Here is a 144,179-nt window from a genome sequence, read left to right as displayed (position 1 = left end):
TGGAGGTTCCTCAAAAAATTAAAAATAGACCTACCCTATGACCCAGCAATAGCACTGCTGGGAATTTACCCCAAAGGATACAGGAGTGCTGATGCATAGGGGCACTTGTACCCCAATGTTTATAGCAGCACTCTCAACAATAGCCAAATTATGGAAAGAGCCTAAATGTTCATCAACTGATGAATGGATAAATAAATTGTGGTTTATATACACAATGGAGTACTACGTGGCAATGAGAAAGAATGAAATATGGCCCTTTGTAGCAACGTGGATGGAACTGGAGAGTGTTATGCTAAGTGAAATAAGCCATACAGAGAAAGACAGATACCATATGTTTTCACTCTTATGTGGATCCTGAGAAACTTAACAGAAACCCATGCGGGAGGGGAAGGAAAAAAAAAAAGAGGTTAGAGTGGGAGAGAGCCAAAGCATAAGAGACTCTTAAAAACTGAGAACAAACTGAGGGTCGATGGGGGGGTGGGAGGGAGGGGAGGGTGGGTGATGGGTATTGAGGAGGGCACCTTTTGGGGTGAGCACTGGGTGTTGTATGGAAACCAATTTGACAATAAACTTCATACATTGAAAAATAAATAAATAAATAAATAAATAAATAAATTTAAATAAATAAATAAACATTAAAAAATTTGTTTAAAAAGAATTTTACTTCTTTTTGTTGTGGGTCTGTGATTTTCCAGCCAGTGAAGGTCATAAGATAAGGGCATAGGTAAGGATTTGGCTAGTTAGGCTGTCACATCTTCTCTTTTACAAGACCAAATATTTGTGAGTGATGCTAAGCTGGGAACATAGAAAATCGGCCTCCTGGCCTTCCTTGGCCCTGCCAGCCACAAACATATAGTGGTATTTGAGCAAGTTGATGGTTTTTAATTTATTTGTTATACGTTTAAAAATCTGTTGAAGCTTTTTCTTTATTAACATGCATTATGCTTTCTAATAAACAGACTCAGAAAGTGAAAAATCGACATTTAAGTTTGAGTTGGTGGCATTTAGCATACAAACATTGGAAGGCCAGCAAAACAAATTTTCGGATGCAGGTCGTGTGCAATAGAAAGAAATGAGGAACCATGTATCAAGGATGGCTTATATACTCTCTTGCCACCCAGAAATTCTCTGCATCGCTGCTCTGGGTATGGAAGTGACCGGTGACTGTGACTGGTTACAACACTGATCCTATTTTCATGGGGTTCTTTTCTGTTTGGCTGACTTATAAGAGTTTCACCATCACCTGGTCCCAACATCATCACAGCCCCATCACCAGCAGGAAAGATGCTTTTCCTGCCAGGACCACTGCTGCTAGGAGAGCCAGATCTTTGGGCACAGCGAAGACTCAGGACCCCATGGCATGGAATGTGAATCCTGAACAAAATATAGCTGTGTCTTGAACCAGGAGCCATATTCTTTGTACTTGCCTCACGCTGTGAGCCACACCCAGCAGCTGCTACCAGATTTGTACACCTGTTGAAAGTTGTTAAGATTCCCTAAGACTATCACAGCACTAACTTCTGGAAAACAATGATAGCAGAGTAACAGTTGGGTGGAGGGTCTCCTGTGGGAGCTGACCTGGGAGGTGCTACAAAAGATTGGGTTTTTAGATTTCTAGAAGAAAAGGGGCAATCTGAAAACAGAATCAAAGAAGTCTCGCGTAGTGAAGGGAAATCATGGAGCTGGGGTTGGTAGACTGGAATCTAATCACACATTCAGAAAATATTGAGCTCTAGGTTTCTTCCATCTATGACTTTGGGTGACACCGTGTATCTAAGTCATAGCTTCCTCTTCTTGAAGGCGAGTTTAATAGAACCTCCTCTACTTCGCATGATACTGTTGAGGCAAAATGAGTGATGATATATACAAAAAGTGAAAGGATATCTATATATATGCAAGACTTCTATCTTCTCTCCTAGACTCGGAGCTCTTAGAACACAGGGTCTCATATCTGTATACCCAGAAGGCACTTATATTAAATGATTGGATATGCTAATTGCTGACTGTTGACCCCGAAAAAGAATGTTGCCATTGGAGGTGTCGAGTAGAGCAGTAGCAGAAAGCAGGTCCCGGAAGGGAACACTAGCTTGGAGCATGCATGTGAGAAGTGGGCCCCTAAGAAGCTATTGCTGTCTGGGACTATAGAGAAAAGAAAGTTTAGATTGGGAGAGGGAATAGCCTAAAGGATTCCTGTCCAGGTCTTTATTCTGACAGAAACTTGTGGGAAAAGGTCCCAGCTCTCTGACGCTGTGAATGCCCGTCTGAGGCAGAAAAGTCAGGTGAAATCAGTTAGGGTGTTCTGCTCAGTGCGGCTGAGTGTGATGGATGGCTTGGTATGCTGTTTATCTGGTGCAGGTTGGTATTTCACCTCTGTTTTCATTAGACTGATGGTAAGGTAATAATTCTTTCCTCTGGCTGAAAAATCTGTCTTCAGCCATTTGTTGATCTTCTTGAACAGGCACTTCAGGTGCACAGAAGTCACCCTAAAGGAGATTTTGAATGAAAACTTAAATAATGCTGGTCGGCGTCCATGGAGCTCTGGAGCAACACAGGCCATCTGTGAGACTTGCTGTGGTGGTTTGGCGCACAGAGTCTCCCATTTACTCAGAGAACCAGCCTTGGGGGTGCCTGGGTGGCTCAGTGGGTTAAGCGGCCAACTTCAGCTCAGGTCATGATCCCAACGGCTCATGAGTTCAAGCCCGGTGTCGGGCTCTGTGCTGACAGCTCAGAGCCTGGAGCCTGCTTCGGATTCTGTGTCTCCCTCTCTCTCTGCCCCTCCCCTGCTTGCTCTCTGTCTCCCTCTTTCTCTCAAAAAGAAATAAACATTAGAAGAGAGAGAAAGAGAGAGAGAAGCAGCCTAAAAAATGGACCAAGGTAACCACACCTCCAGGAAACAAAGAGCCAATGTCATACTTTTGTCTCGAAAATTTCAAGTTTATTTGCAAACTAAGTGAAGCCAGGGCAATCTTCATGGGGTGTTTCCCCAAAGTTGTGTGTGGCAGTGGGAAGTGCCCCAGACAGGGATTCAGAAATCTACTCCCTGGTTCTCACTATGGGCAGATTTTTTCCTATCTCTAAGACTCAATTTCTTCATCTCTGAAACAAATAATAGTATATGCAGTGGTTTTAATTGAAAGATCTTACCAAGATAACATAGCTTTTGGGTTTTCTCGAAGGCTAGCAGGAACACATTGGAAACAATGACAGAGGCTTGTGGCGTTAATGAGTTGCAGCTCTATGGCCCCTCCCTCTTTCCAACCATTTTGATGAGGAGCATAGAAAGCAAGAGAAAGATGTTAGCTCAGTTAGCATTGGTCAAGGAAGCCATCTTCCCACAACTGACAGGATAGGTCCTTCCAAGCAATGTTATGGGTTTGTGAGCTGAGGAGTAGGTGATCAGACCTCTACTCACAGAGTGCATGAAGTTGCTTTATCTGCAGGGACCAGCTGTAAAGTTTCACCCACTTAGTAGAGTATAGTCCAGCCATCAGGGGACATAGTCGGGATCTTGAACTACTTGTCTCCTCTTAGGTTTCCCATTCACAGTGAGAGTCGTTTCCATCCCATCAACCTGTGGGGACAGCTCGTCCATCCTTTCTGTACCACAGGCTCCTTATCTTGACAAATTGTTCTTATTTAATATAACTAGGGTGAATGTATATCCTGATTTGTCCTTAACAGCCCTTTTTGTGCCAGAATAAATATTATAACACTCTCATTAACTTTCAAAATGTTTGGGTTTGGACAGAAAATTATATGACACCCCAAATACAACAGATTAATTTTTCTGTAGGAACCTTCTCCACCCCCAAGGAATGCCTCATGTATGTCACTAATATCCTCTCTGCCATCATCTTTGTTTATGACATGCAAATACATATAAATTGTTACTTTATAATTTTCACATGGCAATCTGTATTCAGCAATATAATTTTCAAGCTACTCCTGACTGGATGGGGGGAGTCATTATGAAGAATTGTAATTACTACAATATAATGCTTCCAATGAGGAAGGTTTTTCCCCCAAATCCTTTGGTGAAGATAAACTAATATAACTTCTGTGGCATGTCAATCAAATGTAAGCTGTAAGCATTATTAATAATTCTGAAATAACAATTCCAACTAAAGAATTATTTTTATTCACTCCCCCTTCAATTAAGCAATTAGTCAACAAATATTTGTGTAATGTTTCCTGGCTCTATTTCCTGGAAATACAAAAATGAAAGACAATCTCTGACCACAAGGAATTGATAGAAAAATGGGATAAAGAGACAAGCTCGTGAAGACAGTCTGGCTACGGTAGCACAGAACAGAAGGATCCAACTCAGCTTTAGGCCACATTACGGAGGTGCAGGATGCTGGTGAGGGATGGCTTCCAAGAGACATGGAGTGTCTTAAAGGGCGTGTAAGAGTTGGCCAAGGAAGAAAGATATGAAAAGTGTTTTCTTCCAGATCTTTTTAAAAAGTTTTTAAAAGTTTATTTATTTATTTTGAGAGAAAGAAGGAGAGACTGAGTAGAGGAGGGGCAGAGAGAGAGGGAAAGAGAATCCCAAGGCTCTGAGCTGTCAGCAGGGAGCCCAACCCAGGGCCGTTTCCCACAAACCATGAGATCATGACCTGAGCCAAAACCAAGAGTTGGACGCTCAACCAACTGAGCCACCCAGGTGCCCCCAGATTGTTTCTAATATTAGGAAATAAAATAAGGAAGAAAATTCAAAAATCAGGAAACATTTCTTTGCTCGCATACTGACGTCTTCCTGTTGATTCTAAAGGAAGCTCTTGTTACCAGCAGAGGCTTCTGGTAGTCTGGAGGACTCAATGGTTGAATAAGCTTTCACAGTTAGAAGACCCTTAAGAAGCTAGAATTCTATGAAATCACCTTCCAGTACAAAGTTGTGATCCACATATGGAATTTCAAATTTTCCAGTAATCATATTACGAAAGTAAGAAGAAACAGGTGAAACTCATTTTGATAATATGTTGTATTTAACCCAATATATCCAGAGATATTATCTTATCATATAATTCATTGAACTATTTTTGCAATCTCATTTCCACACTGACATTTCAAAATCCAGCATGTATTTTACACCTAGAACACATTTTAGTTCATAGTAGTCATACGTGAGGGCTAGTGGCTCTCGTATTGCACAGTGTGGTTTTATGACATCAGAGCTCACTGTGGTCACAAGTAAAAATGAACCCAAAGTGCCCTGACTTGGTTTATTCCTGAATATTAATTCTCTCACATATATGAGGAGCATATACTTCTTCAAGAAGGGATAAACAAAGATTCCACAAAGATCTGTGTTCTTTCCTAAGTATTCCCTTATATTTGACTACCAGCAGTTTATGGCAATAAGCCCTATACCTCAAAATATAAATGTTTTCATTGTGGGTACAAAGCATTTTGGGCTTCACAGGTTAATTATAGAGTCCACTGCCACAGGGGCCAGTTTGTGAATATGATACAATTCAGAACCAATTATTCCATCACAAAAGATGTGCTCTAGGCAACCCTTCATGTGTAACATCACTTATGGTAAGTGTTTTTCTTTCTGAAATAGTTGCATTGCTATCTGTATATGACTTACTACATTTTGTGGGCCAAGACAGAAGAACGATATCAGGATGAAAGTCCTGCTAATGAGTCCCCTTGGGAAGGCAGTGATCTCTGGATCTCCACTTCTGTACCTGTACAATGGCAGTCATAATTTGGGGCCCAAGGTCTTAGTACCATGAAGGTAGGAACAGATACCTCTTATCTTTCTTATTCTCAGTTTAGCACAGTGCTGATGTCAGAACAAATGTCTCCATCTCTAAAAGTGTCCGTGAGGGGCGCCTGGGTGGCTCTGTCGGTTAAGCGTCCAAATTCGGCTCAGGTCATGATCCCATGGTTTGTGGGTTCGAGCCCTGCATCAGGCTCTGTCCTGACAGCTCAGAGCCTGGAACCTGCTTTGGATTCTGTGTGTGTCTCTCTCTCTGCCCCTCTCCCACTTGTGTTCTCTCTCTCTCTCTCTTTCTCTATGTCAAAAAAGAATAAAGACATTTAAAAAAAAATTTAAAGTGTGAGATACACAGTCATCCAGTGAGTCACTTTTTCTTAATTCTCTTTAATGGGTCACTCACAGTTTGTGACAAGAACGTTACTAATTGCATACCCAGTGCCAGTGGCAGTGTGGAGTCATCGAGGAAATCACTGTTAGCTACAACCCGTATAAAAACGGATTATTCTCTAGAGAGGCCACATGCCATCCTGAGAGAATGCGGGGCTGGTGCCTCAAAGTTCTTAGGCAGATGAGGTACACAGCCTGGGGCCCACTATGTTAACTGCAGCCTTCTCAGCTGTGAAAAATGAGAACAGCAATCCTTCCTGCTCTAGAAGAGAGTTGTGCTTATTAATTAGTTTGTATTTCAAAGTGCTTCCCAACTGGCAAGTTTCACTATCGAATTAAGGAAAACTTCCTTTCATTTTATCCCCCGCCACATTAGGATGAAAAGAAACTGTGCTCACTGAGGCTGTGAGAAAATTGGAGGGGATTCAGGCAAAAAAGCTAACAAACCTGACTTCCAAAGGTAGTGGCTCATTTCCCCAACTGCAAGATGGCAACCATTAACGGAGCTTGGTAAATTAGGTATCTCAAAGGGCAACCGAATCTGCTTTCTGAAGAATTACATTCGTTTTAGATTTAATTTTTATGATCCCTTCAAGAAAAAAAAAAGAAAATGAGCCAAATCACACTGTGATGGTGGATTTGAAAATGGAAACTTCCCCTTCTTCCGTACGAAGTGGTATAAACACTACCGTGTTTTCTTGACACTTGCTTGTATCCCAACTTTTAGATCTTCAGATCACTTTGTCTTTCTAGTTTCTATGCTAGTTTATGCTAGAAATTATGCCCACCAGACTTCTCTTACTAAGGGTTCTATTGTCATCTGAAGATTAATTGTTCAAAAAAAGAGAGTTCGCTCCTACTCTCCTTGTGGGTAACTGTCCACTCACCTTTTTGTTTCTTTCCATCCTGTGGAAACGCAGCTGCCCAGCTGGGACTGTGCTTCCCAGTCTCCTTTGCATCTCGCTGGGGTCATGCGACAAGTTTTCACCAGTGGAAAATGAGGAGAAGGAGGGCTTCTAAGAAGTGAGTGTGCCTCTTCACTGTCTCGGAGGGCTGAAAATGATTCTGAGACGTAGACAGAAACCTGAATCCTTTAACCCACAGATAAGGAACATCTGCTTTGGATTATTATCTGAGTAAGAAACACTCTTCTGTTGTGTTAAGCCATTTTTTTTTAGTTTATTGTTACAACAACTAATGTAACCCTAACACATACACTGCCAAAGCTGACACTCTTCTCCAAATTTCCTATTATAGTTGTCTTTTGCATGTCTGCCAGACCACAAAATTTCTTTAGGACTTTGATGACACCCAGTATAGCTCAGAGCATATAAGGTATTTTAATAAATGCATGTGAAATGGGGGGAAAGAAGGAAGAAAGGAGGGAAGGAGGGAGGGTAGAAGGTAAGTAAGAAGAAAGGGAGACAGGAAGGGAAGGAGGAAGGAAAGAAGAAAGAAAGGAAAGGAGGGAGGGGGGGAGGAAGGAAGAAAGGGAGACAGGGAGGGGGGAGGAGCGATTGAATCAATGTGGACGCATTAAAGGTGACTCACTTATTTTCCTTTAAGCTTTCCAGCTCAACATGCCCATCCCTCCCCCACCCTCCATTAAGTTGTAAAGCAGGGAAATATTTTTCTTTTCTTCATGGCCTTCCAAAGAATGGACACAGAACCACGAGAGAAATCGCTGGCCAGAGGAAAGCAATCCCTTAGAGAAAGCAATCCAACTATCATCACCCTAGAGAGCTGGGCCACCGCCAACATCTCCATCAGCAAGTTGGAAGAGTTGTCTGACTTCCCAACACAATAAAAATGGAGACATGAGCAGCATCCAGAGCCCTAGCCAGCACAATTACATGAAGCCAAAGAACATTATCACTTCTGGGTTGCAGGATTTATGACCAACTGTGATGGAAAATAAAGACAGGGATACTTGCCTGAATTCATCATTCACAAAAGGCAATACGTTTTAATCATAGAGAAGTTGTATATATTGTACTTTTTAAATGAAAACCCTAGCAAACAGAGCAGAAACAGACGCCAGCATCCTAGAGAAAAAAGAAACATGAAAAAGATTGCCAGTTTGCTCCTGTTTAGAAGATACGCAAGTGATATCCTTTATTGTTGAAAAACTTTTAAATGCACCGAGGCAAGCATTTCTATCGTGGTAGTTTCCTGGATTTGGGAAACTGTTTCTAAGGAGTAGGCTTGTATTCGGCATGGTGTCTGCTGATCTAGGAATCAAGTAGTGAGGATAATATGCCACTTCGAGGAAGCCTGTGATTTCCATGTGCCATGAATATTACTTTCTTGCCAGTGCATCTGCCCTGAACTCCCCTGGAACCATGCTCTTTGCCCAGCAGAGCATTCTTAGGTATTATTACTGTTCTCAATGGTTGTCTCCACTCTAAGACGTATACCCACCCTATGAGTGAAGGCTCATGGTGTTCCTGGCCCAGGGCTGGCACGTGATGAATACTTAGAAAATATCGAAGAGCTCTGATTAAGTTGTGATTTTATGTAATTAAAATTCTTCACACAGATGATCTGTTTTCACTGTTGGCAATGAAAAGGTAAACCAGTATGGTTTTAGAGTTCAGCTGTTTATCAGAACCAAAATTAGCCTCAGAACCACTGAAAGTTTAAAAAGACTGCTTGAGGAAGGAAGGAAGGGTCTACATAATCCTTCAAACACAAGATTCATTCTATCAATGCTTGGAATAGCTCCTCGAACCCTAAAAGTGAGTTTGTTTCCAGAACACCTGAAACAGAGACCACATTTTTATGATGTTTGCCTTCCACAGTCAAGTTTACATTAGGGAGCTGTATTTTCCTTATATTTATTTTGAAATCATTTGAGTTTTCCAATGAAATAACATTCTCATTTTCTTCCCTCTTCCCAGATGAACACATTTATTGTTTTAATCATGAAGGGTTCTACATGGGACTGTGGTTGGTGGTTGGGATGCTCTGGAGTGGTGCACTTGGAAAAGAATGTGTTATTTGCATTTAAGAAAAATACTTAGTGGGCTGAATGTCTAGCCACTAAAATAACAGTTCATGAAAACACAGTTATCCCAGATAGCCTTCCAAGAGTGGCAATCAGATTTCCTAGAGTCCAAGAAGAGGATGAGAACTGTGAGGAGGGGCAGACCAGAGGGACAAACTATATTTGGAAGCAAGAGTAGGTCAAGGAACAAAGGATTTGAAATAGAGGAAAATAAAGGGGGAACACATGGGTCATCTCCTCTGTAGATATCCAGTTTGAACCTAATCTTAGTGGGAAGTAAAATCATTATCTGACATCTTGTGGCCACCTCAGAAATATGTTGGTAATTTCAGCCACAGTCAACACTGAAAAATCACCAGCACCACTGACGGGCTGCACAGCACAACTATGGCCCAAACCTGCCCAAAAAGGTCCAGTGCCATTTATGCTCACGTAATGGGGCACCACGTTGAGACCTCCACTCCTGGGCTACACATTCAACCCCTCTCTGGAGCAATAAAGAAATGGCAAAAGGTTACGCTCCTTTAGTTAATCTTCTAAGGTGACCATAGATTCAAAGATTTATTTTTTTTATTCAGTAATGACTTAGAGTTTAAGTATTTGTACATGCATATATATGCCTATATATAGTCCTATATATGCCTATATATATATATATATATATATATATATAGTCCTATATATATATATATATATATATATATATATATAGTCCTATATATATGCCTATATATATATATATATATATATATATATATATAGGACTATATATATATATATAGGCATATATATAGGACTATATATAGGCATAGTATAAGTATAGGCATAAGTATTTGTACATGCATATATATGCCTACATATAGTCATATATAGTCCTATATATATAGTACTATATATATAGGACTATATATATAGTACAGTATATATAGTATATATATATATATAGGACTATATATATAGTCCTATATATATAGTACAGTATATATAGTATATATATAGTCCTATATATATAGTCCTATATATATTATATATATATAGGACTATATATTAAATATATAGGACTATATATATATATATATATATATAGGACTATATATATATATATATAGGCATATATATGACTATATGTAGGCATATATATGCATGTACAAATACTTAAACTCTAAGTCATTACTGAATGACTATATATATATAATGACTATACATATAGTCATTATATATATATAGGCATATATATATATATATAATGACTATATATAGGCATATATATGCATATATATGTACCTGCATATATATGCTTATATATATATATACATATATATGCTTATATATATATATATATGTACCTGCATGATTATTATTTATATAAATGTGAATGAATTAAAGCATTCACAGAGGCAGAGGGAGAGGAAGAGAGTATCTTAAACAGGCTCCACACCCGGCACAGAGCCCAGTGTGGGGCTTAATCTCATGCCCATGAAATCATGACCTGAGCTGAAATCAAGAAGTCGGATGCTGAACCAGCTGAGCCACACAGGTGCCCCTGAATTACAACACTCTAATCTTAGATGGTGGTGATGGTTGCACAACTCTGAAAATGCTAATGCCCCTTAAATTGTAAGTTTAAATGTATAAATTGTATCTGTGAATTGCATCTCACTGAAGATGTTTTTTTTTTTTTATTAAAAAAAATTTTTTTTTCAACGTTTTTTATTTATTTTTGGGACAGAGAGAGACAGAGCATGAACGGGGGAGGGGCAGAGAGAGAGGGAGACACAGAATCGGAAACAGGCTCCAGGCTCCGAGCCATCAGCCCAGAGCCTGACGCGGGGCTTGAACTCACGGACCGCGAGATCGTGACCTGGCTGAAGTCGGACGCTTAACCGACTGCGCCACCCAGGTGCCCCGAAGATGTTTTTTTAAAATGAACATATTCATCCCTTTATTTTTCTACACATAAAAATCATACACTGGGCTCTGTCATTATTATTAACTTCCTTCCTTCTATGCTTTCCTTTCTTTTTCTTTTTTTCTTTTTTTTTTTTCCACTTCTCGAAGTCTTGGTAATCCCAGGGTATACGCCAGGATCAGTAAATGCTGGCTGATGGTTTATAGCTTTATTCCAATTTTAAAGCTGCCAGGCCAGGTCCATGTGATGCTTCTGGGTCAGCCAGAAAAACTACCAAAGATAAAAGTGACCCAGAGTGGTGATCTACATGTGTGGCACTCCTGCCCACCAACCTTCCCACTTCTCTTTGCCTCTAAGGGTGTGGATGTTTATTGTGGTCTCAGGCACCACCAGGTAAAGATGATGTTTTCAGTGATACCTTCTTCTTTTTTTTTTAATTTTTAAAATGTTTTTATTTATTTTTGAGACAGAGAGAGACAGAGCATGAGCAGGGGAGGGGCAGAGAGATAGAGGGAGACACAGAATCCGAAAAAGGCTCCAGGCTCTGAGCCGTCAGTACAGGGCCAGATGCGGGGCCCGAAGTCACAGACCTCGAGATCATGACCTGAGCTGAAGTCAGATGCCCAACCGACTGAGCCGCCCAGGTGCCCCAGTGATACCTTCTTCTAACATGCTATGATGTGGATTATGTGGATGAGATTGGTGTAAGTTGTTGAGAATGTCAAAACTGGTGGTGGTGTTTTTTATTGAAGCATAACTGAAATACAATATCATATTGGTTTTAGGTGTACAGCATAGCAATTCAATGTTAATATATATTGTAAAATGGTCACCATAAAAGTCTAGTTTTGTGGTTATTTTAAAACCTGTCTTCAGAGTCAGTTCATATGCAATAATTCAGCTGTACACAGTCACGGGTGGTATAATTGCTGTTGTAATTGTAGTTGTTGTTATAATAGATGATAAAATCTTAAAGGGTTATATTCCTCAGTTGCATAGGAGCTATTCATCTCTCTTTCTCTCTTTTTTTTTTTTCTGATGGGTTGATAAATCAAGTGAAAGCAAAGAGCAATGCTTCTCAAACTATTGTGGAAGATCTAATCTTACAAAATTTCCAACAGATGGGTAACTTTTATAAAACCAATAAAAATAAATTACCAGTAAAAAAACAAAGGCATACAAAATACATGCTCCCATTTTAATATTAGGTTCAATAGACATTATATTTCATTAAATATCAAAACAAATATAGATTGAATTTTTTAAAAACTATATACATCGTTCATTGAAAACATCTGTAGAGGTAAATAATGGAGAAAATTTCTGTTACACTCATAATTTTGATGATTGTGCCATTGTAACACAAAATCACTACTGGAATACATTCCCATATTAAACACCTATATTCACGCTTTTAACGGCCAATTTTTATATTAATATTTAATGTTAATGTAATGGATGAATTTGCCTCTTGCTTCTTAACTTACCTCATCTAGGTTAGATTGATGACAATGCTTTTCATAGGAGAAAATGTATATCAAAACTCTTTCTGTGTCTTCATAATACTTAAAATAGAGAAACCAGTCTTGCAGGGATGTATACATGGAAACAAGGACAAAACAGGATATTCATTTTTAACTTTTTCCAAAATGAATTAGTGATACTCTATTTGTAAACTTTCTCAATTCTTTATCAGCAATGAGTTCCAGCTATTTATTCTGTAAAATTAGTTACATTTAAGTTAACTTTTGAAGAAAGATAGGGATTCTGTCTTTATATACTTTGGGGTTATAGTTGGCAAATTAACTTTAGAATATCGTGTTTTAGACAGCCCTACTTCTCACCACATATGACTTACCTCACAAGTTCAACACTTTCATAAAAAAAAATTCTAATATTTATTTATTTTAGAGAGAGAGAGAGCACAAGCACAAGCACAAGGGGAGAGGCAGAGAGAGAGGGAGACACAGAATCTGAAGCAGGCTCCAGGCTCTGAGCTGTCAGCAGAAATCAGATCTGAGCCAAAATCAGACACTCAACTGAGCCACCCAGGTGCCCCTCAAGTTCAATACTTTCTGATCTGGCCTATGTGCTGTTCAATGAAATAGTTCATTGGCAAGTGCATTTGAATGTCAAGGCAATGCCAAATTGTTATACAAATTTGTACCCACTTACTCTCAATTTCTGTACATATCTCATTGTGGACCAGTAACAGTTGAGGGACCAGCACTGATTCTTAGACCACATTTGGAGTAACACTACTATGTAGATATAGCATTCCTTAACTTACCAAACCAATTGAAATAATCTCTTGAGATGAACATAGCATAAGATGGGTGTTTGGACTTTAAAAACTGAGATTTTAGAGAGGAGCTAAGATGGCAGAGTAGGAGGAGGACCCTACGCTTGCTTTGTCGCTCAAACACAGCTAGAGAAACATCAAATCGTTCTGAATACCCAAGAAATCTACCTGAGGACTAATAGAACAAACTGTATAACTAGAGGGGAGAAGAGGCCACATCATGGAAGGCAGGAGATGCGGAGATGTGGTTTGGGGGAGAAACAGATTGTGGGTGCTGTGGAGGGGAAGGAGCCCTGGTCATGGAAAGAGAAGAGAGAGAGAGAGGAACACACGGGTGATCACACAAGGAAAACACTTGCCTAAAGCCTTTGGGAAAATGAGAGGGACAGATTTTTGTAGTTTTTAGAAGCAGCAGGGCTCAAAGACTGGAGTTTTACAGGTCTGTGTCATGGCTGGTGTAAAGCCCTGAGGGTGCTGCAGTGCTCCTGTGGTAAAGGAAGGCAGAGCCTGGGAGCAGACAGCATGATCTGAGGATCCCTTGGGATGCACTAGGAGAGACGGTTCCCCCTTCCTGGAGTGTATCTGGGAGAAGCGGCATGGCTTCTCAGTGAACAAAAGAGTTGGTGGGCACCATTGCACTCCCATGCCTCTCAGCATAGGTGCAGAGACACCTGCTGAGGGTGGCTAACCTGGACACTGGTTCTTCACTGTGCTTTACTCCAAACTCCATGCCCCCGCACTTTGGTGCAAATGCCCTTCTGGGACAAACCTGCATCAATCCCAGTGCAGTGAGACCCTCCCCCAGAGGACCGGAGCAAGTTCGCACCATGCCAGGTCTCTAAAATTTGGTGTTTTAAAACTCATCTGGCCTACTTGGGATAGACCACAGGTGTACTGTGCTACTGGGCGGGCAGACAGCTCAGACACAAACAAGGTGGAGGCAGGGATCTGAGAGAAGCCTGGAACACATGAAGAGAGATTTTTCACTCTTCCGGGTGGGCTTCCTAGACAGCGGAGGGTGCAAACTCCCCTCTCTAGGGATGAGAGAGGGGAGCTGGTGCCATTTCTCTCCCTTGCCCCTCCCTTACTAACTTCAGTAAGCAGCACAGTGCCAACAGTGTGCCTAAACAGCTTGCACCAAGCCCCACCCACTTGTGCTCTGCACGTGCTGCTTTCCTTCAGCAAGTGTGCCTGAGATCCAGAGCAGCAGGCCCCTCCCCCAGAAGACCAGCACAACTCCCCCCCCACTACACACACACATACACACACACACACACACACACACACACACACACACACACACTACATATACTGACCATAGAGTGCTGCAAAGCTTCAGCTCTAGTGGAAATAGCATCGGGTCTCTTTTAACAAGCAGACCAGAGCACACCTATTTAAAATTCACCACACTCTGGCCAAGGTCCAGCACTCCCCACAGCAGGCAAGGAAAAATTCTGCAGAGAACTGACCTGGGGGAAAGAGCAGCCAAAGCACAACAGCAGAGTGCACACAGCATACGCTAGAGACCCCTCCTGAAGTGCCAGGCCCTGGACAGTATATGACCTCTTCTTCATAAAACCATTACTCTCAGGAGCAAGAAACATAATAAGCTTTCTCAACACAGAGAATAAGAGACCTAGACAAAACGCCAAGATGGAGGAATTCAATCCAAAAGAAAGAACAAGAAAAGGTCACAGCCAAGGATCTAATTGTAACAGATATAAGTAATATGGCTGATCCAGAATTTAAAGCAACAATCATATGGATAGTAGCTGGGCGTGGGAAAAGCATAGAAGACATCAGGTAGTCCCTTACAACAGAGATAAAAGACCTAAAAACTAGTCGGTCTGAAATGAAAAATGAAATAACCGAGATTTGAAACCGACTGGATGTAATGACAGGAATGGAAGAAGCAGAGGAACAAATAAGTGATATAGAAGATAAAACTATGGAAAATAATTTAAAAAATAAATAAAACTATGGAAAATAATGAAGCTAAAAAGAAGAGGGAAAGAAAAATTAGATCACAAATGTAGACTCAGAGAACTCAGTGACTTCATAAAGTATAATAACATTCATATCATAGGAGTCCCAGAAGAAGAGAGGGAAAAGGGGTAGAAAATTTATTTGAGGAAATTGTAACTTAAAACTTCTATAACCTAGGGAAGGAAACAGACATCCAAATCCAGGAGGCACAGGGAACTTCCATCAAAATCAACAAAAGCAGGCTAGCATCAAGACATATTGCAGTTAAATTTGCAAAATATAGAGAAAAAGAGAAAATCCTAAAAGCAACAAGACAAAAGAAGTCCCTAACTTACAAAGGAAGACAAATAAAGTTAGCAGCAGATCTTTCCACAGAAACTTGGCAGGCAAGAAGGGAGTGGTGTGTTATATTCAACATGCTGAATGAGAAAAATATGCAGCCAAGAATACTCTATCCAGCAAGGCTGTCATTCAGAATAGAATGAAAAATAGTTTCTCAGACAAACAAAAACTCAAGGAGTTCATGATCACTAAACCAGTCCTGCAAGAAATATTAAAGGGGACTCTTTATGTAGGAAAGAAAGACCAAAAAGTGACAAAGACTAGAAAGGAACAGAGAGAGTATACAGAAACAACAACAAAAGTAATAAAATGGCGCTAAATTAATATCTATCAATAATTACTCTGAATGTAAATGGACTAACTGCTCCAATCAAAAGACATAGGGTGTCAGAATGGATAAAAAAAACCCAACAAGACCTATATATATGTTGCTTTTTAAAGACACCTGCAGATTTAAAGTGGGATGGAAAACCATTTATCATACTAATGGACATCAAAAGAAAGCCAGAGTGGCAATACTTATGTCAGATAAACTAGATTTTATACCAAAGACTATAAGAAGAGATGAAGAAGGGCACTGTATCATAATAAAAGAGTCTATCCAACAAGAAGATCTAACAATTATAAATATTTATGCCCTAACTTGAAAGCACCCAAATATATAAAACAATTATAACAAACATAAAGGAACTCACTGATAGTAATACAATAATGTTAGGGGACTTTACCATCCCACTTACATCAATGGACAGATGACCTAAGCAGAAAATCTACAAGGAAACAATGGCTTTGAATGACATACTGAGACAGATGGACTTAACAGATATAACCAGAACATTTCATCCTAAAGCAGCAGAATACACAGTCTTTTCAAGTGCAGATGGGACATTCTCCAGAATAGATCACATATACTAGGCCACAAATCAGACCTCAATAAGGTTGAGATGATACCATGCATATTTTCCAACCACAAAACTATGAACCTTGAAGTCAACCACAAGAAAAAATGTAAATGACCACAAATGCATGGAGGTTAAAGAGTATCCAGCTAAAGAATGAATGGGTCAAGCAGGAAATTAAAGAAGAAATAAAATAAAACACATGGAAACAAGTGACAAAACACAACAGTCCAAAACCCTCTGGAATGCAGCAAAAGCAATCATAAGAGGGAAGTATATTGCAACACTGGTCCACCTCAAGAAGCAAGAAAAATCTCAAATATGCAACCTAAGTTTACACTTAAGGAGCTAGAAAAAGAACAACAAATGAAACCTAAATCCAGAAGAAAAAGGGAAATGATAAAGATTAGAGCAGAAATAAATGATATAGAAACAAACAAACAAAACACCACTAGAACAGATCAATGAAACCAGGAGCTGGTTCTTTGAAAAAATTAATAAAATTGATAAACACCTATTCAGACTTATCAAAAAGAAAAGAAAAAGGACCCAAATAAATAAAACCACACATGAGATAAGAGAGATCGCAACCAACACCACAGAAATACGAACAATTAATAAGAGAATATTATAAAAAATTATATGCCAACAAATTGGGCAATCGGGAAGAAATGGATAAATTCTTAGAAACTTAAAACATAAACTACCATAACTGAAACAGGAAGAAATAGAGAACTCTAATAGACCAATAACCAGCAAAGAAATTAAATCAGTAATCAAAAATCTCCCAACAAACAAAAGTCCTAGACCAGATGGCTTCCCAGGAGAATTCTATCAACCATTCAAAGAAGAGTTAATACCTATTCTTCTCAAACCGTTATAGAAAAATAGAAATTCATTCTATAAGGCCAGCATTACCTTGATTCCAAAACCAGACAAAGACCCCACTAAAAAAGAGAATTACAGGCCAATATCCCTAATGAACATGGATGCAAAAACTCTCAACAAAATACTTGCAAATTGAATCCAACAGTACATTAAAAGAATAATTCATGATGATAAGGTGGGATTTATTCCTGGCCTGCAAGTGTGGTTCAGTATTCTCAAATCAATCAACATATTATACCACATTAATAATAATTTAAAAAAAAGGATAAGAACTATAAGTTCCTCTCAATAAACGCAGAAAAAGCATTTAAGAAAATACAGCAACCATTCTTGATAAAAACCCTCAACAAATTAAGGATAAGAGAAAACAGACTTCAACATCATAAAGGTCATATACAGAAGAGCCACAGCTAATGCCATTCTCAATGGGGGAAAAACTAAGAGCTTTTCCTCTATGGTCGGGAATAAGACAGGAATGTCTTACTATTTAACATAGTAATGTTACTATTACCATTACTATTTATCCATTACTATTTAACAGAGTACTGGAAGTCCTAGCCTCAGCAATCAGACAACAAAAAGAAATAAAAGGCATACAAATCAGCAAGGAAGAAGTCAAACTTTCACTATTCACAGACAACATGATACTGTATGTAGGTAACACATAAGATTCCACCAAAAAACTGCTAGAACTGATAACACAAATTCAGTAAAGTTTCGGGATATAATCAACATACAGAAATCTGTTGCATTTCTATACACCAATAATGAAAGCAAAAAGAGAAATCAAAGAATCAATCCCATTTACAATTACACCAAAAAATATAAGATACCTAGGAATAAACCTAACCAAAGAGGTAAAAGATTTGCACTCTGAAAACTTTAGAACACTTATGAAAGAAATTGAAGATGACACAAAGAAATGAAGAAATATTCCATGCTCAAGGATTGGAAAAGCAAATATAGTTAAAATATTTTTAAAAATTGTTATGTGCCTACACTACTCACAGTAATCTACAGATTTAATGCAATCCCTATCAAAATACCACCAGCATTTTTCTTTTTTTTTAATTTTTTTTTTACATTTATTTATTTTTGAGAGACAGAGAGAGACAGAGCCTGAGCAAGGGAGGAGCAGAGAGAGAGACACACACAGAATCTGAAGCAGGCTCCAGGCTCTGAGCTGTCAGCACAGAGCCTGATGCGGGGCTCGAACCCACGAATTGTGAAATCATGACCTGAGCCGAAGTTGGACGCTTAACCAACTGAGCCACCCAGGTGCCCCACCATTTTTCACAGCACTAGAATGAATAATCCTAATATTTGTATAGAACCACAAAAACCCCAAATAGCCAAAGCAATCTTGAAAACGGAAAATAAACCTGAAAGCATCATAATTCCAGACTTCAAGATACATTACAAAGCTGTAGTAATTAAGACGACAGTACAGTACTGTCATAAACACAGACACATAGATCAGTGGAACAGATTTAAAAAACCCAGAAATGGACTCACAACTATATGGTCAACCAATCTTTGACAAAGCAGGAAAGGATATCCAATGGAAAACAGATAGTCTCTTTAACAAATGGTGTTGAGAAAACTGGACAGCAATGTGCAAAAGAATGAAACTGGATCCTCCCCCCCCCCTTTTTTTACACCATACACAAAAATAAATTGAAATGGATGAAAGGCCTAAATGTGAGACAGGAAACTATCAAAACACTAGAGGAGAACACAGGCATCAACTTCTTTGACGTTGGCCATATCAACTTTTTACTAGATACATCTCTGGAGGCAAGGAAAACAAAAAGCAAAAATGAACTATTGGGACTTCATCAAGATAAAAAGCTTCTGCACAGCAAAGGAAAGAATCAACAAAACTAAAGGGGAACCTTTGGAATGAGAGAAGATATTTGCAAATGACCTATCTGATAAAGGGTTAATATTCAAAATATGTAAAGAACTTATCAAACTCAACACCCAAAAAATAAATAATCCAGTTAAAAAATAGGTAGAAGACATGAATAGACACTTTTCCAAGGAATATATACAGAGCGCTAACAAACACATGAAAAGCTCAATATCACTCATCATCAGGGAAATACAAATCAAAACTACAATGAGATATCACCTCACACCTATCAAAATGGCTAAAATTAACAACACAGGAAACAACAGGTATTGGTGATTATGCAGAGAAAGGAGAATCCTCTTACACTATTGGCGGGAATGCAAACTGGTGCAGCCACTGTGGAAAACAGTATGGAGATCCACAGAAAGTTAAAAATAGAACTACCCTATGATCCAGCAATTACACAACTAGGTATTTACCCAAAGGATAAAAAAATACTGATTTGAAGGGACACGTGCACCCTGATGTGTCAGGGTTGATGTATGATTATCAACAATAGCCAAATATGGAAAGAGTCCAAATGTCCATCAACTGATGAATGGATAAATAAAATGTCACACACACACACACACACACACACACACACACACACACACACACAATGGAATATTATTACTAAGCCATCAAAAAGAATGAAATCTTGCCAATTGCAATGACACAGATGAAGCTAGGGTGTATTATATCAGAGAAAGACAAATACATTATGATTGCACTCATATGTGGAATTTAAGAAATGAAACAGATGAACATAGGGGCAAAAAGAAAAGAGAGAGAGAGAGAGAGAGAGAGGCAAACCATAAAACAGACTCTCAATTATAGAGAACAAACTGAGCATTGCTGGAATGGATGTGGGTGGGGGGATGGGCTAGATGGGGGGTGGGCATTGAAGAGGGCACTTGTTGTGATGAACCCTGGGTGTTATATGTAAGTGATGAGTCACTAAATTCTACTCCTGAAATTAACATTACACTATATGTAAACTAACTGGAATTTCAATAAAACTTGAAAGAAAAAAACAAAAAAATGAAAAAGAACCCTGAGATTTTATGATCCCATGTATTGATGTTAACCTAAAGGGAAGGCTCAGAAAATTGCTGTTGCATTCTTCATTTGAACCTTTTTAATTCATTTTTACCAATGACTTAGATGAAGGTATGAAGTTATACTCATCTGACTTATGTACATATGTGTATATATATATTTTAAAATAATAAGCACTAGTTTGTGTGATCCATATACCAAGCTAACTGTTTTATGATTAGTATTTTATTCAGTCTTTTTTTTAATTTTTATTTATTTTTTTAGTAATCTGTACACCTAACATGGGACTTGAACACATAACTCAAGATGAGGAGTCACACACTCTTCTGACTGAGCCAGCTAGACATCCCTATTTTATTTAAATTTTAGAACAATAATTTTGTTGGGTAGGTACTGCAATCATCCCCAATTTATGGTTTATAGTAACTTCTTCAAGGAAGTTACTACTTAGCACTACTTAGTGTGGAGTTGGGATTTGAGTTCAAGCCAGCCCACTCCATACCCAGACCTTCTAACTCACCATGACTGGCACAATTGTAAGTGAAAGAAACAGAATATTTAAAGTGTTCTCTAGGCAAATTTGCTAGTAAAAAATCAATATTATGAAATTTAAGAGGAATAAGTGTCAATTACAGTAAAACCTTAGGTTGTGAGTAGCTTATTCTGTGAGTGTTCCACAAGATGAACAAACATTTCTAATAAATTTTAACTTGATAAACGAACGATGTCTTGCCATACCAGTAGTACGTGACGCCCAACATCACATGATCACTGAGCCAATGGTTCTTGAAATTCACTTTGATATACAAGTGCTTTGGATTACAAGCATGTTCCCAGAACAAGTTATGCACTCTATCAGATAGATTAACATGAGTCAATTATAGAAAAGATGGTTGAGGAAGGCCTGGCACATCAGAGTCCCTTGGGATCACCTCATATCCTTCCAGCTTCACCTCTAATACCATCTACTACTGCAGCACATGTCCTTAGAGACACTGCAAACCACTTCTGCCAACACCACATAATGTAAAGAACCCACCTTTCTGCCCTGCGATGCTTAGGAACCACACTGGGGGAAGAGTGCTCAGGTTACATGCAATAGCAACTGGAGAAACTCTTAACAAACTGGAAATAAGAGCTGATGGACAAATTTGCTTGTCAGTACTTTCATTGTGAGCAATTCTGGTCAGCATTCTACAGTCTCAGATGGTCCTAGTAAGATGCAGTCCCAGCTGCCTGCTGTCTGGACCACTCCATAAAGCACCGTTGATTGGCTTTTCTTTCCTCTCCGTTTCATGCTCCCTGGTTCTCGCTTCTGATCCCAGCCACACAAGTTCTGCACACAAGTTCTTGTCTCAGACTCTACTTTTGGAAAAATCCAAGTGTCTTGGTTCAGGCTGCTTTGACAAAAATACTATAGACTGGGTGACTTTTTTTTTTTTAAGTTTTATTTATTTAAGTAATCTCTACATCCAACATGGGGCTTGAATCCACAATCCCAAGATCAAGAGTCACACGCTTTTCCAACTGAGCCAGCCAGGAGTCCCTAGACTGGGTGCCTTAAACAGCAAACATTTATGTCTAACATTCCTGGAAGCTAGGAAGACCAAGATCAAGGCACTGGCAGATTCAGTGTCTGGTGAGAGCCCCCTTCTTGGTTCATAGAAAACTGTCTTCTCACTGTATCCTCACATGGTGGAGGGGATAAGGGAGTCTTATCAGACTTAAGTCTGAAGTCTTTTCAATAAGGGCACAAATCCCATTCATGAGGGTGCCACCCTCATGGCCTAATCACGTCCCAAAGACCCTACCTCCACATACCATCACACTGGAGATTAGGTTTCAACATAATGGTTTCAGGGAGGCCTTAATGCTCAATCTATTGCACCAGGTGAAGACAGTGGCCTGGCAGTAAATCATGTAAACATTAGATGGTAATAGATGACAAATTCAGCTGAAGACAGGAACATGATATGGTAGAAAGAAAAAAAGGAGAGGAGAGAGAAAGAAAAGAAGGAGGGAAAGGTGTAGGAGTTGGCATAAAAGCATTACCATCTGAAGACCTGGGAGACATCAGTTGGCAGTATTACCTACAATTCTCAGCATCCACAGAGACTCAGTCCTTCTCATGTTAGGGCTCTTTGAATCATTTTGTGAGTACCAGAACGGTTTGATTGACAACCCTCCAGACACACAACACACAACTTCATGAGCCCAGTGATTTAGTCCCCTTGCAATGCTATTCTTCAGCTCTGTGTCCAGCCCTGAGCAGCCTTCACAGGCCAGAGCTCCCCCACCCATTGAAAGATGCTTAGCTGGGCACTCCGGAACTTACTCCAGGTGTTTGCCATTTGCTTTGTTTGTGTTGTTTTTGTTTTGATTTTTGTTTTCTGTCTTTTGCTTATTGGGCTTTTTATGAATGGATCCAACGCCATAGTATCCTTTATGAAGAAGTCCTGCTAGAACAATCAATCTGAAGAATGATAATAATAACTTGGGTATATTTTGCATCTCTGTTTCTAATGCTTGATGTGTCTTCACATCTATGGTCTCTATCCTCACGACATCCCTTTGGAAAGGGCTAAAGCAGAGAGCACACACACCAGGATCTAGCCCATCAGGTTTCCAATGTTTCTGGTAGAAAGTTTAAGAGACATTCGACTGAGTCATTGGCACTTTCAAAGTTTTGCATCTTCTAAACTAACAGATCATTTGTCTAATTGTTTTCTTTGTTTTTGGGTTCTTTCCAAAGTTAATTACCAACCTTAATTAGTTCTAGTTATGAGATCTCTAAGAGTATATTCTTTGTTAATATATGCTACTTTATTAGCTAAGTCTAAATATTTACAAAATCTTCTAATCTATTAGTTTGGCTTCCTTGATAATGACTATTTTTATCTCTTTCTAAAAGGAGACATTGAGAGAGAGAGAGAGAGAGAGAGAGAGAGAGAGAGAGAGAGAGAGATCCGGCCTTAATCCCAAAGCTTGCGGGAAACAGAAGAGCTTCTTCTCCTTATTTTGTCTTCTGTTATTTATTTTTAATTGGAACTTCTGTGGGCGACAGACATTGGAATAGAGTGAAACAGGTAAATTGCCATGGCATTAGAGGTGTTGAGTGTATCAAAGATAAGGAAAGAACCAAATTTGTAAGCATAAGTGAAGGCCACCTGACGTTTTTCAACATTGATGGTTTTGTAGTACCCAAAAATGACAAATTCTTTTTAAGGTGCCCCTGAATGACCCATTCCTGCCCACGTCTCTCCAGGGTGCCTTGACTGTGCCTACACATTACACAACTCAACCAAGACTCTGAGCCATTTGTCTGAATCTGAAATTATTCCCCCATAGATGCTTAGAGAAGACCCATGGGTATGCTCACTTCAGTAAGAAAATTGGTCCATAGCTTAACTGCTGTGTTTCTTAGCTAAGGTCTTTGGATAAACTCCAAAGCAATAAATCATCACATGTGCCAGGAGAGAATTTTTTGTGATAGTTTGATCTATCTATATGACCCTTATATATACTGTCACAAAATAACAATAATAATAATGGACACCTTGCATTTGTATACCACTGTCCATATTACAATGTACTTTCTCACTTATAATAAACATGTCAGTAGAGGTACCTTGGACTGACCTATTAATGTAGTATGGTATAGGAAGGTTCTTTCTCAAGACTGTAAATGGAGATAAACAGATCATATGAAGGTAAACAGTAAATGCTAAAAAAATTGCAGAGCATATTATTTGGATAGGGGTCAAGGGCATGAGTAGTCATAGAAAACCAAGTGAAAGTTAAGAGACAGAAAAAAATTATGAATAAGCAGAAGGAAGTACAGAAAATATATACAGAGGACAGTGGCTGCAAACTCAAATGTTTTCATCCGAATGAAGTAACTGTGTGAACTTGTAACTATATGACAATAGCACATGCTTTGCCAAAAAACACTCATATTCAAAATTTGATCTAAATGTTGAGGTAGTCAGGGACGCGTGGATGGCTTAGTCAGTTAAGCATCAGACTATGGCTCAGGTCATGATCTCGCAGTTCATGAGTTCGAGCTCTGCGTTGGGCTCTGTGCTGACAGCTCAGAGCCTGGAACCTGCTTCAGAGTCTGTGTCTCCCTCTTTTCTCTGTCCCTCCCCTGCTCACGCTGTGTCTCTCTCTCTCTCAAAAATAAATAAATGTTAAAAAATTTAAATGTTTGAGGTAGTCAAATAAAGCACTTCTTCACTCTGTATTTGGCTTCTTGGCCTCCATTTTCTAAGCCTTGGAGGATAGGGAAGGAAGAAGCCAGTTGGTGTGGAAAGAGCAGTGGTGCACCAAGAGAACAGCAAGGTCACAGAGAACAGATACCATGAGGGCAAGACCACGTCACCTGCGTGTGAGAGAAGAGCAAGAAAGAAATGGCCAGAAGTGACCCTACAGTGCCCTCTGTCTTTTGGGACTCTGTTTTCCCTCCCAATCTATCCGTCCACATGTGATCCTGCAATAAATGTCTTTTCTGCTAGAGTCAGAGATTCTTCTTCCTCATCCAAACAGCCTAACAGAAACCACCTCCATACCCTTTTGATTTTCACAAAACCCCAAATAGTAGAAGGTTGGAAATCAGGGCTTCTTGAGTCTTGTCTAATGCTGCTTTCAACACACACACACAATATTTACCTGCAGCATAGGATAACTGAGAAGCAAGGGTACATGTGTTCTCCTCGTATGGCATTACATTCCAAACCTACTTGGTTCCCAGTGGCCTTGAGATAATCTCTTTTCAGCCCTTTAAAAAAAATGTGCTCCATAAAGAGGAATTAGTGGTGGTCCTACCAGTACTGGGAGAGTTACCCTCTCAAACTCATCCAATTTAGTCTTCAAAAAAACCACACAGAGGATCTGAACACCTAAATATGTCATCATGTGAAGAATATAAAGTAAATACGTAAAATAATACAGCCATACATTAACTTAAATAGTGCTAATAAATTGTTAAGCTTAGCAGGAAATGGAAAATAGCTAATGGAATAATGAAGAGTTTGTTTATTCCTGGAGCAGACCGCTATCATTCGTCATGTTCCCAGTTCCCCTGCCAAGAGCAGCAGCTAACAGGCTTGCTTGGGGTGATGAGGCGAGCCCAGGAAACTACTGTTTTCTAAATTTTAAAGGAAGTGCGGTTGTCACTCTAGGACTGAGAGGAGCAACAGGGAGAATAATCCACACAAGGGGCCTTTGTAATGTGAACCCACACTAAGGCAGGATTAGTAGAAGTTAGGGATGTGACATTTGGAGGCAGTTGGGTTTGGATTCATGAACAGATTTTTGGAGCAGGGTTGGGTCCCTAACCCAAAGGAAATTAGTCCATAGGCTAGCAACTGACCTATTGTGTGGGTAGCCTTCCTAGTCTTGCTAAGTCCCACTTTCTCTTTTGTAAAATGAGAAAATAACAATACCTAACTCAAAGGACTAGGTACTGTCTGAGATCCAGCAAGCGAAGTGCCAAGCACAGTGCCTAGGACACGAACACTCAACAACTGTTAGTTACCACTAACATGTGGCCAAAGACGCAGCGACATAGCCCAGAAGCCAAAAAGCCATGTCTTTAAAGCCAAACTAGGAAGGCAGATTTTTCCAAATTCTAGTCACTATTAGAGTGAAAGAGAAGTCCATTAGTTTATGTGGACAGATCAAAATTCACTTATTCAGTCATTCAGGAAACAAAATACACTCTTGGATTAAAGTAGAGAAATGGACAACTGGGTGGCTCCGTCAGTTGAGCATCTGAATCTTGATTTTGGCTCAGGTCACGATACTAGGGTGGTGGGATGGAGCCCTATGTCAGGATGAGCGTGGAGACTGCTTGAGATTCTTTCTCTCTCTCCCTCTCCCCCCACTCTTGCTGTTTCTCTAAAATAAAAATTAAAGGGGTGCCTGGGTGGCTCTGTTGGTTAAGTATCCAACTCTTCATTTTAGCTCAGGTCATGCATGATCTCAAGTTTCGTGAGTTTGAGCCCCATGTCGGTTCTGCTCTGACCCTGAGGAGTCTGCTTGGGATTCCCTCTCTCTCTTCCTCTCTCTCTCTCTCTGCCCCTCTCCTGCTCATGCTCTCTTTCTGTCTCTCTTAAAATAAATAAACTTAAAAAACCTATAAAATAAAAAATTTTTAATAGAGAAAAACCTAATCACTGTTCAGAAATTATCAAAACTTAGTTTGTAGGATAATATTTTATTTTGTAACAAAAATTAGAGAAAGAAAATCATTTTTCTATTTGATTATGAAGAGAAAATATCGCAATCACACGTTGATGATATAAGGCAAGATGCATAACATACACCAACAATCTTGCACTGATGTGTAAGTCCTTGTAAGTTAATGCCGACAATGCCGCCAGTGTATCGACGGGCACCGTGAGAGATTTCCCAAGCCCATTGTGAATGACGCGCACCTGTTCCCCACGCTCCCATCTCCCTTGCAACAGTGTGACATAAAGAGGGATTAAAGGCTGAGAGATTACTTAGAGGCTATGTATTTTTGTTATGATTTTCAATTTTAAGGTTCTCGCAGGCAGGAACTGTATCTCATTCATGTTCTCCAGGGTATATTTATGGGTATCAATTACCAAATTAAAGAAATCTTGGAAATAAAAAATGTACAGTTCTTCACTGCAATAACCTTAGTTTTCAGGAGACATTTTCTTTCTTCGAAGTGCTATATGATCTTGAGCCAGGTGTTCATATAGTCCAAGGTCAATTTGAGGGCTAGGTTTTTTCAGCTTGCTTGTGGTGATTACAAGTGAGGCAAACAAACGGGACTAGAAATAGGGGATTTGGGCACCTTGGCCTCCACATTCTTTCTCCCCCCTGGCCCAAGGCCAACTCATCACTCCAGGTAGTAATGGAGGCAGGCAAAACAGAGAAGCCTGACTAGAGGAGAGGCTGGGCATCTTCAGACCTCACTGGAGGTCACTTTCTTTTCAGCTTGTCTTCTTCCGATTCTTTAGAGCCATTGCTCCAGACCCACAAGAAATAGTCTCATAAAGTGCTGGTTGTCACTGGGCACAGATGGGGCGTGATGACGTTTTCTCCCTTGTCACTGACGCAAACAGCAACGACTCTGTCAGGAGATAATACCTAGTGCCACATTATTGTATCTTGGAACTCAGATATATGATCTTTCTTATGTCTAACACACAGCAAGAACACATGGAAACTAAAATAAATGCTCCTAATTAACAAATGAAAATACATCTGAGCCAAGTGAGAGCTGTCAGCTGTTTAAGAGGCCTCCTTGGCTGCTGGGGCTGCCCATGACAGATCAAACCATCTAAACACATTATAACCACAAAAGGCATGGGATTTTCAGACTCGTATCCACGGAATGGCTTTTTAGTTCACTCTGCAGAAGAATTTTTTCCTTACTTGTAATAAATGAGTTTAAGCCAAAATCAAATTTTGATACTGATAAAAAAAATCAGCCAGTACAATTGATAGCACCAGTTTAAGGAATGAAACACTTCTTCATGGAAACAGTGATTCATGAGCTGCTCTTCCCTATAGGAGATGAAGCCATTTGGGCTTTCCTCAGAGATGCTTATATTACTGGCAACGTTTAAAAAAACTTCATTATATAGAGAAAATTCCAGCCTTCAATTTTTCTTCTTGAGAGGGTTCAGTGGTTGCTTTGGTATATGTGTGTCTCTTGGTGAGTGTGTGTGTGTGTGTGTGTGTACGTGTGTGCGCACACACACACACACGAGTGTGTTTCATAAAATTAGATTCTAGCAAAGGGAAAGTGCATTTATGCAAAAGCAATTCATCAACCACTTCTGCGCTCAGAATTCACCGAGGTAATTTAGATACTTTAATGGCAAGGTAGTTTAGGTAGGTAGGAGGCGATGTCCCCTCCCCCATCCGACTGCTATGGTAATAGAAAACGTGTGCTCTAAATGAATCTTTTCAGAAAAGTAATTCTAGTTTTAATTATTTATCCACTACCAAATATAAAATATAATTACACAGCCAATGTCCATGGGAACAAATCCACAGCCCAGTGTAGAGCAGAAGAGCTTTCTGCTTTTAGAAATTTTCCATTTAAAAAAGAAGATATTAAAAAAAAATAAGATTAGCCAAATGCAGCTTTTAGTGCTAATCTGATTTTCATGATGTTAGTGTTTAGTAAGAGCCCACTGCTTGCTCAAACACAATGGCTCCAGAATTTGCAGTGTTTTTACCATGGCCTTGACCTTTATGATGTCAGACATATATTACTTCTCTGCTATAATTTACTATTGACATCATGGATTAAATTTGTTGTTTCAGCTAATGTAACTGAGCAAGCAAGGTAGATTGTGAAACCAAAGCCAGCTACTGAAATACGAGGGTTGTCAAGTATAAATTTACAAAAGATATTCAGACTGGGTGTGGAAGACAAAAATAAATGGACAAAGAAGCTGTTTTTGACAGACTGCAAGGGGCTAGAGACTTCAACTTGAACATTGTAAATCCAAATGTCATGAAACACTGCTGCGGAGTGAGAGACACATCTATTCCTCAGGAATATAAATGGTGATGGGAAACCAAACTTTCAAGACACTGTGTGTTTGTGAAAAGTATATTCCTGCTGCCTGGTAACAAACTCACTGATCTCTTCTTCCTCTCTTCCCACCCAGCTTGGAAGTCATTGCAAGTCCCTACCCTGGAACCAGCAATGACCACAAAGCCAGTGTTCCTCAGGACATCATTTGGACAAGAAGCCAAGATTATATCCCCTAACATGAGCCATGACCAGTTTTCACATCTCTGACAAATAATGTTTTAACATCAAAATGTAAGTGGTTTGAGAGGGAATACTGTAACCACCAGAACTATAAAGGTGTTTCATCATCAGCATTGTGACCCCCCAGAAAGTAACTCAGCCACACCCATGCCTGGTCTCAGAACAACAGTCTGGCCTCCAGGACTGTGTCTGTATGAGACTGCTCATTCATAGTCAGGCTTTCTTTGTAAGCTTCCTAATGTATTTTCCCAGATACTTTGCAAGCTAAAAGCACTTCAGAATAACTGAAATCAGGACACAATAAGTGTGGGCTACACCTGGATGCATTGATGGGTGGATAACAAAAGAAGAACAGAAGTGTATGAAGTAAAATGCTTTTCCACGTCAGAACTTATTACTATGGATAATGCCCACTTGGATTTCTCAATCTAGTCCAAGGTTAGACTAGATGTTATGGATGGTATACAGTGGTTATACATTTGGGACAATTTTAAGAGGATGGAGAGCTTAGGGTTCCTCTTGTCCCTATAAAGTCACTTAATAAGCTGGCTGTTACCCAGCCTTTTCTATGGAAGGTGAGAGAACACCATCTAAGTCCATGAGTCGGAAATACAATGAGTATTTATGGAATAACACATAATACTTATGCTGTACTGGGCTTTAAAATTACATAGTCATCATTACAAATGGACTTTTCCCTCAAGTTGATAGTCCAATGTCCCCGTGTGTCTATGTGTAAGAGAGAAAATACAGATTCTAAGAGCAATGTTAATGTGGAAAATGAGCGCATGAATACATTCTTTGCTCCTGATTCAAATTATGCCTTTGAATAAGCTGTTAAAAGCCTCTCATGGGGCCAGACAGTATTTTCAGGTAGACATGAAAAAAAAATGACACAGAAGGCTCTCCTTTACATCTACTTTGGTTAGCCATGGAGATGCCACGATTGAGAATGGGGTGAACTTCAAAGACCAATCACCCTTTTGGGTGTGAGAAGCTGGAAGGAAGATGTGCTGTGAACCTAATCCAAAAAAAGGGACCAAGAGCTCCTGGAGCTGACTCTAGATGCAACCTTAGAGAGAAATCCACAATCCACAAAGAAAGCTCCAACTTGCCTCAATCTCCTGACACCTCTTCAAATTAATTTGCGGGTGATTGACTGCAAGTTAATTGGACACCCTCTAGAGCTCCCTCTCTTGGTGTAATTCAAATGCCCATTGTCCCGTGTCTCCTTGATTTTCAGGCCTTATGTGGGTGGGAAATTTTATTGTATAAGTTGATGGCTTAATTACTCCTGAAGAAAGTACCACATTTCTTTATTTAGAAAAATAGTTCCTTTGTTTAGGAAAATCAACTCTTCCTTTGCCTCACCCTAGCACTTAGTTAACATCCCATGTCATTTTCATGAGCTATTGATATTGGGTTGCAGCCACCATATATTGATTTATCTCTGTCTCCCACCAAGACAGTGACTTTGTTAGGATGTGTTCAGCTACATTAAAAAATATATAAATACAGTGGTTTGATCAATATCTTCTCATATGTCACAAAGTTCACAAGTAGTATCTGCACAATTGGTATGTTCACTTTAAACCATCAGGGGCCAGGCCCCTTCCAGCTCTTTGCTCCACCATCTTAACATGTGGCTTTCATCCACAGGGTTTCATCAAGGAAGAAGAAAATGACAGAGATGTAGGAAGAAGTGGAGCCTTTTTTGGAAAAGGAAACCTTTCCCAGAAATCCTTAGCAAAATTCTACTTCGTCAAAACTAGGTTATTCTTAACTGCAAAGGAGAGTAGAAAACAGAGATGTTATAAGTGTATAATGCCATCATGAACAAAATAAGGTTCTGTGGGCAAGGAGAAAGGAAAGGACCAGAGATTAGGTAGATGGTGCATTGTATGCCACAGCCATGTACCTGGTAACTCTGCCATATGTGTTTGTTGAAATGAGTTATAGATGATGCAAAGATGATGCTCTCAATTTTTCTAACACACACACACACAGCAAAGCTCTCCATAATGTTTTTTCTGAAGACTAGGAAGATGATAAACTTTCCAGATGCTCCTGTATAAACAGTAATTAAAGTTCCTTGGACAGGGGCGCCTGGGTGGCTCAGTCAGCTAAGCAGCCAACTTCGGCTCAGGTCATGATCTCACAGCATGTGAGTTCGAGCCCCACGTTGGGCTTGGTGCTGACAGCTTAGAGCCTGGAGCCTCTTCAGATTCTGTGTCTTTCTCTTTCTCTCTGCCATTTCCCTGCTCACACTCTCTGTCTCTCAAAAATAAATAAACATTAAAAAAATTTAAAGTTCCTTGGACATTTTCTTATTTGAAAAATGACAAGCACACTGGACCTTGAGGAGAAAACCTGGGTTCTGGAACTGATTCTGGTACCAATGATGTTATTTTCCCTCTCTGGGCCTCAGTTTCCTAACTGGTCTCACTGCCTACAGTCTTGCTACTTCTTCAAGTCCATTCTCCATCTAACAGATACATATATCTCCACTGCTCAAAAACCTTCAGTGGCTTGGGTTGAAACCAAAGTCTTCTGGATCTATCCTTGTCTATGTCTCCCACATCATCTGGTACCACTCTTCCCTTTGCTCCTTCACTCTGCCACACTGGCCTCCTTTGTTTCCCTAACTACTTCAGGCTCACTGTTGGCCTTTGCACTTGCTCCCCTCTTCAGAATGTTCTGCCCCAACGTCTTCAGTGACAGGCTTCTTCTTATTGTTCATTTCTCTGTTCAAATGTCACCTCTTAGCAATGATATCTAAACTACAATCTTCCACCCAAACCTTCTCTATCACCCCATTTATTATAGAACCCTGTTTATTCCCTTCAGAGCATATATCACAGGCCCTTAATTATCTTGATAATTTATTTATTTGTTTATTGTCTGACTCCCACTGAGAATGTAAATTTCTTAAGCACAGGGACTTCTCTCTTATTCACCATGGGTAATTCTGGCATGGTTTCTGTCAAGTCCACATACAACAAATATTGTTGAGTGAATGAATGAAGAATGAAAATCTCAAATTTGATCTCACAGTTCCCTTCCAACTCTAAAACCCTATGACTTCTGTCTCATAGGGTGACTATGTGGATGAAATGAGGTAATATATGTAAGCGTTTAAGCTAGTAAACAGTACACTAATGTTAAGGCTATTTTAAAAACAGTGTGATATAGGGCAATTTGTAAACTGTTAAACAAAATTTGGCTCTTTGAACATTGTTTACAAAACAAAGCTGGAGATGATAAAAATTAGATCCAGAGCAAATGAACCATTTTGAAACAAAGTGTTTTCCAAAAAGGTGATATTCTGGAAAACAATACCAACAGAGTAATTTTTCCCTCACTCGGCTCTGTTGAAAGTAATATTCTTCCCCTACCCTATAATATTTGAGGTAGTTCTATTTGCAAGTCATTTCTAAAGGGCAGCAATTTATTTTGTATTAGTGATTCTGTGAACTGCAGATCCCACTCTGTGAGATCATAAATCTCTGTAATATCTGCCAGATATGAAACTGCATTGATGTGAGTTCAAGATTATAGAAGACCTACCCATTTAAAAAACTTTCATTGGCCCAATTGTGTTTCCAGATGGAGTACTGGGCAAGAAATGGAACCTGAGAGTCTGCCTCGATGTTCTTTAGTGGTCTGCCAGACTTAGCAGGAGCCAGTCAATACTTATCTTAATGATAGAACAAGTGTGTAATGATTCCCAAGCACTGATTTGAAGCAGTCACCTCATTTCACTTGAACACTCATTAGAACATTCATTAGAGAATTTTGTTAGGAATACCAGGCCTCATGTCACTCTCTACATCTAAATAGCCAGTGGCTCCCCCAGCCCCTATCTTCTGGCCCTCAGGACACCACAACATGGCCCAGCCTAATTCCTAAGCACATGATGTCTCTGCTCCTATGTGTAACCACTATATTCCAGCCAAAGTGAATTGAATTTTCAGAATATGTCTGATACTCTCTTACCTGCCTGGCTCTGCCATGCAGTCCCCAACTCGAGATTCCCCTTCTACAACCCCCACCATCCCTACTATACAAAAAAATTACCTCCTTCTTAAATCCTACAGTCTTCCTCTTGGAGCCATCTCTCCATCGTCTTTGTATTTAATTATAATAATTACAAGTTGCATTTATTGAGATAATGCACCAAACACTGTTCTAAATATTGTCCATAGCTTATCCTCCAGCCTTCAGATAACTCCATAAGTACTACTGTAATTCTGCTTTCCAGATGAAGATGCTGGAGTCAAAAGGAGTTATGAGCTACTACATAGCTAGTACATGCCACGGTTGACTCAAGAATAGACATATGACCTCTAGAACCAGTGACGTGCAGGTGCCAGCTTGGACCAGCTTGAGAGAGCCAACAGTATCTCCTTCCAGCTCTGCATTGGGTGATGTCGTACTGGTAGCTTAACATAGGCTGTAGTGAGAATATCTACACCATGGAAAAGGCATGAGCCACAAACCATTACAGCCCTCATTTTATTCCAGACCATCACTTGTTAGACATCTACCAGTACACCACTGCCTAAAGCTTGCCCTCTCAACCATTACATCACACTGCCTCGCCTATTTGCGTAAACATTTTTCCCACTAGACTGTGAGTTCCTCCAGGCAAGGGACTATGTCACACTCATTTATATCTCATGCTTTCTGGGCACATTGCCTTCTTTTCCACAGTAAGTATGCAATACACAGTTATTGGAATGATTCATAATTCATTGCTAAAGTCGCTAATACCAATTATGAGATGAAAATACTTACATACTTAATGCTATTATAAGATGAAAAACATAGTGGTAGCTTCTCTTCTAGTTAAACAAAATATTTCTCACTTTAAAAAATATTATATACTTTACATATTTATGTCTTTATTATAAGGGACTGACATTATTATGGAAGCTGAGAAAACCCATGATCTGTCTTCTGCAAGCTGGAGATCCAGAAAAGCCAGTGGTAGAGTTCCAGTCCAAGCCCAAAGCCCCAGGAACCAGGAGAACCTGTGGCATAAGTTCTAGTCCAACTTGAAAGGCCTGGGAGTGAAAATCCTATCAATGGTGTTTAAGTTCCAGTCTGAAGGCAGAAGACCAATGTCCCAGCTCGAACAGTCAGTCAGAAAGAAGAAAATTTCCCTTCTTCCCTCTTTTTGTTTTATTCAGTCCTTCTGTGGGTTGGATGAGGCCCAGTCACATTAAGGAGGTCAATCAGCTTTACTCAGTTTCAGGATTCAAATACTAATCTCCTTTCTAAACACCTGTGCATACACACCCAGAAATAATGTTTAACCAGATAACTGGGCATCCTGTGGCCCAATCAAATTGACAAATAAAATTAACCATTACACTAACCAATAAATAGGAGGGATGCTGGGTAATGATTGGCCTTTTCCCAACCTCATCAGACCTCTGGGATCTTACCTTACCCCAAGAACTGCTCCCTTCAGGAGTCCCCACTGGCAGGATCTGCCTCCTCACCTTCCTTTGGCTCAGACCCCTCAAACAGGCACCCTATAGAGGTCATATCTGAGCTTTCTGTGCCTCTAGCATTGGGCAGATTAAACTGTTGACTTCTCCCAGGAAGGGGCCTGTCTGTAGGCCTCCCATGCACCCCCCCCCCCAGTGCCCACCCCATCCCACATGCCCAAACTTGTTCTCCTGTCCCTACTGGGGACTCTCAGCATGCCATATGACAGAGACAATGTTTTATGCTTTGTTTTGTTTTGTTTTGTGACCAATCTTAAGCTCTTTGAGGGCAAATACTACATTTTTCATCTGTTCTTGTCCTGTTGCCTTTAGCATAGTGCCGGCCCCAAAGCAGGGATTGTCTGAGAATAAAAGAAATTATGCCATATCAGAAGACAGTCAAGTGTTCTGACAGCCTCTATGGGGCACCTAAAAGGAACAAGGAAATAGCAGCAGCAAAATGTCTACCTGGAAGAGTAGGAAATGGCATAATCCAGAGGGGTTTCACTTTATTTAATTAGCACTCAATAATATTTACTATGTACCAGGCGTGATTCTATGCACTTCTAAAATAATAAGTCATATTTAATCTTGAGGAAACAAATAGGTTGAATAACTTGCCTGCAGTCAACAGCTGAACTGCACAAACCAAACAGTGTGGCAGCAGACTCCTGCTCTTGACCAGGACCTGCTGCTGTTTTTGTGAACCAAACAATTATGAGGGAAGCCGGCAGTCAGGCCAATGGGGCAGATTCAAGTTTGGGGAATGACTTCTGGACCAGGAGCCCGGGAGGCAGAGTGCTAGGGAAGCCTGGGATACACAGAGCTTGATGGAAGCAAAGATGCAGACTGTTCTCACCAAACACAGGTGCAACGGGGACCAACAGGGGCAAAGCCAATGGAAGTAGGTTCTTAATGCCAATCTCACTGTCTTTAGAGAACAGAAAGCAACTGACCCATCCTTCTCACACTGTTTGGTGGCTAGGGGCAGGCTCTGGGGGCAGACAGCCCTAGCTCTGGATCCCAGTTGTTGTTACTCATTTCAAATCCCCTTTGGCCTTGTCTGAGCTGATGTAGCAAATTTAAAATTTGTAATTGGCTCCTACAGTATGTCTCGTCCTGGCCTTGGGCCAAGTATATCTTCATTATGAGGAATTTGTTCATTCTCAAATTTTTTGTGTGTGCTTACTGTGTGTATGCGCCAAGAACTATCTTTGATGCTTAAGAGACAAAGATGAATAAAGCACTTTGTGCTTTAGGGTAAATAAAAATGCAAAAAAAAAAAAAGACTTAGAGGTCATTGTAATAAATGGTATCCCAGTGGTATAAATGAGTCACCATAGAATAATGGAGAATAGAGTGCCAGCTGATGGGAGGGGCTTGGGATCTTCATATTTGAGCTCAGTGTTGAGGGGTGAGCAGGACCTCATAGGTGGCAGGGGAAGGGAGTGGCTGGCATTCCCAAGGAAGGCACAGAATGAGCAAAAGCATAGAAGTGAAAAGGAACAAATTATTTGGCATGGTTGTGAGTAGGATTGTAGCAGGAAATGAATTTGGAAAAGGAGGCAGGGGTCAGATCCTGTAGACAGTAGAACAGTGCTGAGGGACTTTATGTAGTTTTAATTTGATTTAATTTAATTATCTCATGTTAGATTTAATTTAATTTGCATTTTAGAAAGATTATTTTGGCAATAGTTTTAAAAATTGATTAATAGTGTCATCTCAACTTCAGTAAAAACTTTAGTGATTTGCATATGCCAATCACAACCTTTGTCCTTAAACATGTATCTCCTGTACTCTAAATTCCTTAATATTTTTCTTTTAATTAGCTGCCTTTTTTCCCCTCAAAATTATTTTAAAATAAGCTTTATATCGCAGGCATAAGTGAGAAGTCAGTGTCATTTGCCTTAAAAGTGAACACAGTGGTAGTCATATTAACCAAATAATATTATAAAATTTGATCCAGATACTTTTCAAAAGTGTTGAGTGTGAAGACTGTTCTAATTTTGTCTTTTAACGCTTGCAAAGTAGCTTCGCTAAAATGCTCCCCAGAAAAGTTGTAGTGGGCAGAAAGGGGTGACATAGAGGCAAGGGAGTTGAAGAAGCTAAAAGTAAGAAGTGGGAAAAATAGAAATAGAGGAGGCAAAAAGACAGTTCAAGGCATGGGGGCTAACGGATAGGAGATTTCCACATGGACTATATTTTCACTCCTCTGAACCTTTGCTTCTGCTGAAATAGCCATCCCAAACCCTCCAGTGTCTTCTTTCTTTCATCCAAATTACTGTTCTCTCCCACGTGTTTCCACAAAATTGTTTTTATAGCTGGTATGTCTCTGTAGTCCTTGCCAGTGAAGTTGCGTGTTGCAAGCTTTGTATTTTTGAGAACTTAGCAGTTGCCTACAGTGAGTGTTCAGTTGAAAAAAAAATGACAAGAACAAAAATTAGTTCAGCAAGTGTCAGATGGATGTGAAGGATATACTAGCACCAGCATGAGACTTCCTTCTTGATCCAATTAGATAAACTGGGTAAAGAACAGAAAAGGCAATAAGTTTCTGATCACATGACCCAGTTATGAGTCCAAATTGCCTGGAAGCATCTTACACTTTGGGGAACACGGATTAGAGCAGGAGTTTTAAAACTTCTTTGATCAGGACCTATAGAAGAAATACATTTTATATCTGGAGCCAATGAGAATAAGAGCACACACACACACACACACACACACACACACAACTAAAGAAAAGATAATTTAGGCAACAATAGTCACCCTTACTCTGTATACCATGCTGCAGTATGCTTTATCCCATGTTGTTGTCTTTCCTTTTTTTCTTTTTTAAAATGTTGATCGTGGAATGCTAAATTGATTTCAACCCCCCCCTCCACCCCAGAACTGGCTTGTGAAAAACTCATACTTTGAATATTTCTGAATTAAGGGAAGAAGGACTGGTGGTAAGGAAACAACAAAAGAGGCTATTGTAATCATCCTAGCAAGAAATGATGGGTCCTACTGGATGCTAGTGGCAATAGAAACGAAATAGAGATAAAATTGACAGTGTGATTACACTCGCCTTTAAAACATTGTAACATTTCCCATAGGGCGGTGGAATTTATAAATCCATTTATTACGAGTTAGTTTAATGTGATCGAGCTCTCTAGCAATTGGTCAACTTTGGGGTGACTTTTGATGGGAAAGTAGCACTTCAGGGAAAATTGGCTGGTGGCATCAACCTTGCAAAGCAACACATTCGATCAGATTCAAATCTGAGCATTTTTTTTTTATGTTGGAAAGCTTTCTATTTGCATATTCCATTCACATCATGCTCTTCAAGAAATCTTCAACCGTGGGCACACTTGGGTTTTTAAGTCTGTACAGCAATTGTTGTCTTGGATGATAGCTTGTTTTGTAACCCTCTGGTAGCCACACGAGTGTGACAGTGATGAAATTAAAATTGTAATTACATTGTGCTCATATTGTTTGTTCGAGTGAGACTTAATGACTGAGTTCCCTTGAGCGAATTGCCAAATATGAGAACATTTCAAGTCTTAAAGCAAGGAAAAATACACCTTCTTGAACGGCTCTGGAAAGGCCACCTCTATTTACAAGTGTGGCTATAAAATAAACAATCTTCACCTTTAATTTACGTTCACTACCACACCAAGATGCTTAGGTGTTAAGAAAGGACTGTACGACGATGCATTTGCCAGACAAAAAGCTTTCCCCGTTATTAATGACTGGCGGTGCCCCAGTGTAATCAAAGGGCACAGCTGCGGTGATATACAGCAGTGACAAACCTCAGGATCTTTCCTTCTCGATGCTAACCTAACAGCTAGCAGCCAAGAACTTCAGTGCTGTATATCTACAAGATAAATAGCGCAAGATATGAATATACGTATTGCTTACAGTCTTGAAAAGTATTGTTATATCCCCCTCCACAATCATTCTAAATATGACGCCAGTGCATTTTTCACCATTTCAGTACAAAGCTTGTTGTTTGTAAATGGCAATAGTTTTCTAGTGGAGATTTAAAACCCTCCAACTGTCCCACTTACTGCAGGCTGATTTGAAAACTGGTGCCTATGCTGCAGATGGTGTCAGTAGAGCAGGTTTCCAGAGATTCATAACCCCTTTTACGTTGACAGGCAGCATCAAAAGAAGGAATCACTTCAGGAATATACTAGAAATCATTTTTATTTTTACTCCTCGATCATGCCAAGATGATCTAGAGGGAAAACTGAAAGTCACTCATGATATGAATTTGACATGAAGGAATCCGTAAGAGGAATTCACTGGTGTTTTTATTTCCAGCTACTAAGCCATTTTTTTTCCCCTCTCTCTCCTGCTTTGAACTTGTGACCAGTAAGTGCCATATTTTGCTTTGCTAAGAGTTCAAGAAATGCATTTAATTGGGAGTTATGGCCAAGGTAAAACACAGACTAAATAACCAACTTGAAAAGAGGTTAGCTTTCTGCACTTACTCAGGTGTGAATTCCTGCGGAAAAATTCTATAATCACTGATCAGGTTTCCATTAAAAATAAAGTGAACAAAACCACTGAATGGACAAAGCAAGGTCTTTTCCCAGATCAATAGCAAAGACACGTCCATGCACACACAGAGGAAGTCAGTGCAGCTCCATGACCTTTTCATGAACTTTCTGGGAGACGGAAAGATCATTCAAAGGGCAGAGGTCAGCATTCATGCTGGTCACAAACAAAAATCAGATTTAACCTCGTAATGAAGGATTCAGGGCTCTCACCTACTGATGCAAATCAAATACTAACATTGTATCTTTTCTTACATTATCTACTGCAGAAGAAACTGCTTTTGTATTTGAAGCATATATTAACATTTATTTACCAGCTCATATTATTTTGCTATTTTTTATCAAGCATCACCAGATTGAAAACTGGAAGACCTCAGTCAAGATGGGAATCTTTAGCTCATGGAGAAGAACAGATGCTCAAGATGTCCTCTCTGGGTGCTCCCCCCCCACCCCCACGAGCTCCAGGGCACACAGCACAGAGGAAAGAGCAGCGTTCTCGAAATGCAAGATAACAGGGAGTTAAGAAGAGAGCTCCAGTTAGAAATAAATTGCATAGGTCATGAGGGGAAACCTGAGTGTTGCTACTCTGTGGACCCGACCCACCACACAAAGCTCTCAGTTTTTGCTCCAGAGACGTTCAGGGCAGAAGAGATAGCAGTGGGGATGACTAGGACTCTAGGGCATTTGACAAAAGAGCCATGTTTTCAGTAGCCCAGACTCAGGTCAGCATCACTGGGAAAACCCAAAACCGACATGGCTTCCTGGGTGAAAGGTGTCCACCCGAAAGTGCTAACCAGTAACTTTTCTTGCCGGTATTCTTCAACAAAGGAGAACCCAAATAGACCAAAGTCTTTCAGAATCAATTAGTGATAAGGCACTTTGGGGGGGCTTTGAGAAATCAGGCAAGTATCAGAATATAGGAATCCTACTATTCAGAGAAAATGAGTATCTTAGCTATCAATCCAGAAGAAAAGGCATTTTCAGAGAAACCGATGCAACCACTACATGGCACAAATGGCTTTGCATCTCTCTATGGACGGGGTGTGGTAGTTCAAGGTTAGAAAGTTCCAAAGCCTTTAATAAATGCACCTGTAACATATAGCAAAATCTGGGCACTATCTTGTATTCTAACATGTGTCCTAAAGACACATGCTATTCTTGCCTGTCCATTGTTATATTTTCCTGGGTACAACATTTAATTTTCTTAATCAATTGACATATGACATAAGCAAATTTCAACACATCTGAAATCTATTTCTACCAGTAGTTTTTCTGTGAAACTTTAATTCTCAATACTTCGTGTTAAGTTGGAAATTAGCTCTTAGCAAAACAAGTTTATGTGAGCATGTGGGGAGTGGGATGGACCAGGGAGAGTGGATGCCTAATAAGCCTATAGAACTTGACATCTAGAGAAAATACTTGAGAGAGCATTCCAGCTTTCCCTCTTTGTCTTCCAGAAAAGAGACCAATGTTTGGTGATAGAGTATGTATGTGTGTGGGGGAGGAGGGTTGAGGGATGCCGACCAATCAGAACAGAGACAGGCCCTGACCAATCAGAATGAACTGTGGGTCTAGTGCTGCAGCAGGATCCCAAAACTCTGCCTTAAGTACAGTTAAAATGCTTTGGCTGCTGAACCTGGGAGGGTGGAGGATATACTGGAGAGGGACTGTTAGCTCAGGTAATAGATAACATACAGTATCAGACACAGAGAATCCTCTTAGACTTGGGAAAAAGATGGTGTTTGGTTAAATACCCATCTGCCTGGGTTAGAATCCTGACTCTACCACTTACAATATAAATACTCTTGGACAAATTAATTAACTTCTGTAGGCCTCGCTGTATTCATCTGTGTAATGGGGATAATAATGGTAACCTCATAGGACCATATAGAGAATCACATAAAATGCTACACTAAATGCTTTATGTGCACTCTTCATCTACCCATAGTGACCCTCTTAGGTGGACAACCGTTTACTATCTGCATTTTACAGATGAAGAAATGGAGGTTCTGGAAGGCTGAAAAACTTGCCACCATCTCACATTTGGTAAGAGGTAGAAAAGGGACTCAATCCAGGAAGTCCTGCATGGAGCCCTGTGTCAACCTCACAGTCTGGCCCCAGAAACTATTCTATGTTGGCCTTAATGGCTCTGCTTAAATGGCCTCCCACTGAGAGCCATAGTATTTATTTAAAATAAATAAGCTGCTTATAAAAGGACTTAATGTAATGGATTTCTGCCTAGCTTTTTCCAGAGAGGCCAACGTGTCCAAGTTTACACAACTAATTAGTGGCAAAACTGCATTAAAGGTCCATCTTCTGGCCCTTAGTGCAGTGTTCTTTCTACCACACACGCAGCCGTGAATATAGCTTTCAAAACAGATTGTAAGACTGCTCTGTGAAGGACGGCATAGTGGATAAAAATGAGGACTCCTGAGTTAGACTGCCTGAATTAGAATCCTGATTCAACTGATGTGTCTCTGTGCCTTATTTTGTTCATCTGGAAAATGGGTATGATAATATGATCTATTTCCTCAGGTCATTGTGAAGATTAAGTGAGGAATGCGTGTAGAAAGAACATTTAGAACAATGCCAGGGACTTTAAAACCACTCAATAAATGTTAGCTATTATTATTTTTTCATTCAAGCACATAGCCGCTATGTAATCAGATCAACAGCCAAATTTCAGAAACTTTGCCTTGCACTTTCCAGAAATATGCCGGGTCAAGAGGACTAAAGTGGGTACATGGTGGACTGAAGTACTAAATTAGAAGGATAAAGAGTTATTTAAAGTCTCCTGAAGAAGAATGGTTAAGCCTTAGTTCTGAAATCAGATAATACTTCAAAGAATCTTGGTAACATTATAGAGAAGGAGGTCTGAGAAAGTATTATAGTTGAAAAAGGAAAAAAATTAGAGGGGAACCCATGAAAGCATATCATACCCCAGTGACAGTAAATTTTACTAAGGGAAGGTTTAGGTTTGCAAGAATCCTGATATTATTCAGATCAGAAATAGAAAGCAAACTCAGCTAAATATAATTTATGTGAAACATTTTAAATGTCAATTTTTTAAAGGAAATATATTACGGAACATAATATAAATGTATATTGGAATGAATGAAGAATTATAATTAACCTGAAATAAATATTAAGTCCAATTTTGAGGGGAGAGGGCATAAAGATTTCAAAAATCTATTTCCCTTTCATCGACTTCCATAAAATTTTTTTAATTCTTCACAGAGCACAGTGAGCAAGTTTCTGCTTCTTCTCCCTTTTAATGTGTTCAACTTGGTTTTAAGCACGCATCAGAAAGCAGCTTACAATGAAAGCCTTTTGTCGTCTGTAGACAGAAATGTCAGAAGCTGAGCCCTGGCCAATACAAGGTATAAAAGAATTCCCCCTGATGCCATCTGTCCTTCAAGGTCAAGCCCTGCACAGCTGCATGCTCAGGATGGCCTAGGATCACCTGGGTAACCTCTGGGTGACGTTCGTATTTGAGATGGGACCTGAAATGGGGAAGAAAGAGGAGAAATAGCAACATGATACTTAACAGATTCTGGTCTGAGTGATCACACATTTGGCTTTCTGCAAGGCATAAATCTATTATCTTCAAAACTGGCCTGCTCGCATTGCTGGCATTCCTCCTAAGCAGCTGCAAATGATAAGCCTTACTCTACATAATTTTCTTCAAAGTACCTTAGCGATATGATTAACCATATAGATACATGTGATGGACCCTATTTTCCCCGTTTCAGTGTGGAAGGTCCAGAGATTTCAGTGACTCACTCCATTTTTTACTGACTCTACAATGAGTCCTGCAAAGCTGCCTCATTCTACAGAGATTCAGATTCCAATAATGAAACCGTATCTTAAAAAAATAATAATAAACTTCAAAAAAATTACACAACTGGACTATGCACTATAATCTACCATTCTATTTTTCCTCACATGGGGATTTTTTTCCCCCTACAACATTGTGTTAAACAAAGTGGTTTCAACCAAGAGCTTCCGGACAAAGAAGTATGTTGGCACTGGTTTCTGGCAGTGCTTGAATAAGGTTAGCACCTATCAAGAACTAGGGGCCTTAGATAAAATTGCTCTCAGGGCTTTGGGGTAAAGAAAAAATTTTAAACCAAATGGAGCCCTCCTTTCCCAATCTATTAAACAATCCTAGAATCAGAATCATGTAATTTAGAGGGGTCTATGGTAATGTGCTGAAGCCGATGTGTGACTGGTGGCAGAGTCAGCTGGTCCTATCTCCTCCCACTTTGGTAGCATCAAATTAGGCATGGCACTTTTACACTTCGAACACTGTGAAAATGCTTCTTCCTCCTACCTTCCCAGGAGCTGGTTGCTATGTATTTATCAAGTACCATGGGTTTAACAGGGCCATGGATTCAGCCCTGGACCCTAAAGCTGGAGAAGGTTATTTCTGTGGACACCAATCATTAGATATTTGAATAGTATCTGTTATGCTCATGCCTTAAATAGATAGGAATGGATGATATGATACCAAGGAGGAAAAATTCAAATGATTATGCTTGTTAATCTAGTTTTTTTCTTAAAAAAAGGTTTTTTTAATTTATTAAATATAAAAACTACTATTAGGGAGGATAAATTGATCCTCACGTGGTGATGACTGACAACTAGGATTTTATAGAAGTGTGGAAAAGTTGAGAGTAATGAATCTTCTGAAAACAACTTTTATAATCAAACTAAAAATATCTCTGTATGTGTGTTTGTTCCTTTTTCCTTCTAAAGAAAAAATTTTCCTCATACATTAAAAAAACAACAAGAATCTTCCCATATGTTTTACATTAATGAAACAATTTCCTCTCTGAAAAAAAAAGATTGTTAAATAAAGTGGATTTAACTTTGACTCATCATTAGCTCTGTCTCCTCCCCTGTTCTGGCATTCTTGACTTTTAGTACTATACATCCTTCCAGGAGAGTCTAGTAGTAAAATCATGGAGGGAGTTTAGCTTTTATTGATTCTGAAAGAACAATATAACAAGATACTGACAATAATAAACAGATACAAAGTTGTTTCAGCCTGGAAACAATTGCAGCCATATAACCCTTGGTGGCCTCTTTTATATGAACTGTTATTTTTCTCTCCACAATGACTAACACGGGAACTATCATCCATCCAATCCAGCAGGTTCTATTTGCTCAGGAAATGGTTAAACTACTACAGGTCAGCCCTGCAGCCTCATGGAAATGCTTTGATTTGTCTCCCACACAAAACCAATTTGAGTCATTTATTTTACTAACAACTCCCCACAGAATCAAGACACTGCACAAAGTCCCCTTTTAAGAAAAATTTACCCTCACAAAATGTGACTTTGCCAAGAAAGTTTCCTCTGGAAAAGGCACAGATTTCATGCACTTTCATGAAGTGGCTATAGAGCTTATACTTAACATTAAGGATTTGCACAATTCCTTAATTTGGCAATTTTCTCACAGGAGGCTCACAATTCCAATCTAGTTTGATTTGATGCTGTTTCTGACATGTAAAATAAAGATTTGACTCAGAAATTATCCAGGGTAAACAATTCAAATGTGATATTACTCCAAGTGCTCCTAGCCTCAGAACAGGAGGATGTGGGTCCCTGACCCTTGTCTTGTGGTTATCCAGTCAGTCAGCAAATAAATATCCAGTGTCCTCTGGATGCATAATATCATAATAGGTGGTTGTATGAGCTATTCTAGTTCAAACACTGCAAATATTTCTATATCCTATCTTCCAAAACAGACTCTCCGAGGGAAAGAAATCAAACAGTTAAAAATATACGTCTCAAGTAACAACTCCTTTTCCAAAATGGGTGATTCATAATTGAGTCAGCTTCTCCCTGATGGAAGGTCACCGTAGGAGCAGCCAAGAGGGAGGGTGACTTTCTCCTGTGACGCCTCAGGGTCATCCTGCAGCTAACAAGCCACAGGCTTCATACATACACCTGAGTGAACAAGATTTGGGGTGATGGCTGAAGAAAAGAAGAAGAAACGGAAAAGAGAAAGAGGAATAAGAAATTCCTTTGAGAGAAAATAAAAATCTCTTTTGTATTCCAATTTCAAAGTGAACTAAGTTTCACACATGACGCTCTCAAACTGTAAGGCTTAAGAACACCAGCCTGCATCAAGTCGTTAACCTTTTAGGACCTACTCAAAGCAATGTAGTGTGACTTTATTAATGAATGCTTTAATGTGGTCTATAAAAGCTAACAAACACAGACACTTGCTATGATTCATCAAATTTAATACTCCATCAAACCTTTCAGTTTAAAAACCAATGCTTTTTTTTTTTTTAAATACCCAATCCTCAAAATGGGAGTCCTGTGTTCCAATTAAATTTAATGCATCAAAAAATAAAAACCATAAGAACTTAATACTGGTCAAAATTTTTGAATAAACAATAAAAGAAATAAATGCTGTGCAACATTAATTAATAAGTCCAGAATATATTTTATTGAAACCATAGACAACCAAGAGAAGTAGCTCTTGAGAACAGATTTGCTGTTTAAGGGACACATTGTCTGCTGTGTTGTCTCTTGCTAGGAGGCAAAAGACCCCATTGTAAAACAGCTGGGCTTCTTGCTTCAGGCAAATGCAAATTCTACAGTCGAAGAACTTAAATAGAAACTTGTAGAATTTTTGCACTATTGTACTCAATGACTTTTATATTTTGGAAACCCATACTTATGTGCCTGACTTTGTAAAATCCCTTCTTTGTAATTTCAATATACACATATTCTCATTGATGTTTTATAAACCGCGCTACAAAAGAACAGCTCACCTTGCCTGTATTCAGTGTCCATCTGCAAGAGTTCTTGGATGAAGTTTTCAAAATGTCAGTTTGCTTTAAAGACACCTTCTTATGGTTTTGTTTTTGAATGTTTGTGTGTTGTGGCATTTATCAGAAGATAAATGGAGAGGAGAACTTTGGTGGTCTCACTTGATTTTGTGTTCAAAATCTAGGTTATGGCCAATGCCTGATGTGTACCAAAATTTAGTACAGTTCCAGGAAAACACTGTCCCAGGTCCTGAGAACCCTTTGTGGACAAAGAAAGGGGCCTATAAACTGTGTCATCAGGACCATCTGCCATGTCATCAAAAAAAAAAAATCCAAGTGGATTATTATCTTTTTCTCTTTAGATCATCCTGTAGATGTCTTAAGTGCTTTGCAAACTTTATTCCTCTTTATCTGGTTGTCAGATAGGTTATCTCTCATTTTACTAATGAAGTATCAGACATGGTGAAGTTAACTGATGAGCTAAGACTCCAACAAAACTAAATCAAGAGGCTACTGACATCAGGATCTTTCCATCATTCAGAATGCCACTTCTTACCTCCTGGGACAGAGAATGCCAAGTTATGTGAATTCTACCCAGTTCAGTTAATTTCTCTTAAACACACTGCACACAGTGCAAAGTTCTTAAGCACACTCCAGAAAAGAAAAAAAAAAATGTGAATGCTCTTTAGATTTTTTTTAATGCAAGCATAGAATCTACAAGATAGTTTAAATGATATGGGAAGTGAAAAACTACTATGTTGCTGCTACAAAATGTGAATAATTCACTCACATTATCTGAGATTTGTGTGGCAGACTGACTCATGAATCATAGAGTAACCATTAAAAAATGACAAAAAGTAGGTCAATTTTTAAATTTCAGCTATATGTCAATCTATCTTAGAAATAAGTGAGAAGGCTACATTTTTAGTGAGAATTAGACTCATATACAGGGAAAAAATTTGGTATGATTCAAAACCACAGAAATTATATTTAGCCAGGACTTTTAAAGATGTACTTCCAACCATTCACCTTAGGGATGAGTAGGCTAAATTCTGACAGGTTAGACAACTTAACTTCTTTAATCCTAATTAGGGTCACAGTTGACATGGTCAAGTTCATCTGTATCATTTCAACTATAAATTGGGCCTCAGTAAGGAGAAAAGTTTCTACTAGCTATATTCTGAGTTCCCGTCTAACTATAATGTCCAACTAGTCATTACCTCTTATCAGAGAATATCCAGGTCCCCTGTTTCCCATTTGATGCTCTATTCATCCTTATTTCATTTTTTGAACATTGGGAGACACATGAAGAATGATGTGTAAGGTACATCACAAGCCACATTATTGTGAACTCTTGGGTTTATTGGTGGGGATTGTGGGTAGAAGGGTCAAGGTCATCCTAGAAATATAGATCGTGGCTTTGAGATCTTTCCAGGAAACAAGAGGGCCAAGGACTGGTCTAAAGGAGCGGTCACTGGATGGTGCTGTAGAGCGTGGGGACAGTCAGGTGAGAGAGAGCCTGGCTGACTGCGTGGTGGCCCTGGCTGGGAGGCAAGTGCCCACACTCAGTCTCCCACTTGTCCTGGGTGACCCTTACCATTCCAGCTCCAGCCATACCTGTAGATCTTAGTCGCCACAGATGCAGCCAGGATGTGACTTTTTTGGCTGCAGATAGAAAACTAGGCAGCCACTCTTGGCCAGGAACATGGTGGTGGAGACGGATAAGAGTCGTAGAAGACTCTGCTTCAGGGGTCGACTGAGCATGTTCTCAAGGCAGTGGGTGCCTCACAGAAAGTGCTGTAACATGCTGCATTAGGAATTAGCAACCCAAAGAACTAGAGTTCCTTTAATTTCACCCTCATTTAATACAGCACTGTGCTGAGTCCTGCAGACTCTACAATGAGCAAAAACCCAACAAGGTCACTATAGTCTGGTCACATGTCTTTACTGGTCAAAGCTGCCTCATATAATAAACTCATTCAGAGTGGATTTCAGCACAGCATCAGACTCTTTTAGGAGTGTTTTGTCATGAGCTCATCTCTGCTCAACTCCCCAGAACTGTCTATCCCCTTTGACCTCTGTGTCCAGCAATAGTGAAATAGTAACTGTTCTCCAAAACCTCCACAATCCCCCTCATCTGTACATCTTTGCACTTACTTTTCTTTCTCACTAAAATTATCTTCCCACTAACTCTTTCATTATTAATTCCTTTGACTCTCTTCTTAGATAGCCAGGAATCTTTGTCTTTTCCTCCAACACCATCTCAAACTGACCTGGGCCCCCATCGTGTCTTGCCATGGCACCAGGTACCTCTCCTATCAGAGCTTTACATTGCCTTTTGCTTGGCTGTCACTTCCACTGGGTTCTAATGGATAGACATTACCCATAAGGATAATGTCCCTGCATAGTTCCTATTATTTTATATACCAGCACCAGCATGGGTTCTGGCCACAAGGTCCAAAGGTAAACTGCATTTCAATTTAATTGGTTTCCTTTGTAATTCTATTTTTTGGAATGATCTTAAAAACATTACTTTAAGAAGGCATCTTTAGGTTTCATCTGGCTGTTGAAGGAGTCTGTGGCATAAGAAATTTTTAAATTTTTTTAATGTTTATTTATTTTTGAGAGAGAGACAGAGTGTGAGTGGGGAAGGGGCAGAGAGAGAGAGGGAGACACAGAATCCAAAGCAGGCTCCAGGCTCTGAGCTGTCAGCACAGAGCCTGACGCAGGACTCAAACTCACAAACTGTGAGATTATGACCTGAGCTGAAGTCAGTCGCTGAACCAACTGAGCCACCCAGGCGCCCTTGTAGCATAAGAAATTTTAAGAACTTCTGCTGAATGCTCAATAAGTGTATGATGAATGATTAGTTGGACAGTTAAATGGATGAAAGAAAATAAATTAAATGAAAGAAAAGTCCCTATGATCCAGCAAAGAAAGAAGGCTCCAGGTCTGGGAGTTGTGAGAACTTGCTGCCCATGAACATATTTTTATTCCACAAGATGGACCTTTTCTTCATGAAATTTTAGAAAAGGTTCAAAGTTTATTGAATACCCAATACATTTGTGGCCTGTGGAAAACTCTCCATTGCCTACACTACCACTAATCCCCTCCCCTTTCTTCCATGCTAGCAAAGCTTATCTACTATAATAGTGCTAAACCAGCCCAATATTCCTTTGTGGTTAGTTCTGGCCATGGCCCAGCTCTAGACAATAAGATGTAAGGGGAAGTCTCTAGGAGTTTCTGGAAAATAAGTCCTTCTTTGGCAGTGATCTTGGAGAGAAGCTTTCTTACCACCCTACCTTTGAGCATAGCTTTGTGAAGGTGTACAGTCTAGAAGTATGGTGGCCATTGTATGTCAAAGAGGCAATAAATTTGAGGATGAGACAAAAACATGCTAAGGATGGCAGATTGAAGCGGAGGAGGAACCTGGGTCCTCACTAAAAGGATTATCATTAAATCATTCATGGCAGCACCCTATCCCAAACATTTTTATTTATAAGATTGTTAAATATCATTATTATTGAGCCCATTTTTTGCTGGGTCTCCTATGACTCAATGTCTTCCCATCTCATACAGCAACACAACCTACTGACAAATGTGGCTGCCATAAGGATTAGGGCTGCAGACCTTAACTAGCTAAGCACATCATTCTTTGTTTTCAGACATCAGTTAGTATTTCCCCCTGCAAAGATCAGATTCATCCAATAATTATTTTAGCCCTAAAATACACCAGAAAGAAAAGAGGAGCATTGGTTCTCTAGTAGGGAAATGACTTCATGATCCTATAATCACCATCACCAGCAGACCTTGCTGAAACATTTCTATGTACCTAACTCTCCTGTGTCCTGACCTAACATGCCAGGCCTGGACTGAAAACAGCATACAGAAGAGGCTAAGTTCCGCTCTGAAATTAGAAACTGCTTTGATTCACACCAGCTCCAGGCATCACTTTCCCCAGTTCCAGCCCATCTCCTCCTGTACCTCCTGACATCGCTCACTTTCTAATTCTCTCTGGGGATTGACACACCTTTCCAATGGACTGTAAGCTCTTTTGAAGTCAGGGACAGTATCCAGGGGTTATTGTATCCTCCTTCAGTATCCAAGCGGGGAGTCAATAAATGTTTATTTTATGATACTTTATAAAAGGTTTAGGCCTACAGGCATACTTCGTGTATATTGGGGGTTCAGTTCCAGACCACCACAATAAAGTGACTATTGCAATAAACTGAATCAAAAGAATTTTTTTGGTTTCCCAGTGCAAATAAAAGTTATGTTTACACTATACTGTAGTCTATCAAGTGAGGAATAGCATTATAACTAAAAAAAAAAAAAGGCATGTGCATACCTTAATTTAAGAATATTACTAAAAAGTGCTAACTATCATCTGAATTTTCAGCAAGCTGTAATCTTTTTGCTGGTGGAGGGTCTTGCCTGAATGGTGACAGCTGCTCACTGGTCAGGGTGGTGGTTGCTGAAGGCAGGGGTGGCTATGGCAATTTCTTAAAATAGTATTCCTATTTTAAAATAGGAAACTTTATTAGTTTGCTACATCGATTGACTCTTCATTTCACTTGAATACTTAGAAGCCATTGTAGGATTACTAATTGGCCTAATTTCAATATTGTTGTGTTTCAAAGAATAGGAAAACCCAAGGGGAAGGAGACAGGGGAATGGCTGGTCAGCAGAGCAGTCAGAACACACACAGCATGTATCTACTAAATATACTGTCTCATCCTGATCACAGATCACCACAACAAACATAATAATAGCGAAAGATTTTGAAATATTGCAAGAATTACCAAAATGTGACACAGAAACATGAAGTGAGAAAATGCTGTTGGAAAAATGGCGCCAATAGACTTGCTTGACACAAGGTTCCCACAAACCTTCAATTCATAAAAATAAGAAAAATAAAACAGTATCTGGGAAGCACAATAAAGTGAAGCACAATAATATGAGGTATGCCTATATTCATGAGAGTTGAGAGTATATAACATGATCCCTGCAGAGAAAGCACATGTATAAAGAGATACTTATGATGCCAAGCAGTGTGCACTCTAACAGCTGCATGAAGGAGAAAGTCAAGGTCCCTTGGGTCTGAGATGGGAGAGGAAGCCTCTATAGAAGAGCTGCACCTCAAACTAGTCCTGAAAGTGGATAAGACTTAGACAAGAAGAGGAATGAAAGGACCCACCAGGTGGGTCACACAGGGTGAGCAATGACTGAGGCAGAAGGACTCGCAGGAGAGTGAAAGATGGATGTAAAGAAAGTAGGAATAAAATGGGAGAGGCAGTTTGATATTAGACGGTGGAGAGCCTTTATTGTAAGCTCAGGCGTTTAGGCTTCATATTATATAGGGAGCCATTGAAAGTTGTGGGAGAGAGCTACAATTATGTGCCTTGCAGATGCCATTTACCATACATCTTGCTGTGAAATCTGAGTCATTCATTGATGACAATGCCAGAGACTCTACTGTCAGTCAGGAGATTATTAGATAGTGGAATTATCTGGTGAACAGGTTGTATAGGACAGACTCAAAAGCCTTCCTATTTATGAACTGTTGCTTCCTGATAACAATCATACTTGATTTGAAGGAAGGTCCTTCTATCACATTCCCAGAGACATGTTACAATTATCATCTTTTATTCTTCATTTTTGACCTCAAGGGCAGAGGCCTATAATAATCCTACACCTCACTTTATAGCACATCGCCACATTATTCCCACAAGGCCCATCTCTCATTTCATCATTTTCTCCTCCTCACCCCAGAACCCTCATCACCATTTCTCTCGTCCCCACAGAGGCATTCTGATGTTGTTAATATGTGCATGTATCTTTGTAGATCTAGTGTTGTTTTGTACTTAACAAATTTGAATTTGTTTTTTAAAATTTGGACAAATGGCATTACACTTTACATCTCATTTTCTCTTACTTGTTCACTCAAAATTTTTGCTTTTAAAATGTATCCATGTGGCATTATCAAAATATTGCATGTCTAAAAAAATATTGCATATCTAAACATTGAATATACTGCCTCTGTTCACTGCATACTTTTCCATAGAATGCAACTGCCCCACTTACTTATTTATTGTCTTATGAAGGGCATACATGTTAGTTCCAACTCCAAATTACCACAAACAGTGCTAAAAAGACATCTTTGTGTGTTATCCCTTTGTGAAAATGTCTCTGGGATGTGTCCAGAAGTGGGCTTGGTGAAGCAGGATGACTATATAATTTATTGTCTTTCCTAAGAGGAACATTTTGGGAAGTAAAGGGGGCACTAGTACTATATTATGCCCAAACCTCAGGTCTTCCCTGCCTTCCTGCTAAGTGGGACCTCTTGTCATCTTTGCCTTAATTCCATTAAGATTGTCAGATTGCTTTCTAAAATGATCATACTCCTTTACTCTTCTCCCAACAATCAAAGAGTTCCCATAACCCCATAACTTGTAAACACCTGGCATTATGCAACTTTCCAGTTGTGACATTCTAATGTGTCTGAAATGGTCTGTGTTGTTCCATGACCAGAGAACCTGAGTACCCCTTCTGGTACCAGTTCACCACTTGAGCTTCTTCTCCTGTGATCTACCCCATCATATCCCTTACGTATTTTTCTTTGAGGTTTCCTGTCTTTTTTTCTTGTCAATGTGCAAGAGTTCTTTGTATATTCTATGTAATAATCCAATGTCATTTTTTTAAGAGATAGTTTCAAGCATTGCAAATTCTTCTCCCAGTCTGTCAGCTGTCCATTAACATTGTTTATGAAGCTTATGGTTTACAGTTGCCAAGGTCACCATTTTCTCTTAAAAAATAAAAAGACACTATTATCTTCTTCTCCAGGTTCTGGCTGACTCTCTAGCTCTTTGCATATTCTCTATAAAACAACAGCAAGATCGATAGGAAACACGAAACACGGCCTAGGATATAAGACATTTGGGCCTGCAGAATGGGGTAATAAAGCTGAAAAGGACCTTGGACATCACCTAGTTCAAACCCCTCACAACATTCCAACTCACAAAAGAACAAGTGCCTTGACTGAGGGCTAAAAGCACAGGTCTCCTGCCTGATTCCAGGCTGGCTCTTCTTTGCACATCAGACACACTGTGAAAGTGTCTGTTATTCCAGCCGTTCCTTATTGACATTCCTTATGTCAGGACTGACTCACCCTTCCATTTCCCATCCTGTAGAGTGAGTCCTGTTTTTGTTTCACGGTGGACTTCTTACCCAAGGCTTGGGGCACTAAAAGGCTAAAATGATTTCACTTTAGGATCTCATTATTATCAGCACATGTTTATTTCCTGCATTTTCAACATTTTCAAAGTAAAGCAAAAGACCTCACCTTGCTGTGGGCAGCATGTCTGAAAAGAGCTCACCAAACCTCCTGAGTCCAATGCCAACAAAACTCGGCTCCATGGCTTCCCCTGTTTCATATTCACACGATGCAAAACACATGGGACAAATTTATGTCACTGCAATTTGCCTGGCAGCCTGCATTTAAATCACCAAGGTTTGCAGCTCCACGTTTTAGGGTGTCGTTTGCAGTCCTGTAGCCAAGAGCTCTGAAGGAACAAGCACACATGAAGGCTTGTTAGCCAGCCGGATGTGATGGGGCTCTCCTGGCAGACTAATTAGTATGCTGCAGCGTATCTGCATATCTCTCAAATAGACATTGTTTGTGTCTTTCCTCAGTGACAGGGGAGACTGTTCAGTAGGACACCTTACCTTTTAATATGCAGGGTTTGTTAGAAGAACAGCTCAATTCATATTTCCCTGGTTTGATGGTAAGTGAACAGCAGTGGCAATATTAATCTGTAGTAACCTGTCAGTGAACTCTACAGCTAATATGATGTAGTTATGATTTTACCATCAATCAGGACTGAACAGGCTCTGGGCAATCCTTACAGCACAGCCTCAAAAAATCTAATTGTGCAAAAGCTTCATTGGTTTCCAACATTTCTTTTTTATCTGTCACAGGCTTTAGGCCTAGTACACAACCTTTTATTATTGGCCTTATTGCATTAGCTTGTTGGACAAAGGAGAAAAGGCTAAAGCAGAGGGTTCCCCTGCATTCCATCATTTGTTTGCATGCAGGATTTTATTTGACAGTCTCATATTGTTTTAGATGTAGATAAAAATTATTAGGACATATGGCATCATGTGAACTTTTGAACTGCCAATTGCCAATGTGTTCTAAAGGACTAGAGGCATTTAACAATTCTGACCTACCTACAGAGGCGGAGATGCCACATGGACGAGCCAATGAGGTCTCCCAGGGAATTGCATTTAGAGTCAACATAACCTTGCATGTCTTCCTTGACCAGTTTTTATGCGGGGGAAGAGTAAAATCACTCAGAGGTGGAACATTCGCAACTGAGATGATCTTTAGCCAAAATTAAGGCTGACTCTTTGTGATATGATGATAAGCAGTTCACTTTCTCCGAGAACCTGCACACACAGTATGAAGTAGCATGGAGCCACATGGCCTCCGTTCATATGCAGAACATTTCTCCCAGTGTCTGGGACACAGTCAGATTCTATTCCAATGAAAGCATGTGCATAAAACACAAATCCACATCAAAGTAGCTCCAGCTCTTGAGTCTACAGGGTTGGAAGGGACTGTAAGACTTAAAACATATAAAAACATTTACGAAGATGAACTATTAACTTTATCCATTTAGGCATTTTAATCTTTTGCATCTTAAATGCGACTGAGCCTTTTGGAACTGGGAAATTGCTAATCAGCATGTTGGGTAAATGTTTCTATTTTAAAATGTGCACACTTAGAAATAACAGCTGGCCATAAAGTACATATTTATGTTTGTGATTTAATGTATCACAAACTTTATATTTTATTTCATTTAGCTTCACAAAGAGACCACACTATTTTTTGCAAGCATTATATAATTTCCACAACAGCTTTACGAGTCAAGACACACATATGACAATAAATCAGATATGTATACAATGCCTGAATTTTTCAAATTTGAAATGACTTTTAATAAAAAAAATAAGGATTATATCCATTTCTTACACTGTTCTGACTTATTTAAAGATTCAGTTGAAAATTCCTATTCATTAATCAAGAAAAATCTGCATAGAATTATAGTGATTGTCTTTTGAAACACTGCACCCTTGCTTCAAAGGAAACATATTGAGTAAAGGCACATCAACAGCACAGCTGAGTGTTAACTCTTCACAAACCAGCGTGCACATTGTCCGCAACCTAATAAAAACATCTACACAAAATGAGGAAATGGCTGTGACATCCTGCAATAAGCATGCAGGAACGCGCCTTGGAACCACCGAGGCGGCTGCTGGAGCAGAGAGACAAAAACAGGATGTGAAAATTATTGCAGGAGTGGTGGTGATTTTGAGAGTTCTCTGGCTACCTCTCCATCATTGGTGAGATTTGCTTGTTTTAAAAAAAACAATTTTTTTCTCTAGAAGACTCTTCTCAAATACCTAAATCTAAATGATCTTTTAGACCACCTGAAAACATTTCAGCTTTGACAGACCTCTTGGAAATTTACAGCTCCTCATGTAACCATTCCTTACAATGTGGTCTGCATACCCGGTAGCAGGAGTTTTTGTCAATGCAGGAAAATGTTTGCATCTGTCAGAACAAGTTTATTTCCATAGTATCATAGGTATAAAGTGGGGAAGAGTACTAGATCCTATTGCGTTGTTATTAACAAGCAAAACATGACAAAGAACATTCTCATGAGCAGGTTCAAAGTCTGAAAACCAGAAAAGATCCCCAAACTGAGTAATTACCCCCTAATAAGAAATCAATGTCTAACCCAGACATTGCTGAACACTCAGACAACTTTTTAAATTAAAAGGCACGTACAGAGGCATAGCTACTACATACACGCAATATTCATGACAAATACCAGTGACAGTGGAAAATCCTCTGCAAAAGCAAAAAGTGCTAAGCAAATGAAAAGTACCATTTCACCAACATTCTCCTTGGGTGAGCTGGAAAAAGGATCACTGGATTCATCTCATTAATGTCTCAATAAGTGTATATTGAGAAAATATGTCTTTCAAAAGAATTCACTGAAAACAAGGGCAAAAGGTTTATTGATGAGAATGGGAGGTAAAGACATGCGTCAGAAGGATGGTGAACTTCCTTAAAAAAGACTATCTGGGGCGCCTGGGTGGTTCAGTCAGTTAAGCATAAGACTTCAGTTCAGGAGTTCAGGTCATGATCTCATGGTTTGTGAGTTTGAGCCCCACGTCGGGCTCTGTGCAGACAACTCAGAGCCAGGAGCCTGCTTCGGATTCTGGTCTCCCTCTCTCTTTGCCCCTCCCCTGCCTTCACATACTCTATCTCTCTCTCAAAAATAAATAAACATTTTTTAAAAAATTAAAAAGACTATCTGGCCATAGTGACAGGTAAAGTTACAGAGTTCTGGGGGAAGAAGAGGGAAAAGCTGATGAATTTTAATTCACCACATATTAATTAACTAAAATTGGAACATAGATAATAAACATTACTATGCAAATTGTTTATATTTATATTTTCAAACATTCATCTCTACACATATATGTTACATATAAATGTAAAATATACCTTCTCATGCTGTTATAGTTTTTTAAATAAAATGTCTATTAATGTACATCTTAGGTACATATAATTTTGGCCAGGTCTGTCCTCATTGAGAATATTTCCTAGACCCCAGATAATTTAATAAAGTTTCATATAATTTATGCTTTTTTCAAAAAAACTGTAGTCTTGTTTGGAGGGTATAAAGAACAATAATTATTCTGGAAATCTACTGAGCATGGAAAGAACTGAAAAATATAAAAGTCATAATGGCAAAATGTGTGAAGTTCAGCAACCAACGAGAGGGAAACACAATTATAAGCTTAGTTGGTCAGAATACAAAAAAGCTAATAAAAAAATACAATACAAAGATTAATTTCAAAATTATTAGAAAAACATCAAGTAGTACATGAATCATTGAGGTAGGATTAGTCAGCTCCTCTTGTATTTTGCAGCAGAAAAAAGAGGAAATGAAATTCAAATCCAATCACATTTACTTGCATTCTTTTTTGGTTGACATTATGTTTAGATTAAGGCTGTAGGTCAAATGAAATATATGCTGTGGGTCAAATGAAGTATTTGGTTAAACCATATGAAACTGCCATTTTGTAGGTCAAAATTGGTTGACCTTTAGCAATTCCATGTGGTTCATGTATCTTAACACATGTTGTAATGTAGATAATTACAGATAGTTTTTGAAGTCAAATGGGCATGTTTGGATGTCATCTTAGTTCTACTACTTGATTATCTATGAACCCTTAGGCAAGTTACATGCTTTTACCTCTCCTGTAGTATCCTCACCTAGGTAAAGGGCACTGTGGTGTCTACTCTTAGAGTGTTGTGTAGATTAGATGAGTAATCCACATACAGTTCTTCATATAGGGCTTTGTCCCCACCTAATGAAAGTAGTTCCCCAAAGGTCTGTATCAAAGTCAATAGTTTATAAATGAGAAAGGAGGGACCCTAAGGTTTTACTGAATCTTCTGAGATGCTCCACGATTTCAAGTGTTCTGGGCTTCTGGGCACCTTCCAGAGAAGCCACACCTAACACAAGCCAGCTGTCCATATAGGTGAGGGCATCCCACCAAAACATCTGCTTTGAATCAATGTCAGCTTCATCTTTGAAAGATATCCTGAATCTTGTTTCCACACCTCACTCTGCCAGGGACAGTAGAATTTAAAATCACCAGGAAAACACGGAGAATAATTCTTTGAAATTCAATAGCTATGAAATTGGAAAGTGGAGTGGGTGGGGAGCTTATGTCAAGCCCCTCACATTTCATACGCAATTTAATAACTCCTCAATGCCTGATGGTATTAATCCCACTGGCCTTACATATTTGGGTTAATTTCCTTTGAGGTAAGCTTTTTCACACCCCATCCAACCAGAGAAGCAAGTGCTTATCAAACTCTGGAGGATGCTGGTGGGTGGTTTCTTCTCAGTGGAGTCCTCGTCTCCAACACCCAGTGTGCTCTTCCTACATAAGCCTTCAGAGTGAATTCCATTGCCTATCAGCTTTCTGGAGGAAGGACACAGAGCCCTGAAAGTACATCTAACAATTAACAATAAGCTTGTGGCTCTGACGAATGATTTCCATGTAATATTTCACTTCATTCTCACAGGTCTACGGGAGTTATCACTTCCATTTAGAAATGAGGAAACAACTTCAGCCTTACCAAAGTCACACTACTAAGTACCAGAGAATTCCAGAGTTGGACTTCTCTGTTATTATACCCTGATTCTTCAGAAAATCAAGAACAGCCTAAGAATAGGCATGCTATAGAGGGTTTTTCTTCCTTATGAGTAGAATTTCTATATCAAATAATCAGCTAAAGACGACTACTTTTCCTCATCACATCCTCCAGCTCATTCCCATTATCCCTCAAAATGGGCCAACATCACCCTGCCTTCCATTAATGACTAAAGGGTGGTCCTCTCCTATATGATTCCCAGTGTTTTACCTTTAAAGGGAACCCCTTCAATGAACTGATGCATTGTTTTCAGTCTTAGCTTCTCACTGGGTGTCTTTCAACTCCAGCACCAGTTCTCCATATCACGGGTTTTTCTGGTGTTAAAAATATCAGATTTTTCCCATTGCATCTTTAGAATCTGTGCAAGCCCAGGATCCCTGGCACAAATCAATATTCTACGTTAAAGAAGTGCAGGAATGAGCCAATAGAATTAGCAGAGTAATTTACTGTGCCTCGGCTACAGCTGGTAGGGACCACAGAGGGAAGCAAGCAGATGTTTGTTTGATAATGGCAGTTTCCTCCAGTGGTCAGAGCCCAATACCCATACTCTGTTAACAGTCTGTCCGGCTTAACAAAAAGGGGTAAGGGAGATCTTGAGAACTTGAGCTTCCTCAGTTTGTAATGCCAATTGAGTTCTCCTTCTACTATTTCATTGCATTGTTCTGTATTTTTCATGGTTATAATATGGAATAATATCACATGAAGGTTTAGATTTGTGGTGGTGAAAAAAGAAAAGGGTTTGGATGCAGACAGGTTAGAAACTGTTATTGGGATCACAATTTCCTATAATTGTAAGAATTTCCTATAGTTAAAGTGTTCAGGAAATCTTGGCCAATGATACCCCACTACAAGCTTGATAGAAAATAAAATGGCAGCAAAAAGCACATGGAAGAACATGTGGGTTTTCCTCTGTTTCTTTGCAATGTAGTAGTTTACAGAAGTTTTGTTTTCTTTTTTCAAAAAACAATGAATAAACTTGTAACAATAAAACATAGAGTCAAGGAAAACCCTGTTTCCTTTGGATTAATTTCTATCTTTACATTCATGCCCAACCTCCTGGGAGGGAGATCAAAACTTCAAGGGTAGCAATGCCCTCTTTTGAGAGGCCACTGAGGAGACGACCATACATACACTATGAACCTACAGTAAGTCTTGGTTTCTGCTTTTGTTTTTGTTTTTCTTTTGGATCTTATCTATACCTTGAAATGTTTAATCTATCAAAAGTACTCAGCCAAGATATATTTTCTGAAGCTTACTATGGCAAAATTCTGAGTCAAGGTCACAGAAGAGATAATGTCATAAATGAGAGTAGAATAAAGTTACAAATATTAACAATATAGGAAGATTGACACAAACTTTAGGGGATGAAGCCAAAAGAGGGTGTTTAAAAGAGGAAATGATGAGACAACATTATTTTTAAAAGGCCACTTCTGCCTGAAATCTTAGTGGAACTTACCCCGCCAGAGATATGGTGAGGGAAAGGTGAAGGAAATAGCAGGCGCAGAAGCACAGACTTGGTGAAGAATGAAATTCTTGCAGTGAGAGAACAGAAAAAAAGTCGCTTGGGCTGGACAAGCCCAAAGATAAGCCTGGAAGAGAAAAGAGCCTAAAGCTTGGAACACTTTGAATGCCAAGCTCTACCATATAGATATTATGTGGTAGACTACACCCTGAGGGGTGTCCCACCATTGAGGGGATCTGAGCACAGTCTGTCCAGTCCGTTCTGTAATTCAAGAAGGTCATTGATCATCAATGCGTAGGTTGAATTTGTGGGTACAGTTTAACAGGAAGTTAGGGGATAATGGAGGCATGAATGAAGATGGTAACATGAAATGAAATGGAAGTTAAACTAAGGATTTGGTGTTAAGGGGCTAGAAAATGCAGAACTTCCCAGATAATTGGGTGATGTGGTTGGAGGGTGGTAGTTAAGGAGGAAGGAAGGGCCAGGGGCAACTGAGGTTTCAAACCTTGGGAACTGGGTGCCATTAAAAAAATCCAGACCACAGAGAAAAGGAACTGATGGGAAACTCTGTGGAGTATCTCAGCACGTCAAATGCTTTTCATGCAGCATTTTATCCCATAGTCACAATTTTTATTAGAAACTATATTATTTCCACTTTATTCCTGAGGAAACTAGGACTCCAGTAATAACCAATTTGCCCAAAGTCACATAGACAGCATGTGAAAGAGTGAGGGTTTGAAGTCAATTCTGTCTGGCTCCAAAGTTTATACTCTATTCCAGAGATTTTCCATCTGTGCTCTAAAGAATTCTAGAAATCCTCGGAGGCTCCTTGGGATCTCCTGAAGGAGCATGAAGGAGGTTACACCTCTGGGGTCCCTTCTTGGCTTTAACCTAGCTTAAGATTTCCTTTAGCAAAAGAGTTTTCCTACTAGCAAAACCAGCATGTCCTTTTTCATCTCAAAAGAGGAGAAGGGCTTGTTTTTGGACACACTGGATTTAAGAAGCAAACGGGACAGGTGAAGTTGTCCAAATGTTAAATATGAAGAACTGAGCTTAGAAATGAAGATACAGATTAAGGAGAGTGTGTATGGAGCGAATCAGTGCAATGGGTTCCCTCGTTCCATGCTGGTATTAGCAATACCAGCTTTCTAGTATAAGTAATCACATTCTTACATTTCTAATATTAGTAATCACATCCAACTGTCATGTGCTAAAGTGGCTAGAGGTTCCTAGTTTCTCTGTGATGCTGGATGCTGCTCTCTTGAGGTATGCTCTACATACCTCTGCTCCCACCAGTTGGGTATCCAATTTATCAAGAGCACTTGGATTTATTCCCAAACCATTTTTTGCCAGTTGCATCTGTTTTTTTTATCGTTCATAATTTTATTAAACAATATGTAAACCAATGCAATATGAATGCAAAAGGAAATGAAGTTTTTTCTTAAAAAACTGGTTGAATTATTTGGATAGAATAGACAAGTTTCTTTGCCTTCAAATGAAATGGAAATGAGATTATTGTTCAATATTGCAGAAAACCATAAAAATCTAGACAGATCCTGGGCTCAGATGGATTTTCCAATGTCTTTAAATTCTTACAGCACCAAGACTGGAAGTTGTAGATGATGTATTATTATTATTATTATTATTATTATTATTATTACTATAGCTTATACTATAAGAATGCTGAGTTGGCCTTCAAGCATCAGACCTTGGCCCTACATTGAAAGAGTGAGGAAATTAAGGTATATTTGTAATTTTAAGTGAAAATAAAATGTTACATGTGTTTGTATGTATCACTTTTATGATGCCTATTTAAAAGACTTGTTTATTAACCTACAACTACTAGTTCTGAGCAAGTAGAATAAGAATGTGTCTACCATGTATTTCTAGCCCCTGAACAGAAAGGGGATTTTTACCACTTGAGCACAGGTCAATCACTTGACTCTTCTGATCCTTAGGTCAAACCAACTAGAAAATTTGGCAAGGAACAAAGAAATTGTTGCACTGGGCTGAAACGTCCTACAACCCACCAATATGAGAGAGGGCAGGAGTGAGAGTTTAGATTTTAAATGACTTAATTATGATTTCCACTTGGAAAATTATGTGGAAAGACTTTCTTCTCATTTCAAATATATGTAAGCTCACTTATTACTAATAGGCACAATTCTGCCAGTCTCCATAGTGACATAAAATAGGATTCCAGGCTGGGCTAGCAGGGAATGGACTGCTGCGAAGACATTTTTAACTGTGTATGCAAGGTCAGATTTTACTTTGCTGCCCTGGAGAAATACGAGGAGCTGCAGCAAACAGAAGGAGAGGCCACGCCGCTCCCCAGCAGCTGCTGCATCGTGACCCGGAAGCCCTGAGCGCTCAGCACCAGCCACGAGGCCTGTGTCTCTAATTGGCACTGCAGCCAGTTAAGTCTCCTCCCTTTGTGTGCCCTAGGCTGCCAGAGCTAGAGAGAGAGAGAGAGAGAGACGAGAGAGAGGGAGAGAGAGAGCAAATCATATGTGTGTGTGGTGTGTGATCACCTGCTTCCCTTCTCTTGTTGCCATGGGTTACGGAGCCCAGAGCTGGAGAGTGGGGCCAAGCACTTGGGGTGGAAATAACTGCGTCAGCCTCTGAAAAAAAGAAACTAGAAATAGGGAGCAGGGAAACAATGAGCAAAAGAACAAAAATCAACATCCCAAGGCAGCCTGACTGTCAGCAAGGAAGCCAGGCACCCGAAACGAAAGCAGTCCTTCATAAATCTAGATCCCACCGGACACATTGGTCCAAACACTGAGGAAGAGAACAGAACAAATGCAAATGTCTACAGCAATACTATGCCTCCACCGCCTTGGGCCTTAGGTACGGGTCTAGGACCCACCTTGGAGAGAAACAAAGTCTGTTAAGAGTTAAGGCAACAGCTGTCAGGGAGCCCATGCTCTGCACAGCATTATGGAGTACGAGGCACTGAGTGGAGAGACACACGAACAGGAAGGAGGCTGTGACCTTGGGGAGGCCACTATTTAATTAGGCATCTTAAGTCTGTACGTCAGGCTTCTTGTGAACCCTACACCCAAATACTCATTATTCTTCTTATGTGATGGCCCATCAAGGAAAAGAATGTGTTTTCCCCTCTTTCCTATGGCTTCTGAATATTTTATATGAAATGTCATAACTTTTATTAGAGGGGCTTTTCAACAAAGTCCAATCTCCTAATTTTACAGCTGAAAAAAACAGGTTCAGAGAGGTTAGGTGCCTTGATCAAGATAACTCAGCCTGTTTGGGGCTTTTTTTGTTTGTTTTGTTTGTTTGCTTGCTTGCTTGCTTGCTTGCTTTTTGGAGAGGGAGAAAATGGGGGGGGGGGGACTCTTAAATGATGCAGATAATGTTTACTTATATCGGTCTCAGACTGGATGGCCAGGAGGTAAGAATCCTACATCTCTTCAGACTGAACTATCAAGAAAAGAGATAACTAAGATCCCTGCTTTTCTGATAGGGCCACCCATTGTCTTTGGATGTGAGGACAAGAGCTGCTTCCCACCAACATCGCTGGGTCCAAGCCTCAGGCATGGCAGGACATTTGCATGATCATTAGGACAGACATGGTAGTGAAGGTGTGATCTACAAGCCTTTCTAATTCAGACCATGACACTACTGTGAGCTTTCAAGAGCAATTTCTTCCCTCCTTGACCCTTGTCAGAGGGAAAAAGAGCCCTCAGGTTATTGCAGTGCCTATTGACTTTGGCCATCCTTTCCTTCCTCAAGTTTGTGGGAGCCTGTGTTCTTCCCTGGTTACCATCAGCTATCGGCTGGAAACTGATTCCATGAGAGGTTGTAGCTAATCTGTGTGCTGGAAGGGAACTAGTTTCTTGATGCCACATTGCTGACTAGCCATTTGCCAGTTCTCTTTCCAGCTCTATCTCTCACTTGCTAAATACAGGGAGGCGGCCACTCTCTTTTTGGCTTTCAGTGTGTCTTGAAATTTAAGCTCTCACGTTAAAACATGTGGAGACGTGTGTCACTTGTATGCTTCTGGCAGTCACTGTAAAAACGTACTATCTACCTGATGCCAGTGGAGTGGAGATAACTGTGGCTGCTTGACTCCATGACCCTCCCCGAGAAGGCTAACGTCAGAGAGGGATGAACATGACCCTTCACAGAGGTGTGGCAAGTTTGTCCAGCTCTTTTGTCTCCCCTGAGCTCTCTGTGGGGGCAGTGTGGGCAGGACACAAGGAGGAGAGCATAGCCCAGGTTTCTCAAAGGGCAAATAAACAATGTCACAGCATCTGTGAAAGTTTATCAGGGAGCACTAGAGAGCTCTGATGCTGGGAACACATAGGGAGCTGAAGGCTATGTCTTGGAATGCAGACTGTCCCAGGATAAACCACAGGAAACAGGTGTGCCCAGGTTCATATCCCATTTGAAGTACCACAGCTATTCCAAAGGAATAGAAGGGAGTTAAACCTCTCCCTGCTAAACAAATTAATCCAGATCCTAAATCCTGTTTATTGTTAATGGCCAGATATCCTTGAGATGGATTCCTCGGCAAGTCTTTTGATCTCACTGGCCCTCTGGGGGCTGCAGATTTCTCTCACTAATCGAAGTCCATAGATCTTTCTCCTTCAGGGGTTTATCTATACTCCATGAGTTTTTCAAAATCCTTATACCATGTCCTTCTTTATTTCCCTGTACTCTCTTTCTCTCTTCCTCTGTCCAAATCACTCTTTTATTTACTTTTCACTTTTGATCTCCACACAGAAATAACCTCTCTGTGTTCTGGGATTCAGCAACACACGAACAAAAAATGTTTACAGAGCCCCTACGGAGTGCCACCCCAGGGCCAGGGCTGGGGTACAGCTGCAAACAGCAGATGTGCTCTGTCCTCACCACACTTGTCGAAGGAGTCAGAGAAGTCAGAGGTGAGAAGTTTCCGTTGAGAAGAGGGAGAGCTGGGGATGGAGACAGGGAAAAGCAGGTACAAAGGTCCCAAGTCAAGAAAGAATGCAGCATGTCGAGAGAAACTGAGAGGAGCCCAGTAAAGCCAGAGCGTAGACAGCAGAGGAGGGATGGTGAGAGATGATGGGAGAGGAGCCTGGCAGAGACCAGGTCATGGAAACCTTAAGACCTTCTAAACCACATCAAAGAATTAGACTTTATCCTGTGGCAAATGGGAGGCATTGAATGTCATAAGTAGGGGGTGGTGTGATCAGATTTGAACTGTGGAAAGATGGGTACAAGACTGAAGGGCACATGGGAGTGTCAGTGGGGAGACCATTTAAGAGACAGTGAGTGGTGGTAATAATTACAATGTGAACAAGAGTAGTGGCAGTGAGGATGAAAAATCTGAACAGAGTAGAGACATATTTAGAAGTGGAAATGCCATCTGATAGCTGTGTGGGCTGGTATATGAGAAAAGCATGGGCTGCTCTGAGAGGAATCATTAATTATGGAACAGGAATACAACAGTGACCTCCGACGTCAATCATGGTGTCTGCCCAATCAGAGCCCCTGCTGAAGGGACAGGTCTACAGGAGCCTGTGTTAAACAGGGTAACCCTACCCCACCTGGTCTCAGCTGATAAGACCAGGGGTAAGCACCTGACCCAAGGGCAGGCCATCCGTAGGCAGGCCATCCGTAGGCTGGCATCCAGCAATGTGGCCTGGCCCATCACTGTAGTCTGGACCAATTAAATTTGCTCTCTTGAGAATATAAACTATGAAAATGCCAAGAGAATGAGTCAGTTAGTAATAAGAGCTGAAGTTTTAGAAGGATGAAGCAAGGGGGAACATGTGCAAGCTGAAGTTATAGGGAAGAGGAAGTAATGACTAAGCAATAGTCAGTCCACAAAGAGGATAGGATGGAATGGATGTCAAAAATAAGCAGATAAACCAATAGAGGGCATCCCTGTGGCTCCTGAGAGCAACAGAGAGCATAGGTATTTTCCAGAACTATCTCTAGCCCTGAGCATTTTCTATTTCAAGTGCTGTTCCACAAGCATCCTTGCAATAAATTGCCTCCGTAATTTGAGTCTCTGTTCATGGCAACAAAAAAGCATTCCCCAAACACTCACCTAATATTTTGCCCAGTGTCATAGGCTTGTCTCTGCCCATCTTGCTGTGTGTCTCCAGGGTGGTCCGGAGATGCTTTCCTGCCCTAGATTCCTTGGGAGGAAGGAATTCTGCCATTCCTGATGACTTTACAAAAGTGGCCTTTGGCTGCACTCAGTAGGTACATCGAAATCAGAAAGAATGTAAAGCTTCGTTCCAGAGATTCTGCTCTATGGCAAAATTTTAAACCCATGGCGTGTTTCAGTGGGTTGAAAATGTCTTTGAACGTGTGCTCCCATATCCAGAGCTATGATTAATTACTGGTGGTCGCTGCTGGTTATGCCTGCAGCTCTCGGCAAGAAAATGAGTAAAAAGTATTTGAGTTTTTACATTCTCTCTCTGACAAAGAGCCTCTTTAAAGGAAAGAAAAAAGAAAAGAAAAGAAAAAGAAAAGCTGGGTGTAATCTGTAACAAGGTTCCTATATTTTCTGGGCAGCCTGGGCCCAGTCAGCGTCTGTCCTAAGATGAGCTATGATGGAAGCAGGTGAGATGTGCTGCTTTTATCCCGCACACGAAGTTATCCTCATCATGCTCCGTGCACATTTCTGAATTAGTTCCAGCTAGTTAGTGTCACTGCAAGACAATTTAGACTGCCATTGTTTGAGTATTCAACATACTCTTCGATGATGGATTCCCAGAAAAGGCGAAATCCATTACTTACACACAGTAGGAAAATAAACCTTCTCTCCAGTCTATGACATGAAGATCGAGAAAGCTTTTCATTTTAGATGGTTGGAAATTGCATTCAAGTGGCTTTGTCAACTTTTTTACTCAATGTCTTTGAAAAAACAAATTTAGCAATCTGGCTTCTTTATTCAGTAGGGGTGCGGTGTAACTAAGGATATTAGCTATCAATGAATGGTTCATGGTCTGTTAGCTAGCACTGGCTTGTAATAAAGTGCCACTAACTGACAGCTGTGCCTTGAGGTAGCCTCACAGTAAAACAACAACAAAAACCTTCCAGAGTTGAAATGTACAGGTAGAGGAAGTTCGGTTCAAAGGGCATTTCTCTCCAGCTAGAAGAAAAACACCTAGTGGATTGAAGATGTTCCAGGGTATAGTTACAATAGTTTTCAAGTCAATATAACAGGTTGGTAATGTTCTCTGAACTACCTTTCAACAGATGCCCAAACATTCTCAGCATGGGGCCAGAGAGGATATGAATGGTGTCCAGTGGACTGTGGGTCAGGAGGTGAAGAGACTTCTGCTTTACAGAAAGAGCTTTGCGGGACACCACTTCAGTGGCCAGGGAGACTTTGGGTGGTGGCCAATGTAACTGGATTGGAGCAAAAAACTATAGAAGAGTATTTCCCAAAGTGGGTTCCTAGGAACAGATCAGGTATAACATATGAAAAGGAGTCCAATATCAGATTAGTTGGAAAAATTGGGGGTTAAGTAAAGCTACACAGGTTGTAGGACTTCTTGAAGCTTTTAATAAGCTAATTAATCTGTGTAAAAGAGTATAGTTTGTGGTCTTCTCAATTTCTTTTTAGCAGGGGGACCATGGGAACCTTTTGATGGAACACCTCATCTCACCGGGCTAGTATGCTGTGAAAATTCTTTGGGAGAGATTCTGGTACTCACTCTCTGTCCTCTTCCTGACTCTCCAAAAGACCCTATCATGTTGTCTCTTATAACCAACTTAGTTCTGATCTTTTCATCAGGCTCTTCCTAGTCCCTGCTCCATCCTGTTTTCAGCCTTACTCTTTGACATTGAAGATCCTGTCAGTTGTCCCAGGGACAACACTGACTCTCATCCTGACTGGGTCCTCCTAGATTACAATCCTGGGTGCACTCCTCATGCTTGAACAACCCTCTCTCCTGTGCTCCCCAACACAGGATTTCAGAGCCATGACTCATTCCATGAGGCCCTGCTCAGCCCCTTTGATCCCTTCAGCAGGCAAACTTGCACTGATTATCTAGTGGCTGCACTAAAGAGCTGTCTTCCCCCCCCGCCCCCTCACTTCCAGGCTCCTGATGGAGATATGTCCTGTGCAACCTCCATCCTTGATGGGGCTCTGAGGTGCCCTGAGGAGCTTACAGACTCCAGGAGGCCTGGAGGAAAAGAAGCAGAACTAAAGTTCCCTATCCCCTGTACATTCCCTTCCAAAATCTGTCACTTTCTCCCTCTAATTAGAGTTCCTACCTGCCTTGCATAAACAGCTGGATTGGGGCAAAACCTTGAGGAAGCGATGTTGTTCTTCCGGCTACCACTGTTTCTTATGTCCCATCCCCCAGCCTCCCCCTTTGGAGCCTCTTCCCTCCCACCCTCATCTAGCCTTTTTTTTTCCCTGTACAACCTCCTCTTATTTGATATCAGTCATTTACACATAAGTATAATTTTAAGTCAGTTTTTACCCTCTCTGGGGACATTTAAAAAATATTAGGTAACTAGGAATGGAATGAGTGGCCTCAGGAAGTAGGTTAGGGAGCTCTATTCCCTGCATGCTAAAAACCACAGGATTGCCTTTACAGAATGCTAGTCCTGGCTATGACATTAAGTAGGAGAGCAAATTCAGGGGACTAAATAATTCTGCACCACTGGCTAGGCTCCCAGGTGGTGAAGGTGGATAAGCAGATCTCATATTTCGAAAAAGTTATACCTGGAGCTAACCATTCAGTACTGTGATTACAGCTCTTACCAGCTGAAACTTCATGCCATTTTTTATATTTTTATGTCTCGTACTGCACAATGGCATTATTATTTGACTGTGCAATAAGGAAAAGAAGACGAGAGAGTGACCCAGAGTTCTAATAATGCATTTTCCCTCTTAACATCAATGGGTTGGTCATCATTCAGAGCCAGGAACCCAACATCTACTGAAATTGAGGGGAGGTGACTGATGGAAACAACAGAAGGCACCATAGGCCATGCCTGCCTGGACAGAGATCCACGGGCCATGTATTGAAAATGGTGGATATGTGCAAACAAGCAAGCACACTGGCTAGCTAAGAGAAAACAAATTGCTGGAGGAGCGAGTATTTAATTTCCCCTGTATTACAAAAACACCCCTATGCTAACTAAGTTACAAGCCTCTTTGGATTCCTTGGTCTCTGGTATCCATTGGAGCTCCCCCACAAGAGAAACTCATTTTAGCAGCCTCGCTTGGCCAACCAGCCTTGGCAGGGAATGAAAAAGAACACTTAGATTTAGTACCAGCTCCTTTCTGAGTAGGGACTGTCTGAGTTCTAGGGACTTTCTCAGTATGAGGCTTTCTTTGTACAGAAATTGGTATTTCTTGCAACAGTTGCATATAAGGTGACTGGGATCCATCAGTCATCTTTGCCTTTCAGACCCCTGTGCATGTCTTCCTCACAGAGGCCTGCCCAAGCTGCTCCATGTCTGTTTACCCTCCATAAATACCCTTATCCCCATCCTCCTCCAACACTTGATTCTTTCAGTATTAGCTTCTAATGAATTAAATACTCTGCTCTTTTACTTTGTCTACTTCTCTCTCCTCAACTCATTCCCTATAATGTAGGAGAAGGCAGAGATTTTTTACAGGTTTTGTTTGTTCTTTGCTTTTTCCCCAGTGCCTAGAATAGTGTCTGGCACATAGGATATGCTCAACAAAAATATATTGACTGAGCAACTGACTAAATTAATTAAAAATGCTAATGCTCTGGAAATGAATATTCCCCTCCCTCAAAATAGGAAGCCTGTTGTTCTACCTTTACACACTTCAATTTCATGCATGTTTTTGAAATGTATCATGTCCCAAAGCAGGGTACGGTCAGTACTAATAAAGTAAGTGCTAAATCTTGGTGGATAGGAACAAATATTTCAAGGTCTATTAAAGGCTGTTTTTCTGTTGCATATATAATATATTATACATCTGAGTTATGTTTTCCTTATAGATAGTATTGGGGTAGTATGCTACTTGCCCTCAGCTACAAAGTGTTTCCCTATATTCTCAGCTTTATCTAGTAAGTTTCCTGAAAGATTGCTTTAAAAACTTGGTATATAGACAGAAAACTGAGAAGGAGAAATGAGACTGACACAAGTCAGGAGAATTACTGGAAGATCATGCAGCTGGAAAGAGACATATTTAAATTAGGAATTCAGCATCACAATCCCCTCACTAGTAAGGTTTCTGTTTGCCACAAATGTGTTAGAATAGTGCTATGCATTTGCACATTGCTTACTAGTAAATAAATGTCATTAAATTTCCAATGTTCAAAGTTGAGTAAAGACTGAGTCAAGACCCTAAAGGATTTACAAGGATTTACAAGAATCCACAGCTTCTAAAGCATTCCATTTGAGATGGAAGTCTATTTTAAGCCACATGGAACATTTCTAATTAACTTTTATCATCTACCCAATAATTAGAAGCCTGTACCATCAAGAAACCCTTTTACCATTTACTTTATAAAGATAGCATTGAAAGGGACCTTGGTCATTGTCCATTCGGGCTCCTATTACAAAAATACCAGACTGAGTGGCTTAAATAGCAAATATTTATTTCTCACAGTCCTGGAGGCTAGAAAGTCCAAGATCAAGGTGTCGGCAGATTCAGTGCCTAGTGAGGGCCTGCGTCCTCATTCATAGGGGGCTATCTTCTCATTGTCCTCACAAGGTGGAAGGAGTGAGGGAGAGCTCCTGGAGTGTCTTTCATAAGATCCCATTCATGAGGGCTCTACCCTTGTGACCTCATCACCTCCCAAAGGCCCAGCCCCAAATACTATCACACAAGGGATTAAGTTTCAACATATGAATCTGGGGGGGCACAAACATTCAATCCATATTAGCCATAATCTGCAGAATCCCCGCATTTTTACTTGAGAACTCTACGACTCTTGAAGTTTGCAAACCTCTAACTCCCCATCCAGTGATCCTCTCTGTCCCCTCTTCTTCCAGATAGCCTACTTGGACAGATGAAGACAATCATTAAGTTACCATTCAGCTTTCCTTACTCCAAAGCAGCTAATTCAAACCATGTTGGTGTCTCATGATGTTCTATTTCCCAGCATGTTATGACTCTACAGATACTCAAGCATTTGAAGATGTAAAATGTCAAAAACATAACCAGGAAGGAGTAATTGAAAAGACTGAACCCAGTTTCCCTTCCATTCCTGTCAAAAGTGACTCTATGCCAAGCCATTCAGGAGAAACCAGCCTTGTCTTTGGTTCTGTCAAGAGCTGAAGCTGGCCTTGGCAATAGGAGGATCTCAGAAGGCCAACCTAGGGAACTGAGAACTGGCCTTGAGCAATGTACTTTGTCAACACCTGTAATCCCTTCACCACCTAGCTCAGTACCCATATTTATTGAATTGAGTCTGTATCAAATTTAAAACCGAGCTTGGAGCAAACTTTATCTGGTGTGTTAGGGGACAAAAGATCAGAGAACCATCATTTTTCTTGATTTAATTACACACTTGCTGTCCTTTTAAATGAATGCAGTTGTGCACACACACACACACACACACACACACACAAAAGGTAAAGAATCTTTACCTCTTAAGATCACTGCAAAAACTAAATGACATAATTTATATAAAGCAATTAAAACAACACAGGCCATAGAGTTTAATAAACGTGGGTGATAACAATAATGATATACAAATGCCTTCTTCCTGTCATCGACAAGGTCTGGGCTCAATCATTTATTTTAATATTATGAAGGTGTAGCATGAGATATCTTTGTGGTGATAGAGCAGTTCTATATCTTGTGGTGGTTCATGCATCTACACACGGGATAAAATTGCATAGAATTACACACATATACAACTGAGTGCCAGTAAAACAGATGAAATCTGAATAAATTAAATTGATTGTACCAATGTCATTTTCCTGGTTTTGACATTGTACTATAGCTATGTAAGATGTTACCACTAGGGAAAGCTGGGGGGAAGTTACAGAGGACCTCTCAGCACTATTTTTGCAAGTGCCTCGGCATCTATCATTATAAAATGAAATAAGTTATCTTAAAATATTTTGAAATAATTAGAAATTATTTTAAATTATTTAAAAATAAAAAGGTTGTACAAAAGGATTCATGGTTTTCCCATACTTTTATAAACTCTGAAAGATTTCATTAATAATATAGATGTTTTTATGTTTCCTCACTTATTAAAAAAAGGTTAAGGGAAAAACTCTCATCTCTTCCTGGAGATTACTATCATTTAAATGGAAACCATTTTTGCCAGTAAATGTGGTTCCATGAGTTTGAGATAGATTTATGCAAATAACTGATTTATAATATCACTCACTTAAAAATACTTTATCTTTAAGTATACATTATAGGTGTTGAAATTTAAAATATTTCTAACAGCTGCCAACTATTAAAGTTATAATAAAATCAAGTGGTCATTACCTAAGGCGGGGGTGGGGGTGGGGGGAGAAACAAGCACAAGTCTATAGGAACTTTATAAACACAAGTGATAAAAAGATCTAATGTTCTTAAGGAAAATTATGCACTTGCCCATCCCCAAGTAATATATTTTAGCCATGCATTATAAGAAACCTATCTTTCTGTGCAGTCACAGAAAAACATAAAGCTCAGTCCATTTGCTTCCAAAGGAAATTCTATTTTTTGTAAAAAGCGGCTCAACTCAGAATGAAGGGACTGACTTATATTTGACCACTAGGTGTCACTGTTGGTGGTGGCCTGGGCTGTAAGGAGGGGGAGGGGAAATTGAAAGCTATCTCTTAGGGGATTTTTTTGGATTGTGAGATTGTTTTTAAACATAAAATGCTCATATTACTGCCATTTTGCTTATCTGTGCTATGAGAGACGAGGTGGAAAGGAAATAGAGAAGTATGAAGATAGAGCTCTTAGAAAATCACGGGCCATCACATCACTTTAGGAGATGGGAAGTGTGTGGCTTAACTATGGAGCTAGAATACCCAACAAAAATTGACTATTAAACACAAGCCCATTTTAATAATTCCCTAGCCACATGGCAGGAAAGCAGAAAAACATCAATTACTTCATGTTCAGAAAGGGAAGCATTCCTCAGTCATGTCTGCCTGGTGCTCAAGAAATTAGATGAATAATTTATATCACAAAGCAGAGTGAGGGTCAGCGTGTGTGAAGGGGATTCGAGGAAGAAGCTATTGAGGCATGTCAGAAACAGCATCCATGAGGCCACAAACAAAGCCTGTTGGAAGAGCCTCAGGAAGTTGAATGGGATTTTTTTTCCCTCAGCTATCAGTGAAGTATAATTTAATTCTAGACTTGGCTACAAGAAATGGGAACTTTTTCAAAGCCCATGGAAAATCAAACAATGAAAAAGAGATTTTCCTGGTGTTTTGCTTGGCACAGGACTCCAGCGATAGCAAGATGGGTGGTGCCTGTCTGGTCTCGGGAGGGAGATCGTCCTTTTCTTCAGAACAGCCCGGGCCTGCTGCCAGGCCTCAAGGTCAGGGGCCTGTTCCTAGGGACCCAGTGGCATACCAAGGATCTACAGGCTTGCTGGGCTCATTGGCAGAAACCCACAAAGGAAGCTGCTATGTGCCAGTGCTATTTCAGGCAAGCGTCTCTAGCTGGAGCTGTTATTCTTTCACTTTCCTAAGAGGCAAAAAAAGTTTAAGAAAACCAGGAGTTGGGATAGAAGTGAAGTTGGAGAATAGAGCCCAAATGAAGGGTAGAAATCCCTAATGAGCATCCAGAGGAGAACTTTTTTAAATGGAGAGAGAAGTTGACCGCGTGGCCCCCAATTTTTCATACTTGAAAATATTTCCTTACTCATTTATGTTATAAGCTAATGCATGAAGTGATCATTTCTGTCCTCTGCTTTAGACATTTCTCAGGGCAGTATTGGCGGTTTATTCTTAACCACACTCACTGGAGGCAAGTTAGTGAGATAATCATTTAATAAATGAAGAAAAGAGGAACATAAGCAGCTAACATTGAGTACTAACTGTATGCTAGGTGTTACTCTCAGTACTTTCCAAGTATTAACTCATTTAATCATCCAACAACCCTATGAAGAAAGTACTATTATTATTCCCATGGCACATGAAGAAACTAAGGCAGAGAGAGGTCAAATAGCTTCCCCGAGGTCACAGAGCCTGTAAGTGGCGGTCTGCCTCCATGGTCACTCATCCAGGCAGTCATAAGACTGGAGCTTGAGTTCTGACCCTGATCACCCAGTCTCTCCTTATTGGACTACTTTTTGCCATCTTATGACTTGTGAAATGTCTTCCTCAAAGTCAGAGACCCACAAAATGTTTGCCCAGAGGGATTTCTCACTAGCTACGTTCTGGCAAAATACTGTGGTGAAGGATGAAAGGCATACTAGAGTGGGAGGTGCTGGGAGGTGCTGGCCCTTGACCGTCATGCCTCTCTCTTGGCTGACACTTTAAACACTACCTCAGGTAAGCCCTCATGACGTATCTCTGTCACTTATGGTATCATTTCCACATAATGAGCCTAGCTCTATGAGACTACATATCGACCTCTCATTGTGATCTACTTGAAAGTGACTTCCAGAAAGTCTACGTAACAGTACTTGGTATGAAAACACATCTTTTCCAAGAGGTTTTAAATGCCTACTCTCCACCACACACATATATACTAAGCTTTTGCCAAAATAAGTTTTAACCAGTTGTGTAATTGTACACAAAATAGCTGAAGCTTCACAAAATGCTTGTGGGCACTGAGCAGGGGTGGGAGTGGGGTGGGGGAGAGACAAAGAAAACACATGTGCTCCCTAATAACTCTGGGAGCTGCACTGATTCTAATGGATAGTTTCTAGTCCAGCAACAGTATTGCAATTTGTCATTAATGGATGTGGGGAGGCCAGTTTCCTTAGTTGGAATGAAGCCACTATTAGTAGATAACCCCCTCCCCCTCCCAAAAAAAAAAAAAAAAAAGAGGAGAAGCAATCCCAGGAAACAAACCCAGAGGAATCATTGGCTCTGTAAAGTAAAAACGAGTATCAGAGCACAAAATGTTTTGTGGAGGTTCTCATTGTATTACTTTTAGGACAGACACTAAGCATGAACAATGGAATCATCCAACAGATTTCTCATTCCTTTTGTACTTTTAATGGGCCAGCTTTATTTCATGATATGTCTAGGAAGCCAATTATGCAACTAAGGGAAGTTTAGAATTAAACTGCCTTCAATTCAAGTGACCAAAGAAACCTAACTTTCAAAATCCCCTCTCAAATCTGATCAATTTTTGGAAAATGTTTTCCTTTTTACTTTGCCACATACATATCTAGATACCCTTCCACATTATGGGAAACTACCATAGAAAAGGAAAAACTAAAGAAGTAAACACAAAATGTTTATTAAGATGATTGCACTTGGGGCGCCTGGGTGGCTCAGTCGGTTAAGTGTCCGACTTCAGCTCAGGTCACGATCTCGCGGTCCGTGAGTTTGAGCCCCGCGTCAGGCTCTGGGCTGACGGCTCAGAGCCTGGAGCCTGCTTCCGATTCTGTGTCTCCCTCTCTCTCTGCCCCTCCCCTGTTCATGCTCTGTCTCTCTCTGTCTCAAAAATAAATAAAAAACGTTAAAAAAAAAAAAAAAAGATGATTGCACTTAAATGCAAAGTTCCAAAATATAAATTCTTCCATATTCATGAAACATAACACAATAAGCAACAGTTAATTTATCAGAAGTAATTTTTCACTAGTTGTGAAATGTTTCACTAGAATATACAATATACTATATTGTACATTCATATTTTCAACAAACATTTTTGGGTTCTGCTAGGGACTGGATAGTATCCCCTCAAAATGTATACATTGAAGATCTTACCCCCCAACATGACTGTATTTGAGAATAGGGCTTTTAGGAGATCATTAAAGTTAAATGAGGTCAGAAAGAGGGTCCTAATATGATAATATTGGTGGCCTTAAAAGAGATACTCCTCTCTCTCACTCTCCATGAGCCTGTGTTGAGGAAAGGCCATGTGAGGACACAGCAAGAAGGTGGCCTTTTGCAAGCTAGGAAGAAGTCTCATCAGCTGCCAGACCTTGGTCTAGGACTTCCAGTCTTGGGAAAGAGAAATACCTGTTGTTTAAGTCACCCAGTCTATGGTAATTTATTATGGGAACTTGAGCTGACTAATATGGGCTCCTACTTTGTGCCAAAGATATTACTGCTTGCTGGTGTACAATGTTGTTCAGCTCAGATATGGTCCTTGCCCTCTTGAAGCTTATGGTCTTGTTGGGGTGACAGACATTAAACAATTAATCGTAAAAATAAGAGTATAGCTATTATTTGTAACAGTGAAATACAACAGTTAAGGGGGTAATTTGAAAAACTGAGAGGAATTCAATTTAGTTTGGGAGGTTAAGGAAATGACACTTAATCTAAGTCTTAGAAATGAGTAAAAAGTTAACCAGATGAGGACAAGGATACAAAGTTCTGGACAGAGGAAACAGTAGTATGTGCAAAGGCCCTGAGGCAGGAAAGAGGATGTTGATTTTAAAATAACTGAAAGAAGTGAGTGGAATTACAGAATGATAAGCAAAGAAAAAGTGCACAATATAATTCGTATTTATAAAATATCACTGGAGCTTCTGTACAGATAATAAATGGGGTGGGGAAGGGTGACAGTTGATGCAAAAAGACCAGCATGGAGACAGGGGACAGGAAGACAGTGGCTTCAGCTAGGGTGGTGTCTGTGAAAATAGGTTAGAAGTAAACAGATTCCAGGAGTCCTTTGTAGGTGGAAACAAAAGGACTCGGTGATACAATAAAGGTGGAAGGAAGTGATTAGAGAGCAGAAGTTATTAAGGATGACTCTCTGGCTTTCAGTGTGAATAACTCATGCCCAGATATGGCATTTACAAAATGGGATGGGGCGCCTGGGTGGCTCAGTCGGTTAAGCGGCCGACTTCGGCTCAGGTCACAATCTCGCGGTCCGTGAGTTCGAGCCCCGCGTCGGGCTCTGTGCTGACAGCTCAGAGCCTGGAGCCTGTTTCAGCTTCTGTGTCTCCCTCTCTCTCTGCCCCTCCCCTGTTCATGCTCTGTCTCTCTCTGTCTCAAAAATAAATAAACGTTAAAAAAAAATTTTTTTAAAAATGGGGAAGGGCTAGCAAAGGAACAGAATTGGGAGGTGAGAGCCACTGTCTAGAACTGCTGTTGTACTTGCTTCTGTGAGACTGATCTTGAGACTGACCATGAGACTATTCTCTGAGGTGAGATTTCAGACATATCATGCATACCATATTCAGTAGGTGATGAAGATAAATGACAAAAACCACGAAGACCAGCACAGTTCCAGTCAGACTTCTTGGACGTAGGTTACTACTGCAGGCTTGGATTAGGATCCTTTTGGTAATCTACTTCCAGGGTAAGTATCCATTGCTGGGCAACTATCAGGGGAATATCAGGAAAGAACAGCTCACAAACTTGTCCAAACTTCACCACCATACTGAAGGGCAGGGTCACAGATGAGGTGAGGGAATCCTTTAATCTGAGCCAATACATCACTCAAGAAACCTGGAAGAGGTAGCAGTTTTCTCTGGATCCCTGGGCATAAGGGGCTTGTAGAGGGGAATTAGGCTTCACTTGTTTCTCCCACCATAGACTTGGTGCCACCACCACTATGGTCTGGTAGACATAGGATGAGGAATGCTTTTGCCAAAAGCCTTGAGGATGTGAGACCCCTCCCTGCTCTTCCAAATAGTCTACTATTAAATAATAACATGCAAATTTGAGGAACATGTTGACTATTATACTACCCTCACAGGTAGGGACCTATAGCTATTTCAACAGAGACCGTTGGTTTCATTCTAACTTCCATTCTTTCCTCCCTCCATAGCATTGGGACTGCAGTTCTTAACGCGGGTTGCTAGAAGCTGGGATTAGCCTTGTGGTGATGGAGATGAAGCAGTGTGGTGGACTGGAGAGCTGCCTAAGAGGTAAAACCAGCAGGAGTTGGTGGTCAATGAATATGGGGACTGAGAGAGACACTCTAGGAGACCAAGACAACGCCCAGGCATCCCATTTGCAAGAGAGCAAATAATGATGCTGTTTCCAGACACACAGAGAGAAGACCAGGTTTGGGATTAGAAGTCATGAGATCTACTTTGGATATGCTGATACTCATGAAGAGATCTGAAAGAGGCAGCTGAATACACAAGCCTGGAGTTGAGATGAGGGCTCTGGACTGGAAATATAAACTTGTGCACACCAATATTTCCTGATTAAGTACTAAGGGATGAACCTCCAAGAGAGACTAAATACAAAGAGTAAAAAATAGAGGAGAAAACTAGGAGAGTGTAGTGTCGTAAAAGCCATGGGCAGAGAGTATTTCACGCAGGAAGGACTGTCGATGGCATAAAGTGCTTCTGAGAGCTTAAGTTCAAGGAAGACTAAAACATATCCCTTGAATTTAGCCACATGGAGGCCACTGGTGACTCTGAGGAGAATTGTTTCCAATGACGAGGGAAGCCAAATTAAACCAAGTTGGACAGCAACCAGCATGTGTAAAATGGAGCCAGCAAGTATAAGCAACACCTCATTTCCCTTACCAACTACCCCTCCTCAGTCGCCATTACTCATTAGCAGTGGTCAGAAGCTCCCCTCAGTATACTCTTCTACATAAAGATCACCATCACCATCAAGAGTAACTCTACTCAGGGCACTATTGAAAACTTTGTTTTTCATTGTTTTTTAAAATGATGTTCACTTTGGGGCACCTGGGTGGCTCAGTCGGTTGAGCGTCTGACTTCGGCTCAGGTCATGATCTCATGGTTCGTGGGTTTGAGCCCCGTGTCAGGCTCTGTGCTGACAGCTCAGGACCTGGAATCTGCTTCAGATTCTGTGTCTCCCTCTTTCTCTGCCCCTCCTCTGCTCTCGCTCTGTCTCTGTCTCTGTCTCTCTCTCTCTCTGTCTCTCTCAAAAGTAAATAAACATTAAAAATTTTTTAAAAAATGATGTTCGCCTGTGATGGAACAAGAGTTTGAATGGTTTTTATGGCAACAAAGACAGATGCGCAGACTGGTCTGTTCACTCTCAATCCCTTTTGTAAGAAGGTTGAACATAGGTTGGGAGTGCAGCCCATGGTCATGGAAGTGACTAAGGCATCTGTTTGGGGTTGATGTCTGGCCCTCTTTGTTCTGTTCCCATCAGCAGTGGAAATCTCCAGGTGTGGGTAGCAAGTGAATAAGGAATCAGATGACAGGATCCCCTACTCTGCAGGTTATCGGACATAGAGGGAGAGGAAAAGCAAATGTATACATTAAGGACAAATCAAGGAAGTGCTCTTTCACCCAAGGTCACTAATACAAATCTATTCCTAAGACAGATAAAAGCTCAGACTTGGGGGGAAAGGACCAATAAAAGACAGGGGTGATTAACTGGGTGAATGGAATGAATCTACCAAGGAGAGGGTTCTGGAGAAATGGTTTTAAAGTGAGAACTCTGTTGTTTGGCACAGATTAGGAAGGATAATTACAGCCAAGGGGAGTAGAATACTTGGAAATGGCTTAGATATTAGAGGGACAGAAACAGAGACTGAGGAGTCAATTCTAGCTTCAGGGTTTGTACAGGTCTGTAACCACTGGTCAGAAATCGCAAAATTGAAAAAGCACTGAAAACTGAACCTTTTTCCCTAAATTATTTGGCAGTCAATTCTGACTTGACCTGAACACATTTGGCTGCAAAACCTGATCTGAAAAGATGTAAAAATATTCACAATTATCTCACTTCAAGGTGAATAGCCATATACTTTATTGCAGAAATATTAATGTGTTTGATTACAGAGTGCTGCCCACACTCCACTGGGGTGTTAGGCATTGTAATACAGATGGCACTGAGTTATCTTCCTGAAATTATGGAAAATTTTGAATTCTGAAACACATCTGGCCCCAAGGATCTGGATAAAACACTGTGGATCTACATGGGGAGGGGTCAAGAGGATTGTATTCCTGACTGTATGAGGATGATTAACACAGAGACCACAGCCTGGGTAAGACATCCACCTTCATGGAGCACATATGGGGTCTGCAGGCACAATTGGGGGTTATGGATCAGCCTGGGGCTGAACCTAGCTCTGTATTCTCATAAGAGGCAGGCTTAAGGGGCCCTGATGGTCTCCAGCCAGGAAACCCATGTTTTTTGAGGAGCTGCTGCAGGCCAGGCACAACATTACCTCATTTTATTCCTCACATCAACCTCTTGAGAAGAGAAAATAAGAATCACAGAGTCAATGGCACATTTGGAGATCATATCCCAACTGTGTGACTCCAAAGCCCATTCGTTGCCCATTACACATGGAAGTCTCTCATTGAATACAAGTCAATAAGCTGAGGGCTAGAAAGGTCAATTATAGCAAATTCCTATGGAATATATTCTACATGCAGGCACTTCGTTTAATTCTCAAAACAATCAAGCTGGGTTGGTGTGTTTTGATCCCATTTTTCAGAAGGAGAAACTGAGGCTTACTGCGGAGAAGTAACTTGTCCTAGGTCCTACAAACCTAATTAGTGGTGGAGATGGATTTCAAACTGACATCTATCTGTCCCCAGAGTGGCCCTGCTCCCTGTATGCTATGCTTCCTCCTAAACATAGATTGCTGGTGCCAGTGGCTGGATATTTACACACACACACATACACACACACACACACACACACACACACACAAATACAAACATACAACTCCTTTTCTTAATAGCCATGTGATTACCCAGAGTTAAGTGCCAATGGCCTTCTGGGATCTCTCTGAAGGGTGAAGTGATAAAGGTCACAGTGATGGCCACAGAAACCTGTTTATTATCAGGAGATTACATTTCCTGTCACTTAAATGAGCCAGAGACCTCCAGACACTCCAGCAAGACTCCCATTACATAGAAGAACAGCTTCAACATCAAAAGAGAGCAAGATATGGGCAAAGGAGGGGGAGGCGTTCTTTTCTTCAGCTGTTGATGGTTGGTCAAGTGAGTCTAATGGCTTATTAATAAGAAGCAATTAATTGTGTAGCCAGCCCAGTAGTTCTAAGAAATGAAATCCCAAATCTGATACATGAAGGGCATCAGGGATTGAATAACTGTTAAAAAGCAGTTTCTGGCACTGCTTTGCATCAATAAAGATGTAAAGAACAAAGGAACAGTGTGCAACTGCACGATCAATAGACACTTGAAATATAAAAGCTGAAAAAGTGAAGAAGTGTGGAACCTGGTAAAATGTTAATATCTTCTTTCCAGAGAAGAAATCGGAATCACAGAGACACAGAGTTGGAAAGGACTTCAAGAGGTCATCCTGGTCCATAGCTTAAATTCTCCTGGCTGGGGACAGCTAGTCTCTTATTTAAAACAGCCAGAGAATTGCAGTAGACCATATTCCAGAGAAACAGGAGAATGTGCATTTACTTATTGCAGGCACTGGACATCTGGCCCACTGGGAGCAGTAAATCAGAGTCCAAAACTATGAAATACAAAGGATTTCTGAACTTATCAGACCTCCTGTGATGAACAAGACTGACATCTGCCTGCATTCCAACAGAAATCGTGTGAAATCAAAATTTCAGCCAAAAGAAGTCTGGACCCCATAATGAGAATTCTTATAATTCTAAAGCCAGAATTCACAAATTTCAGCCACTGAAATGAAGGGATGCAGAGGCCACTTGGGGGAATCCCTGGGCCTATCTGGTGTTATGACAACCTGTGCTACTTGGCAGGAAATAATACCCATATGGAAGGGACGTTCATAGTTTATAGTCATAAGCTAAGAGAATTCTAATGCTCGACTGAAATTAAAACACACATACACCCATACACACATTTGGAGATTCCAGGAATGTGGGAGACATAGCATTTGTATCACAATGCTAATTTACTAGTTAAGCCCAAAATGTGTAAGATTTTTATCTTTCAATGAAGTTGCACTAGCAATGTCTCTGCATCCAAAATGTCCTCAGTTCCTATTAATGAGGCTAAAGGAAGACTCAGTAAAATGTTTGGAATGCTTTGAGATCTCTGAACCCCTTGGGAACACCAGACATAATAATAGAACAGATTTAATGATCTCTATATCGTGCAATGCTTGTTGCCTAGAAACATTCCCCATAGATTAGTAGATTCTGTTTTTGTCCATATTCCTGTATTTCTGAGTCTTTTACATTTGTTCATATAACCAAAGAGAGGATATGTGTAATTTATATCTGTTCAGACATTGTTTCATTTCTGGGTGCTTTTTAGGGAAGTGCCAAAGAATTCAGCGGACCTAGGGAGTTGTTTCATCAGCTGGCAGAGCATTCTGTGAGGTTAAATACATTTCACCATAAGCATTGCCATAACAATGCTATAGCTGAGGAAATAAAATCAAAGACTTGGGATTGAGGCAAACATTTGTAGCAGTGGTCCTTTTCTTTCAGTCTAAGAGACTATCTTGGTAAAAACAATCCCTTTTATGGGACCCAAAGCTGCCAAGCAAAGGCCATTTGTAATGAGACTATTCTTTTAGCTACAAGATTATCTTATAAACTATTGAATCCCATGGGCTTTAAATATAAAACTGGCTGACACAACCTAATTTTAATATGGCAATGTAGTATGCCATGTTGGAAATGTATGAACATGATTGGGTTTTAACTGTTTTTTAAAAGGGTTTGCTAGATTTTGCGCCTAGGCCACCTAACACTTGAAAGACTGGTAACTGTATAAGTCAGAGCTACACTCAGCTGGTCCCATGAAAGAGGAACTGGTGGCTGACTCAGGGATAGCATGAGGTAACAGGAGGTGCACTGCCTGTGTTGCTACGGTTATACCTTCTGTGATCCATCCTAAACAGGAAATAAACAGGATTTTTTATTTCTGAACTTATCAGACCTCCTGTGATGAACAGTTTCCTGGGGGCACCTAAGTAGTTGGAATAACTCATCAGGATGCACAGTACCCTGCCCGGATGGTGAGAAATCCTTCATGTTTCTCTTTGAATAGACATTCTCTCTTCTCCAATGGGTCATGGGAGAGAAGCGGGAGCTTTATGTCTGTGAGTCTGTGACTCTGGGTAAAGGCCCGTTCATTATGAGGGAGAAAAACCTGGGGGCGCCTGGGTGGCTCAGTCGGCTGGGTGCTCAACTTCAGCTCAGGTCATGATCTCATGGTTTGTGAGTTCTAGCCCTGCATCAGGCTCACTGCTATCAGTGCAGAGCCTGCTTTGGATCCTCTGTCCTCCTCTCTCTCTCTGCCCCTCCCCCCCCCCTCAAAAATAAATAAACATTAAAAAAAAAGAGGGAGAATAACCTGTTTCAAGTTCCACTTCTGGAATTAGAAACTCAATCCTTGATTAGATAAAGAGTAAGATCAGTAAGTAAAAATTAGAAACCATACCTAGAATGGATGAACACATCACATCATGTCTTTAAAGGGAAAAGGGATGATGAACCTACTCACTTCCATTTGGCCTATTGAGAAGGACCAAGAATAAAATAACAACTCTATTTCTATAGGTATCCCCCCACCTCCCATTGCTCTTTTTTGTTTGGTATTTATGTGAAATCATAAGGAAGAGTCACTATTAATAAATATATACTGGGTATCAGAGATGTGCTAAAGGAATTTTGAAGTATAGTAAAAAAACATGATATTGTGAACCAACAGATTAACATAGGAATATATTTTATGGTATGTATGCGATGATGTTTTCATGCATTGAGCCCATATTATTAATCAAGTAAATAAATAAATACAGTTGGCAATAGCTCATAAGCATCTGTAGACTATTTACACAATTGCAAAGGGGAATGAATGTCTTCCTTCCCATGTTTTACCAAACTTACTAATTTTATGATGCGGCATGCCTGCTTTTTCCCAGGGTTAAATGTTAAAAGTCTCTTGATGAACACAGAATAAGTTAACTGATAAATTAGAAAAGAGTTTATGAAACTGAAGTACAAAATATGTTCTTTGCCTCGTGTACAATATAATATTGTGTTAATAGCCAGTAAACACTGAAGGCATTGCCGCGTGCATGCTAGATTGGAGAAACAGTTGAAACCTTGCACAACAGTGGCTTTCTTCCACTGATTCACAGAATGGAAACAACATAAGGTATGTCTGATTTTTTTAATCTAAGTAGAAGCGCTAAAAAAATGGGGCACCCTCCACTGTATCAAGCCTTCGAGTTAGAACCAGAGGTAATGACACACCTGGAAAACCAGCAAGAGGAAAGTTTATGAGACAATAACCCCAACCTATAATTTTAACAATAAAAAGACATGAATCAAGCACACAGGTTGTCAGACACTGTCCTCATGCAGTGGGCCTTCTGGCTGGCCCAGAACTTCCTTTCCTTTTTTTCTGACAACCATACCTTAAATTTTCTGTGAGGAAACCACCCTCCCCTAATCTCAGGGCACAGTGAGATTGGGTACGTTGGGTACGTTGGGCACAGTGGGTACGTTGCCACTCCTGAGGTAGAGATGTTATCCGAGATTCTACCATCAGTATATTCCATCCCCCCGGCCATAAATATTGTCTCAAGAATAGGCACAGGACTCCAGTTTGACCAGTCATCACCAGGCCTTACAGCTCTTTGCTGAGCTGAACACGAATCAAAGAGGATATAAGTCTGAAGTAGCTGGGGGCCATCAGATGAAGAGGATCTATCCAAGAGTGAAACCAATAATTGGGAGAATAAGTAAGAGTGAGACTGAGTGCAAGAAATTTGAACTCCAGGTTCCAGCCATGCCTAAATGCACCTAGATTTTTAAATTACTATATTATCTATTAAATTCTTTTTCCTTTAACATAAGTCAGCTTAGGGGTGAGTTTCTGGGCTCTTATAACCAAGATATTCCTGAGTAACACACTCTAAAATAATGAGCATGAACTATAGTGGGCCAGTGAATATGAAGCCTGAGTCTGTCATTCTGGCAGATGATATAGAAGAACTCCCATCTGTGCCCCAGATGAACCAAGACCCTTCACTTGCTGAATCCATGTGCCAAAGACAGAGTCAGCCAGAGGTAGAAGTGTCCCATGAAAGATTACAGTGGTCATACTGGGGAGAAACCATCTCCAGGCTAAGATGATTTGACACAATTAAGAAACTAAAGTCTAAATTGAAACAAGTAATATCTGATTTATCCACTGCCAACAGCAAATGAAGAAAAGAGAAGACATAAATGGAGACCAGCCAGTGGACATGTTTTGGATTTGCAGAGCATCAGAGCCGTCTGCAATGAAAGAACACAATGGACTGTAGAGGTTCTGTATCAGTAGACCAAGCACAGACTTCCAGGAAGCTTTTGATAGACAGGCTTTCCTGGGTTGCCTCCATCATTCCATCAAGCTCCTTCTGACCCCTGTCTGATATGAATCACGAGTATCCAGAATTTTACAGTTGAATAGAGGCAGAGAGGAAGAACTACTTTCCTTTGATCAACCGCACACAGTTTTGTAACAACATGTTAAGAAAGGATTGCTTTGTAAAATAAAAATATAAGCAGAATTTTAGTGTACTAAATTCATACATGTGTATCATACATGTGTATGCAAAAGGACAAAGGTCTGTATGGGAAAAATTGGAGGCAAGGTTAAGTGCATCAAAGGGTGACCTGTGTAGAAAATCTAAAACCTAATTCCTAAATGTTGACCATCTACAGAGAAGAAAACTGGAAAAATAGATAGGAACAGATGAAATTTAAAAAAAGGAAGATTTTTAATATAGGTGAGAGGTAATTCAAGTCTCAAGAACATGATGTAGAATGATGATGAAAAAAAGAAGTGCCAGTGGAAGCTTAAAAATTTACACAGGTTGGGGTGCCTGGGTGGCTCAATCAGTTGAGCATCTGACTATTGATTTCAACTCAGGTCATGATCCCATAATCACGGGCTCAAGCCCCATGTTTGGCTCCATGCTGAGCGTGGAGCCTGCTTAAGATTTTCTCTCTCCCTCTTCCCCTCTCCCCTACTCATGTGTGCTCTCTCTTTCTCTCTCTTAAATAAAATAAAGTAAAATAAAATAAAATAAAATAAAATAAAATAAAATAAAATAAAATAAAATAAAATAAAATAAAATTACAATAATTCAGACAGGTTCAGATGTCCCTGGATTCCACATCGTCCAGTGTTACTATGAGAACCACTTACACGTCCATTTTCTTTACCCCATCCAGAAAAAGCATGGATTCAAGCCAGATTGTGAGCTTCTCAAGGGCAGGAGTATTTCTTCTTCTTCTTCTTCTCCTTCTCCTCCTTCTCCTCCTTCCACTCTGCTTTGCCCTCCTCCTCTTCCTCCCCCTCCTTCTCTGTCTCTTCTGTCTCCTCCTCCTTCTTCTCCTCCTCATCCTTCTCCTTCTCCTTGAAATTCCTAGGACCTTCCACAGAGGCTGTCAAATACTGCTGAACTCATTGGTTAATTAATTCCAACTGGAAGTGACAATGGCATTCTTAACTTATCCCTAATTTTACCAATGAGAAACTAAGGGGCAGAAAGGTGATGAGTTTAGTTCAAAGTCACAAAGCTAGTTAGAGGAGCATCCAAGACAAGTGTTCAATATTCCTGAGATGAGGAAGAAATTTCTCATGTACCTGAAAAAGTACACTGGATGATAGTGACTCTTCTAATTGATTAGAAGATGGTTGCCACACAGAACAGAGTGATACTTCAATCATTGCAGGAAATAAAAGGTTCCTTCCTGTCTTGTTTTACTCAGAGACAGTTCAAGCAACAACAGCCAGTGAACTGAGGAACAGAGAATGGAACAGTGGTGATAAAAAGAAACTTCCACAAATATATTATCAAAAACATTATTTGGACTCCCTGTTTGGGCTGAAGTATCTAGGGACATCAACCTCCTAGTAATTCTGTGGTGTTCGTTAGTGCCTTTAGTTTGTACCCATAGGTTGGGAACAAAGGAGGAAACCAGAGGGACAGTTGACAGGGAGTGAAAACTCACTTACATACCCGGGTTTAATTCCACACAAGTCATTTAATGGAAACCGTTATCCCTGAATTAATCGTCTCTTCATCACTAGCCAACTGTGCAGCCCTCTGTGGATCTCTGCTGCCTCATCAGTGACTGAGGATGGAGGACTGAATGATCACTAAAGTCCCTCCTGGCTCTCATGTTACCAAATTCTGAGTGCCATGGGATGTGACATAAGGGCATAATCAAATTCAGTTGAGGTTAATCTATAATTGTCCATCCTGCCTTCCTCTTCTGGCTTTCACTGACAAATGAGTGTAAACCTGAAATTCATTTTGTTTCCAGAGATCCTGGGATGCTAAAATTATTCATCAAAAATCAGCTTTTAACAAGAATAGGTAAGAAAGTAAATTAAGAAAATTAAGAAATAATGAAGCCATTTTAAAAACAGTAATGATTTAAAAGCAGGTAAGGGAATACTCTTATTGGAAATGTTGAATACCTGCAAATGAGCAGTTAGGTGACAAACACACAATGGGATTAAGGGATTTTGCTAATGTACAGATGAAACCATTTATAATAATTTCTTCCCAAATTTGGAGATAATGCAAATGTTTTGATTATTACTGAAAAGGTACATTTGCTTGAAAATTGACCATCCTTCAGAATGTTGAATATTATGCCTGAAGATGTTATTAATGTTTTGCTCAAACGTCTCTTTTCAAAAATAGCAATTTTCTAGAGTTTCTTGTAAATCAAAAGATGTTTCTGAAAACTATCAGAACCATATTTGCTCTCTTAAAAAACAAAAAGTCAGGGTGTGATGCTAGGAGCTGTAACAACCCACCCTAAACCTCAGGCACTTGCTCACTCAGAGACAGTGTGGACATCCCTGGCAAGGAAGCTTCCAAGGAACACCTCTTCCAAGCAGCGAGTCAAGAGGCTGGAACCTTCCATTATGAGGATCCTCTATCTCCTATGATCTCAAAGGATCTCACTCTCGGCCCTAAGGAGAGCCAGGGGGAGAGCTTGAAAGATTACATAGAAGGTTCTAAGGCCAAGCCTGGTGGTAGCTCAAGTAGCTTCTACTTACATGCCATTGGCCACAACTCAGTCTCATGGTCCCACTGAGACACCAGAGGGGCAAGAAGAATAGTTGAGCAGTGTGCCCCAGAAGGAGAAAGAAATAAGACTGGTGAACACTAGTGATCTCTGTCACAATACAGAAATCAACCCCCAAAAAAAGAAGCCAGAAGAGAGCTGGAGAATAGGCAGGGTTCTGCACTGGGGGCCACTCAACACATGTGAATGTTGGCCAGCAATCAAACAGTCCACAAATCTTCAGAGTGACCCCTATGTGTGTGGTTCAGGTGCTGTGGGAGGAGAAGGGAGGGTTTGGGTAAACACTTCCTGACTCAGACAAGGTTGCTGCCATCATGATGATCACAGAGGAGTTAAACAGATAATATATGGAAAGATAAATAGCCAGACACCATTTAATAATATGAGACAATATTACTCTGAGCTTTAAGGACAGGGATTTGGCTTTCTTTGGGGAGCCCAACACTAGGTACACATCATGGCATAAGTTGGCACAGCTACATGTGGTTGACTTTAATTAAATGGAGTATAACAGATAGTACAGAGAAGTACATTGACTAACCTTAATTACTAAGTCCTCTAAGCTCAGTGATTACTACAAAGGTGATATAATAGACATTTATTTTCTGTCTCCCCAGCACAGCCATTATTCCCCATCTCTCACCAAATGGTGTCCTAAGGTGGGGAAATGTCTCCATTCTTAGGCATGTGGTTTGTCCACACCCAATTTCAGAGGCAAACATCAACTGTCTTGTATCAAAATTCCTTGTACACAGATTGGTGCAAGTCTAGGTACACGATCCTGTCAAGGTTACAGAGAGAGAAAGAGACAGTGGATCTGGAAGCAGGTGGTACTACAAGAGATACTCCTTCTTTTCCTAGAAGAGAGTGAAGATGTAAGATCTTGGACTGCCATGTCACTTTGCTGTCATAAGGAGACATCTCAGAGCTGTGGGGATGCTGCCAGATAGGGCCCAAGGATAAAGCTTCACCATAAAATTCATAATGGAAAGCTTGCGAGAAATTATATCTGTGGTGGCATTGCTTAAGCCCCTAGATTAATCCTCTCCTGAAGCCAGATGCCTTTGGATTTTTTAGTTTTGTGCCAACTAACTTCATTCTTGGTAAAGCCGGTTTGAAAGTGTTTTTGGTAACTTGCAACACAAAGTCCTTATGGAAACAGGTGATGTGGCCACTGTAAAAGGTACTATTGGTTTCCTATCTAGCAACGTTTCCCTTCTTCTTTCAGGCAGAGCCTGAAAATGCTGAACAATCACTTTCCCAATCTCTCTAGTAATTAAAGCACATGTATGAATATATTCACTCCTGGTGAATAGGACCTGAAGAAAACTCTTCAGTTGAGGAGTTGGGGTATATGGGAGGTGGTTCTGGGAAAATTTTTACTCCTTGACAAAAAGTAACACACATAAAGAAACTTCTTATTTTGCTGTTGACCACCGTGGTTGAGGATGTGATAGCTGGAGTGGAGCAGCCATGTTGTAACTCTGAAGAAACAAAGCCAACACAGAATGGCAGAATGAAAGTTAGAACCTGGATCCTTGATGACATCAATCAATTGCTGAATTTATTAACTGTGCAATTATCCTACTCCCACCTTCATTTATTTATTCCAAGCTATTATTTAGATGACAAATTATTTCATTGTTTACATTGCTTTTGCCTGAATGGAGTAGACAGGGCTTAAAGGCAATAGAATTGTTAGAGGCTGACAAAAGAGTAGGGAGAAGGTTTCTATAACAATACAACAACAATATCTACAATATACTGAGTATCTACTACATGTGAGGGACCTCTTCATTTATATTCTTAATTTTAATTCTCTAATCTTCACAACAATAATAAAGCATTATTATGCAGATTTTGCAAAGGAGAAAGTGAAGTCTCAGAAAAGTTTAAATCACTTGTCCCAAGCTACCCACCTTTTATGTGGCATCACACAATTCCCACGCATCTGCACTCATCCTGTTACATCGCTACAGTTATGAATTTCAGGTCTAGCAAATATAGCAGGCACATTTTTAGAAGTTGAAATAATATTTTCTATACAGGGATCAAACCTAAAGTTATGAAGTAGGTGAACACCCAATGGAGTTAAATTAATGTGACGTGTCACATTAACAGGTCACCAAGAATGAAGAGGACTTGTGCCTTTGCTTTCCTGCAAGATTCTACTTCCCCCTAACCTCTTCTTTGCCATTTATGTGCTGCCTATGTGAGAAAATCATCTACTGGTTCTGTTCAATCTGGGCCCAAGTACAGTAGGGGATGATAAAGAACTCTTTCTGGCAGTGTATCATCCCTTCCCTTTTCTTCTGATGGCAATACCCTGCTTTTCTTAAGGAAAATTACATACTCTGCCTTCAGCGTTACACACTTTCTGGTGGAACCATTAGCCAAGGGGTCATGTGACCTTCTGGCTAAGGTGACAAGTGACCCACATATGCCATAAAGGCCTTCACTTCTAGGACTCTGCATCTTGAGGGGAGTGATGCTAGAGTGGGGAAAATGGTTGGTGCCCGTATGGTCACTTCAGAGAGGGTACCATTCTAGACCACCAAGTGTTTCCTACTCTCTGTACCCTACTACCTGGACCCCCGCCACAGCGCTTCCTGAGTCCAGTTTACATCTTTCCACTGATTACCCAATGTTCTTTGACAGATCACTTTCCTGCTTAAGCTTACTTCCATTTAAACCTGGAAAGTTAACATTAGACTGTCAACTCTGTGAGGGCAGAAGCCACGTCTGTTTAGCCTCATTGTTGCATCCCGAGTATCTAGCACAGAACTTAGTAGATATCAAGCATTCAACAAATATTTTAATTTCTTAATTAATTAATGAGGTCCAGAAATGAATGAGTCACCCAGTCTATAACCAAGTGGAATATTGATGCTTAAATGTCAGATCCTCTTTAAGGATTTTTATATGAGAAATTATCTGCTGCTTGTCTCGGCTGAACAAAAGCAGAACCTTTGATACTATGAAGAATGAGCGACAACTTAATCAGAAACAAAGAGAAAGTGTTTCCTCTTGTGCCACTAAGTCTAGAATGTGCTGTTTGAAAGACAGGCAGAGAAACCTGTGCTTCCCTGTGTGAGATATCCACTATGCCACACATCCCCGAGCTTCTGATCCTTAAAGAGGGTGAGTAGATAGACAGAGAAAGGATAGAAAAATGAAGAATATTTCCAAAGGAAGCCACAGTTCCCCTCTGCTAAGAATTATAAGGCCAGGAGTAGGTGACTTAGCCTGTTGTCTACTAGATAAAGAATGGAGATGTGACTAGGGCAGAAGAAGTCCTCCACACACTGCTGCCGGCTCTCCCCCAACTTCTTTCAGTCTCTCCCAGTCTCTCTGTCTCCTTACACACCCCCACACACACCACACATGCATGCTTGCACGCACGCACACGCACACACACACACATAGAGGCTGTGAGAACCCAGAAACATACAGACATAAAACAAATGGAACTGAAGGAAATCCAACACCACAAGCCCCTGGTAATGATAATGATGAAGAAAAGCTGCTGCCAGATGCATCTTGTGATGACGCCAATGATCTAATTCTCTCACTATCAAAAGATGCCGGTAAAGGCAGCCTTGACAGAAGGCTTTAAAAAATCAAAAGAGCACAGCATCACTGGAACTGTGTTATCTGATTTATGTCTTTTCAAAGACCAGGCTTGTGTCATATGCTGATAATAGACTAGCCATCAAAACGTTATTTTATCTGGTATCTTGATTTTAAAGAATTGTGGAAACTAGCAAATAGAACTGGGTTATTTATATGATGTTTGAAACTATCGTAGTCTACTAGGGGAAGATGAAACACACACACACACACACACACACACACACACACACACACACACCAAAATCAAAACCCAGGCTACATAGTAATATAATAAAAGGCAACAGCCTTGATGTTATAAACGGTCAACAATGTAATTTCCAAATTAGGACATTTTTCTTTCATAATTTCATAATGCAAGTATGAATGAGTGCTAAGCTGGTATGTGGGTGCCCACTGGATGAGACCCTTACCCACAAGTACTTGAGTACTGCCAGAATTCAGAGCCATCACTGCCAGCAGATGGAGACTCCTGCTAAAGAAGAACCCACATCAGGAAACAGCCTCATCTATTAAATTACACAGAAATAGAAGGGTCTCTGAGGAGCAGGCACAACACAAAATTTAAAAAAAAAAGTTTAAAAAAAGTTTAAGTAATTGAATGTAAAAAGTCCCCAGAAGCATGACCTAATCATTCCACATTTCATGCAACTTAGAGATGACATCTTTTTCCTTGAATGACTAGACATTAATCAGACAGACCTCCACACTTGAGAAGATAAATGTCACGCAAAGAAAATGAAGCTTTCTATATATTTACCTTACTGTTTAAAGCAAAGACATTAGAAATGAATGAGATTTTTGACCATTTATCATACAGAGAGACCAATTGTCTTGCAGAAATTTTTATGTCAAACCACACCTGGCCATACATGTTTGTCTCTTGATTCATGAGCCCTAAATATCACATTGCAACACTGTTGGGCTTAAGCCAAAAATAATGTGCTTAAAACTTCTTCCTTGCAGTCTTAAATTAGCAGCAATGCTGGAAGAAAGAAAAAAGCTGCCTTGATGATCCAAAACTATGAAAAGTCTCAGTGTTATTTATTTAGTGTTTTAAACATGTTATTTAATGGGGTTTGGGCAGTATATTGACCTTCCTAATGAGGTTTGACTAAAGCCAATATTAAAATTAATGTGCCCTCCCTGAGCACCCAGTGACAGAATGTAATAGGAGCTGGCTTGGAAGGATCTGTGTGGCAGACAGAAGTCAGCCTGGTAATAAAAACTGGCCTTGGACAATCTGTATGCTGATGATCAAGAATTAACTTTCATCACTGTTAGGGATTTCAGGAATCATCTTTTCAGGTGAGACTCAGTGTTCAATGATCAGAATATACTGATAGGAAATATTGATCATAGTGGTTATAGTTTGTGAAAACATAAGAAGACAATATAAAAGATCCTGGAAGTGATTTTAAGTGGAAAGACCAGTAGCACATGCATTTGAATTCCATGTGGGTGAAAACCACTGCAGGGTAGTAATAATGCCTGGGACTGGACAGTCTTACAGCATATCTACATTCTCTTCTAGATCCAGTATATTTTCCAGACTCACATGCATTCTTAATTATTATTAGGATGTTTACTTGCTAACATGACCTCCTCAAATCAGTCCTAATTCTCATCCCTGAGCATCCTAGAACCACCCCACCCCTAATCTCTGACAGCACAACCGGTCCAGGCTGATGGTGATGTTGGTGGTGAGTCATTTCCATCTCCCAACTTTTCCATTTTGTCTCCTTCAACCCCCTTCTCCCTCTGAATCTCCAGGTTAAAATGACTAATAATAGCTTATCGCATGACATCTAGCCAGATTCAAGGTAACTTTCAGAACATGGCTTTTAGTGAGAATAAGCTTGGCTTTCATTTACATATCCTTAATGGTCACCTCACAGCTGGGTGGCTCTGGGTGAGTTATTTTACTTTTCTCAGACGTAGTTTCCCAGTCATAAAAAAAAATGGGGATAAGGAATGAAATTATACTCACAAATGTTTTAATATCAAGAGGCATTTCTTTGGGTTAGATGGAATAAGGTTCTGCTAATTATTCCAAGTCTGGAGGTTCAAATACTGTACGTTCATTTCTTTAATATAGTCCATCTGGATATTTCAAACTCCAAAGAGAATTTGAGAGGCTAAACTACCCAATTCATGCTAAGAGTAAATATATTTACACGGGCTGCCTATTCCACTGCATCACAAACAGGGTAATTCCCATCTCAAACTCTTTTTGGTAAAATCCCTTGGCTGTGTTCTCTGAGAAGGTGATTACAGACGTTCTCCTTCTCTTTGTATTTGAACCCTCAATCCTAATGGACAAGGCAAGCGGGTCAGGAAGGCAAAGAACAAGCCAGGAAAGGACAAGGGCTGATTTTCTGTTGAACTTGCCTAACTTCTATTTCATGTTTAAGATACCAAAATAGTTCTTCAAATATGCTTGCAAACGGTGGCATTGCCCTTGAATATGTTCCCCCGGCTCCCATCTGAGTCAGTGTAATGAGTCTGCATTTTATAAGAGCTGAGCCTGGTCCAAATGGAACCGTGTAACTGTTAGAAAGATTAATGGACTGTATCATCCCACAGTTGACTATAAACTTCTAATTGTGTGAATCTCAGTGTGGCGTCTAGAGCTAAATGGGAGCCTGCTTCCTCAGTCGCTAATATCCGCTGATATTGTTCATGATTTTTCTAATGCCAACCCTAGGTACATCAGGGCTGGGCAGACCCCTGAGGAAAACAACAACTTTTGTTGTAGGTACTTGAGAGCAGTCATTTTCACCGTTGCCAATTAATTCATCAATCCGTGTTTACCAAGCTGCCACCGAGAACAGGGACCGGCACTGAGCCCTGCTGAGTGAGGGAAGGATGGAGAAGTCTATGAAAACTGAGCCTCTGCTCCAGAGCAGATGCAAATATGAGCCAAGAGGGGACTGCATGACATCAAGCAACTCCCTTACCCCTCTGAGCCTTAACTGTGTAGCCTTAACCCCTCTGTAGCCTTAACACCTACCAGGCCATCTACCTGAAGAACAAGAGACAAAATGTGTGTGTGAACACGCTTTGGAAAACATTAAGGTCAACACAAATGAAAGCATCCATCATGACCTATAATAGAAAACACTGGTCCTGTAGAGCTAAGAATAAATCAAGTTAATTCGGGTGTATCTGCACCCATTCTCTTCCTTATAAATTCAAGCCCCTCTCTCTTCACATTTCAGAACATTTTGAGTGGTTTATCCGCTTAGTGGTTTATTTCAGCTTTGAAATCACGCGTGGAGGCTTCTTTCAGGCACACTTGCTTTGTCCTTGACAAGACCACATTCTATTAAAAGAACTGTCAAGTATTGGCTCTTGGTTGGGATCAAGGGAAAGCTAGAGAGGACTTCTTTCCTCCCTGTACTCCTACCCACCTGTTTCTTTCCCCACTCCCTCTTTTTGTGGCTCCCTTCTGCTCCCTCTGAACAGGAAACACAGAGCTCTCAGCCCTGTGATGCCCCTCCAGTTTCCTGGACCAGTGAGCAGAATCCACATAACCGCTGGGTCCTTCATCCCAGGCACCTAACTGTGTAAGCTGCATTTCATCACTTTGCAGAAATGTCCCTCTCTCCTTCCTTAGAGCTGCATTAAGTGAACAGATTCCCTTATGTTCTAAACAGTCTTTTCTTTTCAAGAAATTAAGGAAAGAGAAATATTAGGTATCCACGTTGCTACAGTGTGTTGTGAAACTTGGGATGGCATAATGCTTCTTGGCAAATTGCACTGCAAGTCTCCAAAGTTAATCAAGTTGCTGAGGTTTTCAGGATCCGGATGTTGGCAGAATTTCCTCACACTCCTATGCCAATTTAGATGTTTAAATATCTAGGGAACAGTAAATATAGAACACACAACTACAGCATTAAGAAGGAACCGTGGCTGCAGTCCTGTCTAACCAGCATGTCCCCTAATTCCTCAAAATTTCCCTTTTGACCAGATGGAGAATAATAATATATATAATACCTTCCTCAATCCTGGAAAGGGCTTTGCTGCCACTCTCAAAAGGGTTCAGGCATTTTCCTGCCACCTCATTTATAACAAGCTAATTCATGCTCTGTAGATCAGAGAAATGGGCTGATTAGGAACAGATTTGTGTAGATTCATATCTGCATTTTGAGTGATGGAAAAGCTAAAGCCTATTGCACTCTAGGGTTTAGAAGTAACTCTGATCCCATCAACTGTCTCAAGTTGTTACAGTAGGGTCTATAAAAGGACAATCCCAAAGAAGCCTCAAAATAATGAGATGGCAAAAAAGTGCAGCATCAGATTTTACCTGCAATCCCTGTAAAGTCCTTTATTGAAATGTGGGAAGGTTGTATGTTAACCATGATGCCTTTATATATCACTAAAGGAGATGATGGCTCAAGTTTGGGTCTTCAGACCTATCACCAAATGTTTTCTGTTGCTTCACCCCAAGACAAGTAACAGTATGGAATTTGGTCCTGGGAAAGAAAGTTTGGGGAGAAGTTAAAGCAGGAGAAAATAAGAGAAGGAAAACGATTCCGAATACCACGAAATTCCTGCCATTCGCAAATATAATTTTCTGTCAAATCTGGACTGGGCGAACTTATGTAAGTGAACAAAACCCCTTGGATGCTACAAGGATAAGGGAGGAAATGGATAAAGCCCCGGGGATCCAGGGAAAAGAGGCCCGTGTTAGCTGAAGGAACTGGTGGTGTTTTTCCTCTCATCCTTAAGAGTATAAATTGTGGAAGATATGAACAAACAAAAAGCCCAATGAGACTATTTATGAGGAGAAGCAATAAAATCCACACAGATAATGTATGACAGAGAGGGGGAAATGAACTTTCCAAAACAGAGTACTAACACCCTCTTCGTGGGTGCAATGCACAAGATTAACGACACCACCCTCAGACTCCTTGGTGGCATTTCAGGACCTTGCTTTACAGCTCCCTTTCATTTCACTGGGATGTAAATAATTGATAACTTGAAGGGACCCAAGAAACCCACTGCAACTGAACACAGATATTTTTTATGACATCAATTACAGGGCTAGTGACTTGATGAGAAAAGGAAAATATTTGAAACCACACTTTAATGATCTCTACCAAGAACCCCTAGTGTTCCAAATGAAACATGGGTCTCTAGGCCTTGTTTTCTTTTTTCCTCTGTTTTCCTCCTCTTTGGGAATATAAGTTACCGCTGAACAGAAGAGATGGTTAATTATGTCTATACTTTGCAGTGGTGGCTTGCGGGCCTCCTTATTTTAATAGAGAAAGAAAGCTTGGGACAGCGGAAGGCTTTGAGGGGAGGTCCCTTGTGTGTGCCCCGTCAGGGCCACATGTTATATGACAAAAGTGTTGTGGAGTTGGGCTTGGCAGCTAGGGCTACAATTGTAGTTGAGATTGTCATTTATGACATTACAACACCAGGGCACATTACAATGATATGGTAAGCAGCACCATTAAGGCTGTTGAAAGGAAGTCAGAGTTCAAGTATTTGCGCATGAAGCACTTTATGTGGTGGCGACTTCTGAATTTATAGTTGTCAGGACGGGAATAGAAAGGTTGATTTGGTCTGAGAACGGGTCTGTTCATGCTTGGGTCTGGTTGATTGTGAAGTCCAGTCCATTTTTCCTTTTTTTCTGGCATAACTCTTGCAAGGCTGTTACTGCTTCATCAGAAAGGGCTAGAACCATGTCTGGAAGGTTATCCACAAACCCCGCCCATGCAGCGCAGTGGGAGTATGCTCCGGACTCATGCACACGGGTCCTGAGAGAAGGATGCTCTGAGGTAGTACTGGTGTGGGAGGCAGAGAGGGCCTGGGCATGTCTCTGAATAAAGGAGGGAAGAGGGTGGAGAGATTGCTCCAAACCAATTCCAAGAACAATAAAATCCCGTTATTCTATGACTCATTACATGCGTTTGAATCCAACAACAGGTCAAAACACATACCTTGGACTATCATTACAGGACACAGGACAAGTCTCCTAGAAGCATCTTAGACTAAGGTCTGGGTGTGTTTCTCACTACCGGCATCACCACTGTTGTACTGCACCATTTCTTTCTTTGGAGGGGCCTAAACCACTGAGGGGAGAACTCTTTGGGTCAATTAGTTTAGAAAAGAGATCTGCCAAACTGCTTGTTCTCAGGGTGAAAAAGATACTGATTAGCCGTTAGGCCACAGTTCTGAAGCCCTCATACTTTAAAGTAATGTAATTCTAAGCTTCCATGTCTTGTAAAGAGCTGTTCACTGACTTGGCTCCCAAGCAGGAAGAAAGGGGGGTGAACGGTGCAATGAAAACAAGAATTCGTTCTCTTCCTTCCAATTTTTTGATACAAATACGCCCTTGTTTCTCCAGTTGCATTTTCTCACCACTCTCCCATACTTTCCTAATACTCTGCATCATCTGATGATGTCAAATAAGCTATAGGATATAAGATCTTCAAAATGTCAGCAGTAAAGTGCTTCTTGTGGCTTTTTTTCCTGGCCTATCTGTAAATGGCACCAGGAAAAATCAATCTATTTTTATGAGTCGTCCAACCCAGCTGGGTCTGCTTAAGAAAAATCTCCAGATGAAATTTATTGAGATGTTCCTAAAATGCCTATTTACGTATTACAAATGAAACATTATTCAGAATTTGGAAGTGATTTCTGGAGTACTTGAGTCTTTTCATTTTGAGCCTGAAGGAACAGCCCATAATGAAAACTTACCGATGGAGTTGATATTTGATCACATCTGTGTTAATTCGGGACTGCTAACTTATCATTAATAAAGCATTTGGCTAGAAAACGATGGCCATATTGACGGTCTGGTAACTTTTTTCTCCATTTTATGCCACAATAACTGCCCAGTCTTATTGTTGCCCATTATGAATGTATAAAGTTTTATAGCCTAAGTAATGTCAAATGACGCAGTGTCAAGAAGACCTGGAGACAAGTTGGGAGGGTTTAGATGGAAAAAGAAGTTGTGTGGTCCATGCCAGCCTTGCTTGTAGTTTTACTAGGTATTGATCCCTTTTTTACATACTGATTTAGCATCCTGAATTATGATGCAGTATTAAATTTAAATACCACTTGAGAGCTTGTACCTCAAAGGTTGCTCTGTGTCACAACCACTTTCGACTCTGATGGTGTCTGCCTCTCTAGAGGAGGTGTTTTATTAGAACTGTTCATAAAAGACTGCATGGCGGTTAGCTCTGCAGTGGAGAGAACATGCAGTGCTTTATAAGCATCTGGAGGGCCAGCAAGCATGAGCAGTCCGGTACACCAAAAATATTCACAAAATCATAGTCTTGAAAGGAACTTCCAGAGATCAACCAGAGGCAACAGACTTGTACATTCACTAAAACTTCAGAAAAGAGGTTTCCACAGACTTCCTTGATAACAAAGTTCATTATACAAGCCTAATCCTAGAGGAAACTTTCCCTACACCTCCCCAAGCCTCTGCACTTCACACTCATTCCTTTTTCTCCCATATCGAGGGCCAGTGAAATCCCACCTCGTCTACCACAGAAGAAAGTGGAGTATAATGTATTGGTCAAGCTTTTCAAAAATTAGGAGTTCTTAAATATTTAATTAGGTATAATGCATTACACTCCAGGTGTTATTTATATAGTGTCTATTTGTTGCATATGCACCAAGGCTATTTTTATGAGTGAAATATATCTGAACACCATGCTAGAACTTTTTTTTTTTTAGTCAGGCAAGCTGGATTGAGTTCTAGGGTCTTTTTTTTAAATAGGTGTCAGTTAGTTGCCAGTATTGCAAAACACATGCTACGTTCCTAGCATATTCCTATGATGTTTAATGTCCAAATATAGAAAAGAAGGGGAGAGAGGGAAGGAGGGAAGGATAGAAAGAGGGAGAGAAGGAGAGACAGAGAGAGGGAAGGGGAAGAGGGAAGGAGGGAGAGAGGAAGAAGGATGAAAGGAAGGAAGGAAGAGAGGGAGGGAGGGAGGGAGGAAATTATTTGTCCATTGATTTTAGATCTGCATGGAACTCACTCCCGCACTTTTTTAGTCTGATGTGGGGCCATCCTGTTTCTCATTGCTCATCACTGAGGCAATGCAGGGACAGGGGAAGGAGCAAACAGCCAGTGGACCACAGATGGCTTTGTGTTCCGTGCAGGACCATGGATAGCTTTGTGCTCCATTGCTGGGTCTAGATTCCAGGAGAGCACAGGAAGAGCACAGAGAAGATAATGTGAGAACAGAAGGTGATTTATTCATGGCAATCTAAAATGATTTCCTTCTTGTTCACCTTTCCTTCCAATGCCTTAGGCAAATCTATTAATTCTTCCCTTACAGTGGTAAAAGAACAAAACCAAAATAAGGTAAGGTGTGGATTTTCTCTTCTGCAGTATGAAAATATATAGGTTTCAGAAACGAAACAGTTTATTCATATCTAGAATCCATTAATTGATGGTATTTATTAAAATGCAGTAATTCATCAGGTTTTACAAAGAATTAAGCTATGGATCGCTAACAAATTAAATATAACTTTTTATTTCAATCAAATGGCTAGCTCACTGTACCATGTTTTACACAACTATCACATTTAATCTTCACCCAATGGAATAGGCAGTTGTTCTCAAAGTGCCTGGAGGTTCCTCGACCAGCAGCATTACTCAGGAACGTGTTAGAAATGTAAATTCACAGGCCTCACCTCAGACCTATTAAATCAGAAACTCCGGGGATAGGACTAGCCATCCATGTTTTAACAAGCCTTCTGACACACAGGACAGTTGAGAATCACCAGGCTATGGAGTATTCTCATTCTAGAGTTAAGAAAACTGAGGCACGAAGACTTCAAGCAATTTTACCAATACCACATAGTGAGAAAGCAGTCAAGACTACATGACTCCAAAGCCCTTGCTCTCAACTATGAGGTTATGCTGCATGATGGACTCAGTTTACTTAGGAAAACAGTGTCAAGAATATAGACAAATTGGGAAATATACTCCAGAGAAAGAATTTAGATTTAAAATAATAATAATAATAACAACATATGGCTTGAAACATGTCTTGCTTGGCTTAATTTCTGTCTCTAAAAATCTTGAACTGAGAACATTCTGACTCAAAGTGTTGAAGTCAAATCAGGTAGGTGATGGGAAAGAATGCTTGGACTCAGAAGGTCCAGCGAGCAGATGGCTTCTGTCCCATGTGACAAGGCAGCCACTAGACTAAATGCCAGCAGAATGATGCTACATCAAAATGATCTCTAGGGGCACCTGGGTGGCTCAGTCGGTTAAGAAGTTAAGCATCTGACTTCAGCTCAGGTCATGATCTTGCGGTTCATGAGTTCGAGCCCCACGTCAGGCTCTGTGCTGACAGCTCAGAGCCTGGAACCTGCTTCGCATTCTGTGTCTCCCTCTCTCTCTGCCCCTCCCCCGCTCATGCTCTGTGTCTTTCTCTCTCAAAAATAAATAAACGTTTTTTAAAAATCTCTAAATTCACTAAAGAAAAGCCACGAATCCCAACTTGTGAGGGAAAATTTCCAACTTTAGCTATTTAGCTAAAACATTAGCTATTAATTCATGAATTTTGAAAGAAGTATGCCGATTTTTTTAACTATGGGTTTTGCTTACAGCATGCCATTTTGTAACCTTTCACTGAGAAATCCTCACATTTAATGAACACAGATCAAATGACTGAGGGTATATAAGGTTTGTGAAAAATACGTGTGGGAAATTGAACGTATGGAACTGTGCTAAGTGATCACATTATCAAAAGTGGGCTTAAACCTTATGGCTATGTCATACTGGTCCCTTTTATTAACTCACAGTTGGAACAGTGTTTCCTAATATCACCGCATTTGTATAATATTCATTGAGATTGTGTGACTGCAAACCCTGATTTCACAAGAAACTGCTTGAGTGAATGTTGGAAAATAAGCTTTTGAGGCATATGTCAAGTGTTTATGTGGGCACCATTTTAAATTCTCACTGAGAAAGCCACTCTATGGACTGAAAAACATTCAGAGGAAGCAGGTTTGGAAAGGTTACTACAAAATCCATCTCAACTGCAAACAGAAGTGATTTTAATGCCTGTTATTTTGGAAGCAGTTCAAAGTTGTTTTTTCCATTGTAAATAGCATTAAAGTGCTCTGTGGAGGCAAGTATTACTTTTTTCTTGGCCCACTGCACTTCAGTAATGGCTCTTATACACTGAAGGCACAACAATAAGACTCAGGAAGTTATGCACAGTATATCAGGGACAGCAGAGGAGAAGAGGGAGGGGAGAGGAGGTCATATGGTAAGTATAGAAAAGAAAAATTTGGGGGTGGAGATGCTGTGCATGCGAATACCAGCCAAGACAGGGAACATCTGGAAAACCTGCTCTGTATTATGTGGTCATTCCACAAACTTTTCCAAGGAATCACATAAGGAGAATATTATATTTTAATTAGAGTTGGGACTGATCCAGAGAAAGGGGGGAAAAAGGATGGTTTGGTGAACGAGCTGCATTTTAGTTTGGCTGGGTCCATGAAATGCAATTAACCACTTAGTTCCCTCTAGAGGTGCTCAGCCTATTCCAATGGCTCAGTGACTTAATGAAACATCACACTGGACTCTTTCTTGCTTAGCCTTAACCTGTTAAAAGGAGAGGAGAAGTAATAGGTGAGTGTCAATTGAAGAAAAGAGGTCAAACCTGGGACCTTTTTGTCAGGAGACCCCAGAAAGCCGATATGATACCCTTGTCTCCCTCTGCCTTTCTTATTTATGTCACATGGCAAGTTTATCAGTTATTCTCTGAAGGTAACTGGGAAAGAATAGATATATGAATGCGATGAGGTATGTAATTTATTTAAGGTAATATTCTATTTAATTTTATGAGAAAACACAAGTATTATGCCAAAAAAATAAAATATTCCACGTCTTGAATCCTCCTTAATAGAAATTAAATACATTTTAAATGCTAATAATTTATTAAGCTTTTAGTTTAGCATCTAAAAAATTAAATTTAATGTATCTAATATTAATAGAAAGGAGTGAAATAAATATTTCTTAGAACTTTGTTGTTGTTTACAAATTCATCATCATACATTTATTGAGTTCAAACTACATAGTGGGAATTGTCCTAGAAGAACCAACCTCTCCACTCAAGGGACTAGCAGTCCAGTAAGAGAGACATGGCATAGAGCCTTGAAATGTTAATGACAATATAAGACAATGATATATATAATGGCAGTCAGTAAATTGCCAAGCTAATGGTTTAGAAAGAAGCACCATGGGCTCTAGGGGTACAGAAAGCAGGGATGGCTTCCTGAGAGAAGTAGTGATTGTCTGGTCCTTGAAGGCTGGATAGTATCTGGATAAGTGGAGAGGAGCCAGAGGATCAAGCAGCGAGTGGTCTATGCTCTGAGCAAATGCCCAGGAAGGCGTTAAGAGTGTTCAAAGGGCAGATGATAGTGGTTGAGAAGAGGCTCCTGGAAGTGACACAGGGAGGGTGACATTTTAAAGGAGTCAGTGGCCAGAATATATAAAGCATTGACAAATGTCCTAGATAAAGCATTATAGGGATTGCAAAAGATGCTGTTTGAGGAAGGATCCCTGGTGTAGGGAAGAAAAGCTTATAATTGAAAAGGGTCCAAAATTAGTATCTAGAGATTTAAGGAGTACACATACTGAACATATCCCAGGTATTACAAAAGTGGGATACTTCCAAATGTTTAAGGGATGTTTTTTTCTTCAACGGTATCTCTGTGGCACATTACAGTTTGGACATGATGATGTCCACAGTGATTTCTCTGTTTCCCTTCCTTTATACCCCAGACCCCAAATTATTATGCCATCTGAAATAGTCTAAATTCCTGACCCCTTGCATTTTGACCCCATGCCAATAACATGTCAACTCCCTTTCTTTCCTCTTTAAGCATTATCTTCTCCAGACAGTATTTGGCCCTTATACTTGAACACCAGACTTTGCAAAAGTTGGAGAAATCTTGCAAAGAAGGAACATGGCATCCGATTTTTGGACTCACCCTCCTTCGATATTCTTCCAGCTGCTGTGCGTACACATACTGCTTGATTTTATTTAATAAGAAAGCTCAAAATGTTTCCCAATTCAGAACATAACCCTGCATGCTGTTCCCTCTAGTCTAACCAGAAATCCCATTCTCCTCCTCCTCTAACTCAATAAACCAAATCTAATTGGAGAATAATTATAAAATACACTGATGTGCAATTTGTTACACTAACCCAATAATTAATTAATATGCTACTTATGGTTCAGAAGAGCTCTTAAGACACAGCACAAATACTGCTAGATGAAAGAGAATACCAAAGACATAAACCAGGGGCAGCATCTTTATATAAGACAGGCCAGGAGATAAAGGCAAGATCTACTTGGCCTGTTTGAAACTATGGTGAGATTTGTTTTACCCCATTTGAGGATTCTCCTTTTGCTCTTTTTACGTGTGAAGTAGATTGTGTGTTTTGCAGATGAATTGGCAGCTGGCGGATGGACTTTTTATGTTTAAATTTTCCAACCACCAGATGCTTTCAGGTGAGAGAACAGTCCTAATCAATGGAGCCCATTTCCTATGGACGCCTGGTTGATTTGAGTACACAAGCTACACTCCTCCTGGTAATACACAACTCCTAGTTGCTTTGGCCTTCACACAATTGAAGCTTGCAGCAGGAAATGCCTTGGATTTTCCTCTTCATTAATAAAATGTGCAGTATGCATAACTTGCCCTGGAGATTTCATTTTAAATGATTATAAACCTATCTTCTATTTGCCTTTGGAGAGGGGAGGGTTGAAGCTAAATCAGACTCTTTGTATTTAGAGCAATGAGCAATTATTAAATGACCACCAAATATATATTTTTTTCTTTTTGGACAAATGAACATATTCCTCATAGCTGGGTGCAAGATTCTCAGCGACACCAGGCAACGATCCACCAATGCACCTTCATACACTGAAGGATAGTATGTTTTATTTTAATCCTTTCACCTCTGTCTCGTAAAATTGGCTTTTATCTTTAGAAGTGTAATGAACTCTTTGGAGTACCCACCACCTGGGAAGCTACAGTGTTTCTCATCTAAGGGTGAAAGAGCCTGAAATGATCCAGAATGGTGCACCTTATATCCTCTTCTTCACAAGGTTCCTGGAAGCCTTTCTTTTAATCAGCTTTTAATATTTCCCTGGCAAGGCACGCCTGAAGTATTTCCCTGGCTCAGCGTGGGTGTGCCTGTGTCAGACCCTGTTTTCCTGGAGACCTCATGTTTGTGCAGCAACACAGTTCACTTTGGCAGGCCAGCACCATACATGACGAATGAGGACTCAAAACCTACAAGTTCAGCTGATTTCCAATCTAAGGCCTATACCAAGGAAGTAGTAAATCCGCCACAATGTGGTTCTTTGCCAGGATCTGTATATGAGTACTGCTTTGTATTTCTATTGCTTTTAACATGAGGTTTGAAATTCAGCTGAGACTTGCCCCGTTTTATAAAAAAAACAACTGATCAATTGCCTACCTATTGTCTGCAACAAAGGATGTACTGCACTAGATCATTGTGTTTTTAATCCACATTTCTTTTACATGGCATGTTATGTTGAAATGGGAGAGCCTTTCTGTTCACATGCAACAGTTAACTTCAAATCCCTCCCTTCAGTGTGTCACCTGATCCTTTTTATCATGCATTAGAAATTTCCTGAACCTGGCAAAAAGAGCAGTATTTATGCAAGCTTACTTTTTAGGATCATGGACCTATTTCCAGAAATTCTTTTTTCCTTTCAAAACAAAAATACCAGTTTATTTTCAGCCATGGGCTTTTTCTTAGCAAAGAGAATTAGTCAAGCCAAATACTTTGGACTCATCCCGTGTCAATTCATGAAAGGAATGCTAATTAGGAAATTCCATATATTATATGAAGTCATACTGGACAAAGATAAGACAAAACTTGCTTAAATGAATTATTATTTGGACGAATTTCCAAACTATAGAAAACTGAAAGGAACAACTCCCTTCCTCTCTCTCTTTAAATTCTGCACTGTCCATCTTCAATGTCCATACTATCATATTTCAGATTTTAAATGTCCAGAGTCTATAGGAAAATGTTTTTACCTATTTTTCTCATTCTATAGAAACATCATCATGGCACAATGTGTGTATGGGTTTTTTAAAATAAAGACAATTGTGACAATAAGGCAAACAGATATATTCAACACTGGAAAGCATCAAACAACCTGATAAAATAGATTACAGACTTCCTATAGATCATTTTGATAGAGTTAGAGGCTAAAATATGGAATGAACATAGTGATTGCTTAATAAATTATTACCGATGTGATAATGTTCACATAATACAAAGCTCCTCAAACTTTTTTGTACAAGAGAATCACCTGGGGTTGTGTTAAAAGTGTGAATTCATGAGTCTGTCCCCAGAAATTCTGATTTGGTAGCTGTGAAGTGGGTCCTGGGAATCTGCAGTTTTGACCAATATCCCAGGTAATCCAGGTATAGATGGTCCATGGGCCACACTTCGAAAAAATACTGCCATGGGGCATGAATTGTAAAGAAAGAAAGATTTATTTCCCATAAGTCCAGAGCATTTCACAAAGTAATAGGGTGACAAATGCTCTCTTAAGCACAAAAGGGAACATTGCCAACCTGGAAGGATAGGACATTCTGCTCATTTGTTCATTTACTCATTCCTCCCTTCATTCTTCATATTCCACTGAGCACCTATGACAAAGCATTTACTTGCTTGCCAGACCCTGAAGCTGCTCTGTGAACTCCCGGCATAGTCAGGGGTGAGCCCACAGAGAAGCCCATTATCAGATGAAGAACCATCATGCAAAAGAGCATTCTTTTTCTATTTGAATTTTCCTTTCTTTGTGGGCATTTGAGCTTGTGCTCACATCACTCAACATCAGGCTGGACTATCTTTGCCTTTTTCTCTCTGTTTTTTTTTAAATTGAGATATAACTGACATATAACATTGCATTAATTTCAGGTGTACAAGATAACAATCTGATATATATATAGATATATAGATATACATATCAGATATATATATATCAGAATCATAAAATTACCACCACAAAGTCTAGTTGACGTTCATTACCACATAAAGTTTCTTCCTTGTGATGAGAACTTTTAAAGATCTACTCTCTTAGAACTTTCAAATATATAATACAGTATTGTTCTTTAGTCACCATGTTGCACATCATATCCCTAGTCCATTTCAGTTTCTATTTTGTTTTTTTTAGATTCCACATACAAGTGAGATCATATGGCATCTTTCTGACTCTTCATTTTTATGACAGAAGGTAGAGCATGGAAGCCAAGTTTAACACCAGCTCAGTCAAAGTGGGGAAATTGTGTATTGGGGAATTTGATACTATTTTTTTCATCAGAGAGTTAGTTTTCTACTGAGGATAAGTTAATGATGTCATATAACTCACTTTCAACATATATTGCTTTTTCCCTTCAAGCTAAGGAATAGGCCAATTAAATTCAGCCTTTAAAATAGACCACATCCAGGGCGCCTGAGTGGATCAGTCTGTTAAGCATCTGACTTCAGCTCAGATCGTGATCTCATCGTTCATAAGTTCGAGCCCAGCGTTGGGCTCTGCACTGACAGTTCAGAACCTGGAGCCTGCTTCAGATTCTATGTCTCCCTCTCTCTCTGCTCCTCCCCTGCTCGCTCTCTCTCTCTCTCTCTCTCCCCAAAATGAATGAACTTAAAAAAAAAAAAATAGACCATATCCCAAATTCCTTAGAACTGTATGAAAATAAATCACATTTTATACCGCCATATGTACTACCTGGTGTAGAGCTCAGATAAATAGGATTCTCAAGAAATCTCTGACACAGGATATTATTCAAGTAAAATGGTAGAACATACATCGCCAACCAGTATAGAAGCCAAAAGTGGTCTTCTTGTTCTAAGCCTTGAAACTCTGACTTAATGCATTATCTTGAGGTAGGATTTTTAAACTATCAGATGCTTAGAAACATTCAATTCAAGTTTTAAGTGTATTTATTTATTTTGAGAGAGAAAGAGAGAGAATGAGTGGGGGAGGAGCACTCCATGCTGTCAGCACAGAGGCCTACATAGGGCTGGATCTCACAACTGTGAGATCATGACCTGAGCCGAAATCAAGAGTTGGATGCTTAACTGACTGAGCCACCCAGGCACTCAATTCAATTTTATATCTAAAGAAGTTCTATTTCCAGAAATGGTAGGATAGATTTTTTTCAGACCAGATTTCCTGCAGAAAAAGAGCTAAAAATATTGGATAAAATACTAATATAAAAAGTCTCACAAATGTATCAATAAGCTGACAAGGAACCACCAGAACAAAATCTAAGGGGCAAAGGGAAGCTACAGAAGAAAGCAAGACCTGAGCATCACAGATGCTTTTATCCAGAAGACATTTCTGAGTTTTGTTGGCCTTATACAGAGATAGACAAAAGGCAAGGCTCAGGGCCAGTGCAAGAGCAGAGCCTAAGAAAAATCCTTCCCCACATTAAATGGAGCCCAAAGACTACACCCTCAAAGAACATGTCAATCGGAAGTGAACTAGCCTCTGCTGTGCCAATTTGTGGAGAAGGGAAGAAAAGTGGGAGAGGGGAGAGATGTCGCACCCATAGGCCAACCCTTGTGTGGATTTGCATTCCCTGGAAATTTCAAAAAACCTCAAACTCTGAACTTGATTGAAAGTGGTAGAGGACTGGTAATGCCCACAAGTGTCTGGCAGAAACAAAACCTCTCTGGAGAATGTGCCTTTGTGAAAAGTCCCAAACGTTCCCACCAGTAATTTTTTAAAGACAATGACAAGTACATACACAAAAGTTACCAAACATACTAAAACAGACACCATGAGCAAATTTGTTATCTGCCGCATATCCCAAAATTTTGCTCCAGAGAAGGATCACTAGGAGAGGAGAAGACACCAGCCCCACCCCCGAGAGAAGGTGCCCTTTAATCCACTGAATATTTGATGAAAAGTTTCTTTGGCTAGAAAAGATTAAAATGCCTGTTGAGGTATTTGGGGGAAGATAAACCCTGGGTTTTCTTAATTACGTGACTCAGCATGGCCATCTTTGACAATTAAGAAGCCAAACAACAAATTCCTTTGGGTGAGAAATTTAACTACTTGGAAGAAAACTTTATGTGTGTGAGGAATTCAAAGAGCACATATTCTTCATTATAATCTTAAAAACACACACAAGGGGCACCTGGGTGGCTCAGTCAGTTAAGCGTTGGACTTCAGCTCAGGTCATGATCTCGAGATTTGTGAGTTCAAGCCCCGCATCAGGCTCTGTAGTGACAGCTCACAGCCTGGAGCCTGCTTCGGATTCTGTGTCTTTCTCTCTCTCTCTGCCCCTCCCCTACTCACACTGTGTGTGTGTCTGTCTCTCTCTCAAAAATAAATAAACGTTAAAAAAATAAAAACAAAAACAAAAATCACACACAAGAGGAAAAGATTTAGTATGTTTTCAGAGGCAAAAAATGATGTGTGAAACTGAATCCCAAGTGACAAGAGGCAGCATGGAGAAGTGGCCTGTGGTCTCCTTGGGATTCTATATGGCATATCACATTAGTCCAACTGCTATAATCTGAATTTATCAGGCCTTTTGATTTTGTTCATGTGTTTTAGATTCAAAAAATGTATTTTGCCAGAATTCTTTGCCCTTAATTTTTAAAACCATGTGTGTTTTAGGGTCAATTTAATCTGCATGTTTCCTATTTTCTTATAATTAAACCATCAAAATATTGTCCTTTAAAAACTATTTGATGTCCACAAAATCATATGAGCCCTTTCAATAAGCTTCTTAAAAGGGTTTTTATCCCACTTAAAAACAGAAGTTGCACTGTGTTATGGGTGACCTGATGCAGAAACCAAGAATCCCCTTTAAATTCCAAAATCCTTGAAGTCTGAATAATTTCTGAACTTGGAGAAAATGAGTTCACCCATTACTAAAGTTTCTGTGTTGCTAAAGACATTTGGAGCAAAGATGAGTTCCATAAGAGGGGAAATCAGAGCTGCAGAAGAAACTGAGGTATGTGAATTTAGCTTGGGCCCCTGAGGAATAGCTGGAAGCCCAACTTGTCACATTGCCATCCACAGAGCAAGAAAAAGCTCAAATGCACATCAAATGTTTGACAGGACTAAAAAGAAATGTGATGTCCATATGAAATATTATTTGTTCATAATGCTAAGAAAACAATGGAACATAAAATGTATGGATTTCAGCTCCATCCTATTTGCTCTCTAGCATAATCCTCTGCTGTTGGCAGCCCATGGAAAACCCTTAATATATTTACCAACATTGAATAATTAATTCCTCATAAAGGATAAATAGGATTTGTTATTCTAACATTAACTCCTGTTACATAGAACAGCAGAACTGTGGTGGCAGGCTCAGTGGATGGAGGTTTTTTGTAGAAGGTTATGGATAGCAAGCCAGGAAAATGAACTGGGTTCTGTAGAAAAGTCTCCCCTGCTCTGCTGGTGTTGACAGGAGCCCAAGAGCTGAGCAGCAGCTAGCATGCCTGTGAGGGGAAAGCTCTCCAGCCAGGCCCCAGGGTGCGTTCAGGAGGCATTTCCAGGGAACCCATAAATACTTCTGTTCTGAGCAGTTCCCAGCTCTTGGAGAGCACAGGCTTGTTATCACCAAGCATCAAATACTGAACAGACAGGATGCAGGGGCTTCCCCACCAGAGGAGCTGGCACACGAGCTCTAAGGAAAAAGGATCTGAGTCCGTTTCCTGCAATTGTTAGAGAAGGATGGTGGCCTGGCCCTTGGGTATTTAGAGTCCTGTGTACATTACTATTCTCATGTGATCACCAGGATCTCAGCATATCCAGGCCTCAATCATCTACAGAAAAACTCCCTCTGCTTAGGCAACTGAATTAAAAGCTTGATTTCTCTAGTACAGCTAAAATAGTTTTATTCACAGTTTGCAAAGCTGTAGCACATGCATTAAATATTTCCTTTAATATGCTGTTGATTTTAACCACAACAGCGATGATAATAGTACCAATAACAAGCATTAATAGAACAAGTGAGATTAGCAAAGTTGCAAGATTCAAGGTAGATATATAAAAATCTAATGTAGTTCTATACACTAGCAACAAACTATTAGACCTTTTAAACAGCTTTTTGAGGTACAATTCATATATAATGAACTGCATATATTTCAAGTGTACAATGTGAAAAATAAAGTGTACAATTTTATAAGTTTTTACATATATATATGTTTTTACATATACATATAGTTTTTACATAAGTTTTTATACATACATATATGTCTAGACCTGTGTGTGTATGTGTATATACATGAAACTACCACCATAATCAAGACAATGAATGTATCCATCATTCTCAAAAATTTTCTTTGTCCTTTTGTAATCTCTCTCTCTCACCCCTCCGTGGCTTTTCTCCACCCCCATCTGTTTTGTTACTGTAAATTAATCTGTATTTTCTAGATTTTTAAATATATGGAATCATAGACTATGTACCCTTTTTGGCCTAGCTTCTTTTACTCAACATTATTTAAGGTTCGTCCGTGTTGTTGCTGGGAGTGCTTAGAACTTCTTGGATTTGTAGGTTTATAATTTTGATCAAACTTGAAAATGTATTCAACCATTATTTCTTCAAATACTTTTATATTCTCCCCTCTCTCCTCTCCTTCAAGAAATCTATAACACATTTATTAGGAATCATTAGCTCACCGATGCTCTGTTTTTGTTTTAGGTGTTTTTTTTTTTTCTTCAGTTTTTTAATCTCTGAGTTTCATGTAGGATAGTTTTTATTGCTTCAAATTTATTAAGTTCTTTTCCTCTTCAGTGTTCAATCTGCCATTAATTCCCTCTAATAAATTTCTCCACCCAGGCATTATTTTTATCACTAGAAGTTCAATTTGGGTATTTTATTTTATATTGTTCATGTCACTACTTAACATTTTTCATCTTTCCTCTAGTTTCTTGAACACATGAAATAGAGTTATAAAAACTTTTGATGTCCTTATCCTACCAATTCTAACGTCTGGGTCATTTCTGGGTCAATTTCAATTGGGTACATTTTCTCTTAATTATAGGTCACGTTTTTTTCTACTCCTTGGTATATCCGGTAATTTTTTATTGGATTCCAGACAGTGTGAGTTTTACCTTCTCGAGTACTGGATTTTTTTTGTTTCACTCTCAAATATTCTTGAGTTTAGTTCTTTAATGTATTTATACTACTAGGAAACATTTCGATCCATTTGGGTCTTGCTGTTAAACTTTGTTAGGAAGGCCCAAAGCAGCATTTAGCTTAGGGCTTATGAATTTTATGAGGTTTTTCTCCTCTGACCAGTAGGAACAAAAGTATTATCGACACTATGTGAGTTCTAAGTATTGTTTACTCTACACTTTTTGAGTGACTCTTTCCCTGCTCTCTGATAGTTTCCTTTGCAACATGCAGTGATCAATTGTAGAGTTATGGGGACTCTGTAGACCTCTGACATAGTCTCTCGGTGCAGTTCTAGTCTCTCCAATACACTGATCTACAAACTCTATCTTGGCCTCCCTGAACTCCCACTTCTACTTCTTCAACTCAAGAAGACTTCAGGACTCTGTCTGAATTGCAGCCTCCTCTGCTGTGGCCTAGAAACACTCTCCAGGTGATGAGCTGAGCAGTGATAGGGCTCACCTTATTATATTTTTTTCTCTATCACCCAGAAATCACTGTCTTCCATTGCCTGACATCCTATGGCTTAAAAACCATTGTTTTATATTTCTTGTTCAGCTTTTTAGCTGTTTCAGTTGAGAGGACAGATCCAGGCCCTGTTACTCCATCTTGGCTGGAAACAAAGTCGCACAACTAGAAACTAAAATTAAAAATATATACTATTTATAATAGCATCAAAAAATATAAAAGTCTTAGGGAAAAATTAATGTAGTGTGTGTAAAATCTATATACTCAGGATTCTAAAACATTTCTGGGAGAAATTTAAAATGGACCTAAATAAATGGAGAGATAAACCGTGTTTATCAGAAAACACAGTGTTGATAAAATGTCAATCTCCCCCAAATTGATCTATTGACTCAGTGCAATTTCAACCAAATCCCAGCAGGTTTTTTTAATAGAAATTGGCAAAATGATTTTAAAACTTAATATGGAAATGCAAATGAAGATCTAGGAAATGGAATTATTCTGAAAAGAAGAACAAATTTGGAGTAATTATGCTACCCAATGTCAAGACTTATTATAAAACTATAGTAGTAAATATGGTGTGGTATTGCGATGAATACAGACATATAGATCAATGAAATAGAACCCAGAATCCAGAAATGAATCCTCATATCCATGGCCAATTGACTTTCAACAAATGTGTCAAGGTGCCAATTCAGTGGGATGAAGGATAGTCTTTTTCAGTAAAAAGATCCTGGAAGAATTGATCCTGTGGGGGGGAAATTTCTAGAATGCACCTCACACCGTATACAAAAATTAACTCGAAATAGATTACTTAAATGTAATATCTAAAACGATAAAACTTCTAAAAGAAAATATAGGGAAAACATTTTAATTTGAATTAGGAAAATGTTTCTTAGGTAAGACACACAAAAATAAATGAACCACAGAAGAAAAGCTACAATAAATTGGGTTTCATAAAAAATTAAACTGTAATAAAGAGCCTGACTCCATTTTGATGTTTGATTTTGACTGCTGACAGCTTTCAAATCCCACCATTCCACCTTCTCCTTCTGCCCCACATCTGGGCTAGCTGATAAGAAAGCCCAGGGGCTCCCACCTTTGTTGCCAAAAGGAAGTTCAAAACATGCAAGCCCTGGCTCTCAAGCACAGGAACCCTCACTCCAGCGCCATTCCCTAAACACAGTACAAACAAAACCAGCCTCTTTTCCCTGCTCTCTCAAGCCATTTTTGTTCCTCCTTAGGAGCCTGCCCTGCTCTCCCCAGAAAGTCTCATTATTGCATAATAATCCTTTCCTACCTTCCTGGCGTGGTCTCAACACCTAAATCAAATTTGGTGGAGAGGAATCGATCCTATTTCTATGGGATAACCACCCAAAACTTTTACACTTCAAAAGACTCTGTTAAGAAAATGAAAAGGCAAGCCACAGACCAGGAGAAAATATTTGCAAGCATGTTTCTCAATGAGGCATTTATCCAGAACATATAAAAGAACTCTTAGAACTCAATAGTAAGAAAACAGTCCCATTTTAAAAATTGGCAAAAAATTTGAACAGACTCTTCATTGAAGAAGGTATAGAAATGACAAATAGTCATACAAAAAGATGCTGAATATCATTCATCGAGAGGGAAATGTAAATTAAAACAGGTATCACTTCACAGCCACTATATTAAAAAAAAAATTTACAGTGACCTACAATACTGAGTATTGCTGAGGATATGAAACAACTAGAAATTTCACACATGGATAGTGGAAATGGAAAATGGTGCAGCCACTTTAGAGAGCAGTGTAGCCATTTCTTAGTCAGATTAAACATAGACTTATTACACAACCCAGCAATCCTACTTTTTACGTATTTACCCAACAAAAATGAAAACATACCCATACAAAGACTTGTAATTAAATGATTATTGTAACTTTCTTCATAATAGCCAGAAACTGGAAATAAGCCAAATGCTTACCAACTGGTCCGCTGATAAACAAAATGTTATGTATCCGCATAATGGAATACTACTCAGTAATAAAAAGGAACTACTGATATGTGCAACATTATGAATGAATATTAAAAGCATTATGCCAAGTGAAAGAATCCAGACACAAAAGACCACATACTGCATGACTCCACTTATATAAAATTGTACAAAAGAGTAAAGCAAGGATTTAACGGGAGGGAAGTGATGTTACATGGCACAACAGAATTTGGGGAGTGATGGGAACGTTCTATAACATCATTGTAGTGTCAGACATATGAGGATATATATTTGTCAAAACACATCAATTGTACCTTAAAACTGGTACATTTTATTGTATGTATGTTACACTTAAATGAAAAAAAATTTAATTAATATCTAGCATCTATTGACTGATGAAGCACTGTACTGGACTCTAGATTGTTCTCTGTTTCACATACATTATCTTACTTGATCCTTCCACATTCTCAGTATAGTTGAGGTCTGATTCCACAAAGACATGGCTCAGGGAGGTCAAGGGACTTCTCAAGATCATACTATCTGTAGGTAGATTGCAGTGTTGGAATTTTTTTATTCCAAATTCAGTGCTCTTTCACCTACAAAGCCTCTTTTTCATGGAAATCTAGGTTTTTAAATCTTTCCTTGATATTTTTAATATGTCGCTTTATACTATCTTAAGTAATCAAGAAAAAAGACCATTTAAATCAAACTTTTAAAAATTCAATGATTTTATTTTTTAGTTCAATTATTTATAGAGGTCTTTATTTAGCACTTATTTTTGTACTTTACAATAATTTCTCACTCTGACAGAGTAAACAAATTGCTCTCTTAGAAATTAACATCTTCTCACTTTTACTCAGAACCTTCGAGGGACTCACTATGAATTTGATAAAGGAAATGTTCCATCGTAGATTAGCTACAATGGAGTAAAAATTTGGTCTTAATACTGAATAAGCATTGTTTTTGTCACAGTTGGGCTGGAAAGAGAGAGAATGTGCTGCCTCAGCCTTTCTCCTGCTTAACATGATGGCTTAAGAATATAACCGTGATGGATTTTGCCATATCTGTGAGCCACTTATGCTATTAATTATTTAATTTTTCTTAAAGATTCTTATTTTTTGTAACTATTCTAATCCTCGACAATAACGTCTACAACATCACAGGTTTGATAAGTTATATATACTTTTAATAGAGACATGACAAAAGGGGACATCTTCTGGCACCTCAGAATTTTGGCTAAAGCTTCAAAGCTTTAAAAAACTGATGAGAATGACCCCAGCAATCTAAAGCAGGGTGTCAACAGGTGGCCAACCTGGTTTTTTAAGACTATCAAAAGAAGGTTGAAGATTCATCGAGAGGAGATACCCCATTAGAGTAGACAGTGTTATGGAATCTTGATTCTTTCCTCAAGGCTCTTTTCCCTCCACTTTAAGCAAAGAAACAGAGCTTCAAGAAAACTACTCATAGAGACTGATGATACTTGTCACACACACAGGCTGGCCTCTTACCCCTGGCTGGATGCAAGCTTTGGGCAGCTCCAAAGCATTAGCAAATTCTTGGGAGAACCCCAAATTGTGTTCCCTGGAACTTGGAGAAACTGAAGAATTCAGAAAGCAAGAGATTAGCTGGTGCTGCCCCAAACATCAGTACAAGGAGAGAGGGCCAAGCAGAGCAAACTGCACTTCTATCAGTGACAGAGCAAGATATGTGAATGCCTATGAGTCACATGTTTGATGTGCCACCAAGTACAGAAGTTAGAGCTCTCTTGAAAGGTTGCTGCCCAAGATCTACCTGCTGAGGTGAGAGAACCCCAGTGGAAAAAGGCTAATTGGGATACACTGCCAAAAGACAGAAGCCAAAGGAGTGTCAGACAAAGTTGGAGAAAGAGTCCATCAGCTCATCAAGGAATGGTCTTATTAGGGTGGTGGAAACATCTCCAAAAATATGCCCAGTGGGGGCCAGCTTGGGCCTGTCATTAGGAAGGCACTGATCACAAGCTTACAACAGCTCCAAACAAGCCAGTTTTTCTATTTTCCTCTAATCCTCCTCCTCCTTCTAGCCTTGACTCTGGGAGCCAGAGCAATGTTGTGAATTGGAATCTGAGAGTCAAAGTGAGCAAAATAAAACATCACTCCTTTTTCCTACTAATAGTCTTCAGGATCAAGGGTCAGATGGTGGAGCATAAAAACTCTGAATTGGATGAGAGACTAAAGTTTGTATTTTTGTGTGACTGGAATTTTTAAGACGTGAGCATGAGACTGTTTTCTTAATGAAAAAACTAATCTTAAAGGAATTTAAAAAGTTATAAGGGGTGCCTGGTTGGCTCGGTCAGTTAAGCATCCAACTCTTGATCTCAGCTCAGGTCTTGATCTCAGGGTTGTGAGTTCAAGTCCTGCTCGGGCCCATGCTGGGCATGAAGCCTACTTAAAAAAAAAATATGAAATTAGTCTAGAATATCATCCAGCAGCACAAGAAAGATCTGACAGAGCAAGCAGCAAGATAGTAAGGGAATAAAAACAATGCTATTTCCTAATTGTATGTTACAGTGTTCAGCTCAATAAATTCGTACATTTATTCAGCTCAATGAATTCAATTAACAGTTGTTAAAATTAAAATATTCATTCATGCACCTATAAAATCATGTTACACCCCCCTCGTGGTCCTCATTCCATATTCCACACTTTAAGAAAGACTGAGTCATATCACATTAGAAAAAAGAGACCCTGACAGCATTTCGGCACCTGGCCATCACTTAAGTGTCAAACAGAATCATTTAGCAATAAGGACAGTATCTCCTAAGTGTCAAACAGAATCATTTAGTGATAAGGACAGGATCTCAGAGATAGCAAATGACTTACTCCAAATCACACAGCTACTCATTTAACCAGAACTCAAGTATTCTAAGTCCTAGATTACAGTGCTTTCCTGAACACTATGTTGCATCCCTGGCTTACCATTGATAAGTTTTAATATTGTGTTGAAAATCTAATTGTTGAATATATATAATTTATCTGCCTAATTTTTTCACAACAACAACAGCAGCAACAACAATTCTGAATTTTTATAATTTAATTAATCCAATATTAAAACTCTAGGAAAACAAATTGTCTTCAGATTTCCACTCTATCTCTAATATGTCTGCCAGGCCACCCACTTACCTCAGAGGCTGGGCTTGAAAAACTTTGAGTAGGAACTTTTTTGTAGAGTTTTCATGAATTCAACAAATGCTTATTAAACTTCTCATGTGCCAGGCCTTGTGCCAGGCACAGGGAGTTCAAGAGTTCTTGCCCTCCAGTTGCTCAGCTCAACAGATGAGAAAACAGGCAAATACAATAGAGTGGGATGAGTACTCTAATGGAGGTATACTGACTGGGTGATATGAGAACCAAGAGACACCTGACCAGTTTCAGGGGGCCAAGGAGACTCAGGCAAGGCTTTGCCTAAATACATAAAATATACATATATAAACGCATATATATTTGGTTCACATCAGAGGTCATGACTAAAGTGACATCAAGATTTCCACTGGCTTGCATGTTCGGATGGGCAGGAAAAGATCTCTGACAGACTCCACACCCTATCTGGTGGGGCTCTAAGTGTAAGCCCCTCTCCCTCTCCTTCCATCATTTGAAACATCACTGCACCTTGAGCAAATAGAAGAGGGAAAATGAGTCGTTCAAGAAGAAGAATCTGCCTTGAAATTGCATCCCTTCCCGTGATTTTCCAAATGAAGAAGTCGAAATGCACAGCTAAAATGGTCAGAGGCTGTGGTAAGCAGAATAATGGCCCTCCAAGGATAGCCACATCCTAAACTCCAGAACCTGTGAATATGTAACCTCACATGGCACAAGGGACTTTGCAGATATGATTAAGGTTAAGGATCTTGAGATAGGAAAGTATCCTGGGTTATCCAGGTGGGCCCAGTCCCCTTACAAGTAAAAGAGGAAATCAGAGAGTCAGAGGCAGATGTGATTATGGAAGAGGAGTTAGAAAGATATAGTCTTTCTGTCTTCAAAGAAGGAGAAAGAGGGTATAAGCCAAGAATTGTGGGTAGCCACTAGAAGCTGGAAAAGGCAAGGATTCTCCCCTAACCCTACCATCACTTTGATTGAAGCCCAGTGAGACCTGATTTGGACCTTTGACCTACAAAATTGTAAGGGAATAAATCTGGGTTGTTTAAGCTACTAAATTTGTGGCCATTTGTTATAGCAGTGATAGAAAACTGATATAGAGCCCATGGCTCCTTACTAGAGTGAGCTGAAAGTATGGTTAAAAAATGGTTTCCAGAAAAGTTAATGATATTCAAACAAGCAAGTGTCAAAGATAACCATCCAAACTCTGGTGTGTGTGTGTGTGTGTGTGTGTGTGTGTGTGTGTGTGTGTGTGTTTAAAGCTGGATACAGCGGCTATTTTTTTTATTAAAGAAATACATTTTCACTGGGGAGTAGTGAGAGTTCCTTGAGGAAGATGTATAATTTTCCACAGATGAGGATAGTTGACCTCGAAAGTCTAATGAGAAATTCACTGTGAATACCATGTACATCTTCACCCAATGGGAAAACAAAGGTGCTGATCATTGGTGGACTGTTGGCCATAAGAAGCCATAGGGAGGAATGACCTGGATGCAGTCCTGAACACCAGAACATAGTAAGCATTTATTCTCTTTCCAGTACTCTGTGCTGCTGAAAACATACCTAAGGAAACAAATGGATTACTGGAGCAATAAAAGCCAGAGATCTGTGGTGTGAGACTCATTACTTGCTTTTACTGTCCAAATAATCAGAAAGAGTAATCTGTAAGTATACTTTCATAGTGATGTTGGAAAGGAATTCTTCTTCCCCCTTCTCAGCCATAAAAGGTACCCATGAGGATACACGCAATTGCATCATGAATTTTTCCTTTGTCCTCAGCAGGATCCTGCTTTTGTGTTTGCTTCAAGTGGGATTTATGAGAAATAGACTCTTATTCTCTCTAAAAGTTCACCTACAGGTACAGATCAAACAATAATGGCTGTGTGATAAAGCACCTCTGCCCTCATGATGTAATGAAACTGCCTCAAATGAAAATGCTTCAAAGTTCTTTTCCATCTTTGCTTTCCCTGAAGTACAAATCATTCACTGTTTTATTTTATTTTCCTGCAGCCTTGCTCTTTGTGCCCCCTTTTTAATTCATGCTCCTGGTAAGGAGGTGTTGATTTTGAGGAGCTTTATACAATATCACAAATTCCTAGAATTGGAAAAACCTTTAAGAGTTCATCGAATCCTCCTCTTTGTTCATCTAATCTAGGGCTTTACCCAAGCCAGCCAAGAAAGGCAATGTTCTCCATACTCCTTAAGATCCCGCAGTTTGGAAACCATTATGGGCTTAATTTTGTTCCCCTAAATTCATATGCTGAAGTCCCAGCCCCAGTATCTAGAATGTGACTGTATTTGAAGATGAGACCTTTAAAAAAGGCAATTAAGATAAAATGAGGTCATTGGGGTGGGCCCTAATCCAATCTAACTAGTATCCTTATAAGAAAGTGAGATTAGAATAGATACACGGAGATGGAAGAACCAGGTGAAGATACAGTAAGAAGACAGCCATCTACAAGCCAAGGAGAGAGGCACCAGAAAGGACCACCCCACTAACACTTTTAGGCTCCAGAATTATGAAAAAATAAATTTCTGTTCTTTAAACCATACAGTCTGCACAGTCTATGGTACTTTGTTATACAGCTCTAGCAAATTAATACAGAGAGCAAACCCATTAGCCCATTTACTGTTAGAAGAATTCTCCTCATGTCTAATAAAGATCTCATTTGCTCTAAAGAGTGGCCTTTTATTCTGTCTTTCATGTAAAGGGTAGCAAGTTCTTTTGAAAGTATCCTGAATATATTAAGGGAATCCAGAATGTTAGATGTAGAAGCGGTATGGAAATTACTATTTCAACCACTTCTTTTTACAGATGAGGAAACTGAAACCAAAAATGTTGAGTGAGTCCTCCAAGGTCACACTGCAAGTTGCCAGTCAAGCCCAGGAGATGGGCACAGGGCCTGGACCCCTGGCCCTCTGCTTTCCATCTCATGCCAGAAGAACTGGAACAATTTTTAGAGAAACAACATTGAAAGGCACAATATGAATCAAGAGAATTAGGAGCAGAGGGTGGTATCACAGGTTACCTGTATATGGTAGCTGTTGGTGCTTCTTTTCCATGATAATAACAATTTTGCAGGATTTTAAATTTATAAAACAAACAGTTCTGGACTCACACTTCATAATCAACTCAGGGGACCCACTGTACATTTGACAATCTATCATTATCTGATATTATAATTTCCCTCTTTTGGGAGCTGGGGGGCATTACCATGACCTCGAGCTGCCACAGTGAATCTCACAAGAGGACACACCATGTTGTGAAAACCCAAGCACGCTTTCTTGTCTCTTATGGTTTCATCCATTCCTCTTCTGCTCTTCATCTAATTTTTTTTTGCCCAGGACCTTTCACCATACATCCATCATTTTCTAGAAACTCTCTGAAGGACAGAGAACTCTACATAAATCACAAAGTAAGGAAAGATAGAATTACATTATCTTACTCTTCTTTGTTTATTCTCACCAATCCTTCAATCCCTCACATGGCAGAGCGGCAGGTTTCACACATAAAACTCAAACCACTAAACTTTTTTCCTTTGGGTCCAGTTCTCTCCACTGGAGCACAGTGAATCTGTCAATTCCCCTGAGCTGACTCATTGCTGAGTCACCGATGCCACTGGCGGCCAACGCAGGGGGCCACATCAGCTGATGGTGTGGATGCCTGGGGTTACTTCCCTACAGAAGCTAGGAAGCAACAAGGGAAGGCAAAGCCTGCCAGTCTGGGGTGAGATTAAGCGCATTTAATAGAGCACAGAAATAGGGGCCAAAGCTGAGCTGAATTATTTGTCTGGCTATCAATTAAGCAGAGTTGCCTTATGTGAACCTTCTGACTCATTAGGTTGGGGTTCTCAAAATGAAGTCTGTAGACCACCTGGGTCATAATCACCTCCGGTCATGTTAAAAACTCAGATTGCTGAACCCCACTCCAGACTTACAATTTTAGCAGCTTGCCCAAGTCAGGAGTGATCGCCTTTAGGACACCAGCTTGTTGTGTTTGTCTTTAAAAAAGCAATACCATATGATTTCACTCATATGTGGAATTTAAGAAACAAAACAGATGCACATAGGAGAAGGAAACGAAAAATAAAATAAGATAAAAACAAGACAGGGAGACAAACCATAAGAGACTCTTAAATACAGAGAACAAACTGAGGGTTGCTGGAGGAGAGGTGGGGGTAGTGCTAAATGGGTGACAAGCATTAAGGAGAGCATTTGTTGGGATGAGCACTGTTATATGTAAGTGATGTATCACTAAATTCTACTCCTGAAACCATTATTACACTATATGTTAAATAACTTGAATTTAAACAAAACCTTGGAAAGGAAAAAAAAAAAAAAGCAACGGGATGGACATTGTAGAATATCCAAGCTATTTTAGTTTAGGGAACCACCTCTGCTTTTGACAAGTATTAAAAACATTTATGAAATCGAAATCTCAGGGCTGTGGCCTTGGGGTTTGCATGTTCATTAAGCTCCCCAGTGATTCTTTGGGTCACAAAAATTGGAAAACTCTTTCCTGTAGTTTTCTCTCATAATCCTTTTGGTTGATAATTGGGGGAGAATAAAAGAAAGGAAGAAAGAAGGGGGGGAGAGAGCAAAAAACGTCTTTCATCACTTTGGTCTGCCTCGTTCAATTTGGTATGTACTTGCCCTATCGGGCAGGTGCACTATCACTCCATTTTGCTCTATCCAGCATCTAACTTTCTCTCTTGTGTGGGGCGAACCATTCCCTATGTGTTGTATTAGTGGGACATAGTGCCTGAATCCCATGGGCAGCTCAGGCATAAGAGAGCTCTTCTGGCCCCACCTCTGGTTGCCAGACTTGAGCACATGACCACACTTTACCATTTGATGTTTCTACCACTGGGATAAGGGAGCAGGGAGAGTGATGGGTTTGTAGCTGTGGCCACAAGATTCTGGAGGAGCAATGATATCTTGGCCAGATGACATTGTCCAAATATCATTCACTTTATAATGGTACTACTTGATAACTAGGCAATAATATGACAAAGATTCCTGAACAAGTCATTGCAAAATTCTATCTAACCCTGGTTATACTGCTGGTGAATTGCCTGACTTTAGGCAAGTTTCTTCTTCCTTCCAGGCCTTACCTGTATCATTTATAAAAAGGAAAATCATTATCCTTAAGCAGCTTAGTAGAATTGTAGTAAAACTAAATTTTAAATATATATGTGCTTTGTAAACTACAAAATACGATAGAAATATTAGTAGAAAATGAATTTTTTAAATGTATACTTATTCTCACAGAAGCAAAAATTTCCACTCAGCAAGAAGTATTTTTAGAAAGAGATCCTTAGTTTTCTTGTGTGACTCTTAAATTTAACATCCAACTTGCTGATTTTTAACATCATGAATTTTTATATTTTGCTAAGTCCCTGTTGTTTCATCTGCTATCAGGCAGTCAAATTCCCCACAGGAATAAAAGCATTAAATAAAATGCTATACACACTACAGTAAAAACTTCCATCCATTTCCCAACAGCTGTTGCTCTTTAGAGAAACCAAATATTTTTGGAAAGGGCCACAAACATTCTGGATTCAAACCATTTATTAGCTTTGGAAACATAACATGCAGTCATCTTGCCAGTCTTAATCTTGCAGTTCCATTAAACACACCACAACTGCATCATAAAACAGAAAAGGGAAGAATTTATAAACAAATAAAGCAGTTAATTGGGGCAATAAAATAGCAGTTCCCTCCCAAGTGTGGAATCGCTGTGTTTCAACCTACAAAACCCTGAAATCTGCTTGTCAGAAGTCTAGTCCCTAGCAGAGCCAAACACAGATCAAAGATTTCAGGATCGCTCCTGGGCCCACAACACTTACCTCTGCCGCCACGCCCTCAGTACCTCCTTCCCCTCACCTGGCATTGCTGCAAGTCTTTCCAAGAAGAAGACCCGCTCCAAGCACAGTACTCTCTTGATTGTTATTCCATAGCCAGGGTTCCAGTTGAAGAAGGAATTGCCGGGAGATCCACAGCTATGGCTACGTCTTCAACACAACACTCAGGTGGGGAGATGGAGACATCTTCTCAGATGTGCTTCTGTTTCCTGGGCAGTGCGGTAACCTAATAGCACTATCTCTCCTGTGCACTGCCAAGATGAGAGCAAGCTTTGGAGCCACAGGAACTACGCTGCAATCCTACCATTGCCTCTTGCCTACTCTACGGCTATGAGCAAAAGCAAGATTTTTAATATGAGTTTCATTCATCTATTCATTCGACACATATTTATTGAACAACCTACTACATACCTGATCTTCAAGATCTTTTAGCAGTTAAGTGGTGATGCTAAACCCCTACTTCAGAGACTTGTTGTGAGAATCAAATGAGAAAAAAATATATATGCATATACAGGTTGCAGTAGTATGTGCTCAGAAATATTCACTCCATTGGTTCAAGTAGCAGATTAGAATTATATTGTACGTGCAATTAAAATCATATCTTGCACAGTATTTCTTTCATTCAAGAAAGAGACAGAAAAGACTTAGGGTATCCAACCCCCTCCATAAATGGACTCTGGCTTCACTCACGTGAACTGCAGAATAGTCAGAGGGATTGCAGCTCCCGCTCCGCTCCGAGGGGCCCTCTGTAGCAGTGGGATGGAGCAGAGCCAAGTGGTCCATGTGGGGAGTGCACTCATGACCTTTGCCTTGTTAACACCCAGGACCTGCACTCTCTCCCACCCCTGGAAATGTTTACAGTCTTTTTATGTAATCAGATGTGTGCACGCGCATGCACGCGCGCATGCACACCCACATACACACTATCTAACAGGAAATTATGTTTCTTCGTAGAGGTCTGGCTTTTGGTATGTTTTGTTTAAACTCTCTAGAGATAAACTGCCATTTACCTTTGTTTAATATCCCCCATAATGCATAGACGAGAGCTGTACCCAAAAGATGTTCTACTAATGACTTATAATTCTTATGAACAGTTACTTTCCTGGTTAAAAAAGAATGAGATTAGTATATGGTACTCTTATAAACCATTTCCCAGGTCCTAAATCCACTGAAGAGAAGGGAAATACCTGACGGTCAAAATCTGTGTGAAGCCTACATAAATGCTTGCTACTGCTTGAAATCTTTCTTAGACACAGCAACTGCACATGGGCCTGCTTTAGAAAATGTCAACTAGAACACTATTGATTAGAGTTAGAACTCCTAAAAGGGAGGCAGGGAGGTGGGAAGGGACAAAGGAAAAGGACTTAATCTCTTCACCAGGTTAGTATCTTAGATACTTATAATTCATGATTTCCAGGCTGTGCAGTCAACATGTTGAGTTAACTGGTTTCCAAATGTACTGGGATTGCTCAAACCTAAATGAACCTTTTATTTGTGAACTCATATGTGGCTAAAGAGATTGAACCCATGTGTCTCATTCATTTGCACATTGGCTGTAAAAATATCTTTAAGTTATACTCTGGAAAAGATCCGTAAACCTTAAGCCAGCACACCATCTCCTTCACCTCAAGACCTACTGAGAAATTGTGTGGGTGACAGTGCCTTCTTGTTTCTAAGCCTTGCCAGCTCCTGTCTCCTCTTACGTGTAAACAAAACTCAAGCGAACCGGGAGTCATTTGGAAGGCAGTTGGAGTGCTGTCCTTTCATCAGCTCACCTGGTGCTCTAATAAAATATCCAAGAAGCCCACATCTGGTAGGTAATAAAATCCAGAGTGGAATGAAGATGCCTGGCTGCTAAAGTGCTCTAGCCACCAGACAAAGCCATCGCGACATTTTCTTCAACTGTTGCCGATGCCAGGATTTTAATGGGGCAAAGCTGAGAGCCCTCTTTCTATGTATTTTTCCTGCACTGGGTTCACTGGCTCTGCTGCTCCCATGCTGCCAAAGGTTTTCTCCACAGCACCATCAAAACCGGCTCACAACCCAAACAAGGAAAATGCGTCTTAACATGACAGAATCAAACACAATAACACTTATCTCATACTCCCATCTCCCCAGGGTGGTGGCACTGAAGGGCGGATCTCCTTTCTTCTCCACCTCTTCTGAGTCTCCCAAATAAGAATAAATGTTAGATCTCTTTGCAGGAAAAGACAGCTATGCCAACCGCAGAGGACATGTTCTGACTGTCAACAGTGATGGATGAGATTCTGTACATTTAATAAATATAAATGTCATAATCCAACCATCAAATTTAATAAACAAAAATACCACAAACCATCTTTCCTCTCTGCTCCATGTGCTCCTTTAAAGCTGATAACATTAGAACACATTTTGCCCAAGCTATAACCTCACCATCTGCCTGGCTCAACTTCTGAGGACTTGGTACGGGTTAGAAAGAAAAGCAAATGACTTCACACTGAGAAAAAAACGAGGGACGGGGGCCTGGATGGTTTTTTCACTCCTCCCTTTCCTTCTGACCTATTTGTTAACTATAGAACCAGATGTAACTATTGGAGTATAAGTTCAACCCTCAAGAATTATTAGGGAGGCAGATCGTGGAGAACATTTTTTTGCATAAGTTACACGAACAAAACTCTAAAGGCTTCCCCAGCAAGCTGAGTTGTACATTTCAGGGCTTTGATTTGGAAATGCGGAGATGCAGTCAGATGCAGACTGACTCATTAAGGACGCACTTTCTTTTGATGGCAAATTAATAATAATCATAACCACAACAATAAACACATATAAAAAATTGTTTCATTCCTTGGCCAGATTCAAAGCTATAACTGGAAGGGGCTCTTTATGTTGAGTTTAGGAAACCTCAGTGACTCAAAGAAATGGAAAGGGGGAACTAAGTCCAAAGAACCTTAGAAAATGTCTAATATGAAGAGAGAAAGATAGGCTAGATCTATTTTTTTTCTATTGCCCTTTTTTGAGAGCCTGCCATGTCCCAAGTACTTTATATACATTTTGACAATTTGATCTCATTGAGTACTTTCAAGAACACACTCCAAAAGATATTACTAACCCTATGTTGTGGCTGACCTGTACGGAGGCTCTATAACACGTTCAAGTTTAGAGCACTAGAATATGAGAGAACTAGACTGACCAATTCCAGAACTGCTACTCCTTCCTCTCTGGGAACCTCAGTTTTCCTTTGGGGAGCTGCTCCTTCCACATTCTGGTGTAGTTTGACCCCACCTCCCAGTTCCAGGATTCACATTTTTACCACATCTGGCTCCAAGCCCAAATTCATAACTACTATGCCATGGTGCTTGGGAAATAGATTCAGATGCTCCAGCAACACTGGTGGTTGGGGTCATTGTCAGCCGTAGAAAGGACACTTCTTTATACCTAAAAACCTCCAAGGTATTAAAGCTAAATCCAAAGAGACCGTGGGTTTTAGGATGTGTCCATTAGCAGTTGCTACTCTCATGCCATCAGAGATTTCCAGGAAGCATCCTGTGCAAATAATCTGCACAAGAGAAATCATTTGTCTGTTTCAGAGGGTGGTGTAATTTTCCTCTCTTTAGGAACCACCCCACACCCTGCAGTTCTTCCAGAGTACACTTCAAATCTCACACCATATATACCGCGTGTTTCTTAATGATGCCAGGGAAGCTAAGTGGCCATCTTGTCCCCCTTCTGGTTCCATGTGTTCAAAACTAGGCTTGGGTTGTCCAGGGGCTGGGTCATGTCTCGGTGACTAGCAAAGCAACATGTGCCCCAAGACAGAATTAACCTAGCAGGGAGGGGGAAGAGGAGAGGGGCGTTCTATCCGCATTTATCCATCTAGGCAGCCTCACCACTGGAAACTCTGAGCTCCTGGGCTCTTTAATATAGAAAACCCAGAAACCTGAACCTCTGGGCAAGATAAGAGGCAAGAGGATGGAGCCTGAGCAGAGGACTTATTTTACTTGAGTTGAAGTCTCTCTACATTCCCTTGGTACATGGTAGGGGAAAATACAATGGAAAAATCTCAAAGAGATTTTGCTACCAAATTACTACTAGGACATCACACTGCAATTGAAAAAAATGTTATTTGGAATTGGGTAGGATTTTGGAATTTAAAGGGTTTCTTTGTCTTCTTAGTTTTGGTTATAAGGCAAGTCATTTTGCTAGTGTCACAAAAATGCAATAACTTCAGTGTAACAATTACTGTTTTTCCTCTTGACAGAACTCTCAGGCAACGGGAAGCTGCAGTGCTTGGAACAAATATTGTGGCTTACCAGAGATGACGATAGGGGTGGACAAAACTCTGCAAGAAACAGTCCCTGCCCTGAAAGCTAGGAATCTAATTTACACAAAGGCCATGGTCCGTGCTATACTTTGGAGACTTCTTCAATTTTCATAGCATGATTTCATACTTTGAAAACTAATGTTTACTATTACAGATTTCTACTTTCCAGAATCTTCTATGATTAAAAAAAAAAAAGTTGGGGGAGGAAGTGCAGGAACCAAATTTTCCACCCCTAGTGCCCTCCTCTCCAAAATACATATAAATGGTGGTAGCTGAGAGGTTGGAAAGTGGGGAGGGAAAAAGATAGAATGCCTCCCTTCTGCCCACATCTGTCCTTTCTTACTAGCCAATGCCTTTAAAAAGAAGTAAGAGATGCAAGGGATCCTGTGGTCTGCTCAAGGAAGGCTACCTCCCCTCAGGGCCATATTCATATTAGCATCTAAGTCAACAGCAGAGGAATCTGGCATCTGTTCTTAATTATCCTTTTTTAATTCAGAATACTAAACAGTGAGTTCAATACTCTGTCTTCTTAGTTGAACCTTAAAATACCCATGTTATTTAAACTGTCCTCCTTGAGCTCTGGAATCCAGAAAGGTTAAGTGTGCTCCCCAAAGATACATAGCAAGGGCTTAGAAATTAATCCTGGACATCTGATTTGTTTCTAACTATACATGAGTTAACAATGGCTGACTAATAGCAAACTTATTTTTAAAATGCTTGCTAGCTATTTTTCCATCACTAGAAATTACCTGGTAGTTTGCCTCATAAATATTGTATCATTATGATTCCTAATATCTCTGTCAGAGTTCTTAACTTTTATGATAATAGGCAACTTGGAAACACTTTGCCAGACATTAGGCCATAATGTACAAAATAAGTGACTTATAAATGGGCTGTAGCTATCTAAAGCATGTCTGGTAAACAAATAACTGATATTGGACAACAGTGAAAATCAAAGCTTAAGTGCTGTCTTTGTGAAATGAAATAAGGACTGCTTTCTGGTTCTTTCTCTCACTGTGGACTGCTATCCTTTTCATTATCCTTTTCATATCCTGCTTTCCTTTTCATTAAAAACAACTCCTGGAAAAATAAACCCAGGAAAAAAACTATGGGAGGCAAAAATACAAATACAGCCATTCTCTAACAACACCTATTACACTATCTGCTGAGTAGCTCTGTTAGTGTAAACAGAATGTCCAATTCCCTAAATTTTAATATTTTTAATTTCTAAAAGCAAAGTACTCCCATAAAGAATTAAGGCCATTCGTTGAGGGTGAAGACCCAGAAATAAATTACTCTCTGGGATACTACCACCCAAGTTCCAACTAAGAACAGTTTTATACAGATGAAACCAGATTAAAATAAATTTTAAGCACAACTGTGAAAAGAAGTAAAATTTTAGAGATTCAAATGTTGGAAAAATTGCAAGTAGAAGGATTAAAAAAGTTTTGCTTGGATGATGGTGAGGGATTAGGCTTTTATATTTATTTATTTATTTATTTTTAATCCTTTGCCCCCACTCTACCAAAGTTTGAAGAGAGCTTAGAGAAATAGGAAATGATTTCTGAAAATTGAAGGAGCCTAAATAAAAATTTTAAATGAGAAAATATCAACTCCAAGAGTGATATCAGCAGAGAGGAATGTAGACCATATGGTAATATAGAGTTGCTCCCAAGCTTCCTCAGAGCCAAAATAAAGAGGGAAACAGAGTCATTTATAAGATTCAGCATGTCAACAAGACAGAAACAAACCAAATGTACAGGAGAATCACATTTCCTGAAACCGACCTGGGAGCATTTTTCTTGTGGCATCTCATGAAGAGGATGCAGGCTGATGCCCAACAGCATCCCTGCAGCATAGGCAACCAGGGTTCCTTCAGGCAGGTTCATCCTTCACTGTTTGCTATGGCATCAGGCAAGGCCCGACTGAGCAAGCATGATTCTAAGACAGGTCAGGTACTGTGTTTCAGAATTATATAGCACGGTGAGCTTCAACCCTGGCTATGTATCAGAATCTCACCTGGGGAGCTTTGAAATATCCTAATACCCAGACCACATCCTAGACCAATTTAATCAGAATCTCTGGGGATGGGTCCCAGGAGTTAGTAGTTTTTAACAACAGTTTCCTGGGCCACCTGGGTGGTTCAGTCAGTTAAGCGTCCGATTTCGGCTCAGGTCATGATCTAGCAGTTTGTGAGTCAAGCTCCACGTCGGGGCTCTGTGCTGACTACTCAGAGCCTGGAGCCTGCTTCAAATTCTGTGTCTCCCTCTCTCTGACCCTCCCCACTTGTGCTCTCCCTCTCTCTCTCTCTCTCTCAAGAGTAAATACTTTAAAAAATGTTCGTAATTAAAAACAGTTTTCCCAAGTGATTCCAGCATATAGCCAGGGTCATGGGGCCTTTATGATGGATGTTCTCCCTTCTTTCTCCCACTGGCACTTCCCCATTCCACTCTCCCACTGTGACGCCCAGGACAATATACAAGACTCACTGCAGCTTAGAGCTCTCATTTCTCTCCCACCTTTGTAAACAGTGGTTTTGACTGTAGCTATCTTCCTTGAAGGACCCCCTCCCAACTATCTGTGCCTTGACTATGACCTAACATCTGCTGTCAATCTTCACTGACATCATTTAATTCAAAAATGACACCAACTGTAATCTTTGGGTAGGCATGTGTCTTTGTAGTCACAGTCACACACAGATACAAATTGTGATTTTTCTTTCTTTTTTAAAATAATGTAGGACAAGTCATGCATTTTGACAGGTACTGCAGAATGACTTACTCAGTACCCACTCCATCTCTTACATCCTCCCTCGGTTTCCTCTGCCCTCTACCAGAAGGGCTGGGAAATTAACATATCTAACTCAGCTTCCCATATAACTAGGGTTCATGGATCTGGTCACAGATAGAGGCAAGGTCCCCAGGAAAGACTCCCTATTCCTAAATAAAAAGACAAAGCTTCATGAAGAGAAAGGTTTTGCTTGACTCCCTTCTTCCTGTCTGGAAGGAGCCAACTTTAAATTATATAGATGAAAGGAGCTCACTAAGCATGGGAAGTGAGGACATGGGAGCAACAGCACCAGCCCTGGACTGCCTATCCTGAGACTTCTTATTACATAAGAAAAGTGAACCCGCATTTGGTATTAAGCTACTGTAGTCAAGTTTCCGCTGCATACAATCACATGAAACCCCAGGCAACACATGTATGGTACCATTGAACAAGGTGGACTAGAATAGTGTTTTTCAAAGAAATTACAGTCCCATATTGAATCAACCTTAAATATATAGATGTAGACATGGAGACAGATGGTAGGTAGATAGATACAGATTTCATTTCAGTAGAAATGAAGGGTGTCACTAATCTACCCAATTTCTCTTCATCCTCTACAAGTTAACACAGTTGTGGCTTTTTCTCTGCTGCAAGAATTAACAAAGAACAGGGAGGTTTTTCTTGTCCAAGGTTCATAGAGAAGATGAGTTCAATTGTACAAGATGGATAGGGACCCCAAGAGTTAGAGGAGGTAGATGAGGCCCAATCCAGGGGACAGAAGGGTTCCCTCAAAGCAAGATGGGAGGCAGAGGATGTGACAAGTTCCTCAAGTGATTAAGACCTGTGTTCCCACAGGGAGACCACGTAGTGGACAGGTGGTAAAGACCACGACCTTGACAGTTAGCAGGGTGAACCATGTGTGGCCTGAGGTGGGTGAGGGAAAACTGTGAAGGCAGCTCTGTGGGTCGCCCTATCCAGCACTGCTTGACGATGCTGGACGGCATCGCACTTAGTAGAAGCCTCATTGGAAAGATTAAGGCCACCATGAGCTAGGACTGTGGTGTTTCAAGGTTTCCTGGCACCACTTAAATTCTCAGATGCTTGTTAATTCATTAGAGGTAGAGGAAGCTATCCAAAATAACCGATACTGGACTCATTTTGATAAAAAGAGAACTTTAGAATTAATATGGCTGGGGGGAAAAAAACCACAAAGAATTGTGAGAGCTGATGGTTCTTAGAGCTTCATGTTGGAGAATTCATTCTTATTGCCCAGCCCATTGTTTAAAGAGCTGTTCGTTCTACATTATAATCATTGGGAGCAACCCAGTCACTAAGGATTGTATTTATCAAAAGATAATTAAACCTTGGAGAAAAGGCTCATATTTGGTTTTGATCAAACTAGAGAAAAGGAGTGAGGAAGCCAGTTGCCCCTACGGTAAGGCTTTAGTATCATCAAACTGGGGGGTGGAAGGGACTCTTGAAGATCATCTGCTCCACTACTCATGTGATGCTAAAATCCTCTCCCCAGCATCCCAGCATTGCACCTCGAACTCTGACTTGAGCACGCCTTCAGCATACAAGGCACTATGTGGGTACAGTGTCACAAACGGGATGTGAGGGCAGAGCCTCAAAATGAAAAAGTGAGAAATGAGTGCATAAACGTTTGTAACAACACTCAGTTTTCGTGGAAAGTGGGGTGATAAAACAGGGTAAAGTCTCAACAAGGGTCTACAACGCGGGTCTCCAGGGGGATGGGAGTCAATGAGAAACTGTTCAAAGGAGACTCGGGGAAAATTTTGGTAGAGTGAGAACAGACTCCACCAGTTGCACAACTTTGCTGTGAACCCGAGTGGCAGGGGAAGTCACAGAAAGGTGTTACTCGGGTGAGAAAAGGAAAAGGAAAAAGATACATATGTATTTGTATATGTATATATATGTATATACGTATATGTATGTATGTATATGTATATGTATATGTATATGTATATGTATATGTATATGTATATGTATACATATATCTTTACAATTCAAATCCTACTTCCTATTCTGCTCTGTAATATTCATTTTCCCCAGGAAGATTAGTGCATTTCATCTGGAGTTCTGAAGCCATTAAGAATGCACTCAAATTCTTCCACCACCTTTGTCCAGCAATAAACATCACTGAGCCCAGCAGCAGCCAGCTCTTCTAGCAGTATGTGAGGGACTATTGGGGGAATTTGAAAATTTTATGGTCTGAAAAGTGGGCCTTAGCACTTTAGCTTTTATTCTCTCAGAGAGCTTATAAATCCCTCTTCATTTAGCAGTTTTCATGAAAATGACAGCTTTTGTTAGTCAGGCTAAAGTGAGATTAGAAATAAAAATTTTAACCATTAATCCTCACTGATTAAAGTGAGACCAGAAATCAAATTGTTACCAACTGTGTGCTAATTTCAGCTTAATTCTTTGGCAAGAGGCTTTGGAAATTTTCAACTCGCCGTGCTAATTCACAATGCCTTACTACTGATGGCAGAAAGTCAAGGTCTCCTTTCCTCCTGGGTCCAGGGTGTGAACAATGACTATTTCAAAATCAGTCCAATAAAATATAAACATTAAATTCTTAGCTATGTTGTTTCTCAGCCATCACTTTCCACACCACTCTCTCCTCCTACTCACCACCAACCTTCCCCCCACTCCACCAACAGCTATGAAAAAATATCTCCCCAGAGACTAGAGAATCACAGCTGAATGGCTGGCCTTTCCGCATCAAACAGAATGCCTGCAGCATCAAAGCAGGTGTCACCCCCCACACAAGCCCCGTTTCTATTACACACAGTGCTGGGAGGGAAGGAAAATCTTCATGCCAATAAGCCACATCAATTCATCAATCAAAATGAATTCATGCGCTAATTAAACTAGCAAAAATTTAAAAAGGCATTTGTGTTACAGACATGAGAGTGGGGTGGGGAGGGAGATGGGAGTTAAAATTCCAGGGAAGTGAAAACTTGACAGACACGGTACCACATAGAAAAGGCAGTAAATACATGGCTGGAATTAATTGCAAGCCTTTCCTTAACTTAAAAATAATAAACAAACAAACAAACAAACAAACATTCACACATACCAACAACGGGGGGGGGGGGGTGCAAATATTTTCCTGGTTGGGCCAAAACTGACATTAGCAGGAGTGTCCTCTGTATTGTGCACATTGGGAAAACCTGTGAGCAAAGTAAAACTCTATCCCTCTTTCTTCATGTCCACTTGTCCCTTAATACTGAACATCCTTCCTACTCTTTTTGATGACTTGGCAGGGCTACAAAGTACAGTTACATGGTTAGTGCACTGCACAAAAGCCTAGAGCTGAGGGAAGAATGCAGCTGAAATCCAGTCCATGCTCTGACAGCAAAGTCACATGCCCTGGCATGGAGTTGCTGTCATTAGGAAGCAGTGCCTTTTTCCTCACACAAAGTGCCCTCTGCTTGTGCACCCAGAAGGCTGTGACCCCACAGAAGCCAGGGGAGGTCCTGGTCCTTGCTTTTATTTACCTCTTGTCTCCTGTTTCTCCTGTTTCTGTTTCCTCCCTCTGAAGCTTTGAACTGAACACTTCTTCAGCTGTTTCAGCATATCATAAATATCTGAACAAAGAAAAAAAACTCAATTATCCATCCAAGTGTTTCATCTATATGACACCAAGTACCCACGTATAGGGGAAACATCTTAATGCTTAGTATTGTGTAGACAAAACATCTGGTTGATCAACTTAGTTCATGTTTCTCTCAGATTCTTGAGTACCATAGAAATGCTCTCATACCCACTCACAGGCTGGATTCTCCATTGTAGAGTGCAAACTAGTTTTTCTAGGCTCAAAGAGTCTAATTCAGTATAGTGGAGGCCTGAGAGATAATAAAGGGACAAGGGGGCTGTTTTCCTCTTAACACTAAATAAATAACATTTAGCCCACTTAGCGAAATATTACGGGAAGAGAACTTTTCATCTTTAGTCCAATTGTTCTGATGCTTCATTTGACAAGATTCTTTCACTGTCTCTTATCTGTGTTGCATTCAGAGGAGAAAAACTTTAATATTTGCTTCAAATATCTCAATTTTATAAAGGCAGGTTCATCTGTTTCTTTGAAAGCTTGCTCTTGAAAAACGGGAGTCCAGTGGCATGGGCTTCCTAAAGTTAGTACTGGGGCAAATAAATTGGCCCAATCTCAGCTATCTTTGCTTGGAATGACGGAGAAGAAAAACGGTTCGAATATATCAGTCCCGTCATCTGAATCTAGCCTCCTGGCCAGGGCACTCTATAGCATCCGGGCGAGGTAAATGGCGAATGGCGAGGTGAATGGCGAATGTCATTCTCCTCGTTTCCCAAAAAAGAGAAGCAGTTGAGTGAAACGCCAGGTCCGTGGTCAGACAGTGAGTCAACAGCATAAGGGCGAACTTTCCAGATCTTCCCAGAATTGGCCCCAAGACTTGGTGCACAAGGGGTGAAAACTAAAACTCCTTTTCTTCTCCCCAAGGCAGACCGTGAAACTGTAAAGATGAGCTGGCATTTTGTTTTATTTTGTGTAATAAACTGTTCTTTTCACAGCAGTTGGCCCTGGGGGGTTTCAAATAGCACTGCTTGGCTGCAGCTGTGGGTGTGGCCCGGCTCAGTCCAAAGGCAACTTGGAGACCACAGCTGTGTCAGGCCGAGCGGGATCTTAAACCTCCCATCTGGGCTGCACACTTTCAAGTTCACCACCCCCCCCCCCCCCAAAAAACAAGTGGAGTCATTTTCACAAGCCAGAACCCCGCAGATGGGAGGTTCTGCTCTTCCTCCGCCGGTGGTTACTTGGCGGGGGGGGGGGGGGGGGGGGCACCTCCGATACCCCCAGAGACTGACCCCCACAGGCTGCTCGGGACAGTTTCTGAACCGTGCCCGGGGCCATCCCTTCGCTAGCCACAAGAACCCTCCGCAGGGGCGTTGGTAACAGCGGTCAGCATTTTCAAAGGGGTTACCGGGTGGGAGGAGTTTTCTGTTTGGTGTTTCGATTTTTTTTTTTTTTTTTTTTTTTCCCATGACTCTTTCTCGGGCTCTCACAGCCCGCTCTGACAAGTGGCATGCGTGCCCCGGTCCGGTAGATTCTGACACCCTTCCAGAAAAGAAAAAAAAAAAAAAAAAATTCTTCAAGGGTTTCCTTTGAGCCCCCGCTTCCAGCTCTAGCAAATAAATGACAAAGTGACCCCTCCGCCGGCAGCGCCCAAACGCAAGGACGGAAGCGCGAACTCTGATCCCCTTCCCATCCCCTAAGTGACGGGGATCACTCACTTCTTTGTCTCACTGAGGAAACTATGTGGGCTCGTGAATGGCTTCTTTTCTGACTGGATTACAAGTACGTCAGAACGGGCACCGTCTGGGAGGGCGGCGAGCGAAAACGCAGCGCCCGGCGCACGTCTGGGCGGCGGGGGTCGCCGCGGCGTCCTCGGGGCGGCAGAGAAAGCCCTGGAAGGCCGCGCCGGGCCGCGGGAGGAGCCGCCGCCAGGGGGAGCGCCGCGAGCCCGCCGGCCTTTGTTCGCGCCGCGGCGCCGGGGGAGCGCGGGCGGCTGCCGGGAAGGGCGGGGGGGCGCGCCCGGGCCCTCGGCGGTGGGAAGGACCCGCGTCTTTGGCAGTCCGAGTCGCGTTCGGGCTTTTTCGGCGGGCACTCTCGCTGTCTGGGGCTGGGCGCCTCCGTGCGCTCCCACACGTCCGGCCTTCGACGCGGTCCCGTCCCTCCTGGCCGGCGGCGTCCCCCTGCGCGCGTAGGGGATGGGGACGGGGACACACCGGGGGTGCAGACGGAGCGGGCGGGAGAAGCCAAACAAAGCCTGGGGAGAGCGCGAGCGAGAAGGGGCTATAGAGGGGGTGGGGCAGCGTGTGTGCGGATGGGGTGGGGGGTAGGGGGACAGAGAGAGAGACAATAGAACTAGAGAGCAAGAGGAGGGAGAAAGGGCAGCTCAACGCAGCAAGTCTAAGCTGAACGCAGCCCCCTGGGAGAGGCACTGTCCTTCAGAGGGTCCCTGCCGTTGGGTGGTTGTGGACTGGTAAAGAAGAGTGAGCCACTCATTTCAGCAGCAGACAGATGGGTCTGTAGGTATAACTAACGCGACAGATAGGCAGGCGCTGGTCTTCCCAGGGATCCTCCTTCCTGGGGAAAGGAGCCAACACTTCCCTCAGAGGCTTGCAATAGCTTATCTGTGGAGTGTCAGGCTATCCCAGAAGAGATTCCGTGATCAAAGGCTTGGGAAAAGTGATAAGAACACAGTTTTTTTCCCAGCTAGCGACGCTGAGCAAGTTCCTGGGACCATGGCCACTTTCTTCACTTGTCATGCTTTCTTCCTCTCCGTTTCAGCCAGACTGCCCAGTATTCCTATAGAATTGTAAAGCCTGTGCCCTTCTACAGTCAGAGCCAATTCTGGACATTTGCTGATGACACCAAGAGGGAAAGACTGACCGTGACCCTGGGAATACAGGTCACCAAGAACATTTTCAGCCCTACTTCCCTTAGTCTGGAAGTGGGGGAGAAGCAATAGGAGTCTGGTCACTCGGGTTTTAAACACTAGCTTTGAGTTGTAAACTCCATTCAGGGAACAATAGGAAATGGTGCAGGTACTTGGTTAGTTCATTTCATTTTACCTACGTTGAGCCCCTTAACTCCTAAAACAAACCATTTCTTGCATATGAGCATGGGTGCGTTACTTGGTCTTCTTTTCCTCATTCGTAAAATTGAAGGATTGGATCAAGGTACCTTCCAGTTCCAAAATTAGAACAGGTATCTCTGTTCAGGAATTTGCAGAGGAATGTTCCTTATTTAAACATACGATGCAATCATGGGGTGAAGAACACGAAATACAAATTTTTAAAGGAAGAGAGTGAAGTAACACAGCATTTAATCCAGCTGAATCTCCATTTCCAACTTTTGTGTTTCTAATGTTGATAATTCACTGTTACATGAGGTCACATCTAAAACAGTTAATGCTCCCTAAGTGAGAAGGCAATGTCACCTCTGAGACCCAGCATGGAAATCAACCAGGGAGAACTATGGGGGGAGATCATTTGCTGTTCAAGAGGAAACCATTTTCCTGCACTAAGAAGAGGCTCTTAGACTTTAGAATCCTTGGGTTTTCCAGTAACAAACCCTGCCAGGATGTAGCTGATTTTTCTGAGCCTCTAATTTTTTTGTTCGTATTTTGTCCTCTTTTCACTGTTGTGTTAGTTTTGGAGTTTGAGGACAACAGACAGACACAAACCCAACTTTGTGGCAAGACCACTTCTCAGTTACGCACATCAAATTTTAACAGTTGTGAGAATGTCCGCGGTTAAGGCTGTTTCACCTAATGTTTGTCTAAGTTGAGAAGGTTCCAGTGATGAAATTTAAAGTCTGTGGCTAATGAGGAACACAGGTTTTTTTAAACTTCATGTTTAGAGGGCAGTTCTTTAGCCTCTCTGTTGGAACTATGACAATGTGGGTCTGATAAAATATGACTTGGTTTGAAACTATCAAATAGCATTATAAAAATGTTTGGACTAGATTTAGGTCTCCTCAAAGGTGGCAGATTGATAGAGCATGGATAAAGCAAGTCAGCTTCCAGGAATGATTGCTTCGTGAGAAACTGGGCCCTTCTTTCTCCGGAGTGACATGACATTCCCAGACAACGTCTTAACTTGCAGAGTCCTCAAAGCACGAATCCCAGCTTCCTTCCCTGCTGAGAAGCCTCTCTCGCAGGAGTGGAAATTTCTCTAGGAATTCTGTAATGGAATGGTACCTTGCTGAAGCTAGGGGTCACCAGGTCATTGCATTCTAATCAGCCAGAAGCCAGCAAGGCCGTCACCATAGCTAAAACCTCCAGAACAAGCCTGTGAAATATGTTCTCTGAGCTCTCTGATCTCCTAGGTCGACCACCTCCATAAGTGGTTTCCCTCCCAGTCCCGCCAGGTTCTCACGTGGACCATAGCCCCACCCGATGGCAGGGCCTCATGGTCCCACTCAGTCTGTTCCCCCTTCCTCCATCCTCTTACCTCACCGCCCTTCTAGGTACATTTGCATCTCATTTGTGTGACTGGTGCACCTAAGGCTAGTGGCTCTGTAAAGCAGGAGAGGGTCTGTCATCATTCCATAAGAGCAGCTAAAAATTCTGGACAAAGTATTTTGACTATAAGTGTTGATTGATCCCAAATCATTTAAGTATTGCTTCTTCAAAATACCATAGGTTGTTTTTGACTCAAGACTTTTATGGCTAAGACAAAGAACAAAGTTTTAGCTGAGACAAATAAACCTGCCCTGTGGATAGCTCTCTAAATAGATCATTTACATATATATGCATGTGTTCATACATGCATGTAAAGCTCCAGTTAGAGTTTTTCCTATGCTTGGTATCTTAACTACCTCCATATCTGGGCCCTCTAGCACATACTAGTCAAAGGAAACAATATCTGTCTTGTTCACCTTCTTCACCATTAGGGGATGGTCTTCTTCCGCATTTTTTGCTGATCAACTAATTACAAGAAGCTCTGTGCCGACATGTTCTGAGCTCAGATTTTACAGAGCAGTCACTCTTTCTTTTCTCTCTGCCCCCACCCCCGCTCCCCTCCTCCCTCCTTTCTGCAGTGGTGGGAGGGATTTTACCAACTATGTTGGCTTTTTACTAGATAGAATAATCTATGGACTAAGCGCCTTACCCACCCCTCAGAAGCCAATCCCCCATAGTTAGTTCCCGGGTGGACTATTAAATGTCCCTTCTCTACCTTGCTCCCGTGGTTGCCGCTGTGGAGCAGTAGCCACCTCACCGGGAAGTTGTTGGTTCCTCACATCACACTGGTTTCTGAAAAGCTCGATGAGTATCTTACCAGCAGGCCCAAAGTCAGGAGCCACAGCATCAGCCAGACCACGTGACTGCCCCTTCAAGCCGGCCTCAATCACTTTTCTGTGCACAAGGAAGCAAAAGCATCTGCCCCACCTTCTGACTGGCCAACAAGTATCCCGCATTTGCATAAAAATGAAATCAGCCCACAGATGTCGATTGCAAGCGTTCTTAGCAGAGCACTCTGCTAGGCACTAAGGAACCAGATACTGGAGGGGGTAAGGTTTGCTAAGAACACTGCAGAATTTCTGAAAATAGCTACAGGAAGAGGAGAAAGCTCCCGGAGGCCAAGCTGCAGCGAATCCTGGAAAGCAGTGCTTGACACCGGAGGTCCAGTCGGCCAAACGGCTTCAGCAGAGCAGCATATTTTTACAGAGTTCATTTAAACCATTATGTCGTGTACATTCTCTTTTTTTTTAAATGATACATCACTGCTGACAGTTGGCATGTACTGTTTTCATAGCTTAGCCTTTATAAATATTACGAGCACATATCACAGCAGTATTGTTATAACGAGTTACAATGATGTGTTCTTTGAGAGAGTGCCAATGACTGGTTTATATCCTTGGTGATGCTGCAGCATCATAATAAATGTGGTATAAATCTTTTCCAAGGTTCAGCAGTTCTTTTGAGCCAAGAACACTACATGTGGGTTGTTGGATTCCCCGTGTCGCCCCCAACCTTTGAAACCTCTGCTTCCTCAATGCTTTGATATATAGTTCCCAATTTTGAGGATGTTAATATGGTCAGTGATCTAACCACACTCCTTTAATAGAGGGCGGCCTTTATTATAATCTGGAAATAATTTTCATCTAAACATCACCAACAGCTAAACATAATAAAATATGTATAAGTCAAGTAACATTACCCAGAGGCCGCATGGGCTTTAGCAGAGTCAGCCCCTGCCGCTCTACAGCCATGGGACTCGGGGAGGCAGGGAGGGAGGGGGCGTCTCTGTTTGCTGTCACAGGGTGCTGTCATTGTTGGGGGCAAATGGGAGAAAGCAGTCACCCTCTACTAAGATGGCTCTGTTACCACAAAGGTAGGCCAGCAGGTTTTCTCAGGGAACATCAGGACCCAAAGCAAGGGGCTAAGGCAGTGAAATAAGCAGCATGCTAGAGGCAGGGGCTGACAGCGTTCATCCCTTCCAGTCATGAACTCACTTTGTTGATTTGGCCAGGGGGCCTGGTCTTTGGTCTTGGTTCCCTTCTTTCTACCATATGGGACCAGGGTAAGGACAGAGAAATATAGAATTTTAATAATGCTGGGGCACCTGGGTGGCTCAGTCAGTTAAGCATCTGACTTCGGCTCAGGTCACGATCTTGTGGTTCATGGGTTTGAGTCCCCCATCGGGCCCTGGGCTGACAGCTCAGAGCCTGGAACCTGCTTCAGATTCTGTGTCTCCTTCTCTTTGCCCCTCTCCGCTCACACTGTCTCTCTCTCTCTCTCAAAAATAAACATTAGAAATAATAATAATAATAATAATAACAACAATGGCTCCAAGTCCACACTCACTATGTCAGGACCATTCTGGCTAAGACGGCCACAGCCCTGACTTCTCACATTGCCCTATAGAAGGACACCATCTCTGGCCCTCAAGTACCTGAATCATGTCCATGAGAACAGGTCCCACATACACTGGTCCCTTCCAAGTAGGGTGCATTAGAATGATTAGTTGGAATTGTAGGTATCGCTTCTTGGCCTTTTGGCTAAGATCAAGTGTGGAATTGTAGGTATACTGAAAACTAAACAACTGAACCCTGAGTGATTAAATCTTCATTTCACCCTGCTAATTGTATACATGGGCCAAGAGCTGCCTTCAGATAATCACGCTCAACAGAAATTGGCTGTGGAAATGGAATTGATCTATAAGCAGCTGTCCCAAGCTTGAGGTGGTAATTCTTTTGCAAAACATTAATATATTCTGTATCATCGATGAAACCACACCTGAGTCAGAACAAATGCAATAGGGTGTTTTAGGGGAAAGTATAACAACACCAGGGGGGAAACTCCCTGTAAGGTACGGGCTTCATTCAGGCTCTAAATCACCTCCATTCCTGAGTAGGCTGGGGTGACTTCATTACCTTTTCCTGTGAATTATTAATACCAGAAACACTGAGCCTTGAGGCAACGGTTGGGAAAAACTCTATGCATGGAGGAAATGAACCCCACCTATTTTCAAGGGCTTCTCCTTTTCTTTCCTGGAATTTCCTCAGTCTCCCCCCACCCGCCCCAAGTTTCTTAAGTGTTTGTGTGTTTGAAATAGCTGCCACCTGACTCATTAGAGCATGTAGTGCTATTGGTTGAGTTTGCTTATTCTTTCAGGAATATCTTTTTGAAAGAGAAACCTAGTTCGTCTAACTTTTTTGCAGTGCATGTCCCAAGTCCCAAGCGACCTATGGGGATGTGAGTTCTGAAGAAATTCTCTGCCTGCTTTCTGCTTTGCTGGGAAAATAAGCTGATAGGTGAAAAATGACTTCCATCAGTGGACCCCTCCTATTGCCACAGTAACCTGTAATCTCAAAAGACAGTTGCTCCTATCTGGGGAGCCAGGACTCCTGCTCCCACTACACCAGTCTCCTAGGTTTTATTCCCCATCCTTCCCGACCCTCGGTGTGGCCAGCACTCTCCCCTTAGACTCCTCCCCCTCTCTCCCTGATCCCCTGGAGCCACTTGGTCTCAGGACCTCTCACTTGCCCTCTTGTCCTCACACCTGTCCTCTATCCACAGATACCTCCCTCGACTGTCCAGACATTGTGAAAGCATCTTGTTCAAAATTAATTTTATTATAATCCACATCCCCCAGCCCCTCTCTCAGCACTGGACCTAGAGGGGAAACTAAGTAAAATCTGAAAGATTAAGTCAAAAGTAAATCTTGCATATGTGTGCAGTTCTTAATGCCCTAAATACATAGACCAAAGAAGACTTGGAAAATTGGAGATAGGAAGAAAACTGTGGACATTTTTTGGACCATAATTTCCGAAGTAAACCTATTTCAGAAGAAAACTGTGACAAGTCACTGACCCTTGGTTCAAAGTGGACTTCTAAGCCTGAGAAAGATGCATTTGACTGAGTGGGGGAAAGAAGGTTCACGAGGCTTCTGGAACCTTAACCGTGTCTCAACCTCTTGAGGAATTAGGGATAAATGAAATCAGAAACATGTGGAATATATTTCCCTTTAAATACATTTGAGGCTAGAAATTAAGGGGAAAGTGTTCAGCTAAAGTTATTTAGGGTTTGGCTTTACCCACAACATCTGAAAAATAGTTCAAGATGTTAGATGAACCCAAAGTGCAACCACGTTCACCTTCTACTGAAAACAGAGTGTGTGTAGCAGCTGAGAGGAGACATGTTTAATGTCAAGTTAATAAAGGAGAAAAAGGTATGTTGGAGCTGAAAGGAGGAGGGAATGTTCAAATATGCACAGAAAAAAAAATTGTTAAAGCTAGAGGGGCTTTGGCCAGAGACAAGGGGCAAAGGGACCTGAAGCCTTAGTACTGTTTCGGCCACATGCACCTCCCTGGGGACATAGGATTCACTTAGCAAACAGTGTTTTTCATGAGACTCTCTTTTGTCATATGATTTTCCCTCAAAAGTTGAAGCTATTGCACCTTGATCATAACAGAGGTGTCTTATAAGCACCAAAGATAAGTTTGAATGTGACTGGCTTTTAGCTAGATGTCTTAAAAGAACTGGTGGGTTTTTATGCCTGAGTGGTTGAACTCTTGGATGCCCTGACACTCAGTAAGTCAGGACCACATTGGGCTACCGTATAAGAGGGAGAGCCTGAGACTTCTCTAGAACTACCTACAGCAGCAGAACAGGCTCTTAGTCTATGGGTCTGCTGTTGTCTCTTCTGGGACCCAATGGATGGTAGAGCTGTCACTACATTATTGGACACAGAAGGACCGGCTTTCTTTAAAGCCCACAGTCTATACATCTGCCACCATTTCTGCTGTGTCCCCTCGGTCTGGATTGATGGAATCCATGGCCCTGAAGTCCCCTTTTGAGCCAGCGATCATCCTCTTTCTTTTCTCCCTGGGCCTCAAGACAAGAGACGGCAATAAACTTGACTTGTACCCTATTAATACTTGTGGAGTCTGGGACTGTCTGCAAAGGGAGAAAAACTTGCTTCTTGCTCCACCTATAAAAAACTAGAAAAGAAGCCTTAAATCAGACTAAAAATCTTGATAAAACTTAGAGATGGAAGAACAGGACCAAAAGATTATGTCTCAGAGGATGCCTCTGGAATTTGGGGACACGAATTTGGCCAAGTCTATGAACATCTTTTTATTTCAATTTTCCTGTCTGCGAAATAATAGGATAACAATGGCTGCTCTGTTGATTCCATAAAGGGATTGTTATATGATCAAATGAGATTAAACGTGTATCGGTGCTTTGAACGACACGAAGTACCCTCCAGCATTCCACACCTCTCTTCTGAGCTCTGAGTGGCCTATCTGATACTTTTACCTGAATGTTCTACTGGTATCTCACACTTGACATGTCCAAAATGGATCTCTTGATCTTCTCCTACAAATTTCCACCGATTTCAACCTTCTCATTTCTGCATATGACTCCACCACCCAAGCAAAGGTTTAAACCAGAAGCTGGGGAGTTTTCCCTGATGCCTCCCTCTGCCTCCTACTGCCAATTCACCATGTCCTATTGATTCAGCTCCATTTTTCTGGAATTTGGGCACTTCTCTAGCCCAGGTTCTATCCCCCTCACCTCAACCACTGCCAAAGGCAGCTATTAGTCTCTCTGTTTCCTCTCCACCCCTACGCCCTCCCTCTTCCATCTCTTCCCACCCACTCCCCACCCACTCCCCTGCAGAGTCTGTTCACCTCACTGCTACCAGAGCAGTCTTTCAAATTTGATCCCGTCACTCTCCTGCTCCAAATGATTCAGGCTTTTCTGCCTCCCAGGAACCTGAAGAAAAATTCAAGGACATAGGAATTGAAAGAAGCCTCCACTATGCTGGGACTTAGAATGTGTGACTTACCAAGGTCTTTTGCTGTGAGACACAGGTGCAGAGCTAATATATCTTCAAAACTCCCCTCTCCACAAGCTCTCTGACTGAGGCCTGACAACTGGGTCTCCCTCAGCCAGAACTCCTCACTGGTCACACCGACAAATAGGTCCCCCCATTGAGGGGATGTGTGTGTGTGTGTGTGTGTGTGTGTGTGTGTGTGTGTGTGTCTGCTTATTTCTGCAACTCTTGTGCCTACCATCTGTTTACCAGCT

At 40.6% G+C, this 144,179-nt stretch overlaps 1 long non-coding RNA gene across 1 annotated transcript; it reads right to left on the bottom strand.

The window, feature by feature from the left end:
- Positions 1–42,477: 42,477 nt before the first annotated feature.
- Positions 42,478–135,544, bottom strand: LOC122227949. The gene is made up of 5 exons (XR_006206293.1): positions 135,364–135,544; positions 133,596–133,685; positions 54,224–54,595; positions 53,337–53,556; positions 42,478–42,710 (listed from the first exon to the last, which is right to left on the bottom strand). It is a non-coding gene; the product is annotated as an uncharacterized LOC122227949 (long non-coding RNA).
- Between the last annotated feature and the right edge of the window lie 8,635 nt (positions 135,545–144,179).

This window comes from Panthera leo, chromosome C1 (assembly GCF_018350215.1).
Source record: "Panthera leo isolate Ple1 chromosome C1, P.leo_Ple1_pat1.1, whole genome shotgun sequence".
Lineage (NCBI taxonomy): Eukaryota > Metazoa > Chordata > Mammalia > Carnivora > Felidae > Panthera > Panthera leo.
This window is presented reverse-complemented; position numbering and strand designations above follow the sequence as displayed.